Genomic DNA, 124,196 nt, shown 5'->3' on the forward strand with positions numbered 1-124,196 from the left:
TCTGAAGTCTGCCAAAATGCGAGATGTATTTTCTGAATCTGCATCTTACAGATCTTGGCATCCACATGACTATCTGATCAACCATAGAAATTATGGAAGAGAAAGAGCCACAAATATGTTTCCACAAGTGATGGAAGAGAAACAGCCCTATGTTCAGTACAAATAGCATGTTACGTTTCCTTAAGACTTTCCATCTGATCAAAACCACTCCATTTTGAATTTATGAAGCCCATGAATTAAGACTTGATGTGTTTTACAGAGCAGAAAGGGGAAAAAATGGAAAGGCAAACTGAGGCAAAGTACAAGAGCTGATGCATAGGCAACTGAATTCATCCTGCATTGCTCAGCATCTCTAAACAAGATTATTCCTCAGGATGCCTGAATATGGGAGTTGCATCTCCAAATACTGAGAATCAAGCTTAATAATGTAGCCGAGGTCATAAGCTGGGCTGTCTCATATGTATTAATTTAATGGTTATTATCTATTTTGAGGCTAAAAAGAAAAAATTATGTTTATTTTCTTTATGACTGGGCATTTAGCATGACCTTATATTCAGTTTAAAGAAATGTATACTGGGTTGTTTTCCTTAGGAAGGTGTTGTAACTTTAATATTTGATTTAAAATAAAGTGACAAGTTCAAGGGAAAAAATAATTGCCTTCCATTTATTATTAAACTTTCAATAATTAGACTTCTAGAAATTTAATGTCCAATCTACAGCTTTAATTTTCTTAGTGACTTTTATTTTGGGATGAAGATGTAGACTTGGTGTTTATATCCAAGTTAATACACTTTTATTTGTCTTCTGGTTGCCTTAGTGGTCCTTGAAGGTGAGGAAGATAAATGCTCAGTTAACAGTTTAGTGGTTCATTTATAAGGAAAGAGTGAAAGTCAGTTGGAAAAAAGTGATACTAATCCCTATTTATACTGAACATACACTTCATCTAGAAAAGCCACTGGCTTGCAGCTCAGAATAAGGAAGACAGAGTAACATAACAATACTGAAAAGTCTGAATTGAATGTGAATAACTTAGCAAAGAATGTGAACCCGTTACAACTTCTTGAAAATGTTATAGGCAAAATAAAACTCACCAGGTGTCTAATACCCTGTTAAGAGTGATTTTACTTCCTTCAGGAATTTACATAGCATACGGGGTCAAACATGGTATTAATCATACATCACATGACTGAGTGAGCCACAAAGCATTCCAGCTGCCTGTCAAATCACTATTTTCTGAGATGTGCATAAGGTGAGTATAATTATGAACACACATCAAAAAGCATTGAAAATAAGAAGAGATGGTGTTGAGGGGAAACAGTTCATTCTCAGACAGGAAAATCTTTAGACAAACAATTAAGTACAGGAAAGGCTTTGAGTACCAGGAACACAAATCATCCCAATATATCTGAAAGAAATATCATGTTTGCACAGTGTATTTAGTAGAACTCAGAGTTAAAGTAACAGACACTCATAACAACTGAAGAAAATTATGTGTATGCAGTATGAAATTTGCCACATCTTGTATTTTCCTACACGATACTTGTGACAGGAAAAAGGAAAATGTTTTGCAGAAGCAAGCCCAGTGTCAAGAGTGGTAAGCCACAGGAGCAGTCTCATGTCGAGAACACCTCTTGTGAATATACTTTATCTTCAGAAACATAGCCTGTCTAAATAACCATCAAGAATAAAGAAACTGTATTCTAAACATAGGTAACCAAGGGGAGACTCAGTGAAAGCTATAGTTAACTAACTTTTCAGGGTTAGTTATCTATAGCTTTCATATGCACAGTATAAATACTAACTGCAACTGTAGTTAGAAACTAGGAAAGAAACATCTAGCAGGGCAAAGGAGATTAATGATGCTTAGAAGTGAGACAGGATGAGCTAGGATTTTTCAGATTTGTCCCTTCCTTCTTCTCTATTACAGACAGAATAATAAAAATGCATCTCTGAGCCAGGCTTGCAACAAGTAGGATGGCATCTCTTTTCTTGGGCTTGTTAGCACTGCTGTCCCCTTTGAATAATTTATTCCTAAGAAAGTTGTTTAAATGATATTTTCTTCTTTCATCTTAAGTGTCTATGAGCTATTGTTTATTGTTCTGTGCATGCACATACATCCAGTCCTGATTACAGTACAAGTTTTGACAGATGTCTTTATTATCCAGCGGTAGAGGACTTTTCCCACAGGCACTGCTTTCTGGATGACTTTATTTGACATAACTGGTGTGTATTGTTGAATTCCTTTTGAAATGTTCTCTTGTGGGATTTTGTGCTGTCATGCATCAAGAATTGTATAGCCCTTTTATTTAAAAATCAATAAAATAGAAGTTTTAAAAAAGAGAAACTACTGATAACAAATACCTAGTTTAATCAAAAGAAATGTTAAGTTCATTTACTTTGCAACATACAGACATATTGTATGTAAGGAAGGGCCCCAAGGTTTTCATTAAAGCAAAGTTCTAATTTCCAAGTGTCAGATTTTTTTATGAAAGGCCTTTTTTTTAATTGCAAATATTGTTCATAGCGAACTTTTAAAGAAGGATTGACAATTTAAGGGAAATAACTTTTTGTGAAGCTTTTTGGATTCCACTTGATATGGTCAAAACCAGCTTGGTTCCTCAAAGATCTCTGTGTTTTGTTTTGGTAGATATTGTATTATTCACATTATCAAAAATTACCCTCAAATCTATCCTTGACCAAAATCAGAGAGGATGTGACATGTTAAAATAGAAACTATTTTGAAACAGATACATTAGAGTCAGACAAAAAAAATCTATTGAAGAAATGAAAAAAAAAATTCTCTGTTGTTGAAAGGCATCTATAATGCATATATATATAAATATATATATATATATATAACTGTTCTGAAGCATTTCTCAATAAATTGAAACAGAATTAAGAGAATAGATCATAATTTACTTATGTATCTCAATGACTGGAAATCAAAGTTCCATATTTAGTGATAGTGCATTATATTGCTGAATTGTGGAAAGATCAAAACTTTGTAGATTGGATCATGTTGATCTTTCTGGCAGGTCAAATCTGGTAAGATGGCTTCCCCTCAAAGAACGAAGATCTATGTGAAGATCTATAAGATTTTAGGTGGTGGCAACAATTTTCTACTTTCCCATCTAGGCATCCTGTAGAAGGTGATTACAAAAAACTAGATGATACCCTGTAGCAGCTGGATCCTACTTTCTGCAAATGACCTAGATAGCGTGGTTGTGGAGGTGTTTGACTTGCATTGGTGTCTCACTGAATTCATTTTATGGTGATGATTTTCACGGTCAATGGACTTCAAATTTGAAATAAGATATTCTATGACATCTGAATCCACCTGGTATTCCTTCCTCTGTGACAATAATGTTTTAGTACATCAGCATTACCATTCAAGTAACAATCCTTGAATGTAAAGTCCATGCTCATAACAATCAATATAAGTAATAGCTACTGTCCTACTCTGTTGGTGTTTAACACAGCATAGTGATTGCCATGTGAAAACACACCAGGACCTTGATCTTTCAATCCCTCAGCAGGTTTTGATATGATTAAGCACTGCTGCTCCTGATTTTGATTTCTGGTTCAAGCCTGGCATGCTTTGTAAGATGAATACACCCTGAGGAAGAGTCAATTCTAGAACAAACTGTTACCCCTGAGCCTCATGACTGTCATAAAAAACAACAAGAACAAGAAAAACCCTTCAAACAACCCCCAACCTGTTGCCCATTGATGTTGTTGTCTAATGCTTAATCTTAGTAATTTTGTTTTTGAAAGCTGATGTAAACCAGGGTTCAGTTGTACTTTATTAAGGTCGATTTGCTCAGTGCAGTCTTCCACTCAGATTACAGTTCTGCTAAATGTGTCCTCTCTTTATGTGTTTCTATCTGTTTTCAACTGGTTAAGAAAGTGTTTTCACTTTAGTGATTATAAGCCTTGTATGAGAAGAGGTGTAGAGTTAAAAGAAGGGAAATGGTGGTGTGTTTGAATAAATAGTGCTATAACAATTAACAGATCAAGGATTTGATTTTAGAAAAGGCTTTTGGTTCGGAGTGATACTAACCTTAAGCCTCTGGCCATTTTTAATTTTAACTATCTCGATCTCCATTTATTGGTTACCATTTTTTTCTTTAAGCTTCCACTTGAACTGAAGGATTATTACACAGACAACATATAGACCAGGCCTCCACAATCTTCAGTTTAGAAGGATAGATTTCCCTGTTGAATTTCAATAGGTATCATGCTATGATATGAACACTTCTTCTTTATTTAATACCAGAAATTACAGAAAGAAATTCAGAAGAAGATTAGAAAAACAGCTGCTGGGCATGTGTTCCTGTCTTGACCAACAGATAGAGGACGCATTACTGAAAATTTGTTCATTCAATGCTTTGCATAAGCACCTGCATACCTTTCTTTATGGTTAAGGTAAGTATACATTATGTGAACATGAACGTTTTAAATGATGCAGTGAATATGTGCAAGCTTAGTTTATAGAAGTTCTGTGGCTTTTAGTAGTACTATTTTCTTTTAATATTCCTATTACTTACGGGGTTTCTCTTCTCTTTATCTACCTGATGCTAAAAAAGCTAGCCCACATTTTTCATGGCATTCATTTTGAATAAAAAGAGATTTGTTTTTCCTGATTGGCAGGGCTCTGAATGTAGATGTATATATGCTTTGAATGAATTTTCCTTCAAATTCCAAATGACTCTGTCATTACACATTATATATATATCTCTGGCTTTACATGTATATATTTTTTGCAGAGGAATGGTATTAGTTTAATCATTTATTCAAGTGGGTCAATGACTTCCAGTCAGTGATAAGTGTCAGCAGTGGTATTTTGTGAAAAATGAATGAGTTGTGGCTTTTAGACATGACATGGCAAAGTCATGTAAAGCAATTATTTTTTTCACGTACATGATGAGGAAAGGAAAGCCAATTATTTATGATTTAAAGAGTCCAGAACTGTGAAGCAAGACTGACTTCTTGTTCCTTCTTGACTGTGTTACAGATAGTCTCCATGTTTTGCTGACAAACCATTCTGTTGATCTCCAAAGGAAATGATACATGGTACAGATATGTGGATAAAATAGTATTTCTAGTTTCTTTTACCAAAGCTGGATTGGAAAAGGTATTGAAATGTAATCTTGGAAAATAAAATGAAAACATTTTTTTAAATTGGATTAGAGCTCTTCTGGTCAGAGGATATAAATGCAGTCTACTGCAGGAAAGTTCAATGTAACTTACTCAACAAGCTACACTTGAACTTCAAACACAACAAAAGTGAAAGCAAAAAATTAAGAGACCAAAACAATCCCAAATGCCTAACATTTCTTTTTTTCAGCTGGGTTTGGTACAGAACAGGTTCTGTCACAACAGAAATGTCAGAAGTTTTAAGAAGAAAATGCTTTGTTCTGAACAATTCCAAACTGCTTCAATATATTTTTAAGGGTTGAAGTGAATAATTTTTTTGAGACTATCTACAAGCAAGCTAGACAGTGTTTTTTTCTGTTACTAGAAATGGATATGGGGGCTTGGTATCATTTCTACTGCTCCTGATTTCTATGTGTGTATACATGATAGTTTTCAGTGTAGACATGTGCTAACATTTTGTAAATATTCTTTGCCCTATTCCAGTCTTGAGTGAGTATGTGTCCTTTTGTGTAGATGGTAGTGGCTCATACTTTAAAATGGCCTGTAAAGGCTATTCACAGGCTAGGAAAAATGGTTTTTAACTCATCTTTGTTAGAGAGTTTCTTACCTCAAGACTGTTGGATTATAATTATATCTATGTATGAGAAAATTATTCTAATTTTTATGATAGATCTATTTATGGTTCTACGTGAAGTGTATTTTAAGTTCAAACTTTGGAATATATGAAAACTTTAATTTAAAAGATCTAAACAAGAGAAATAAAATAAAGGTATTTCTTATTATGTATATTTACACATTTAAACCCCCCCAAAAAACTAAACAAAAACCAAACAAACCCCACTTCAATTTTTTCATGTCAATCTTCATTATTTTATGATCAATGTAACTTACTGTATTTCAGATTTTTTGTGTAAAAAACCCCCATACAATCAGATACAACTTACTCTAAATGAAATATTATTTTAATACCAAAAGATTTAAAAGTTTGGATAAAAGGTTCCAGATGGTCATTGACCCATGAACATTTATTGAACCTATTAACCTTTCAAAATTACATCCATTCTGACACACATCACTACAATATATTCTGCTTGAAGCGGGTTTCTGCAATGCATTGTAAGCATAAAACTTTGAATTTTGATCCAGCACGGTTTAAACCATCTTTACGACCTGCAGGCTGAACACAGTTCTTCCAAATGCTGTAATTGGCATTAGATGAAAAGGTATAAGGAGAAGAGCTTACCCTCCTCCGCCAATCCTATAAGGGAAAGGAGTGACTTTTGTGTTTCAAGGAAAAAAATATATGGGTACCTGCCAGCAGATGCTATAAAGAGGCTTCCTAATTATGAACTTTATGAAAAATTTTCCTTCAAACAAACAAACAAAAAAAGTGTTTTGATTCCCAAACAGAATTTTTTAAAATGATGGCTATTTTATATGGTCCCTGCTTAATGTACTGTCTATTGTGACTAACCAGTCCAAGCTATACTGCGGGCTGCCAAATCTGCTGCTGCTGTATGTTGGGTAGATGGTGTCAATAGTCAATCTTCATCAGTAGTTTCACTATGGCACCTTTGTGCCTAATTCCCTTCATGTATTAACATGTTTTGGGTAAGAAACAGAGAGTGGAATATCATTTAAAGGTTTACCAGTACAATACAGTATGCAGTGAAAAGGTCTTGGGTTAATGGCAAAATTGATTTAGGAATAACGTAGCTGCTGACTTTCCCAGGAGTATATTGCCTCAATGCTGAGAAATCACCTGAGCTTTGTTTCCCTACAGCTGTAGCAAGGGGAGATACTTACCCCTATGACCTGTGGACTGTTTTTCTAGAAAATCATAGCTAATAGGAATTTGGAGAGAACAGAAAATGAGCTAGTGAATAGCAATCATTTAAATACACCTAAATTTGCAGAAAATCATAGAGTAATTTATGTTAGAAAAGGCCTTTAAGATCAATAAGCCAAATGATTAGAATGAGATGCTGAAGTTGAGCAGGATTTTTTTAGCCACCGTAATGCCTAAAAGTACACTCAATTTGGTCTCCCTTCAGATCCCTCCATCAGCTTACTGTGGACTTTTGTTTGATTGTTTGGGGATTTTTTTAAGTCCTGATGATTAATATGGCAACCCTACATTCTGCCTAGCAGGTATTAACAAATGGCAGATTGTGTTTCAGAGTTAGTATTTCTCAGCAAGAACCACCCTCAGAGCAAGAAGTTCAGGCAAAGCCTTAATAAGATTCGATGGCCTTTTGCATCAGCACTTCACTCTTTATTATTTATCTAATTTATCTGAAACTGCATTTCATCTCCTCGGCATACAAAGACAAAGCTCTAATCTCCCTGGCAGTTTGCTGTTGGATGCAAAAATGGCAGTAGAGAAGAAAGAAGAATCTTCTTTCATGTCCACCGAATTAGCTACAGAAGCAAATAGCAGCTCGAGCTGACTGTCTTACAGTAATTTCTTCATGTTGTGCTAGCTCAGATTTGCCGAGTGATAACTATAAAACAAAGTTTAATAAAGAGATCTTCTTCTCTTAGTATTTTTCTCCTGGAGCTGTTCATCTGCAATAATATAATGCAGTAATAATATAATGCTTTCTTGAATAGAAATTCATCATATGCTGTGATGTGACAGTGTCAGGGTATTTGAAGTATGCAAAAAAGTGCAGAGCTTTGCATTTGTACATGGTAGTGTTGCTGGTTGCTGTAGGGATCATTCAAGAAAATCACTAAACACTATGTATTGACCTTTCACACTGCCTTTTCTGGTTGCCCAGATAGCCTCATTCTCTCTCTGTGTAATAAATAGAGAATCCAGAATGTTTTTTGTTGGATTGCTTTTCTTTCTGTTGCATGTTTTTTATGAAGTTCTGGAGCACACTGAAGTGTTTGACATGGTGATGTAACAGAAGTGAGTGTATAATGTAAGGGAAGGGGGTTTTGCAGCATAGATGGTATTTAAAGGATTATGTGAAGAGGCCTGTCCAGATACAAGACTTTCTGTTAATATCTCTGCTCTCCATCAACCTCAAACACCTTTCCAAATCAATAAAAAATGATGTAATGAAATCAGAGCTGAGCTGAAAATCAGAGTGATCTATCATCCTGTTTCAGATAGAGTGTGTCTGATTAATACATATATGTCTTCTCTTTTTGTCTCAGAGTTTGGCTTTAACAACAGCCATGTAGCCTGCATCTCTTCTGACCTACATATTGGTCTGTCAAACTGCATCATTTTTCCCAGAGAGTTCTTTCCCTGTGGTGTATTTCAAATATGAAATGAGTTGCATTCTGCTCAACAAGTCAGCTGGAGCTTGGCACCTGCTAATGGGAGAGCTCTGGAAAGCTCTTGCTGCTCTTAGTGCTCACCTGTTTAAGAACAGTGTTCTGTGGCTGGTTATCAATGAAGAGATTATGGAGTTGTTTTAAAGATTTAGAAGCTTATAATGAACATTATATAGATCTCCCATTATTTGAGACTATAAATGAAAAGACACTGCCTGTTTAACTGCTTTATTTGAATATGTCAGAGATTGTGTGTTCTGGCTAACTTTTGTGTCTCAAAACTGTAGGATGTCAAACCCAGCCAAAAATAAATTTATTTCTATTAAAGCTGTAGTTCAGTTCACCCTATTTATAATTGTCATCACATGTGCTTCTTAATGCTTCTTTAATTTTGTCAAAATATATTTGCACATTATTAATGAATATTCCTCAGAGATACTATTCACAGATACAGACAGGCAGTGAACTGGTACTGACAAAAGTGCTAAGGCCAACTGTTAAGTGGAGCCAGAACTGTATGGGGTCTGCAGAGTGTCTAAATTCCAGCTGACTTTCCAAGTCCCTGGTTCCATTTCAAACACATGACAAGGAAAATGAAAAGCAAAAACCCATTAGTCTACCAAAATATAGAAATAAAAAATAATATTACCTTGGTTACCTTTCCTTGGGTTTTCTTATCTACTTGCTCTGATATGATTTTAAGTCAAGGATCTTGTCACAAGAACTGTTACTGGTTTATGCGCTAATAAAACATTGGCCACTCAAAATATTCAGACATACAGTGAATTATGGGCCATGGTGAGACCCTCCTCCTAGGGTCTGCTTGCCAAATGAATGTGGTATTTCATTCAGCTCTGCACTGCAGGGATCTAAGTGGGAATACACTTTAATTCACCAAAGCTTAATATAATGTGTAAATGAGGAAAAACACACTATTGCTTGGGGATTTTGTTATACAGTCCAGAATATATTTTTCGTGCATTTGTTTAATTCCCATATTTTTTATTGTATTTATATTTCTACTTTGGCAAAAGAAAAAAAAAGTTTCAAGAGATGACTCTTGCAGAAAAACTCCCAAAGACAATATCTCTGAAAATTATAGCCACTAGTAAATAAATTACCTTAGGGTCTAGCAGAAGATCGTAGGACAAGAGATCTGGAGATAGTTTTAGGCTTTGTTACTGGCACAATCCCTGTCCTAGGCATTGTAATAAACTTCTATTTACTTTCCTCATGGGGGAGCAAAGTACTGCTGATGGTATTTATGAACTGCTAGAGATCTGATGGAGATCTAATTTACTAGTTTAAGTATTCCTGTGATTGTTCTTGCCCTCAAAAGCATCTCTAACAGTGAATTTTTTTTCTCTAGAAAGTTGTAAACAAGCCTTATTGTGTTCTTAGAAAGGTCCAGAACAGTTCTTCAGGTGACAGTGAATTACTGATTGTTTACCTTTTCTGTGTATTCCTAATATAGATCTGTCTACCAGTCCTCTAGTCATGGTATTTCCTGCAGTTCTTATTTCCAAAGTCTGCACTGCCTGTTTTGGTGGGTTTCAGTAACCACATTCCCAAGCTGTTGTGATGCTTCTAACAGAGCAGTGTTCAAAGCACAGGGTCTCAGTCCTCTACCTTAGTAATCTTATGATTGCAGGAGACGAATGCTCTATCCTTAATTTTTTTTTTCCTTTTTGTATGCTTCAGAAAGGACAGGCAGGCTGAATTTTTCTCAGCTAGTGAGCCACACAGATTAGGCCAATATTCTTTAAATTATAGTCTGTGGTTTTTTTCATGGCTGGACGATCCAGGGCATGAAGAGGAATGTTTGCTAAGACAAATGCTACTGTCAGATTCATCAGCTCAATATGGCAATGTTCTTGTTGAACTGCATGTTACAGAGAGCAGATCTTGCATGGTCCATTGACTGTTCACCTCCCTCTCCTCATGTTTTAAAATTTGTTGCAGTTTACGCTTGTGAGAAGAGATGTCTAGATACTTGTCTCAGTTACAATAACTTCCCTTGAAAGGTCTGTGAAAATGTTGCACATGGAACAAAAATTGTGACACACTTCCCCTATCCAACAACTTCTTTCTATATAATCAAGAGGTCTTCTGTGACCACTGCAGCAGCATTTCATTGATCTCTTACATTCACCAGACAGGGGTCTTCAAAATTTTTCAAAAAATACTGAGTGAGATGCTTCCCCCAGTTCATGTCTGCAGCTGACTCTAACTTGGAGTTTTTTGCTTGTGGGAAACTTTGAACTCTGATCTAGGATAACATGCGTCCTCTGAATTTATTTTCTGAAGAACTGATTCCTTGAATTTTAGCAACCTCTCTGGGAAGATTCCACAATGAGAGAAGTTGTCTTTCTCTTTTCTCTTTGTGCTACGTTCTATACAAGACTTGAAATTAGGTGTTTGTTACAAAAGAGACAATTCACTGAAAAGATAATAATCCTTATTTTTTTAATAGGATACTTAAAAGTAAGGAACTGGTAACTACAAACCTAAGCATGGTAAAATACCTGCTGAAATCAACTAGGCAGTGCTTTCATAAATGTCCTAAATTTGGCTTTTGCAGTGGAACTTGATTTTCCAGACTTCAGACATAGTAAAAATGATCAGAGAGTGCCAGTCTGATCTCTCTCTCTTTGGTCTGTGGAAAATGTAGTACTTAACATCGATTAAGTAAGTGATCCTGTCCTTAAAATGAAAAGTGAATTTTCTGAGAGAATTTCATGGGAATGGTAGACCTGAGAGCAACTTCGAGGAGACTCAGAAGTGAGATAGATAACAGCAGTTACTTCAACCATCCTAAAGTGAGTTTTAGGGGTGAAAAAGTTAAAGGAAGATGGCATATTGTCTGTTAAAGACTTGAAATAAAAACGTCTGCTGTAAAAGATTGTATGATGAAAGACAAACAATCTATTTAAATAAGAAGGTGATATGGTGGGTGGAATTAACAGTGCAATGGTGAAGCGTCCTTAAGGGCTTTCTTGTGATTCATCCAAACCTTTGGTAGAACAACCTGTTTTGTGTCCCAAGTGGGAGGGGAAATAGGGTGATCTCTTGCCTCTCTTTGACTTAATCTACAACCTTCAACTCATGCATTTTGCAGTGAGATTATGCTGAGACTTCATCTGGTCCTCTTGTACCACTGCAACACTGCATGTTGTTGATGAACTCCTTTGCTTGGGAAAAGAAGTACCAAAGCTTTTATACATCTGCTTGATTAGGGGATAGTTTTCATTCTCAATATCTTCAACTTTTAAAATCTGTAACTTTGTAATTAATGCATAACACGTTTTGCAAAGATATCCAAAGAAGAGCAAACGTTTGTACTCCATTTCATATTTTGAATAGAATAACAATCCCCAAGCAATGCTTACTTATAGATCAGTCTATACACAGTAAATTCATGATAAGTGGGAAGAAAAGATACATTTAAAAAAACTGAAAGTACATCATGAAAAATGTTGAAGATTAGTCCCAGCATCTAATGCTGACAAACAACTTACTGGAACTGGAAACTAGGATTCTTGAGGAGATGATTAAGGGATCCAAGTGTTTATTTTGATTTTTATATGGTAAGAATAAACAGAGCTACAAATGCAAAACAGTAATTTTTTTTGTTTTGGCTGCATAAGCCTGGGCTACCTAAGCATGGAATCAGTCCCGTGATCACCTATGCATTTGGGAGGGTGGCAATGCTAATCATTTGTCTTGCATGTGCAAAGTCTCTTGTTAGCAAGACTGTTGTGATTATGCTTCATTTTCTAATGAAGCATGGTCAAAACCCCCCCAAACCTGCACAGAAAGGGAGAGGTGACTGCAGCCTCCGAAACAAACTCCTGGCATTTCTGCTGAAGCAGCTGTTCTGCCCTTTCATGCCAGTAACATCTTACTTACACTTCACAGAGATTGTAAGTACTCTCAGATTCACTGGACCAGTTACACAAATAGTTCTACCAAACTCATAAAATTATTTATGTATCTAAGATATGCAGCGTTAGATTCCTAATATCAGAACAATTCTACATTGTTTTCAGTACTCTTCCAACAGTGAAGTCAATTTTTTAAAATGTGATTAATTGTAAGAAATTACTGACTACATGAACACATAGGTGGAGAAAATAATACATGTAAATGCACAGAACATCAGAAAGGCACTGAAGCCTCAACAGAGTCTTTTAGAAGAATGTACCTGAATTTGTCTGACACAGTACTGTAACTGAATTTGAAATAAAATTGTACATCAAATCAAAGCAAAATTAGTTTTGTGGATTTCTTTAGTGAATTAAATATTCACTGCAGGTGGGAACAGAAAACCCAACAGATTTTATACATATGTACATGCATATACTATAAGCCTGCCTCTGTATTTAGATCCAAACCAGAGCAAAGACTGGAGAAGATCCTTCCAGGGGAGATAGTGGAAAGTTGATGAAGATAGAGGAGAAATGGCAAGAATGATGATGGGCTAAGGTGAGAAGAAAGCAGAAGATAGGAATACCATATTTTTTTGGTTTTACTTTTTTTTCCTTTGTGTAAAAATACACTTTCTGATCTTTTAATTGTCATTCTTTGTTTACAACTGTAGAAAGGTGACTGGAGGTAAAATCAGAGGAAACTAAGAAGTTATATTCATATCCTAAAAGAAGCTATAACAGCACGGAAATTCCAGGGTAAAATACAGTTGCTGCTCCCTGGGTGGAATGTGGTTGGCATGCCTGAAGCCTGTTCCATGATGATTCCCTGCACCCACAATCTGCAACCATAGCACCTGCTAAACAGGGTGGAACAGAGGGTGGAGTGGAATGGAGACACTGCTGCCAGGCTCTCTTGAAATCCTTGCAGGGAGGAGGGGAACTTGATGGTACTTTGTGGTTGAGAAGCTGCACAGCAAGGGGAGATAGGAGAAGATGTCCTAGCTGCTGAGCCAGCACCATCACAAAGTGTCATAGGTTAGCAAGCATAGTCCTGGAAGGGATGTCCTTGCTAAGGGGTGCTTACAGTTTCCTCTGGGAACTGATAGAACCTACCAGCTGGCCAGTTTGAATATGGACAATTCTTTAAGCCACTTAAAGTTGTGACCGCCTCTGTGATACACGCTTAAGAATAGACAAACTCCCCCCCAAGCTCTCTCTCGTTTCCGGCGCTGGGACAGGTGGCTGCGGGGCCCGTGTGGGCACCAGTGGGGCCAGCCCAGGCCCTGCTCCGGCCAGGCTGGGCCGGGCCACGGCTCCAGGATGACCCCCCCGCAGCAGGGCTGTGGGCAGCCAGAGCGGCTCGGAACCACCCCCCCACCTCCACTGCGGCCAAGATTTCATTGAAAGTGGCACCTCTGTCCGGCAGAGGCCAGGTGACCAACAGCGATAAACCACACAGCTGCAAGGCCAAGGTGAGATTAACCCTTTTAGTGCTGTGAAGAGCTGAAAACCTGAGGGAAGAGAAAGAGGAGATGCTTAAAGCTGAAATTCTGTTGTGAAGCTATGATATATCAGAGTATCCCGTTGTAATATCGTGAAGATATGGGGGGTGGAGTGTTCAGCTTGTGAGCAAAAGCACCTGTGCTGAGATAGGCAGATGCTGACGCAGCTGTAATTTCATGAGAAGTTTGGACAGGGAGAGATGGACCAGATGAGGACTTTTGCTCCAAAGGGAAAGGAGAAAACCTCAGTTCCTAGAGATGCTCCCAGAGATAGTCCTAGAGATGAAGATGAGGAAGACCCTTTGCTCCCAGGGAAGGAGAAGGGCCTCTGTTTTTGTTTCTGAACGGCTCAACCTTAAAATTGTACCCCAAAACCTTCAAGAGTGGACCCTCGAAAGCAGTTGCGGGAAAAGCTGCAAGTCGGGGGAAGGGGCTCACATCGCGAGCAGAGAGACTCCTCTTCCTAAATGGACTGAACAATATTTGGAAGTGGGCAGCTGTCTTGTTGTGATAATGTTTTCACAGCACGAGCAAGAAGAGACTTCTCTTCCTAAATGAACTCAACAAGGTTATTATAGAAGTGGTAAACAGACTGAATGAACATCTTAAGGGTTGTCTTTTTACATTGTCAGTGGGAGAAGGGAGGAAGGTGGGGGGAGGAGGAGAGTTCTGAAGGTGGTATAATTTTTTTTCCCTTCTTTTAGGTCTGTTAATAAACTTCTTTATATTCTTTCAAGATTGGTGCCTACTTTGCATTTCTCCTAATTCTTATCTCACAGAAGATAAACAGTAATGAGTATTTTGGACCAAACCACTACACTAAATTGGTGTTTCCGCCCGGTTACAAACCCAACCCGCAACACAAAGGTACCTACTTCCAAGGTTTGATCACCGCTCACTGGGCATGTGCTCTGTATTTCTTTTGACTCTGTCTTTAAAAATGAAGTGAGAGAATTTTACACCAATCAGTAACAAGGGTATGGATGACTAGAGCCACTCAAGCTCCACCTAAACATAAAGAAACAGTATAGAAATAAGTTGAGAATAGGGGAAAGCTTAGGAAAGAGTCCATTGTAACTAATAGGATTGGGCTGAACCTGTCTTCTCTCCCAAAGACATGATTATTGGGTAAGAATCACACACCATGTGTGCTGAATACTTTCACTGGAGATTAGAGCTTGTCTGTATATTGCTTTGAATATATTTTTGGTGTCAGTCAATCCTTGAACCTTAACCTGTCACAATATTCTATTAAGAAAGAGTGTTATTCTGTAAACTGTTGGAGTGGGTCATTCACAGGTGATGGCATTTGCTGGCAGCAGGAAACATAAATAAAGAGGAAGATCCACTGAGTGTTCATAAAGTGAGTAGACCCACTGAGGGGTCTCCCTTATGCTTGTTGGTATGTTATGTTGGTGTGTGTCTCTGACTAAGTCAATTGAACCACCCTCCGATCCAGCAGGACTGCTCAGTGAAGAGTCCCCATAAAAGGACTCTGACAGACTCGTTCGGCACAAGGAGCTCAGCTTTCCTGAGGTGCTGACAGACAAATTAAATACTAAGAGTAGAGGAAATCTCACCTTTTCCCATGACAACATCTCATTCCATTTTGCTGGCACTCTTCTTCCTCACAGAAGAAGAAAATATTAGTTTCTCCAGTAGGTATTTGTCTATTGCTCTGACTCCCTGCATGCAAAGAGACATGGTACATTTTCTGTGGTTAACTACCAGCATTTTCCAATATTTTGCTTATTTTTTGCCTGAAGTCTTGGTTTGTCCAGCCTACTGCCTGAGTACAACTGTGCTTCCTGCTCAGCAGCTGTAACTTTTCTACCAGACTCTCTATTCCTGAGAGAGTATTTCTCAGCCTATAGATGATGAAAATTCACTTAAGTTTCTGTGCGCATACAGTATATACTTTCTTTCTTGGAGAATTTTTAGCCAAATTGGCAAGTTCTTCTCTAAGGGAGGACCTTTATATTTTCAAGAAATCTTATCATGAATAGTGAAAGTAATTTACATCAGCTAATGATCCATATTGTGGTTACCAAAAACCAGGCATAAAATTACAATTAGTTTCCTGCTAAAATTTTCAAGAGGACTTTCTCTGTCTTTTCTTCCCCGATGAAATATGCCATAAGTGCAAACTGTATGATTTTCATCATAGTCTTTTTCAACAATCTCAAAAGTGACTGAGCAAAAGGCTTTTGCCTCTTCCAGGGTTCATTATGCATAACAGTAGTATTCATGTGTTTAATATGGCACCCCTGGAGAACTGTGGCATCTCTTTTTATTTCATGTACATATTGTACTAGAATTTCTCAGGCTGAGCAGAAGTTATGCAGTCTTTTCAAAAAGAGCAAGAAGTCAAGCATTTAGGAATTACTCTAACAGACATGCAAAAAGCAATGGAGAATTACTAAACTTGATCACTAAGCATTTCTGTGGGAACTTCCTCACTCCTCCATATGTGCTCAGTGCTTTTCTTTGCAGCGTTAAAATGGTGGTAGAAAAATAATGACAGCATAGTTCTCAGTATCTGCATTAGGCATATTGGCAAGCAGTGATTTATTTTATATCTTACAAGAATCGTATTACTTAGCTCACACTTTCATGCAATGACATGTAAAATTAATAGGGGGACAATATTCTTTGGAGATTAGAAAATGTTTGATTCTTGGAGGCTTTTTATGCCTTGTAAGAGCTGATTACCTAGTTTAATCATGCATCTTATGAAATCTGAGTTCTGCCTTTCCCTTTATTTAAAGCACCTTGAGAACAATTGCAACTAAAATGTTGACCATTTTAAAATTCTATTTGAATTCAGAAGGTAGCACATGCTTCCTCCCAAATGTTATCATTTGAGCAGAAAGGCAAATGAGAAATTTCAATATCAACCAAAAAGGTAATTCTGAGTCAAAACTATTAAACTGTGGCATGAAAAGAGAAATAGATAGTAGGAGAGTATACTAGGGCAAATTTTCATCATTAGCATCATGTGATCAACTCATGTAAATGGAATTTTACCTTTCTTATTTTTCAGTGAGTTCCACATAGAGCCAGGTAAGGAGGCAGGAAGACATCTAAAGAACCAATTCAAAGTGAAAAGAATCACAGGAAGGCCTTGATGATCTCTGTGGGATTTGGAGCATGCTTTTGAACAGAAAACTGTAGAAAATCTACATGTCTAATTTTTTTTTTTCTGAGATATTTATGAACCAGCTAGACTTTCACATGGAATTTACTTATTCCAAGTATCTAAACTCTTTTGTTAGACTTAATTAATCAATGAAATGGACTAAGTTCTCCTCATGATCAAGCTTATCAAGCTATTGATGACAGATTTATTTGCTGAGTTTGTTTCTCAAATACATTTTTAATGGCTCTCTTACTTTCATGTTTTTATTGACTTCTCTTCATTTAAGCTACATTTCTTTTTAATTCATGAAGTGTATAACCTGGCATTTATCCACATTATCTTAACATCTTGGTGCATATTTCTCCAACGTAATTGCTACTGAAAAAAAATAAATCCAGGGCAGTCTATACCTTCTCACATTTCTTTATTTGCAGGTTCAGCTTACACATTTTCTTGTTCAAAATGTCCTGAATTGTTCGTGCAAAAGAACTGCAATAGGTAATGTGAAAAAATGAAGGTTCATTTTCAATACTATTGTTGCTAATTGCACAGCATTTTTGTGGCACAAGTCATATTCAAACTTTCAAATGTTGTGGAGGTTTAGGTGGATTTACCGTCACAAATGCATTAACTTCAGCTTTTAATAATGTGTTTATTTCCTTTTTGTTTCTCATCCTATTCTGAGTAGATGACAAAGTCTAAGTATTACCAGAAACATTGCACAGGCAAAGGTTGTAGCTGAGCATTGAAATGACCTTATCATGTCATACAGGCACACTTCACTGGCTGGTTTTGATGATGGAGGAGGTAGAAAAGCCTCTCATCTGTCTGTAAAAGCAGATGCCTGAGCTTTTGCCTAGCATTGTACCAGCCTAAATTAATTTTTATTCAACTGCAGCAGGGTGCAATTCACCAGGGAAAATGTGAAAATAATCTAGTTTTATTCCAAAAATAAAACATGAGAAAGAAAAATGAAATGAGGACACACCACCTCTTATACAGTGCTCAGAGAGCACCCAGTTCCTTTGGATTTTATAGTGCCCTACCTCACTTTTCAGTTGAATTAGTTTTCCTTATCCTAAAGTGTAACATAAAATACAAGACAGGAAATTTTTGGTTAACTTTTAATCCACTAAGGAATACATCCCAATTATGGGCAAAATATTAAGTCAGATCTCAATCCTCTCACAGTGCAGCTGTTCTTTGCTTTGCAGAGAGCACTGGTCCCAGAGAAATGTGTTTAGAGATCTTAAGCACATGTTGTACCATTCATAAGAAGGGTTCTGTCAGATTAGAAAGATGAAGTAAAAGGATGGCTTTCTCACAAGCATATTCTCCAGTTCTCTGTTGAGTTAAAAATAGAGTTTATTTTGCCCTAAATGAGCTTCTCCCCTCATCCTGCATTGACACATTTAAACAGATTTGACATCTTCTACACAATTTCTGCTTGCAGTTTTACACATTATTTCTCCAATAGTATTCCAGGATTTTCTACCTTTTCTGTAATCCAGTCATATTATCTTGCAAAATCTTCATTTTCTTCTTCTTAAAATCCTGGTCTCTGATGCTTTCAGATTTGACCCCACTTTTGCCAATCCTCTTCTTTCATTTGCAGAGGTATTTATAATAGTTTTCAAAAAATTAATTTCTTCAAGTAAAAAAGCCAGTGCTAGCTGTGTTACCGCGGCAACCGACTCCTCTTTCTTGGCAGTTAATGAGATTCTTGGTCATTTGGCCCTGCAAGAACACTGGTTTCAGTAAAAGAAATTGATACTATGTGACTTTATCTGTCTTCAAATACCAGTGGCCTGGTTCTCAACTTATATTCATGCTCAGTGATTTAACTTAGCCTGACTTCAGCTGACTAACCTCTGGTTTACACTGGTGAGAGAAAAGGAAAGTAAAATGTTCAGCTATGCACACTTAGGTATCATTTAAGAGGTGTCTGTTAATGCAGAATTTGATGATGGCTTCAAATCACACACAAAGGTCTTCGATGCATAAAGAAAAAAACTCTCATTTAGTTTAAGATACTCAATCATGTAACTCTTGAACAAATTACTTCCTCTAAAGACAGAATATTTTCCTTACTGCCTTTTTTACTGATGTTTTGCATCATGAGTTGGAGAGGTTGAGAATAGGAAAAAAAAATGTAAGAAATACTTTGTTTGGATTTTTATATCAACTCTAATTAAGCAAAAGAGTGTCCTCAACATTCTGAGGAAAAAACCTAAGGACAGAATCCCTTTGAACTTTGAAATATTTTGATCAGGATCTCGGCTTCAGAACAGGCACCTGCTGAATTTGTAACGGGATAAGCCAATGTTTCACACTCAAAAGTCCTCAAACTTTTGTAAATTCAGCTCTTCATTTTTATAAAAACACATATTTGATAACTTGAAACCATTACTACTTAATGCAATTCTAATACCAAGACAAATCATTGCAATGTCGGCTTTTTTTATTCTGTGCAAACAAGTTTCGCTCTGTGACTAAATTTTCTGTTTGAAAAATATATCTGAACTATTATAATGATGACACTCATGTTTTTAAGAGAGTAAATTTCTTCAAAAATGTGAATAATTTGCAAACTCTGGTTGTTTACGATTTGTTCACAAGGGAGTTTGAAGCTTGCCATGACCCTTTTATGTAAAGTGTATCATAGGTTCATAGCATCATTTAGGCTGGAAAAGACCCCTAAGATATGGAGTCCAACCACTGACCTAACACTGCCAAGTTCACCCTTAACTGTATCCCTAAATGCAACATCTGCATGAGTTTTAATTATCTGCAGGGATGGTGATTCCAGTGCTTCCCTGGGCAACCTGTTGCACTGCTTGATAACTATTTTGGCAAAGAAATTTTAGCTAATATCCAATCTAAACCTCCCCTGGTCCAACTTGAGTCATTTCCTCCCATCCAGTCCCTTGTTCCTTAGGAGAAGAGACTGGCCCCCACCTCACTGCAATCTCCTTTCAGGGAGTTGTAGATAGCAATAAGGACTCTCTTGAGTCTCCTTTTCTCCAGGTTAAACAACCCCAGCTACCGCAGCCACTCATCATGTCTTGTGCTCCAGACTCCTCACCAGCTTTGTCGCTGTTCTTTGGACACACAAATACATTGCTGTCCTTTGCCTCATTTGCTACTTTAATTGTCTGACTTATTTAAGCAAGTCAGCAAGAATAGTTTCTTTAGTAGTATTTAACAGCATAACATTATTTTTTTTGCTTACCATATTCATAAGAATACAGACTGCAAATGCATCCTGAGTTTTTAGACAAAGTACTTTTATCACCTAATGTTATGAATACTATGTTTCAAAATTGCACTGCTTTTGATTAAAAGTCAGTTATACCTTCAGAGATTTTTTCCCTTCCTCACACTGACTTTAGAAATGTTAGCAAAAAAAATCTATTGTGTTTCTTCTCAAACAGCTGGAGTACCAAGGAGTGTTGCCCCTTTTCTACTAGTAGTAAAGAGAAAGCAAATTATAGGGACGGTTTTTTCAGTAATCATAAGGTCTTTTAAAAAGCCCCGTTGTGCTGCATGCATTACTAAAGAATTTCACTTACAGAAACTGGAACATTTGGCCAGGCTAAGGTTCACTGCTTTAAAAAAGTTTGTCAATATAATACTAATATTGTTATTAACGATATGATGAGCTATAGAGGTTTTTTCAAGAAAGGTTGTTTTAATTAGAATGAAAATCATTTGCAAGAAAATGCCCTCCTCTGGACTCACTCCTACAGGTCCCTGTCCTTCCTGTGCAGGGACCCCAGAGCTGGATGCAGTGTTCCTGGTGGGGTCTCACCAGAGCAGAGCAGAGGGGCAGAATCCCCTCCCTCCCCTGCTGCCCACGCTGCTTTGGATGCAGCCCAGGGCACGTTTGGCTCTCTGGGCTGTGAGTGCCCATGGCTGGGTCACGTCCAGCCTCTCACCCACCAGCACCCCCAAGTCCTTCTCACAGGGCTGCTCTCCATCTGTTCATCCCCCAGCCTGTATTAATATAAAGGATTGCCTTGGTCCGGGTGCAACTCCTTGCACTTGGTCTTGTCAAACCTTATGTTATTCCTATGGCCCCACTTCTTGAGCTTGTCCAGGTCCCTCTGGATGGCAACCTGCCCTTCAGGTGTGTCAATCATACCACTCAGCTGAAGTTGTATTGATCTCACTGTCTATCTATCTGATGTGGATATTTTTTATTTTTATACCTTGTAAAATACAAAGTACAGTGCAAAAAAACCATAGTGCCTTAAAAGGTACCTGCCTTCTCATTGCCTGCTTGCCATACATCTACAGAGAGAAGCAAGTGACATAACTGGAACTGACTTGATGGAAGCTGAAGCTTCAAGTGAGAACACACGATTGCCAATACTCAGAACCTCCTACCAGCAACATCTTGTGGGCATACGCCCTTCTTTTTGGTAATGCCTGGTACTCTTCTAAGACAGAGGGCTGGCTATTTCAGAGGGATCAGTGTGGTGGGAGATTAAAGTGAATCTTTTATTGGCCCACTCTTAAAGCACGTAGAGCAATCTTCCTCTTGCAGGGGCTCATTCTTGCAATAATTCTTGCAACCTGTATCTAATGGAGGATTTAATATTGTAGCTTCTGTGCAGCTATTCTGTGTACAGAATTATGTACAGTTCTACTCAATAAAGGAATTGTAGAGCCCTTTGTTTCCTCAAGGGTATGGGAATTTAGCAGAAAATATACCTTCCCTCCCAGCTTGTACTCAAAGATCAGATGGTCTGGGTGTAACTGGATTTAATTTCTGACTGTAGTAAATTTAGCACTGTAAGTCTGGTCGAGCTCAAAAAAGTTGAAGCACAGGTGCAGTTTACCAGTCCAGCACTATAGGTCTGGTTGCACTCTGTGCACAATCCAGATTCACAGTAATGAGGTTTATTGAAGCAACAGAAGAGCATGTTCAGGATTGCCAGTGATAAATGCACTAAATACAGAGTGTTAGTATGTGTCACATCAGAAGGTGCCATAAGAGATATTCTAATAGTGGTGTATATATGAAAATGAATATTCTGAGGTGTGCTACAATGCAGTTGGAGGTGTAAAGCTCACCTAAGGGCATCCCTTCAGGAGACGAGGAGAGACACAGTTCATAGATGGATGCCAAGAAGGCAGAGATTATTTCCCCTCTCCAGAGATGTTTTCCTCCTTCAGCATTTTCTGCACTGAAGCCTCCCTTTTATATAATTTATAGTTTTATATAATATATAAATCACATATTATAGGTGGTGTTTGGCGGCTTTGGTCATACATGCATTGCACAACACATGTTCTGCTTCGTTTGCATCCCAAAGGAAGATAAGTTAATCTATTAATGGGGCTTAATGAGGGTGTCACTTACTTTTAGTCAGGATTTATAATTGGCAGAAGTGGTGCAATAAACACTTTGGTCCTCCTCCACATACTGAGATTGCAGTAAAGGTTGCCTGACCTTCTTCAGAGGGTCTTTGTGCCCAACCATATCTCGTTAATGAACCAGATTTATAACAAGGGTTGTTTTCTTGTGTTAAAAAGAGTGTGGAAATTGGCTGGTACAGGGGTGAGGTGTTTTTCTGTGCCTCGCTGAAATAACATCAGGCCATGAGACCTCTGCTTCAATGTTCAGTTGTTAGGCTTTGCTTAAGCAAGGTGCAAGGTAAGCAAGAGACTCAGCTCTTGATTTCCTCAACCAACTTCATCAATTCACCACCTTAAAGCAATACTGTGAAAACCTGACCATTTACCACAGCCTTCCCTGCTTATCCTGAGTGATTTTGTAGCTCAGTCTCATGTGAAGCAGATACAAGATAAATTGTTTTATGATGATAAAGACACAGACTACTTTGCAGGCTCTGCATCAGAAAGCTCAGCTCAGTATTTTCTCATGAGAATGTGAAATAAATTCCATTACATGGAATTCTTCCCATTTATGTCATGTGCCTATATAAAAAATATTAGGGGGAAAGACAGGATCCTCTGACTATGTATTCATGTCACCTCAATTCCCAGAAAGAGCCTGTGGTGCTGTTAAAGCACTCCATCTGTTTACAGACAGCAACAATTTTTAAAAACACAGATCTGAATACATCTGTTATTCAGACTGGATTGACCAGCCCATCAGTACTGCCTTCCTTTTTCCTGCTATAGTTCATTCCGAGTTCATACTCATATTAATTGATTAATCTTCTGCATTTGGGTTGCAATGGAGGCCCTCAAAGTCAGTGACTGCTCTGTCATAGTTTTAAGCCAAAAACCCAATATGAAGCGCATAATGCTAGACTTTTGTGACCTTCAAAACCTATTTGTGAGTTTCTGGATGAAATTCAAGGTACTGGCTTGACATTTACATTGTGCATGGTGAATAGAATGTACCTTCTTAAAAATACCTCTCCAAGTTTCTGCATGTGGAATTTTTTAAGCTGGAGAAAGGAACAAGCTTTTTTGTGGCCTTCAGTTTTGAGATGTCTTTTTTTTTAATTGGTAATTTAGAGTAGTGATCTTCTAATGTCATAGATACTTTGTGATGTAGATTTTTGTATTTTCTATAGTTTTCACTATACTTTTAAGAATTGAATCTCAGTCTCTTCTGTGGAACAAGGGAGAATAATTACTGTTAGAAATTTTTTTACAGTGCTAAAAAGCCCCATTTCAACACTTCTCTCTTGTTCTGTTGTGTTAATTAGATATACCATCTGCTAATGATCTTCAGCTTGTATCATGATAACACTGAATTTTGAATTTTCGTGCATTGGCATGTGCATTCACACCCTGTCTGGTACTCCAGCAATGTCTGCTCTGATCCCTGTTGTGTGCCACCAAAAGCTTCCTTGGAGATCTTCCCTTAATTTTCTTCTTCCTTATTCATTACACATTAACAGGGGAAAAAGATCGTATTTCACTTTTTTACAAATTCTGCCAATAAGCAAAGAAATGTCAAAGTGCTCCCTGCTAACTCAATTAGCTACTATATTGTTTGTTTCAGGTCACAAGTGTTAATTTATTGCGGTCAATAGCAATGTTATTTGGGGACTGCATAAAAGACCCTGATTTCAAACTTTTCTGCAGTGAATGGGATTTTGTGTGTGGAGGGGATGTTATATGATGTTGGAGAGTCCTTCCTACAGCATGAAACAAAATCTGTTTTGATCAGAGTCCATCAGGCTTCAGCCACAGGCTGTAGTACATATGACACAAAGAAGACTCAATGCTTGTGACATGCTCAGTTTTCTGCACATAAATCTGGAGTGCTACTGTATATACTGAGGTGCAGAATCACAGGAAGAAGCTTATTTGTATGCTTGATTTTATGAAAAGAATAAATATTTTTAGGAGGTGGCAAAGAAAAAATGTCTTTATCCAAAAGCTCTGTGAAATCTAATATATTTGACTTGGCGATGCAGGTTTGAAGTCTAAAAACACCTAAAGAACATTTTAATAAAAATACAACTGCACATATTTAGGAAACAGCATAATGGTCTCTTTGTTCTTCAGCTCTTTCATTGTTCCTACAGCTCTTTTATAAATGAGGTTTAAGCTTATAAATAGTATAAAAGCTTATTAAACTCCCTGAACCACTGGGAGTATTTTTGTGGGGTTTTGTAGGTTTTTTTGTTTGTTTGTTTTTGCTTTGTTTGTTTCCCCCACCCACACCCCCGTAACATTTTCATTGTATGACCTCTGAGGTCTTTGGAAGAGAAATAAGAGGCCTCTTGAACAGAAGGCATATTAAAGCAAAGATCATTATATTAGTTCAGATATCAGTTTTACCAAAGTACATTGTCTAAGGACTCAAAGAAAGTCAACAACAGGTTTTTATTTGGCTTATCAGGTATGATTACCAGAATCAATTTACTGTCAATACACTGCACACTTATTTTTAAATTTAGCCCATATTTTCCTTTCATCTGCTTTATACAGCTTGCTCTTTAGCTGGTTGCAGACACTTTCCAGGAGAAACTGTAATTGTCATGTTGTTACTAGGTTCCTGTATTGTTCTTTGGTCATTGTATAAACCTAATTAGAATTTTCAGCAAATACTCACCTGATATTTTTCATTAAGCAGCCTGGGAATCACATATTCACAGGAACATAATGTCCTGATAGAAAGGCTGACAGCACAGATCATTGTAGCTTTTTGTCTTCCATTTTAAATAACAAATTTAATGTCATTAGCGCTCATTCTTTTTTATGAATATCACCACCATCTTAAAAAAAAGTTCTTGCTTAATCTCCAAACAGTACCAGCATCTGTATCATATTGTAATTTAAAAACAACGAAGTATGATTGCAATGACACCTCCCAAATATATCTTTTTCTTCTAATATACCTTAAGTTTTGTTTAAACCTCTTATATAGAACATGGGGCATTTTACTGGTTTCAGTTGGGTGCAGTTAATTTTCTTCACAGTGGCTGGTATGGGCTTTGTTTTGGATTTGTGCTGAACACAGGGTTGATTAATATAGAGATGGTTTTGTTTTTTCTGATCAGGACTTACGCAGAGCCAGGGCCTTTTCTGCTTTTTGCACTGTCACTATGGCAAGGAGGTCAGGGGTGCATGGGAGGATGGGAGGAGACACAGCCAGGACAGGTGACATAGACTGAGCAAGGGAATATTTCAGACTATCATGTTCACTACATAAAGTGGGGGGAAGAAGGAGGAAGGGGGGGACATTTGTAGTGGTAGCATTTGTCTTCCCAAGTCACTGTTACGTGTGATGGGGCCCTGCTTTCCTGGAGATGGCTGAATACCTGCCTGCCCATGGGAAGCAGTGAATTAATTCCGTGTTTTGCTTTGCATGTTTGCATGGCTTTTGCTTTCCCTAGAAAATCATCTTTATCTGAGCCCATGAGCTTTCTGGCTTTTACCATTCCAGTTCTCTCCCTGATCCTGCTGGTCAGGGAGTGAGTGAGTGGCTGTATGGGGCTTGGCTGCTGGCTGGGCTTAAACCATGACAGCAGTTTTTTTCAGTTTCCTTGTTGAAGGAAAATTAAGATACTATAACATTAGCTGGCCAGCAAGGCTTGCTTTTTTGGTTTTTCCTTCACTTAAACGAAGAAAAGATTGTAAAGGCCATTTATATTTTATAAAAGAAAGTTGCATTGAAAGCAAGACACAAGCATAAGAAAGACTAGCATCTTTCTTGAAGCTAAGGGCATTTTCTTTTAAAGTCTTTATATTTTGGACCAAACATAGATGCTTACCTACAAAAAAAGATGTATTTTGGGGCTTGCCTATCATTACATATTTCTGAAGTGTTAGTTTGTGACTTTCCCATTTTTCATCCTGTAGAACGTTAATGGGTTTAGTCTAGAAATCTGAAGTGCTTCTTCTTATTCCTTCACTATTTATTTACTTGTCTGATATATGAGACAGTCTTTAACTTTTTAAAGTCACTTGCAAAGATGAAACAGATTAGCTTATGAATCTTAGGAACCCTGAAGAAGTAAAAACAGTATGTGCTGCACAGATGGACTCAGTTGTTTGACTTCATGATCAATAAAATAATGTGTCAGTGAGGCACTCCTTATGTGGTGCTCAAGACTCACATGTAATTTGAGTAGCAGATTCCCAAAAAGGTCCATGCAACCCAAATAATTTAGGTTAAGATCAAGTCCACTGTGGAAAGTAAAATTATATGGTTTTCATGTATTTGGCTGGTTTAGATGACAGATTTATTTTAATAAGCTTAAAATGTTTAAATCCCAGTTGGTTTTGTAGCTGACAAGCAATGCAAGCGAATATTTTCCTTTTGTCTTCTCTCCTGGAATACACCAATTATATCATGATTCTATGACAAAATATCTGTCATTGAAATGGAAAATGCAAAACATCAGCATAATTACTAATAATTCGTTTATATGGATGCTGTCAAAGAAGAAGTGTTATATGCCTTAGGTTACTGAGATCTGCAGCATATTGTGAAAGTTACTGTTAGTCTGTTAAACCAAATTCACCACACTGACTTGGATGGATGGTCCATTATAAGGAGAGGGTCATGAGAAAATGTTTCAAATGCCTTGAGTAACAGACTACAGATTGCTATTCTAGAATTTTAGCAATTAATTTGGTTTTGCAGTTTTTAACAATAAAATTGGCTTTGCAGTGCATGTGTTGTGTGCAAGATGAAAATCAGTTTGACACTTAAAGAAAATTAATTTAATCCAATAATTTTTCTTCATTGAGTATAATAGATTTTTCTTTCCACACAACTTCTACAAGTCAACAGAATTGATTTTCCTCACAAAAAAGTGTAAAAAAAATTACTGTAGATGAGTATAACAACTTTGTTCTTTTAAATTACAGAAGTGCACGGGCAAATGAGAAATACTTGACAATGTTTTCAAAAGTACATCTCAAGAAAGTGAATGAGAACAGGTCTAAAAATTAAGTGTCAGCAGCTCTCTCTTGAGTCATACTCTGTGAACTACTTTTTACAAACTCAATTTCCAGATGAAGCTGGCTGAGCAGATCACTAGTTAAGGTGGCAAATTGCTCCATTTTAGCCTAATTTGAGCTACTGACAACAATTGTATGGAAGAGAATGTAGTTATAGAGAATCCTTACCTTAAATGGTTTTGAAGAACTTACCAAAGCTATTGCTTGCTTACCTCTGTACAAACTCTTCTAGCAAGCACCACTGCATAGGTCCCCCTGCAGCACCGGGTACCAATGTCTTTGTTTATAAGAAAACCAATGTTGTGCAAGACAGTTCATTAGAAAATAAAAGAGTCCTTTCCTTGTTTGGATAACTCTTGAAATAATCCCTTCAAATCTAGAGCGTATGGCATTTCTGAACATACCTGCCTATTTAATTCTGTTTCTAGATTGATGGTGTTGAGTGTATGGACAAACCCTGAATATCTGTAGGGACAAAGTATGTTTGCAGTATGCTGAAAAAAGGCTCTTGAATAGTTTCAGGCTTCATCTTTTTCCTTCAGCATTTTCTTAAACATTGGGCAGAATGTGAAAGGTCTGAAAAAAGACAGTTTTCTAACCCATGAGCTAATTCAAGTGTGTTACATTCAGTCTTTCTAGCATTTTGTAGAGAGTATGCAGGCTCAGAATGAAACTGTGAAAGCTATGTATATTTTTTGATCTTGGAACTCCCAAAGTGTAAAAATGTAAAGATGGGTGGACTGATTATTTGGAAAATAATGGGCCAGCTCTGTAGACTTGCAGGCATATCATAAAGCAAATGGTAGCATCTGCCAATAGGAGAAAATCACATGAAAAATACTATTAAAAATTCTCAGTGCTGTTAGGAAATAAATGCTCTGTTCCTCAGACCACCACAGAAAAAACAGACATTCAGTGAGTAAAACTCTATTTTTATTACTTTCAGGTGAGAAAGAAATAAGAAGAAACTGTTAATTTCTTGTAATTGCAGGACATCTATTACATCTGCTGTTTAGTCCTAGTGGATTTCTGTGTCTTCAAAGACAAAATAATATGAAGGAATAAACAAACTTTGAAATGTAGTGGAATGCACAGAAAAATCTTTTCTGGTTCATTGGCTTGATTGAGACATCTAGGTAAAACCCAGAACAAAAAACAGTGAGAGCAAAAAGCCAAAAGAGCATTCTAACATGGCCATTCTTTCAGGAATATGCAAGGAACTATTTAACATTTGCATTGTGTTCTGCAATAGAGGAAAGAAAACTGAGATCCCATCTCCTGTCAAGAGTGGTTGACATCTGATGCATCAGCACAAAATTTTTCGAGAAGTTTCTTTGTTTTTCTGGATTTCTTTGGGCAATCAAAGGATCTTTCCTTTTCCCAGCTCAAGAACCTGGTTGGGTATTATAAGAGAAGGAGATTGAGATTCTCTCAGCAGACCGCAGCAACAGCTTGATACATCCCATTTATTTCTCACAATGCAGGTCTCCAAGCTTGATGTCATCTTTGTGGGAATGCCTAGAAGGTCACAGATGGAGATGTGGAAATCGAAAACTCAGCTGTGCAATGGGTGAGCAGGAAATAACAGGAATAGATTATTACTGGCAGAAGTTAAAGGCTGGTATCTTAGTTTTGTTATGCTGCAGTAGAAAATTGAATTTTCTTGGAAAGGGTGAAAAATGTAGATTCTGGTTAGCTAGAATATTTTGCAACTGCATTTCCTATTCATCAGACAGTCTCATCTGAATGCTCACCCTTTTTCCCCAAATTCTGACCTCTTAAAATTTTTTTATGTAGAAAATTTCCAACTTAAATATTGGCATTTTTCTTACTAAAAAGAAGTTATCCTTGTGAAATGTACATCAATTTTATTTTAAAATAATAAATACACTCTTGGCCATTAAGATGAAATGAAACATTGTGATTTGACTTGAATATCTTTCCTTCAGTTTTAAGACAATTATTTCATCTGCAATGAAAGCATACATAATTTTGCTATTGCATACCAATATATATTTTATTTTTTAAAAATTGTGGGGGTTTTTTGATGCATCTATTTTAAGACAGTAGGTAAGCACTTTGTATGGAGTAAGTCCACTCTGTTCCTTTCTACTGAAATAAATGCCAAGAACATTTGTACCGGAGAAACATGAAAGGAGCAGTGTAGTTGGTTAAATCTGGAATTCACTAGGTGTGTTGATTAATTAATACGTGCTCATATATTATCACTGTGTAAGAAGAAACCTGTAAGTGTGTGGTACTTGAACTGAGATTTATGCTATGTCTTACTAAGATGACAGATAAATAAACATAATTTAAGCACCTAGCCTTAAAGGAGGATTTCTTCATGTTTCTTGAGATGATCTCTTTGTTTCCAGGAATACTGACCCTCTTCAAGGTGACTGCTTTTAAACAAGGCCTTTCCCTGTTTAAGGGTGCTGCATTTCGGAATGGTGCTGTTGTACTTTCATAATGACAAAAGGCACCTGACTTCCTTTACATGTTCACATCGCATTGGACTTGCCTTTGCCAGCAGAAACAAAAGGATTGGGAAGGACTTTAGAATTCATGTGTAAAGATTTTTTAAAAGGTTTCCTGTAAGCTTAAGAAAAGTTCTCTTTTTATAGAAATTAGTATATTTGATTTCATATATTTAATATATTTTTAGTTTTTAGTCAGTTTAATGTAAGTTATATAGACTTGTATTTTGAAGCCTAGTGAATTACATTAATTTCCCTGCATATAGCTTATGAAGATTTTTTGTTTTACATATTCCATGTAGACTTCTGTGTGTTAACAGCAGTGTCCTGTGTAAACACTGTTTTTTGTGGCAGTGTGAAACAAACTCTTTCCAGTTCCTTTAGCAGAATAAATCTAGTGAGTTGAAAACCCTGGCATGCTGTATGGAAGTCTGAAGTCCTAAAGACAATAACAGGCTTTCACTTATTTGGAAATTTTATTCTGCTTTTGAAAATGCAGTCTGGAGTTGCTGTAAACCATTTAAGACAACCAAAGTTGTCTTAAACCATTTGTTCTAGAACCTGGGCATTTGTCATTGTACTAAGGTACCTAAAAGCAGTCTTGCAAAGGCTTATTAATCAGCATTTCTCTATAACCTAGTACTGAATACTGACCCTGAGCTGTCACCAGGAGTTAGGATGTACTATAGTATGAGATGTCCTTCATTTAAAGCCACTTATTTTGTTTCTGCCTGGATAAAGGCATATTAAAATGGGTGAAATATTGATTCTATGACAGAAAGGCTAGAAAATAGAGGCTTATACATACTTGAGTATTTTAAAAAGGCAGTGGGTTTTTACTTGATTATGCTGGAATCAAAGAGTCTAAGAACGGGGCCCTACAAATACGACGTAGCACCCATGCAATCAGAGAGTGACAAAGTATTTAGTATCCAAAGCAAGGCACTGCATGGTTAGGAAGAAGCTGTTGATTTTTTTCCCTGCCAGCTTAAAACACACTATTATGGTATAACCACAGCCAATAACTAAGAACCACGTAGATGCTCACTTAACTGCCCCCAACCACACAGTGGGTTGGGACGGAGAAACAGGAAAAAAAAACCCAAACCTATGGGCTGAGATAAGATGAAATGAAATTAAAATAAAATTTAATAATAGTGACAACATTAATAACAATATCAGGGTGCAAAGAAAGTCAACAGACAAAGAGAATAAAACCTAGGAAAGACAACTGATGCACAATACAATTGTTAACCACCTACTGACCGAGGGGCCAGACCAGCAGCAATTGGCACTTCCCAGCCAACTGCCCCCAGTTTATAAACTGGGCATAATATTCCATGGTATGAAACACCCCTTTGGCCAGTTTGGGCCAGCTGTCCTGGCTATGCTCCCTCTCAGCTTCTTGTGCACCTGCAAAGCCTTTGGATTACGGTAAGCACTACTTTGCAACAACCAAAACATCAGTGTGTTATCAACATTATTCTCATACTGAATCCAAACAGCACTGTACCAGCTACTAGGAAGAAAATTAACTTTGTTCCAGCCAAAACCAGGACATACAGCTTTGAGCCATGCCAGTTGTGCAAGTGATAGAGCTGTGCATGTATGCGTTAGATTTCACAGTTACACAAAGGATGTGTGCAAAAATTTAAACTCTGACATTATGTTTACAGTGTTTCTTGAAAGAATTAATAAAAGTACTATTGACCAGATTGCAGTCATGTAACCGTTAGTCTTGCACACCTGTTTCAGGTATAGTTATCTTTAAATTATACACATTATGTTTAAAATATAACATTTTATTCAGTCTCTTTTACTTGTTGAGGTTGTCAGTCTAAAAAAATTAATCTCAGCCTAAAAAAGAGTAAGGTGTTTTTTGAAAATTTATGTAGTCTTTTAGAAAATGCTGATTACAGTTTCACATCTGTCTTTTCCTGCTGTGTAGCTTTTCAGATTAATCTTTCAGGTTTGGTAAGTAGAGATAATCACACCATGTTGCAGAATTTTTCTCCCACCAGTTTCCTGCGCATAAATACCAGAGTGTCACATGTACAACAGCATTAAACATTCAAATTCCATGTATTAATTCTAGGAAATATTTTTTCATTGTCTGGGTCAGACCTGTCTTGTGAAGAGATCAAAATCACTAATCATTTTTAGTTAGAATTCTGACTAATACATGCAAAAATATACAGTAAGTTATTATGTTATGAAACTATACAGCATTTCACAGAGACTTTGGTTGTAAAATCGTTTATAATTGAAGACAGGGTAAATAGAGCAAATAGAAGTGTAATGGATTCATAAAATTAGAGAGAAAATAATTTGGAAAGGAGAGGTTTTGGAGTAGATGGAGAATAGTAATAATTCATAAAATGACACAGGGCACACTAAGGAGGCATATTGTAGCTTGTGATCATGACAGACCTGACTGAACTGCAGAATGTGACAATCATTAAGAAATATTGAAAATAAAGATTTTAAGAGGCATTTGTTATTGTAAATACATTATTTATGGATACTGATTAGAGGTGAGCAAACAAAATATACAGGCAGATAAATGCAATATTTGCCATTTTGTATATGCTTTCACAAAATAAATCATAACTTACTTACCCTTGTAATAACCTAGATTTTGTTATTTTTTTCTCTTAAAGCTGTGACAGGTTGCCTATTCTAAAACTATATGATTATTATCTAGTGAATTTATTCCACTGCAAGAGTAATTTATTTATTTATTGTTTTTAAATCCTCCTTCTTGAAGCCTTCCTTCAAAAACCCTAGCTTCAGATACTGACATTGAAAGCAGTGAGGCACAAACTCAGTTTATAACTTCATATACCATGCTGGACTAACCTTGATTCTAGACAGAGAGCATGAGAAGAACTAGAAAGCAGGACTTTCAACTGTATAAATGAATATATTTGATCTGGGGTAGACTATATTAGAGAAATAGAGAATCTTATCAGAACTATTCAAGAGAGAATTTCCTGAATAGCCTGAAAACTGCTTCAACTTAAAGAAGGGGATGGAAGCTGAAGGCAATATTTGTAGAAGCCAGAGGAGCAGGGGGAATTTTCAGCCATCTGAGCAAAGCATAATAGTGGAAAAAGGCAAATATAAAAACAAAGCACTGCTTTTGTAAACTAAGACAGTGGCAATTCCTCCTGCTTTGGTGCTCAAATGTTCCTTGTAAGGTGCTTAAATTGTTATGGAATCACACCTTGGTTTTGGACTCAGTTTGAATATAAAGTCTTACTTGTAACTTTGAATAGAAAGTATTCATCTGTTGCTGCCTGTTCCGAGCTTCCCTTCCCCCTCCCCAAGACACTTGCCTCTGCCATGTGTTCTGAACTCCTTTGTTCCAAGCGCGGGCAAAACCAAATGTAACTCAAACTCTTTAGCAGTGTCTGATTGGCCGGTCACCCCGGGTCACCCCCAGTCCTCCCCTTTCCCCTTCTCCGAATAAAAGAGAGGACCAAGGGGGGGCCTGCCCTCTTTGGCTTTGCACCCTTTCTGTGAACATCTTGTCTCTGTTTCTGTTTGAAAGCTTCCAATTGCAGGAATTAGGCAAGCTGAAAGCTATATTTCTCCCTCTTTGCTTCTGCTGGATCTGATATCAGTTTTGCAGCTAATACTTGCTGCTTTCAGAGCTACTGAAATGCTGGATTGCCCGTACTACCTCTCTAGGCCGCCCAAGGCTTTCTAAGGCATTGAACTACGAGCCTAGCCAGTAAAAAGCGGTGAGTATATCTCCTCATTCATCACTCTGTTTTACAATAGTTTTAGAATTACATATATAGTCCAAAATACTTTCTGTTACTTCTGAAAATTTCAGGAGAGACTGAGCTTGTTAAATCCCTTTGTGGACTGATGGGACGGTTTTGAAGTTGTGACCTCCAATTTGTTTTTTTGCATGGACAGAGTTTGCCTAATACATGTTTTCACTTCCTCTTGGTGGTGTGGGATTCTGTGACACTCCATGAGCAGTAGATGTGCGTTAGTAATGAATATAGCATTGAGCTACATTGAGCATGGTGTACAGCTTAATGAAAAACTGTCAGGACACTTCTACATTTTGGTAAGCATGTCATGAATGAAAGAAGTTTAAGAGGCAGCAATGCCTGGTGTGACATTCCTAGTGGGGTGATGCCTAGAGGTGTTGTCTCTGCCCGCTATCTTCATTCAGATAAATGAATTTTGGTTCAAGAACTTCACCTATTCCAGATACCGAATTTGGCAGTATTTAATTTTGATTTATTCACTATTTAGCATCACTTTGCTGCGTGCCTTACAAAAAGAATTACAAATCAAGTGCCATTATTACTGCTTTTCAAGTCAGAAAAAAGAGGTGTCATAAGTCACTTGAACTCATCATCTCACATTAAACATTGTATTAACGTAAGACTTTCTTTGACTACTAAGTAAGCCTTGAATGATGCTGGAGTCACCATGTTAGTGTGACACTTCTTTTCATTCAGGTAAGTACAATAACATTATAGTAATAATTTTTGTATATCGCTTATTTTTGTACGTAGCAGTGAAGATGATAAACACAGAAAAGGCAAAAGTAAATGTTTGTTTCCTTGGCAAATTCATACCACATTGTCATAGCTAAACCAGCTAATCCTGTCATAGCTAAACCATTCTTCACCAGTATGTTACCCATATCTCTTAACTTCTATATCATTGAAATTTGAGAGTATCTTGAACAGCACATGTCCATGCCATGTATGTATAAAGTCTCTTGCAAGAAAAGAAAATTGTTTTCCTGTAAAATTGTGGCACTTCTAATTTAAAAGGTAACTGTCTTTTAAAAAGTTAATTTGCAACAGGGCACAGAGAATTTGATAGACAACTGGAAGAAAGATTAGGAATGTAAAACATCTGAGAGGTAGCATAGGGACATGGTCATATGTAGGAGGTACTTAGTGTTGGATTTATTTTGAGTCAAACTGCAATTTTAATTTGTGGATTAGTAGCATTTCCAGAATCCTAAATAACTGCTTACTTCACAGTTGTCTGTGTGATTTTAAGCTGCAGGCCTGGGATCTGCTAGGATAAATATATATATATTTTAAATCAAATGATAATATATGCCATTTATGCATGGGATAATTTTTAAAAATAACCTTTCCCCCCCCCCCCCCCCCCCATTGGCAACTTTATATTTAGAAAGCCATCTAATTCTGTACAAGGAATCAGGTCTTATGTTTTTGTTTTTCAGTCATGAACAACCTGAGCAGTCTCAGTTTAAAGTACCAGACATTTAAATTTTCAGAGAAATATGGATCTTCACAAAGTCCCCGTGTATCAGAGAATTATGTTGTTTTCAATCTCAAAACATCTCTAGGTTAACTCTAACCAAATTTCCATAAAGATTACCTTGAATATAATTGCCATGGTGCAGCATTTCAAGAGAAGAAGCATAATTTTTTATACCTGGGAGCTTTTCTGTATAGATCTGTTTTTGATCTTTTACCCTGGTTGTAGACTTTGAAAACTGTTGGTGAAGGGTATATTAAAGGCTTTTGGAGACAGTAAAACCATACTTATATCTTCACAGAACAATTGATTCTAAAAGTCATGTTTCAATTCTGGCCTAATTTTTACATTTAGTGATATAAATCTGCACCTCCTTAACTTTCTCAGATTGAAAAAGAAATTGCAAAGTGTCTTTTCTCTGTTGTTCTTTGTAGTAGTTCAAACCCTTTTTTGTTCTGCAGTTAACCACAAGGTATGTTTAAAAGTTATTGATAAATTGGAAGAGAATGCACTGCTTATCATTATCATCCATTTAAGGAAAAGTGTGCATCTTCCATGGTTTACAAAAAGTGTTTCTAGTACGACATAGCAGAGTCATAAATATGCATTAAACCCCAAATCTAAGCTGGATGTTAATTAGGCCTGTTAGACAGAAAATTAGGACTTAGTCAATTTGTCCCTTGTACAGCTTCACTAACTAGGTGATTCTGGTCTGGTCTTCTCTTTGCTGGTTTCCAATTAAAATGTTGCTATGTCAAAAGATCACGATTAAAAGACAACTCTAGTCTCGTTAATTATGGATGTGCTCTTAGGACTCATGTTATGCACCTGTTCCAGCTTAAAGAAAAGTGCAGCATAAACAGTTCCATTTGTTTGGTTTGATTCTTGTACAAACAGCAAAATTTATTCCTCAGACTGCTACTTTAGTGCATACAATGTTGCCACATTCATTTAGAGTCCCTCAGGTTATTCAGTACAAATGAGGGACGAGGTTAAAGATAGTGGACTTTAAAATTAATCTTATAGAACATCTTATAGAAAAACTATTCTGGAGAGCACCAGCCTTGCTGCGATGTTCAGGATGGTAAAGTGGCACTGTCTCTGGATCCTGGTGCCTGTGTGTATGTGTGAAATGTACAGCTGTGCTTTTGATTTCCCAGCAAGAAGTTGCATTATCTCATGGAGACGTCATGAGATGTTCAAGATGTGAGAGCTAGCAGTGTTTGACAGCAGATTCTTTTTCTTTCTTTTTTTAATGTGTTACAGTCCTAGAGGAATCACTATGGTGACAGTTGGTGCAAGTTACATTAGAGGAGCAAACCTTCAGGTGGAAGTGCTTTCAGAGATGTTTTTTACCTATTGAGTTAGAGCAGAATGAACAAAGAAAATTTCTTGAAAGGTGAGGCTATGTTACAAAACAAAAATAGATTAAAAAGTGCTGTTTGGATGAAAGAGGGGTAATTTCAAAGGAATTTTTCTGTATCTTTGAACATCAGCCCCCAAAATCTCTTTGTAACTTACATACTGACTTACAGTGAGGGCAGTGGAAGACTTCACTTCGTCAGAGAAAGATGATCATTCCTCAGACTTCATTATGCCTGTGGGAGAATTATAACAATGTTTAGCATTTGCAAGCATGTTCAAAGTGCAGGCTAACTTTGCAATTCCTCAAGAATATACCACTTCTCTGTCAATATTGTTGGTCCATTTGTGGATGAGGAGCCTCACATATTGTTGCAGTGACTGCAGGTTTACCCCAGAGAACTCTGAACTAGTTTGGTTATTGCTAAATACAGCATTTCCCTGTAGCTCTAGGTGACCTCATCTCCAGGATTGTTACCCGTATTTTGAGGCAGATTTTTTTTGTTGTGTGCTGAACAGTGTGCATCACAGCTAGACGAGGTACATCTGCATGAACTGAAGGAATTACACTGGAGACATGCTCTAAAACATGATGGTTTGGCCAAGAGAAACCTAAAACTTCAGGCTGCATCAGATCTTGAATACATGATGTATTCAAATATATCATATTTGAATATATCATCTTCTAGGTCCAGAAAGTAATTGATAAGCAAATACTGGTACCACTCTTTAAACTGAGATAACTGTCCTCAAATGAGAATTTATCCCTTTCTAATCTAGGATAATTTTATCCTAGAAGCAGTAATCAGTTCATCTACTCTTGAATTCCCAGTGCAGTATTTGTTACTTCTGTATCAGTGCCCTCCAGGGTAGCCTGCTTTATCTTTTGTTCCTAGTAATTTATCTTAGTCAGTGTGGAAATTGAGAGTATGGAAACTGAAGGTGTGTGCTTCTGCCTTCTTCTTATCTGCTGTTCAACTTTACCTCTCAGAAGAGTGAACTTTTCCTATGGTCCTTTGGTTAGGGGTTGATAGGGGTATGTTTCTGTTTAGCAAGAGACAGACTGTGAGAAGGAACATCCTGTCTTCCTTTTTCTTCCGCTTTACCACACATACTCATTTTCAGGCTGCAAGCATAAACCAGTTGCAAATAGCTTTAGCTCTCCTCTTGGCTGTGCATATCAGTACAGTCCCAGAAAACTCAAATACAGAAATAAACTAACTTGCTGTTTTCATTTCCAATAAGAACTTGGTAGATCATTTGCTCCCACATGCATACCCCTTCCCAGTTTTAGAAGTATTTTTTTTGTTTAAAAGCCATTACAACTGATTTTCCACTGAGACCAAGTCACAAACATAATTACATTCCAAATATTGTTCATTGTTCAGGCGTTTTCTGGAAACAGCGAAAAAGTTTACATTCTCAATGGACATAGGGAATAAAAGGGAACAGTGCATAACACAGATTTGGTACCACAGTGCTGAAAATGTTTTTTAAATGTTACTTGGACAAGTATACCACAAAGAATATGTTGCCAGACTGTTGCTGAAATTTTTATGGTGTCTAAGTACTAAAAATTGTTTAACCCATTACAAGACTAAAAGGTTTGGATTGTGCTGTGGAGAATTTGCTGCAATTTCTCCTGTAACATGATGAAACTCAGTATTTCCTATCTTTTTGATTGCACACTCCATTTTATCTTTGTCCTGTTGATGGATAGTCTGAGACATCTTGAGTAGTGAAGATTATCAGCTGTAACAGCTTGTCATTTTAGCTTTACAACTTTTCAGTAAATTCTCAGTGTGTTATCCAAGATGGTGGTAACTGTGCTTCTATTCAAAATGACACATGTGCAAAATTTTTATTCCCTGGAAATGTAAAGCTGGCTTAAATTTTGCTATAATTCTCTGCATATTTACATGTTCTTCAGTTTATGCTGATAAATTGGACAACGAGGGCCGTGTAGTAGCAACTGTGGCTGGGTAGAAAGGCAGGGAAGAAATTTAGTATTAGGATTGTGAAAGCAAAAGAATTATATAACATAAGACAGATAAAAAGAATTTACTGTATTAGTGTCATGGGTTAGCAAGCATAGTCTCGGAAGTGATGTTCTTGCAAAGAGGTGCTTACAGCTTCCTCTGTGACCTAACAGAACCTATCAGCTGGCCAGTTTGAATATGGACAATTCTTTAAGCCACTTAAAATCGTGACCGCCTCTGTGATCCACACTTAAGAATAGACACACCCCAGGCAGAGCCCTCTCTCGTTTCCCATGCTGGGACAGGTGGCTGCGGGCCCCGTGCGGGGGCCGGCAGGCCCGGCCCAGGCCTTGCTCGGGCCAGGCCAGGCCGGGCCACAGCCATCCTGGAGCCGATGGGCCCTGTTCCAGCCGTGGAACCCCCCCACAGCCCTGCTGTGGGCAGCCAGAGCGGCTCAGCTCCCCCCCTCTCCAGTGCGGCCAAGATTCAGCTGAAGCTGCCCTGCTGTCCAGCAAAAGATCATGGGACCAACAGCGATAAGCGACATTCCAGCTGCAAGGCCCAGGTGAGATTAACCCTTTTAGTGCTGTGAAGAGCTGAAAACCTGAGGGAAGAGAAAGAGGAGATGCTTAAAGCTGAAATTCTGTTGTAAAGCTATGATGTATCAGAGTACCCGTTGTAATTTCATGAAGGAATGAGGGGTGGAGCGTTCAACTTGTACTTGTGAGCAAAAGCACCTGTGCTGAGATAGGCAGATGCTGAAGCAGCTGTAATTTAATGAGAAGTTTGAACAGGGAGAGACGGAAGCGATGAGGAGTCTTGCTCCAAATGGAAAACCAAACTTTTTCTCCAAACTGAGAAAACCTCAGTTCCTAGAGATGCTCCCAGAGATAGTCCTAGAGATGAAGATGAGGAAGACCCTTTGCTCCCAGGGAAGGAGAAGGACCTCTGTTCTTAGAGATGAAATGCTCCCAGAGATAGGTGAAGACAACTTTTGTTTCTGAACAGCTCAACCTTAAAATTATACCCCAGTAATTTCAAGAGTGGACCCTCGAAAGCAGTTGTGGGAAAAGCTGCAAGTCATGGGAAGGGACTCACATGCGAGCAGAGAACCAACCCGGGCGGCTGTCTCATTGTGATAATGTGTTCATAGCATGGGCAAGAGAGGCTCCTCTTCCTAAATGGACTGAACAAGGTTATTATGGAAGTGATAAACAGACTGAACATCTCAAGGGTTGTCTTTTTACACTGTCAGTGGGAGAAGGGAAAGGGGGGGGGGTGGAGAAGTGTTCTGATGGTGTGGTATGATTTTTTTTCTTCTTTTAGGTCTGTTAATAAACTCCTTTATATTCTTTCAAGTTTGGTGCCTGCTTTGCATTTCACCTAATTCTTATCTCACAGAAGGTAAATAGTAATGAATATTTTGAACCAAACCACTACACTTAGGATCTCAATACTATGGTGTCTTGACAACTAGCTATGAAATCAAATAAAAGGGCATTTTCCTAACTCCAGCATGATTGTGGTATATTCTTAGAGCTTGTCTAAAGCTGGCATGTGCTGATACAACATTATATGATCATAGATGTATTCTGCTTCAACATATGGATGTTGACAGGTAATACTGTGATAGGAAAGTATGACATGCAGAACAAGCCAGAGTTTTGCCTTAGATTTGTATGCATATATTACAAAAGTATATAAATATATTACACAATATTTTTAATGTAAACCATATCTTAGTGCTTGGTATTTATAAAACCTATTTTTAATTTAATTTAATATTCTGATTTGATTTATTTAGTTTTCACTGAATGCTACTGAGTAGAGTACAGACATGAATCCATTTATTAACATGTAGGCAGACCATTTTGTTACTGAGATACAAGAATAAGCACTGGGTGAGCAGTAGACCAATAAGAATTTGGGTATTAACAGGAGGATCCAAAGGATCTATACGAGTTCATTTTTCCACTTAGATGACCAAGACATGTCTGTAAAGCTAGTTAACCCTTATCTAGGAATAATTTTCCAACAGAAAAAAACAACACACCAGTTTTTAGATACAGCTGAGAAGTTTTCCCTGCCATTAGACAACTCTTCACAGCAACCTTCCATTTGGAGTCAATTCCCAGATCAGAATTGGGATAAGATGCATGTCCTCTGTTCTTTTTCTGACAGCAAGTAGACATTAGGCACAAAAGGAGGTACTTATTTCAAATAATAGTTATAAATCTCTGACAAAGTAAAGTAAAAAAAATTAAAGCATATAACTTCCCACCTACAAATAGGAAAAAATGTTGCCATACACAAAGCAATAACAGGAATGAAACTTGGAAAAATACAGATAAAATCAAAATGGATTTGAACTATGATTATGTGAAACTTTATCTTTCTCCATAAATTTTGTAGAAGTATATTTTGTGAGGAAAAAAATTCATGCAGAGTATTTAGAGGGAAAATTTACCATGAAGAACAAAAAAAATCACTATTTTCCTTTCTGGTAGTTAAAAATTTTAGTTTCCTACATATGGAGTGGCGGGGGGGGGGGGGGGGGTGGGGAGAGGAAATCACTATTTATTGTTTCAAAAAGCTTCCAAGATTTACATTTCCTAAGTATTTGAAATTAAATTTGGTTTGATATGTGAGAGTTTTAAGGAGTGCTGGAGTTAAAAAAACCCCCTAGTTACTGAAAAACAACGGTTACAGTTTACACAGCAGCTGTCACTTCACATGGTACACAGGCCCCACTTTCACAGCATAATGACCTGTGATAATAACCATGTAAAATGGAAAATCTTAGAAGCTTTCTGATATAAACTTCCCAGACTGCTGTTTTCTGAAGAGGAGGAAATAGTTCCACTTGACCTTTCAATCACTTATACAATACTGCACTTGGATCTTTCCAGGGTCTGCATTCCTTCATTACAGGATATGATATAGCAAACATGAAAGAAAAACTTAAACATATATGTATGTTAAGATAAAGAGAGCTTATTCAAATATATATCTCAAGATTTGCTTTTCTATCGCCCTTGATTGAAAACTGAAAAAGCAGCAGATTAAAATCTATTATGATACTAAATTAGTTACTTGTAGAGAGGCATGAACAAGACTAATTTTTTGTAATAGACAGAGATTATTAAAAAGAAGCTTTTAATTTTTAATTAAATAATTAAAGAAATTCTGGTCCTTACACACATACTTGTAATGATCAGTAAAGTTCTCCTGCATGCAAGGTTGTATGTTACCAAGATGCTCAGAACTGACAATTGAAATAAAGGAAAATGATGGCACAATGGCATCATGAAAGCTACTTAACCTTTGGGCAAGTACTAGGGTAGATATGTATGATTTGTCATTACTTAATTACTTCTGAGAGCTGTAAGTTGCATATCTATAAATGGTAATATGATACAGCCCCTTTATACCAATAATTGTTAAAAAATTTGTTGGGCTCCAGGAACACAGATTATGTTCTTGCAGTTCTCAGCATGGAATGGTGGTAGATTTCCTCACCAAGGAAAGAAACAAATAAAAATCATACATGAAAGAGACACAGAGCCCTTTTACTGTAGTTAATCTTGACCACCCAGGGGCTATGAAATGCTTTGCAAGATATAACAGCATCATATAAAAGAAAAGGAATAGATCTTTGAAAGTCAAAAAATGAAGACCATAAGAAAGCACACAGAGAGGTAACTTGTACAGATTCTGATGATGGGGTACAACCAAAAACCAGTGCCAAGCAAGTGGAATCTCCCAGTTTAAAAAAAAAAAAAGGAAGACAAAAACCTAAACATATATGAGTTTTTGGGAAAATTAGCTCAAAGCTAAGAATGAAAACAGAGAACTTACAGGAGAAAAGAGGCAAATGGGAGAAAAAACAGTATAAAATAGGTACTTTTCTTTTTACAAGGCTTCTCTTTCTATGTCACCTTTAACTTCTTTCTTTTTATCATAATGTTTTTTCTTTTTTATCAGCTTGAATAACTGACTCTATCAAGTTTCCACCTGTCCATCAATGTTTCAAATCAGTAGGTATTATATTTTGTTCAAATATAAATCAGGACAGAATCCTTCCACCTCTGATGAAGGAAAGCTGAGCGAAGCACAAAGCTCGAATATTTCATGCTTCTTCACAGGCCCTGCTTAGTCATTCAAAACATAAGGCTGACCTTGTAGAATCAGAGTGGTTTGGGTTAGAAGAAACCTTTAAAGGTCAACACCCCCGCAATGATTAGGGACAACTTCAACTAGATCTGGCTGCTCAGAGCCTGGTCCAACCTAAGCTCGAATGTTTACAGCGATGGGGCATCTACCACCTCTCTAGGCCACGTGTTCTGGTGTTTCACCACCCTCACTGTGGTGCTGTCCTCTCTTTCACTGTTAAATGTCCTGAGGTCTGTACATTGTAGGACAAATATGCAAGAATCACGCTGCTAAAACTAGCTCCAAAAAGAAATGTGAGTTCTGAGAGTTGCAATGTGGTGTTTAAATTGTATCTTAAATCCAAAACAAAGAATGTCAAAGTCTTTGTCCAGCTGCTGAATTCTAAGGTCATTAAATCCATGCTTAAAGTTAACTGGAGTACATTTCTGCATCTTAACATGTCTGGAATAGCTACACATGAGCCCAGCTTGGTCCTGGTACTCTGGTGGATTGGCTCCAGACAGTGTCCAGACACCCACTCAGCCTCTTCCTCACTCCCTTTTCCTAGAAGATGGAGGGAAAAATACAACAAAGGTGAAAAAATCTCATGGACCAAGAGAATGACAGATAAATAGGAAAAGTAAATGCTGCAAGTGCAACCAAAGCAAAAAGAGAAATTCATCCACCACTTCCCATCATTGGCCAGATGTCCAGACATTCCTTGGAAAGAAGGGCCTCAACATATGCAACTATTACTTGGGAAGATAGATGCTGTACTTCTGAATGTTGTGCCTTTCTCCTCCTTTTCCTCAGATTTTACTGGTGAGCACAATGTCAAATGGTGTGGAATATATTCTTAGTCACTTGGGGTTGGCTGTGTTCCCTCGCAGCCTCTTGCCCACCCCCAGCTTCTTGAGTTCAGTGGGCAAGCGAGGAGAGATAGATCTGGCAATTTGAGAGCTCTTTACAGGGACAGGAAAACACTGCTCTGTTACCAGCATTGTTTAAGCCACAAATACCAAACACAGCATTATATGGACTGCTCTGAATAAAATTAATGTCATTACTGTATTCCAGCCAGACCCAGTACAGAGGTTTGAAACCACAACCCACAGTAACTCAGTCCACAGACAAAGTTCTGCTTCATCTTACAATGTTTTAGGCATGGCTAATAACGGTGATGAGGTGCAGCATTTAACACATCAGGCTTAGTCATGAGGAAGAATCTAATGTTTTAAAAGCATGAAATAAAATAGGGCATCTTCAAATTCATGCTCTAATTACCCAGTGCAATTGGAATGGTGTAGGGCAATTCCTTAAAGATGCTCTCTGCTTTGGTCCAATTGTTTAGACAGCCAAGATCTTTCTCTGTCCTGCGCACAATACCCTACAGCCTGACAATTTTATGAGGATATATGACCTTTATTAAGCAGCAGAGAATGGAATTGAATCTGCGTCTCCTGCTTTGTATGTATACTGGAAGATACTATCCTTGCTTGCATATGAAATATGCACTGAATTGACCATGGAGGGTAAAAAACAAATTCCAGGACATTAATTTTTAACCAGGAAAAAAGCCCTAAAATGGTGCATAGAAATACATAATATGTGGAAGCTATACTCTTCATTTTAGTTTTTGGCTCTTTAATTTTACAAAGTATATTTTGTTGGGCTTCAGATGAAAGGAGAATGGGGGATTTTTTTGAAAGATATTTGGTAAAATTTGCATTTTCATTCTTTCCATCATCCTCAAGTGAAAAAAACAACCGAAAAAATAACAGGCCCCCATTTCTTTTGTAAGATTAAAGATTTAAAAGTACCATTTTTCAAGCGCTTTCTATTCGGGTGTTTTGGTTATTTTTTAAGCCAAATTGACTGCTTCATTCAGATTTGAAAAAAGAATGATGAGAATGGACTGATTTGAAATAATGTCTAAAGATTAGAAGCTAAGGGAACATTATTCACATAATGCTGCATAAAAGTGGGACTGAAAGCTCTTTATATTTGGTTGTCTCCTATTTTTAGCATCTGTATCTATCCTGACCTAGCCATTAAAACACATTAAATTGCATTAAAATGTAAAAGATGGAGAGCGGAAACTAGATGTAAGCATTTTTATTGGTTCAGTTGAGTTTATTTTATAAAAATAGAAATTAAAATCATAGAAACTTTTGAATTAATTAATAAGACAACAAAGTTCTGAAAAGAAAAACACCAGACAAAATCAGCTTCTAAATTCGACAGTCTATACTAACATGTATATGAACTTCACTATTGGCAAAATATTTTGATTCAAATAAAACAGTGCTGTCCTTAACCACTTCTCTGGGTTTTGAAACCTGTAAGAATCATCATGGGTTGTGCAAATTATTTCCTGACTGGTCCTAATAAGTTTAGAATGTATAATCCTCTTTTCAGACAAAGAAACTTCTGAATTGCATAGGCATACAACATAGGTAGAAAACAGGATACATTGAATAAGCAACCTGTTTTGAACAAAGAGCATGTTTTCATCCTGCTAGATGGGAGTACAAAAAAAAGCAATTTGATCATGGAGAAAAAAAAAAGAAGACAGTTTTTTATATATTTCATGTTGTGCTTCTTGCAACACTAGTGATTGTTACAAAAAGGTTTATATAATTACGACACTCTTCTTGCCGGAATTACATAAATGTATAGTTATACTCAAATTTGTATGCCTATTTACTATACTTGTACATGGTTCCGTGAAAATTTTGCATGCGAATTAGACATGCAGGAATATTTACCATTCTGAAAATCTATTCTCAGCTGCCATTGTATAAAATTAGATTGTTAGGATGCAAAAATACCAGTGTGTGTACAGCCTGCAGTGACAAAATTAGATACATATCTGGTTGTGGCAACTGCTAGTCACTATATTTAAATGCTGAGGTTAATCCCTTTTTTTCTTGAGGTGACATGCATTGTAGGCTGCTTGAAAAAAGATTTAAATACTGTATTTATTTGCTGTTTGCCAACACAATAACATTTAGGCTATACATTCTTTTAAATGTGGATTTTAGTAGCTTGGAAGTGGTAAATATGACTAGCACTTGAAGAAGTATGGTAGTGCTGAAAACAACTATCTCTCTCTCCTCTGACCTCTCTCTTGGTAAACTCTTTCACCACCCAGCTGTGGTAGAATTAGTTGTGCCTGCAAGACTGTAGACAACTTTAGGGGGAGTCACAGTGTACCATGATCTGAATCACTGTTTTCTTAAAACCTGACCTATGCTTATGGTGAAGTGCCACCTCCCACCCAGCAGTCCTGGCTTGACTGTACAGCTGGGCAGGGTGCAGCCTTCTAGAACACTTGTGTTAGGAATACCTTGACTCCTTCAACCCCCCTCTTCAGGCCACTGTCTGGGAATTCATCACAACTCCTGCTAACCTCTGTGTTTACCAGATTGGTTTGAATATGTTCTCCTTACTGCAAGTTTAATTTCCACGGATCAAGAGCTTTAGTTCAGGCACAGACCTCAGGCAGCAGCAAATCTTGTCACTGGCATTTCGGCAGGGTAGGATGAGAATAAAACCTGCATTAGTCATAGCAGCATTTCAGGTGAAATGGGGTCTGGATAAAGTCAAACCTGCTGTCTTCTGTAAAGCTGCTATTTTGGTGTATAAATGTATGGGATGGACAGAAAGCTAAGGGAAAAAACAATCCCACTATATTTTTGTTTGGAATTCCATTTGTGGTAACTTATCATAATATTATGAATAGAATAATGACATGGCTAAATGTAATGGCATAATACAAAGGGCTAGCAAAATCCATTTTAACAGTTTGAAGAAATTGCTGTAATGTCTCATATCAAAAAATCTCTTGAAGTGTATCTGTGAGCAGCCAATCCTGGCTCAGCCTGACAAACTTCAGAGTATTATGGCAGGAAATATGAAGAAGATGCCTAGTGGTTGCCAGAGTTTAACAAGCAGTGTGCCTTTTTTTTTTCTATATTTAATACTTAATAAGAATTAAAAAATAGCTCTAATGGTGGGAAGAGCAGAGCTAATTAGGAAAGAGTAGTTGTTATTGGTTCTACAGCACTTAGGAACTGAGAATCTATACAAATTGTTTTGCATGAGATGCTAAAGGGTTTGCTTTAAAAAAAAATCTATGTGATATAATGCTTACAATACTTTTTCTATCTTTATATGCAGTTTCCACATGTTTTCTCTCATTTGCATTTGTTACGTTGTGCCATAAACAAGGCAAAAAAGGGATGGATAAGGTTACAATTTTTATGTAAAACATCTGAATGTATCTAAGCACTGGAACAGGCTGCCCAGGGAAGTGCTTCTGTCACCACCCCAAGAGGAATTTAAAAGATGTGTAGATGCAGCATCTAGGGACATAGTTTAGTGGGGCACTTGGCAGTGCTGGGTTAATGGTTGGACTTAATGAGCTTAAAGGTCTTTTCCAACCTAAACAAATCTGTGATTCTGATCCTGATTCTTCCAGCTCCTTATTGTCTGAAGTCTGTGTTACTTTTTTTGGCAGACACTTGATTCTGTATAAAGATTTTTCTTCTTTGACTCAGTCAAAACATCACCTAAGATCCTGTTGGTAGATCTATGCCAACATGATGGACTTCTGGGTCTGGAAATATGACCTAGTGCTTTTGCCCTTTCATTCTTTGTAGGGATTGTATTTACTATGTCAGGATGATTCTAACTTACTCTTTTTTTTTTTTTTTCTGCACTTTTGCATCTATCTGACTTAATAAAATCACAGAACTCTTAAGTGGCCACATGGCAACAGAAAGTAAGACTGTACAGCACTGGAAATGGCACAGTCTCTCTATGTAGGCATGGGGAAGCACCCAAACAGAAGACAAACCAGTGGAGTTGCTGTCCTTCCACATATTTTTGGGAGGCAACTGGAGACTTAGCCGTTTTGCTGAAGATAGCTCTAAGCCTTTATACAGGATACTGAATTGCCCTAGAGGGAAAAAGAGTCCTCTTGCATCATCTTATAGGAACCCACAGTTTGGCTTGTAAGCAAAATTATGCAAATGTTTCAAACAAAGTCTACTAATTGGTAGCAAATGTTACTTTATCCTGGGGCAAGTTCTAGTATTTGCTAGTCTTTGTTTTCAAATGAATCTCTCATGATATTATAACCTCAGGGGTTTGAAGCAGTCATATTTCATGCAGCTTTAGATTTCAGTTCTTGAACTATTTTGGGTTTTAGGCAATAAAGAGTAATACACCAAATCATCAATAATAGCAAGTCTCTGAAAGGGAAAACAAGAGGCAGATAGATGGCACAAACATTGAAAGTAGAACTGTTATGGCCAGATTTTTCTAAAAGTAATTATTTGAGGAAATGTTTCTGGTTTTTTTTGGGTTTTGGTGTTATTCTTTTGGTTTGGGTTGGGTTTTTTTAAAATAAACAGGCCCCTATTCCTAGGCTTTATGCCCACCATTTTGCACAAAAGTGGGATTATAAATCCAATTAAGTATCTTTAGTATACAGACTAAGGAAATTGTAGGGTGAATATTTCTTACGCTATAAAGAATTTTTGTCTCCTTTTCAATATTCTGCAGATATAAGTTCATTTGAGTTGCTCTCTTTGGTCCTTGTCTAGCATTATGTCCCCGATACAGTTTTTCACAGGTTGAAGTGTTTGTTTATAATTGGTGTTGGTGTCTCTCAAAATAAGAAAATTCTCCATTTCAGTTTAGCTGATTCTTAGATAATTAATATTTTTGCAGAGATAAATGGGGGGTGCCTATTGACTCCTCAGAACCAAGGCGGACTACATAAACAGTCTGTGGTGCATGTTTGGGCTGTTTTGAATTTGGCAAGAATCCCAACTCTTCAATTTCTGGAACTGACACATAGAAAACTTGGGAAAAGATAAAAGTAAGTTTGAGTTCCAATAAAGAATAACAGAATCTTTATGCAACAACAAAATCTGTACTAGCATTACCTTTTAATTCTGACAATGTAATCATACTAAATAGTACTTTAAAACTGTTAGAGAGTGATAATGTGTAGCTCATGTAATAAAACTTTCATTTGAAGTTAGAGACATGAAACCACTACTTCCTTAAAATAAAGGTGAACTGTAAGAAACGTAAGAAATACAGGTCATCAAAAAGGAACGCTACTGTGCTTCTTTTGTTTTGAAGAGCTGGTCTTTAAAATAAACCATCTGTCATCATTCCCTTCACAAATTAACTGTAGGGCAGGCACTGCCAGCATCTCATCTAACCTGAACAAGTTGCTCTCCATAAATCCAATGTCACAATTTTTCTGCATGTCCTCTTTATACCTCTTGGTCAATGCAGCCAAGGCTTCTGTCAGTACTCATGTCATGTTTATGAATCCAAGTCCAGGGTTGTAAAAATTTCCCCAGAAAAACTAGGACCCACAGAGAAGCTGTTTCAGGACACTTGTGAAGATTTTGTTCAATTCATCTTATTACAATAAAACAATAAAATAAAAAACACCCAAAGATGTTATAAATCTCCCTTTGTATCATTCAGTGATGAAGCATTACTAAGGAAATCACTGTCAACAGTGAAAATATATCTCAAAGATCCGGCAATTTAAGTTGGACAGGTATTAAAATGTGTGTGTGTGTGCGTGTGCGTGTGTGTGTATACATATTTATGGCCAAATGAATAACCAATATTTTGTGGAAGACCTGAAACATACTTAGCAATGATATGAACAGTGCTGAACGACTCAATGACTTCTGCAGACCTGCATATTGGCTCTGAAAACAGCCTCTATGATGTTAAAGAGATGTCTGTAGCCAGAGATTTCCAATTCAAAGTTGTTACAGGCAAAGGATCACTAACTTCAAATTACTATGCTGCAACTCAGAACCTATTCTGCATTCAGGTTTTTTCTACTCTTGCATCTTTGTGTGTGAAGTGACCTCTCGGAAAGATTTTACTGAAAAAAAAGTGTAGAAATCTACACATATAATACATGAGGAAAGTGTATTTTCCTGTTTAAAGGAATAAAACATCACTCTTGCAGACTTCTTCCCAGCAGAGAAACTCATTGCTGCTTACATTCTTGTTCTTGCAGTGCTGGTGAACTACTCCCAGTACCTGCAGGGAATATTTTCCTTAACTTCAGGAGCTTGTGAAACCTAGAAAGCAAGGACATTGATGGATGAAGGTCTTTTGGAGGCTTGACATTCAGTTTGTGAGAAGAAGTGGATAATGCAAGCAGACTGCTGCAAAGAAGGGCATGGGAAGAACCTCCTAGTTACAGTGCCAAGAGTTATTTTAGAGTTAGAAAGTTCATTCCAGAGTCCTAATCAGGGGTGAGAGTAGAAAATAATTGAAATGAGACCTTGTCAATTTTACCTGATACCTTTTTCTGGTCAAAACATGTAAAAATAATTTTTCATAAGTTAATTTCTTCTGCTTTCTTTGACTAATGTTATACAGATGTGCAGTTTTTGAGCAAAATGGAGCTCATAATTAGATAGATATAGAATTACATAATTGCTTTTATTCCAATGTTGTGGGTTTTTTCAGACAACAAGGACCCTGTTAAATTTTCATTTTTAGAAGCAAAATGTTTCCAGAAAGATTAAGGGAAATGCTTTTCGCTTCAATTCTTATTTGGATAATAAAATAGGGTAAAGGTGACATTTGTAATTGGAATCTTTGCCAAGAACTTCCTTGGTCTTGTCACAGAAGAAATTATCGTGTCATGTCAGCCAGAGTACTGTGTACCATACCTTTATGTGTAGAAATTAGCCAGTTTCAGAGAGATGGTGTGATGTGAGGAACACTTGTATGAGTTCTGTCCAAGGTGAATGCTTAAATATTTTTTGAATAGAACATGGTGGTCATGTCTGGGTGTAAAGAAAGTACAGGAGAATACAGTTAATATCAGAAAATTAATTTTTCAGGCACTGTCACAGAATGATAGAATGCTAGAATCATAGAATAGCTTGGGTTGGAAGGGACCTTTAAGGGTCATGTAGTCCAAGCTCCCCTACAATGAGCAGGGAAGTGTTCAACCAGACCAAGTTGCTCAGAGCCCTGTCCAATATGACCTTGAATGTTTCCAAGGACAGAAATCTACCACCTCTCTGGGTAGGCTGTTCCACTGTTTTACCATACACAAAATAAAACATTTCTTCCTTATATCTAGGCTCAATCCACTCAATACCCTTTGTTGTATTGCTACAGACACTACTGAAATGTCTGTCCCCATTTTTCTTACAGGCCTCCTTTAGGTACTGGAAGGCTGCTGTAAGATCTCCCCAGAGAATTCTCTTCTCCAAGCTCCCCCTTGAATTCTCTTCATGGCCTCCTCTGGACTCACTCCAAGAAGTTCATGTCCTTCCTTATGTTGAGGGCACCAGGGCTGGATGCAACACTCCTGTAGAGATCTCACCAGAGTGGAGCAGAGGAGGAGAATCATCTCGCCCGTGACACTCCTTTGGATGCAGCCCAGGGTTCTGGGCTGTGAGTGCCCATGGCTGGGTCATGTCCAGCCTCTCACCCACCAGCACCCCCAAGTCCTTCTCCCCAGGGCTGCTCTCCATCTGTTCATCCCCCAGCCTGTGTTGGTACCAACGGTTGCCATAGGCCAGGTGCAGCACCTTGCACTTGATCTTGCAAAACCTCATGAGGTTCCCATAGACCTAAGTCTCAAGCTTTTCCATGTCCCTCTGGATGGCATTCCACCCCTGAGACATGTCAATCACACCACTCAGCTTGGTATCTTCTGCAAACTTCCTGAGTGTGCACTAAATCCTGCTGTCTCTCTAGCTCATCAATCAAGATATTAAACACTATGGGTCCCCATATGAACCCCTAAGAAACTCCATCTGGGCTTTCAGCCATTAACCACTACTCTCCTTTTTGCTTCACTGCCATTTGCACCCATAAGAAAGTCTGTGGGGCTAGATGTATAAATCAAATGTTGGATATCATTTATACCATTTCCATATTTTCCTACTGTATGTCTACAAAAGACAGTGTGTTTGGATTTGAATTAGTGGGAACAAAAAACCCCAAAACCTAACAACAACAAAAAAAGGACTGTTTACATAGTACCCTTAAGGGCAGACTGCAGGGAATAAACTATCAGGAGCTAATAAGAAGGGTGGTTGCCTTGTAGAAAATGAATATATGAAATTTATCCTGAACTTGGCAGGTACGTAATTATACATGGATATAAACCAATTCCACATGATTTGCTGCTGACATGGTAAGTTACTACATGTCAGATCAGATCTGACAATAATTGGTTTTTTGGACTTCAACATGGTAAGCAGTTTCAGAATTTTTTTTCATCACTTGTTTACAAGACATAAGCTGAAAATAATGCTCTTTTTAAATGTCTTTTTGAAAGCCATGTTCAATAGTTGTAAAACGTATAGTAAATAGGAGATAATTATTATCCTTTAGAGAATGGGGCTGCTAAGTAATGAGATAGGGAGCTTGTAACCACCTTGACAAGTCATCCTTAACCATGTTAATTAATAGGGCGAATGCTGTGCCCATACAGATGAGAGACTCTGATATCCTAATGCTAAGAAGAAAGCATCAACTTAAGAAGTGACCTTTCTATCTTTGCATATGTATGCGGAGTCCTAAGTGATGTAAGAGCAAGATCCTGATAGTTATTAACCTTTGATCCAGGTGGAACCAACATAAACTATGAATTTAAAAACAGATTTAATCAAAGAACACCTGTGCACATAGAATAATGAAAAACTTTTAAACTCTTTTTCTCAAAAAAATGCTTCTTAAAGTACTTTTTCTTTTCCCTGAAAGGTGAAGATTACCTTTATCTATCTACTTGCTTCCTCTGTGAATTTCAAACATCAGCAAAGAAAAGATGGTTCTTTGCTTTGGCCACTTATCTAGTGAAGAGTACTGCAGCACAGAGAAATGTATTCACAACTATTTTAATCTTAAATAATGTTCTCTAGTAGGCTGACCTTCTTTGGATATCTTTTCAAAGAACACTCTTCCAGAGATCCTATCTGCAGGATGGAACTTCAAGAGTGACCAAGAAACCTGTGAAGGTTGGGCTGTCACATCTTTCTATCAACCAACAAGATAACCGGTGAAATCCAAAGATCAGAGATAGTGGTGAGAACAGGTGAAAGTTTTACTGTATGGCAAGGAGAAAAATGGAAGAAATAATCAACACAAATCAGATCTCTGATGTTCTCTGGAGGAATAGTCAGACATGGATTCTTTTGCAGCCCATCACTTGTTCCCAACACTGGGCCTCAAACATGGGCCTTTCATGCAGGCACAAACACCCATGTGCAACCCTCCGTGCCCTAAAACCTTCAGTGACTCTCACTCTAGGTAGGTATTTATAGAGATATATACATTCTGGACCAAGACATACATGTACACATGTTTATCACTTGTTTTAAGGGAAAAACAACACTCAGGTAAATGGGCCTAAAAGCAAATCTTTAAATGTAGGTTTCAAAGTTCAGACCTAAAGTTAGGGTCAACTGGGCTATTAGATTCACTTTCCTTTTTTGTAATATTTCAAAGATGAACTCCCATTAAAAACAGACACCATCTTCTTGCTGTTAAGTAACTGTTATGGGGAGAAATAAGGTAGAATTGGGTTGTGAGCTGTAAAACCTGCCTGCAGAGGCAGATGGCAGCACAAAGGAGCACATGGTGGCACACAGAGGTTTGTCTCCTCCGGACCCTGGGGGAGGAGGTGTCACAGGGCAGAGCCCTACGGAGAGGAGCCTGCCGGGAGCTGATGGACGGGTGGACAGTGAGTGACCACCCCATAGAAAGAAGTGTGTTGCTGATGTGGTAACACGGGATAGGTCACACCCTATAAGGAAATACTGTGCCTTAGAAAAGTGTATAAAACCAGCTAATTCCTTTGAATAAACGATTCAGATTCCCTGCTGGTCTGGGTCCATGATTCAATCACTGACAAACGGTGTCCCTGTGTGAGGAATTTATTATACACCTAACTGTGCGTCCATCAGTGAGCCCATGGGATTTGAAGTGATGCTGAAAGTAGCAGGAAAGCTGGCCAGCGATTAATCCCTGCAAGTTGTAGGTGAGCTACAGAGAATGATGGAGGATGGTGTATCCCCAGAACAGAACACCACAGAGATGTTAAAATGGATTTTAAAGAAACACAGCAGGAAAGTTCAGTCTACAGATTTGAATAGACTCTTGTTCTGGACAAAGAACTGTGACTCAACTTTAGAGAGTATCAGTATTTTTGATCCTCAGACATGGGACGCTTTAGATGCATTGTGGGACCGAGTTACATGTGGTGACACAGTGCTGACAGAGCTTTTGTGTCCGTGGAGGGCTGTGTGTAAGGAGCTCATGGCACATGTGGCACCCAGAGACCAGACAAAGAAAGCCACTTGTGTCACTGCAGCAGCTGTGCCGAGCCCTTCTGCACCGGCAGCGAGCGACCGTAAGTCTGTTGGGTTTGTAAGAAGAGAACCAGAAAATGGCCCCTCGTCCCTTGACCCATTTGACCCTGGAGGGGAACCAGATGGTATCGTAGAAGAGCTCGCGCTGCCCTGCGCCATGCGGCATGAGCTGGAGCCAGGTCTTGGCGAGTGGCTGGAGCCGGCGGGTTCTGTCCTGGTAGCATGTTTCCTCTCTGTTTGCCCTCTGCGAGAGTGCAGCAGCAGTGGGCGAGCATGCGGGGCTACGGTGGTGTGGCGCTAGCGAGAGCACTGCCCTGGTGAGCACATGGTGGAGCTAGAAAGCGGTGGTGAGCACATGGCAGAGCTGTGGCCGCACCTGGCGGCCGCCCCCATGCCATGGGCGGGCGAGATCAGCGGCGCTGGGAGCTGGCGGGGCCATGGCTCTGCTCAGCACATGGCAGGGGCCGTGAGTGGCTCTCTGCATATGAGAAGTAAGGAGACGGGCTGGCAGACCTCTGCCGGCCCCTGGACCCTTTACAGCCAGGCTCCTGTTCCCTGTGGACCCTCGGAAGCTGATCCTGTGCTGAAGAAAAGGACTGAGTGGACCGATGGCCCCTTCCTTGGGGGAGGGGGGGCTGCAGCATTTGCACCAGCTTGTGCAGAAGTGGCTGCGGACTAAGTATGTTGTTCCTGCAGCTGGTCCATAGAACTCTTCTGTTTTCATTATTCAAAATGTTGCCACAATTCTAGACCCTATCTCAAAGATTGCTTTTTTACCACACCACCTTGTGACCCCCCTGCATTGTTCTGTTTTCTTTTTGTGATGGATAATAATTATAATTTGTAAGCTATTTTTTTAAGCAAGAATTAGGCTTGTTACTTTTTGAAACCTTTTGAAACCACTTAGAGAGTTAATGTTATTATAATTGTAATTTTCCAAGGCCTGGTTTTATGTATATTCTGTAAAACGGTGAAGTATTTAAGCATTTGATGATATTACCTTGCTTATTTTTACTCAGGGCGCACTTGTTGTTGTATTAGATGTATTATTTTACTGTGTATAGTAAGAAAACTGCATGTTATGTTCCTCATTTTCCTGAATTTATTAAGTTGAAAGATGTTCGTGTTACATATTGTTAGAACAGAAAATGGGGGGTGCAGGGTGGGTTGTGCCCCCTGTGAAAGACTGCAAAGAAGTTTATATGTTCTTAATTTTTTAATTGCATTCAGAATGGTCACAAGATATTAATAGAATTTTTAGGCAATTTTGTAAGTATTTTAGAGAAACCCTCCCAGTCAAAGCTTAAGGCTCTGGCCAAGCCCTAACCCTGGCTGACTAGGGAATTATACCATCAGACTCAGGTGTTTCTGCTCTAAAAGTGTAATCAAGTCACTTGGACTTGCTAATTTGATCTTAGAAAAGCTGGACCCTCTTTCAAAATAAACTTGAAAGTCTTGCCTAAGAAAGACTTTCTAAGTCCTCACTGTGAAACAGGACCTCCCAGCCACTGCAGAGTCTGAGTGATGGTAAAAGTTTAAGACAACTTTAAGTTGTTTCTCAAAGTTCTATCTGTTTAATCACTGTCTTATTCTTACTTGTATAAAAGAGAAAAGGGGGAATTATGGGGAATTATAAGGTAGAATTGGGTTGTGAGCTGTAAAACCTGCCTGCAGAGGCAGATGGCAGCACAAAGGAGCACATGGTGGCACAGAGAGACTTGTCTCCTCCAGACCCTGGGGGAGGAGGTGTCACAGGGCAGAGCCCTACGGAGAGGAGCCTGCCGGGAGCTGATGGATGGGTGAACAGCGAGTGATCATCCATAGGAGGACACTGAGAAAGTGTGTTGCTGATGTGGCAACACCCTATAAGGAAATACTGTGCCTTAGAAAAGTGTATAAAACTAACTAACTCCTTTGAATAAATGATTCAGATTCCCTGCCGGTCTGGGTCCGTGCCTCAATCGCTGACAACTGTAAATCCAAATATTGGAAAATTTCTGATGTATTGAGAAATGGGATCTTGTTTTGTATCCTCAAAATAGCAGTGAATCTCCAACTGCTATCAGGTTGCCATCTCATTCGGCAAATTTGCTTTCAGTTTCTGTGCAATTTAAATGGTGAAGTATATGAGTAGAATGCTTTGCAAACACTTGATCACATCTTGCATCAGAAAAGTGAGTGGTGAAATTAAAATTTTGCTGCCATAGTCAGAGGAAGAGGTGTTTTCCATTCTTCTTGCCATAAAGAGATATTGTTGAGGTAGGGAGCTGCAAAACACGCTGGTGTGTCTGTATGGGTGTTGGGCTGACCTGTGAGTCAGAAAATATGTGGGAGGACTTGGGGCAGGTAAATTTTTACTCACTTCCATTCCTGCTTCCCTGGAAACTTGATGGCAGTCCTCTCACTCACTGATGAACTGTGCAGTCCTGGAGTGCAAGGGGCCTCCGTGTAGTCTTCCAGGCTTGTAAGAGGTGTTTCTTTGTGTACTGCCTGCTTCCTTGCTCACTCCCTGTACAGAACTGATGGACCCTTCTGAGGTGATACCACGTATTTGGCTCTTAGACTTGGCTATGAAGAGGAAGGAGCAGTGACTTGGGCTCCAACTAGCATGTTCTGTGGAGTAGAGGTGCAAGGTGTGTTCTTCCAGCTTGTCTGATAGTAAATGCTGGGCAACTGAAAATATTTTTTTCGTCCTGAACCTCCTGTCTGATTCTCATTTTAAATGTTGAGCTCTGCATCTGTCAGAACAAGCACTGAAGCAAGCTCAACTGAAGCAAGTAAGGATGCAGCCATGAAGCTTTTAGTACAGTGCTTGTGCCTGACTTATGTTGTTTAGCTAATTGAAGAAATGCTCTGGGATGTAGGACAGAACTGTGACCTGACTATTGCTGCGTAACATCTCTGTTTGGAGATTGACAGATGCCTCCTTGGTATGGCAGAACTGGCTCCACAGATTGCTGATTGTGCTCCCTGGTCTACAGTGCAGGAAGCATTGTTATATCTCATCAGTCAGTAGCCTTTAATTACTCTTTTTTCTCTTGTGCCTGTTCAACTCCAGCTGACATGTGGGGACTCTACATGCTAAATCCTGGTCCCTAGTATCAGTTTATGAAACTAGAGATATTTTTATTTACTTATCATTAAAAAGAATCATTGCAGTGTTTTAAGACTTTTGTTTTGTATGCTATTATTTCTAGGTATGTGAGTGATAGCTACATGGAAAATATAATTGTTTTCTACCTGTGCTCAAAGCAAAAACTGACTGATGTAGACTAGTTCCATCTTTGTATTTTTCAATCTGTATCTTTACGTGGGTAGAACTGGCTTATGGTTAAAGGACTGGTTTGAGAATCAGTGTTTAAATATCCACTTGAGCTTCATATTTCCCATGTAATCTTAAGCAATTTGCACAGTAAGTTGCAGAAACAGCAGATGTAGAAGAGCTGAACTTTGAAGTTCCTATCATGAAGGTCTGCAGTGAAGCACTAAAGCTCTCTGTAGAAAAATGCCAAGTGTATTAGGCATACTCCAATGGATTTTGAAATAACCTGCTAAGCAAATCCAGAGCTGTTGGCATTTTTCTGACTGAAGACAGCCAACAGGAAAAGTGTGGAGCAAGGGAGTGTTATAGATCTTTATCTATTCCACATCAAGAACCTGAAATCCTTTTCATGTTCAAACTTGCATTCAAAAACCCAATGGTCTGAAAAGAGGGGATATGTTCTTTTCTATTATATGATAGGCTTGCATTACAGAGCTCAGGAAATTAGTTATTTTCCAGATATGGGATTTAAAGCCTCTCTAGAGAGAGAGTGCAATAGCCCCAGATGCTCTCCGCATCACTTGCTGAAGATAAGGAACTGTGCTCAAAGTGCAAAAGGGGGACTTTCTGTGAAAGAGGGACCTGGCTTTCAGCAAAAGACGAAAATTATGTGTTTGTACGCTGACACTGTTTTGCAAGTGATTTTATATTACCTTTAAATGCAGTGCTCCTCACTATTAGAAATTGAGCATCATCAACACTTTCCATTGCCACCCTTTCACTGATCTGTTTCTAAAGGAAGACATAGCTGGTAAGGGGTTTGTCCCTGACATGTCAAGGGTTCAGCAAATGCAGATTTGAGCCTCACATCTCATTTATGAATAAGGATGATTCTTGAGTGTGAAATAAATTCAGAACTGTCCTCACCTGTGAGACATGCAGACTTACAGATTGGATAAATGTGCTGCGGAGATTTCAATGTTGAAAAGAAGGAGACTGTTCAACTTAGCTGAAAAAACTTTGAGGATTATCTTGCTTCTAGATACTTAATTGCTGCTAAAATTGTTCTTTTAAGTTCTCAGCTACCTGATGGATATTATCCTCTAGATTATGAATAACAAAAAAACATAGAACATGAACACAAATATATCTATGATTAAAATATATTTTTTAAAACTTGTACTTCACATGTGTATGTACTTATCAAGAGGTTAGAACTGGCAGAAAAATTTGTGCTCAAGATCCATTTTTGGCTTTAAACAATGATTTATTTATTGTAGTGACAGTAGCAAAAATACAGCCTCACTGGGTAAAGAGGTCATCATGTTAATGTCATCACTGTCATCATCAATAATAAAAACAATAAAGTGTTACTGCATTAGCAGAACCTTAAATACTCTCTATATTTTCCTTGCATTAAAATAGCTAATAAAAGTCAAGATCCTGATTTTATTGCAGTCTGCCTTGCTAATGCTCCTACACTGTGTACCTAAAGTAGGTATTGTACTATTTGTTACTTATTAGGTCCTAAGAGGAATTTGCATTTTTCAAGAACAAACCTCAAAGCACCGTATAATAATTAGCTCCCTGTAATTGATTTTGAAATATATTGAAAACATAAACCCTTCACCTTGTGTTCATTTGATAGTCTTTTGTCCTGAATGATGCTTGCTGGTACTGGCAGCTGCCCAAGTACATTTGCATTTATTGTGGCATCAGTTAGTGTGGTATCCTTTATAATATTAATCCCTTTTGCACTATATGCAATAATAAAAATTGGAATCACAAGAATGTTGGTATACATAAAGTATCACTAACCAGCCCGAGCAGTGGTATAAACTGGATGGGTATTTTATTTGTTCAGTTTGAATTTTATTCAGAAAGGTTGAAGTGCCCCCTCAGTCAGTTTGCAGATGACATCATGTTGGTCAGGAGTGTTGATCTTCTGGAGGGTAGGAAGGCTCTGCAGAGGGATCTGGACAGGCTGGATTGATGGGCTGAGACCAATTAGATGAGGTTCAACAAAGCCAAGTGCCAGGTCCTGCTCCTGGGTCGCAACAACCCCAAGCAGCTTTACAGGCTGGGAGCAGAGTGGCAGGAAAGTTTTTTTGTGGAAAAGGATCAGGCGATTCTGGTCAACAGCAGCTGAACAAGAGCCAGGTGTGCCCAGGTGGTCTGGAAGGCCAATGTCATCCTGTATCAGCAATAGTGTGGCCAGCAAGACCAGGGCAGTGATTGTCTCTCTGTACTAAGCACTGGTGAGGCCGCTCCTTGAGTGCTGCATCCAGTTCTAGGCCCCTCACTACAAGAAAGACATTGAGGTGCTGGAGCGTGTCCAGAGAAGGGAGAGAGAACTGGGGAAGAGTCTAGGGGGTAAGTCTTATGAGGAGCAGCTGAGGAAGTTGGGGTTGTTTAGCCCAGAGAAAAGGAGGCTCAGGGGAGACCTCATCACTGTATAACCACCTGAAAGAACAGTGTAGCCAGGTGAGGGTCAGTCTCTTCTCACAGGCAACCAATGACAAGACAAAAGGATACAGTCTAAACCTGCACCAGGGGAGGTTCAGGTTGGACTTTGGGAATATTTTTTCTCAGAAAGGGTGAGTGGGCATTGGAACAGGCTGCCCAGGGATGTGGTGGAATCACAATCTCTGAAGGTGTTTAAGGAAAGACTGGATGGGGCACTTAGTACCATTGTCTAGCTGACAAGGTGGTGTTTGGTCAAAGGTTAGACCCTATGATCTCAGAGGTCTTTTCCAGCTTAACTCATTCTGTGATTCTGTGATCTCTGACAATGGGCTCAGCTGTAGCAAACTTCAAAATTAACTTGCTTTTGGGTCATTTAGACCTTCATTATTGTTTTCTCATGCTCTTTTGCTTAAGCGCTAGGTGCAGCTGAAAGCAAATGGAATGACCTTTGAAGCAGTACAGCTGCAGAGTTAGTAATATTCCAGCAACCTTCTGTTTCATTCAAAGATCAGTAAGTTGCTGACTTCAACAGCAGTTACTCTCTTCTAAAAAAGGAAATTTTAAATTTCCCTTCTTTAATTTTTTGGCTTTTAATATATACTTAAAATGCAATGTTTTGTTTATAACAAGGTCTTAGGGAGCTCAATGGTATCTCAAAATACCACTAAAAATATAGAAGTTCTAAGTAATTAAACCAAAACACAATTAACATTTTTTCTCAGGTACACTGAGTCACATCCTGTTCAGACTATCTGAGTTAACAATGTTTTGATGAAAATTAATCAAAACAAATAAATAAAACACACTAATTCATGAAACCACAAAATCATATACCATCAAGGAGTCTGGGTTTCCTCTTTTTCAGTCTCATTTGTTAATTACAGTGTATGGACTGCCATATGAGCAAAACAATTTCTGAAATATATAGATACATAAAAACATAATTTTGTTGCTGTCCTAGAGCTGTGCAAAGTCAGTCAGAACGTAACTTGCCAACATCCACAGGGGGAGGTTAGGATGTTCCCAGGTTGTTAAGACTCAGTGGGTTAATGCATCTACGCAAAAGTTGCTATCTCTGCTGACAAAAATTTTACTGCCTTTTTTTCATATTTTGAAGTAATATTCTTAAACCAATGGCTTATTTATTTTTTTTCCCAAAGAGAAGCTAAACATGGAATGGCAAAGGCGAGAGGGAAAGCTAGGACTACTTCAGTTTTCTTGGAAGTGCTTGAAACAATCTATAAGAGAGAAGAGACTAAGCTTACATTAATTTTTTTTCTTCAGTTGTATGAATAAATCCAAGTGCTAGCTGAAAAACCTTTTATTCTGACAAACTGAAAGAGTAATGAACTGATTACAGTGAGTACTTTCACCCTGAAATAGCAACACTATCTTCTAAAGTTTTTCCTACTTGTCACATAATGACTTGTCTTTTTAAGACCCATAGGCTTAATTCATGGATCAGAACTACTTTGGAAGTGAATAGCAGATACTTAACAAAAGCCTTGGTTATTATTGGAGACAAGCTGTCTAGTGGTCTTCTAGTGTATGTTTGGAGTGCAAATAGGCATTCCTACTATGCGGACTATTATCCTGTCATCTTTTTCCCATGGATAATAAACTGTATCTTAAAGGAAGAGCCTACATTAAAGAATTATTTTTTTTCCTCGTGGCCAGCAGAATCAGCATTGTTCTGTTTTATGCAGTCTTACAAAATTTATAGTTTTCATAGAAACCAACATTTCTGAGGTACTTGAGAAAGGAAAATCAGATATTTAATCATGTTTTCTGAACACTGTTAGGAGTTCAACTGGATCTAGGTTTGGCTGGCATGAAGTAAAATCTGCATACCAGGTCTGTAAATTACATAATTATATCCATTTAGTTCTCAGTAATGTTGCAAGTATGACCTTTTTTCCCTCACACTGAGATGCCTGCTACAACTGAAGAACTTAAGAGACCTATTGTTCCAAAGGTCAAGTAAATCTACAGGTAATATTTAGTTCTCTGCAAAACCTGGATTAGCAGAAGTAGAGAAAATGAAGAGCAAGAAGTCTTGGGCTTGTTTTCGGAATGTTTAAAAATGTTTGTGCTTCTTTTCTCCATTGTTTGGAATAGTCCACATATGAGTTTATTATTAAAAAAATCTGTGGGTCATTACTAAGCAAGGGACAGAATTAATATACCAGTGTGGAAGATAAAATATATTTAAAGAAACAATTGCCTTTTTCCTAAACCCCCATCATACTGGTCTTTGTTTTGGGTTAGGCAATTCTAAAATTCAGTTAGAATATTTATGGGCCTCCAGAATTAGTAGCTCAGTTCCTTTCCATTTCAAAAAAGATTTGTAAAGATACTTTTTCTGATTAAAAGGGAGATGTTGAAACATTATAGGAAAGACTGTCTTCGAATATTTTTTCAAACACATTGAAAATGTTAGGCATGTGGGGTTTTTTTGGAGGGGGGTATTTGTTTGTTTCTTTATTTGTTTATTTGTTGTTTTTCTTAATTAATCCTCTCTGATTTTGAAATTCAGTAGATGCTTGTATGATACTCATATAACATTTTGTCTCCTCAGTGGCTGGTAGACACTGGATGTCTATGCTGTACAAAAACTACTTATCACATCTGAATGTCAGTCCCTCTGACAAACAGTTAGTTTTGCTGTCTAAAATGAGAGATATACCTTGGTTTTGCACAACAAGAATTTCCTCTTTCCTTGAGCATGATCTAACATGGTAGGTATATGCTTCTCTAAAAGTTGAGATGGCACAAGAGTCTCTATCTAAGCATTTTTTTTGAAATATGTAGAGACTTTGTATTTCTTAGAATGGAGTTTCAACAAGAAAAGGAGCTGATTTATGTGCCTTTTCTTATATTACCTTTTGTACAAGTTGACAAAGTATAGGTTTTCAAAACTCAGAAGCAAATTCTTCAGTATGTAATACTGTATGACTCAGAAAAACTTCTGTGTATTTGCAAAAACAAAAATCCAAGATTGCACATTTGTTTCTGTGTGGTCAGAAGTTGAATTCTGACCTTTCAGAAGACAGGAATGCTTACTATGTCTTTAGGCAAAGAGAACTTTTCCCAGGGATTGGGATAGGGAGAATCACAGAATCATGGCATGGTTTGGGTTTCAAGGGACTTTAAAGATCATCTAGTTCCAATCTCAGTGCCATGGACACAGACATCTTTTACTAGAGCAGGTTTCTCAGTGCCCCCAAGCCTGACCTGGAACATTTCCAGGGACAGGGCATCCACAGCTTTTCCAGGCAACCACTTCCATTGCCTCGCCACTCTCACAGTAAAGAATTGCTTTCTGATCTCTAACCTAAACCTATTATTTTTCTGTTTGGATCCATTCCCTCTTGTCCTGTCACTACAGGCTCTTGTGAGCCTGCATCTTTCTCTGCATCTTTCTTGTAGGCTCCCTTCAGGTACTGGAAGGCCACAATTAGGTCACCCCAAAATCTTCTCTTAAAGGATGACCAATCCCAATTGTCTCAGACTTTCCTCATAGGAGAGGTGCTCCATCCCTCTAATCAACTTGGTTGCCCTCCTCTGGACTCACTCCTACAGGTCCCTGTCCTTCCTGTGCTGGGACCCCAGAGCTGGATGCAGTGTTCCAGGTGGGGTCTCACCAGAGCAGAGCAGAGGGGCAGAATCCCCTCCCTCCCCTGCTGCCCACGCTGCTTTGGATGCAGCCCAGGACACGTTTGGCTCTCTGGGCTGTGAGTGCCCATGGCTGGGTCATGTCCAGCCTCTCACCCACCAGCACCCCCAAGTCCTTCTCCCCAGGGCTGCTCTCCATCTGCTCATGTCCCGGACTGTGTTGGTACTGGAGGTTGTTCTGACCCAGGTGCAGCACCTTGAACTTGGTCTTATTAAACCCCATGAGATTCCCATAGACCTGTTTGTCAAGCTTTCCACGTCCCTCTGGATGGCATCCCATCCTTCAGATGTGTCAACTGCATCACTCAGCTTGGTGTTTTCTGAAGAGCTGTTGAGGGTGCACTTGATCCTGATGTCTGTGTCATTTCTGGAGATATTGAGTAACACTGGTTCCAGTACAGGCCCCTGAGGGACACCACTTGTCATTGATGTCCATTGGGACTCTTAGCCATTGACACTACTCTCTGGACACAACTGTACAACCAATTCCTTTTCCATCAGTATACCCATCAAATTCACCTCTCCCCAGTTTAGAGAGAAGGCTGTTGTGGGGAATTGTGACAAAGGCTTTACAGAAGTCCAGATAAATGATATCTGTAGCCCTTTTCTTGTCTGCTGACATAGTCACCACATCAGTGTAGCTAGTATATGTATGTTTTCTTGTTTGACTCTGTAAGTAAGCAAGGCCAGAAGGGCTTGCTTACTTACACTGCTGTGCATAATCTTTATAGCAGTATTTAGACAACTACAACAGGGAACATGGTAAAATAACCTAGGAAATGAAATGTCGGCATCTGATTATTCTTTCATTCTAGGCCGAGTAAAGTTTATGATGGTAAACATATTTAGTAGAGAAAAATCACTCAGTCTAAAATAATTTCTTTTAAAGGAGAGCTTCAGCCTAAATTGTTGAAAACATTAGTGTACAGCTTACTTGAAAAAATGTATTTTAAAATAGAGACATTAAAATTATGTAGAGTAACTGACTAACTGAAAACTTTGGATTTTTTACTGTGTTGCTGGTCAGAAGGTTGACATAACAGAACATGTATAATGAAAGAATGCAGCAAAGGATCACAAGAAGGTGTGTGTTTAGGACAAGAAAATGGAAATCAATGTTTGTACATTTATATTGCAGGCATTTTGACTTGTTTATCTGCTTTATTATTTACTGTGATGGACCGTAGGATAGTAGAGCCCTTGTATTGAAACCTGACCTTTAACAAAGTGGTAGAAATGTGACTTTGGTAGAAACAGCTAAACAAATAAATAGAGAAATGTACATACCCTTGTGCCCATTGCTCTCAATACTGCTGGAATGCAATTACAGCCACACTGGAGTGCGAGACAAGAAGCATCTCTCCATAACAACAGAAAAGAGCTCTTGTAGGAGAAATTGCAGGCTGCTTGATATAAAAAAAAAAAAAAAAGAAAAGAAAAGAAAAAGGGAGACCAGATGGTTATTATAGTTCTGCTGAGCCTACAGATACTTAACACTTTCAGCAATGTATTTGGACTATGGGTATACACAACATCTTTTAGCTCCTGGTGTATCATCTCGTAGTATGTGCCAGGCATACCTGCACCAGGTGGCCTCAAAGCTGTCACCAAATTGTTCCTTACAGTTGTCTTCCTTTTCCAGTCAATCTTCTTATTAACAAGAAACAAACAAACAAACAAACAAAGAAATTCCAAGTACTCATGGAGGTTAGTGTCTACGTAATGTCTCAATTTTTTTTTTGCAACTTTAAAATTTTGTCCACTGTTTGATTTTCTAGAACCTAGCTGCACATTTTTATAATAGAGAAGAGACAACTTTTTATACAGTATTTAGCTAGCTAGAAATGCCATTAAATAACTGGCCTTCTCAGAACTCATAAATTTCCCATACTTACTGATATACTAATAAAATGGCAGTGTTTAAAATAAATTATGATCATTATTTATTGTACGTCTCAAAAAATCTCTCAAAAATGTGTTTTTATCAAAACCAGCAATTTTGCAGACTTTGCAAAGTTTTGTTTTAATTTTATGATTAGAAAAACTGTTCAACTGGAGGAAAGCAGTTTGAAATGCCAGAATCCCTCACCAGATTTCTGAAGTGAGTCCCAGCCCTTCAGAGGTGTTTGACATGTTCTGGTTCTGAAGGTACATATTCTCACAGTCTGGGGACGAAAGGGATTCATCATTTCCATGAAAATATCTCAGAAAAAATTTTCAAAATGCTTTCTGAGACAGAAGTCACTTATTTACACTTCAGTGTTTTAATGGTATCCACAAATAAAAAGTCTCCTACTTCAAAAGAAAGAGTGTAGGCTAACAAGGTTCTGTAGAGTTTCAAGTGGATGGGACATAAGAAATGGTATCTGATACCAGTGATACAGCAGGGAAGAAAGCAAAAAATACTTTAATGTTTGACATATAACAACATATTGTCTTTCTTTAGCCAAGTATTTTTCTGCATATTCAGTTCTTGAAACACTATCAAACCAGGGCTTCATCTTTTAAAACCACAATATGATGTAGCACTAGTGGAGAGAGTATTTTATAGCATAATTGCATGAAAATACACTAAAATGAGATTGAATTTAAGATTTAATGTCTGTAAGAATTTGAAAATGTGTAGATAATTTGTTAAATGTCTTATTTCTTTTTGTCATTTTTGTCAGCAGATGATTCTTTGCTTGCTCTATAACTCTTCTTTCAGACTGTAACAGAAGTGGTGCATTGGCATGGGGCTAAAATGGAACGCTTGGGCAAATTCAGCTTATTGCAATATACTTTGAACATCAGGGTCAACTGTCACATTCACATTCCTGGTCAATCCTCAGAATTTAACAGAATACTTCAGATTCCCCATGTTTGTACACTAATATTGACATAAGATTTCTTAAGAAACTCTGGCTATTACATTTTGTATCTGATTTCCCAGGCAGAGCTGCAGCCTGAAATTTTGGTTCTGTTTAGATTCATCAGTGTAGCTTATTGATGGCTGCTAGTTATGCATTCAGTACATTTAAATTTAGTTTAATTGCAGGGAATCTGTATTTTCCTTATATCATACTTCTACAGTACTAGTGAGAAAGGGATGTTTCTGGAATTGCTGAAGAACATCCCTATTTGTATACACATAGGTGAACCTTGCATCAGACTTAACATGCAAGCTGTAAGGATTTCTTTCACTATGCTTTGAGAGGCTGAGGACTGAGAATCAACTTTTAAATTTTTTTTTTCTTTAATCGAGAAAGCATTAAAATAAAAAATAACAAAATCCAAACCAAGACCCAAAACCACAACTCAGCACAATGATGTATCAGACTAACTTTTAAATTTAGTTATTAATTTGTTTACTTGTTTTAAATAAAGGGGCATGTCTACCTGTGCTTGGATGGGTGCATGTTGAATATGACATACCAAGAGAACATCCTGCAAGTTGGTACCATTTGTGCATGACAAATTATGTACCAGTTGGCTTTTTTTGTGGAAGACATGTGGCTTCATTAAAGGAGCTAGTGTGCATTTATCTGGAACAAAACAGCCATGTGGCTTTCAGCTCTGGGTGTTACCATGCTGGTGTTTGCCTGTACCTGTGTACCTGTACCTACATGAAACACAAACATATGAAGAAAACTTTCAGTCCTGTTCTTGAGAGACACTTAATGAATGCCCCCCTCATATTTACATGAGCCCTAAGGCGAGGGACATGACTGTTCCTGAGGGATATTTCAGTCTGGTTCGAGCCAATTATTTTTTCAAATTGCTTTCTGTCAGTTTTTATGATGTCTGCATTTTCTGTGATTCAGAAACTATCCAGGCTCACAATATATAAACTATTCACTGCATTCCTTCACGAAAGAAAAAACCATAGGACTGAAAACAAATGATTTATAAAATGGATTTTAAAAAAAATTAAATATCTGGAATCAGACCCACTTATTCTCCCAGAAAAATGATTTCATAATAGACCCCTAGGCTTAACTTCAAGTATGATTCAAATGTTTTAATACAAAAAACATTAAAATATTCTTATGTGACAGAACAGAGACACTTGGGCACGTCTGCTAATTGAGATTTCATCATATAGTTTGCTATGTATAAAGTGAGACAGTAACTTTGTTGTAGAAATCCTGAGAATATGTAGGATTTAATTAATAAACTTTTGTCCTTTCAATAAAATATTTTTCCTCTCGCATTTTTTAGCTAAACCCCCTCCCTCTGTATGTATATGCAAGTGGGGATTTTTATGACATTATTTTTTATTAAGACCTCTTATGTAGCATTGCTTTAATTATATAAAATAATCATGTCTAAAGAACATATTTATCTGTGTGCAGTTTCTAAAATACGTCTCTAAGATTAGCTGGTTTTCCCACCTGCTGTTCAAGTGACTGCAAAAGATCAAGAGCTATGTAATCTGGAGAGTTCATGGAAATGAAGGAAAAAATTCTGAAAAGGGCAAACACAATCTGCTTAAACGCGTACTTCACTTTCTGTTTCTAAAATTAGATAGACACAGTAAAAGAAAAAAAAGGGGAAAAAATTGGCAAAGGATCTGGCCAAAAGTGAATAAAAGCCAGCAAGAGAAATCTCTCTACTGTCATACCTGTTGCTTTAACTCTGATACTCTCATTATAGAGTTAGTTGAGCCCCTTTCCAAAGTATTGAAGGTAACATTCATTAGAAGTTTCAAAGCCACAGGCATCTGGCACCATGTTCTGAATTGCAGTGGTATAAACTGAGCAAAACTTTGTTGGCTATAAAGACTCTGTTCTTCTGGAATAAATCTCTACAATACATCTGAAAATGTAACATTATAAAACATTAGGGAATCAATTTCTTGTCCCTAAATGATGAGCTTTCACAGTGGAAAGATTTTAATTTGATGTTGTTAAACTGAATCGGGATTGAAGTGGTTTATTGATTTATTAATGACATGTAATTAACTGGCAATCGATGAGCTATAGAGATATCAGTGTCAGTGATGCAAATCATAAACCATACATTGTGACCCCTTCAGAAAATGCTGATAAACATCCCCAGTCTCTGAGCACCCCTCTGTCACTAATCCCAGGAAGTGCAATACCCTGCAGCCCCTCTGGAGAAGCCCCCAGGTGATGGAGGCTCGCCCCTCCTGAGATCCCCGGCTGCAGACCCCCCTGGGGTGGAGCTGCCCTGAGAGCTCCCAGCCAGCACCCCAGCACGGGTCCTTCTTCCTGCCCAGCACCTGGACCAGGCAGACAGGAGGAGAGGCTGCTCATGGCACCCCTGGGAGGGCAGAGGCCAGGACACCCCTGGGTGACTTGTGTGGTGTCAAACTGAGCTCTGATGGCATCTGCTCCTGCAGCACCATCCCTGCTGCCACTGCTGCCCTCATGCTTCTCCTAGACCTCTCTTTAGGCTCACTCTTTTACTGCAAAAGGCTCTTTGTAGTTTTTCCACGACCACTTAATATGCTGATTTTTGGCCACTTCAGTTGCCATGCTTTGGGCAAATACCCTCTCAAATGGTTTCAGGTGCATCATTAATAAACACTGGTATGTGTAGGTTCCAAGTTGACCTCATGTTGTTATGCAGCCTAGTTTTCTGGAGGAGGGCCTGAGAAGAACCCTCACAACAGCTAGTTTTGTCTAAGGCCAGTTAGGAAGAGAAAAGTATATGCAATGACTAAATATCTACACTTCAGATTTGAAACTGGTGGAGAATGATTGCTGTGGTAAAACATAAGATCTCAAAAAAATGAAAAACAGGTAAGAGAAGAAAATCAACCTGACTATACTATGCTTTCAACAGCTCATTTTTATTTCCTAAAGTAGATTAATACCTACCCTTCCGAATGAATTAACTGCTTTCTGATGCCATTCTGTGAAACAGGTCACACAGTGGAGAGTTCTCTTCCTAAAGGCATTATGTTTGAACTTACCTCTGAACAGACATAAAGAAATTCTGTCAGTCAGCCATGTTATGAACTCTTGCTGTTCCGGTTCCTCTTTAATATTCAGGATCTTCTCTGCAGCTCATATCAATGCAAATCCTTCCAGTGACTTTGTTACTCAACAATCTCCTTTTAAACATCCACCAGGGAAGAAAATGTTTGTGTTCTGTTCGTTTGTTTATTTTTAAGTCACACTTTCTTATTTTTTTGTCTTGAAACATATAAAGGAACTTCTTTTCCAGCTTAAGGTATAAGTAATTTGTTCAGTCACATCCTCTTGGTTTTTGTGTGCAGAAGGAAGCAAAGCTATTAACCTCTTTTATTATATTATCAATGTATTTGCATTATCCTTCCTTGGGTAACAGTCCGTATAAATTAATACTGATATTTATTATTCTAATTTAAAGGTTATGGTGTTCTTCTACTTAGAAAATGAAAGTGTTAACTTCTTTCATTCTCTCCTTTACTGGCATAAGGATATATCAGTGATTAAAGTGACTTTAGGTACAAAGTTAATGTGAGCTTTTAAAACTGTATAAAAATTCCTTTGTAGCTTACTGTGAGACTCAGGTTTGCACAAGAAATATAACTAAAGAATCACTGATAGTGTGAGACAGTAAAATTCTTTAGGTAGCAAGTGTTTCTAGATGGCTTATTTTACAAGATTTGCCAGCCTGTATTCCAACAGGATGCCATCAAGGTGGAAATGAAAATCACTGAACACTAAGTCACTGAATTTCCCTCAATGTGTCAAAATTACAAAACCAGCTTCTGCTATATGAGTCTGATCTACTGTGAAAATGTACAAATTATTCAGTTGCTCCAGAAATGCCTCATTTATTACCCATGTTGAGAAATTCAAATGGGTGAATCATGAGTTTGACTTCTCCACTTTTCCCTGAATCTGATTACAAGTCTCTCTGTGTCATGTTTTCATGTAGTTTAAAAAGGTATAAGATACATTTCATTTTGAAGTAACTCTAATTCTGCCTGGGTTCCATCAGTTATGCTAGAAAGGGATTCAGGAGGCTCAGAGTATTTTTGGCATACAAGGAAGGAAATCTGATCAGCTGAGAGAGAGTCTGCTCTGGTCAATAGCTCACCACACTGGGGGAGGCAGACTGGTACAGGAAGCATACCCAGACAGCTGTGCTGAAGTGCACAGAATGAGATTCTAAACTTACCATGATTGATTTCTTTTAAAATTTAAAGGTATTAGTTAGGGTCAAGGAACTATGATGTTGAGGGAAAGTTTTTCTTTTCCTTGACTCTACATGTGGCAGCTAGTCAGAATATTCATTGTGATGACCACTACCTATTTGTGTTGTTATTGGTACTTTAGGAAAGAAAAATACAGTAAGGTCAAAGATGAGATCTTGCTTAGTAAGATGCAACATTAAAAAGATCAGTATATGTAGCTAAAATAAATGTACTGAAGATTTTCATTTTTAGAAGCTTGATGATATGTGGTTTGAACTTTTTAATCTCTGTATTCTAGTTGACAGCGAAAGTAAAAAAAAATTGTGGAAATGGAAATGCAGAGCTTTAAGCAGCCCTCATCAAGTACTGCACTATGAGAATAGATGAGTGTCATATAATTACAGTAAAATACAAAATCAAAAGCAAAACTTGCTTGCTGACATGGTATATTTGAATGACTATTGCTTGAAGACTACCTACAGGTATGAAAAAGGTTGTTCTGAAGAGTGGAAAACAAGTTAAGTTAAACTGCACATACAAACCACTCTTTGCATCAGGTGTACAGGCATTTGCAAAAGTGACTCCCCTGCAGTTGTCAGCGTACTCAGGATTTTAGATCTTTACTGGAGTAGTCAAAAGGAAAATTGAAGGGAAAGACATTATGCTTTTGTTAAGAAGAAAGTTGATTCTAGAGAAAGTTTGTTTTTTTGAAGAACAGACAAAGAGGAACCAGCAGCTGGTTAGATTAAGAGGGGATTAATTAAAGAATTTGAGAAAAAGGCAATGCTTCCTTACTTTTCACTACAGGTTAGAGTTAGGTTATTAAACACCTCTGTAGAAGATGAGATCTGGGAAAAATATTCATTTCTTTCAGTTGAAAATTGAGCTGTGACTGTCTGAGCCTGTTTAAACACTCCATGAGGATTTTATGATGTAAATTTTAGCAAAGAGAAGGATGAGCCAAGGCTTAGAACTTGCTTATTTTCTCTTCACCTGAGGAGTGAATCCTGTGGAGGAGCACAAGGACAGAAGAAAATTGGAGTGAAGCTTATGGGAAGAAATAGCTAGGATTGGGTAGATAGAGGTATACAAGGAAACATCTGAGATCGATCGATCGATGGATTTGTGTGTGTGTGTGTGTGTGCCTGTAGGTGTACCTTCAAACAGGGACAGTCCTCCATGTTTTGTGTTTATACTTTTGTGGGAAAGGGGGAGAAATTTAAATAAAGTGAAAAATAATAATCCCAGGTCTGCTTGGATATCTGTGAACCACATTTTAATCAAATTTGTGTTCTCTTCTGGTTTTTCTCTCTTGGAAAAGTCCTATCACCCTCTAGAGAAGTAAGGATTTTAGGAGAAGAAAGACAATGTGATGACAACCCATGTTTATTGAGAGATAATTAGATTACTAGATTTTATTCTTTCAGGCTTTTTTTCAAGCATGACATGAAAAGATCAAATTCTTTCTGTATCAGATCATTTCTGTGCTAGGTTTTTAGGAAATGGTTTGAACTGGGGATACTACAGAGATCTTCTCAGAGAGATATTTAGATTTCTGATGCTCTGCTACCTCCTGAGTGCCCACATTACTGCCTAGACTTTGTCTCCTATAAAGCACTATGTGTGCTTGGCCAGATGAAAGACTGTTATAAAGGATGATAAATGCCATTTAGAAAAAGAAGCTTTTCATAATTGAGGGTGGAGGCATGCTGTGCCTCCTTTTGGTAATTCCTATGAGACAGTGAGGCATTTCAGGAGAAGGTGTATAAATATAGAACTGGCCTGGGGCAAGCAGGCGCACGCAAAAACCCACACTATCTCAAAGCTGCCAGACACTGTTAGTGGATCAGCTTTCCCCTGAAAGGAAGGAAAGCCTTAGTCCACAGACTTATGTAAAGCAAAATTAACATTTATGGGGCTGATCCAAAGTCCTTTAAAGCTGAAGAGGATTTTTCGTCTGTAGACCTCAGTGAGATACAGATTGGGCTTTCTATATGAGTGTTTAAGCAGTGCTTTTTAACTCATGGAAGTTAAATCCCTAATTAACCCATACCTTTTTTATCCCAATTATTTTATTAGCCACTCACATTCTTGTCCTTTCTTCCCTCATTCACCTTTTTATTTGGGTAATTAAAGTTCTGCTTTGGCATTAAAATGAAATTGAGAATGATAAAATTCACTGTAATCAAGACATAGGTTGACAGGTAGGCCAAGACCATACCATCTCTTGTAACATTTAAAGTTTTTTCATGGTGATTTAAGAAAGGCTGTATTCTAATTTGCCCAGAGAGTTGCTGAGATATTAAATAGTATCTAAAAATGCCCAAAAGCTAAACTTCTTACAAATTTTTCTCAGTGTCATGATCCTGTTGACTGATAAAAAATTGTATGTCACAACATAAAATATACTTCAGCTTTTTAGATTTCTTATTCCATCTTATGGAAATATTGCTGTTCCTGAAACCCTTTTTTTGCTTTTGTAAAGCAAAGCTGTCTGCTAGGATATCAGCTCAAGAGCTCTAGGCAGAAAAACTGGGTGAGTAAAAGCTTAACATCGCATGGTATATCAATAGGTCATGGCAAATAGAAATATGGGGCACTTTGCTGCCAAGTGTTATTTATAATTGCTCTGATGGAGGAAATAACACTTCAAATTAATAGAATGAGAGAAACATTGGATATGGGGCAGCTGTTTAATATGTTTCAACTGTAATTTCTTGGCAAAATATACTGAGTGTCATCTGAAAGAACTTTTTACGGCCTGCTACTGAGACTTGTTGGTACATTGGAGCATGAACAATTTAACTTCAACAAATAGAACCCATCTTGCTAACCTCTCCTATGTGCTTTGTGTCAACCCTATGACATGGTGTGTTAGCATGAAGGAATTTTCTGCTTAGAAAAATATACATACAGAGTTGTAACCAGACAGCCAGATTGGAGGAGGCTTACAGAAAACAGCAGGAAAAAAAAAAAATGCTGCCCAATGACACATTAAGACTCAAGGGCAAAACATTTAACTATGCAAGGTGAAGGAGACCTAATAAGGTAATAGAGTCAAGCATTTTCATAACTCCTTTCTTTTTAACTTTTGCCTCTGCCAGCCATTCACCTGAGTTCTACTGAGAACCCAAATATGCAGTCATCTTTATCTTGTCTTCTAAATCAACAACATATGAGTTTCTTCTTGTTTTCTTTGCAACCAGATGATAATTGTGAGAAAAATCAGTTATTTTTTTCTTTCCAACATACACAACAATATGTGTGTCTCAATATTCGACATTTGCTCTTTAAATGTTGTCCTTTTCCCTCATAATTTCTGGATTGTATTTTGCTGTAGTTTCCTGAGGACAATAAATTCTTGAGTAACATATATATGAACAGGACTGACGCAGCTTTACTAGCAGAGATTCAGCAACCTGTCTCATGCCAGCTGCACTGATGTTGCCACCAGCACTGAATAAATGTTGTAGTTTGTGGTTATACTAGAACACAAACTTACTGATCATGCTATGTGTTTTCCCCTCTTTATTTCTCCTGGGCTTGACTTACACAGTTTAAAATGTATTTCTTAGACCAAATTCATTCGGGTATTTCTCTTGAAATAGGAAGCTGGTATTTTCTGCTGGGAGCTATGCTAACTGAAAAAAGTGTTTCTGAAATGTCATTTAAGCAGGGGGGCTCTGCTGTGAGTTTCCCTTTCCCTTGAAGGAAAAATAGTACATCACAGTATTGCCTCAGGAACAACCTGGAGATTTACTAAATCACAAAGGAAATGCATCAAACTTGTTGGTTTCCCATTTTTTTTCTGACATGTAAGAGAGAGAAAGAGAAAATTCATGTGCCTGTCCTTCACTGGCTGAAAAATAACTTCCTAGTTCTTCTGCCTTAGTGCCTCTGTATAACAAGCTGAAGATTGGGTCGAGGTTTGCCAGGACTTGCTTCAACATACCTGTTCCCTGCTTGCAAATCAGCAGGAGAAAGAGCAGCTGCACAAGCGAAAGATGGGCAAGATTTTTTCTGGTAGTAGAAAATATTGATTTTATGGCTAACTGCCTTCACAGCAACACTGCTTAGTGCTACTGTGATAGCTCCGTGGAGTGGATTGAGGGCCTGAGTACTGCCTCGTGGGACTCGGAAAGAGTCTGCAGCTATCAATATTTCTTTGAGCCTAAACACACTGTTATTGCTCTGTAGATGCCCCTTGAACTTATTTATATCTCCTCAGGAATTGCCATGAGTGTTTTGACTTCAGGTACAAGTGTCTTTCACAGATGTAAATGATTTGCCTGGAGGCTGAACTCATGCTCTGGCACAAGAGGTATTGACGTAGGAAGGATCAGGGACAGGGCTCTCACCCATGCAGTCCCAGTTTTCCACTCCATGTTTCAGCAGTTAGTCATATAAAAAAAAATAGAAAACAGAAGGAATTTTTATTTTACTTTTTATTTCTATTGCTACCAGCATGCACCCCACATCTAAGAAGGCAAAAGCATGTTTCTACTGGTGAAACTTGAAGAAGCTTTCAGGGTTGGCTGAAAATGCTCCATAGAGCTCTCAGCAAAATAAAGGAGGGAAAATCTCCTATTACCTCAGATCTCTTGTGCTCTGAGGTAGGCAGGGACTCGATATATGTCTTTGCCTGAGTTAAAGCAGCTTCCAGTAGGTTTAGCTTGAATGTTACCTGCAAGACTTATTATTTTCCAACCCAGATATCAGAGGACAAATTGATATACCCCTCACAAGAAGTAGATACTTCTTGAATATTGATTTGCGTATTTGATAGTACTGATACAAGATTCTAAGGCCAGCAAGACTTTAGGGCATGGGCATTTTGACTTTCAAGCAGTAGTGATCAGACACTCTGACCACCCCCATGGTCCAGCCCTTTGCACTGAGGTTCTTCATCCCTTAACAGAAACCTCAGCACAGGATGACGTTAGACAGAAAGGCAGTTTTGTCACCTCATTTGGGCATGACCTGTGGATGTTACTCCAACAACACCCTGAAATTGCTAATGCCTTGCTGTCTTCAGTTCTTATTTGAGGTGGGAATAATTTTCTGTGCTATTTAAACCTGGCTGCACTGTGTATTGAGAGTAAGGAAAAGCTTCCCATCATATGTATGCTGAATAATGCTAGGATCAGTTAGACACTCCAGAAGGTAGTGCTAGCAGAGTACAGATAAAGTGCCTATCCCTATAATTCATAACTTGCAAAGCATGGTAAAATATAATTACTAATGCAGCTAACAGTCTTTACAAGTCCTTTCCAAAAGTGGCAGGGGTTTTTGTATTGCTTTCTGGTCTCTTTGAAGTCTTGGGACAAAATTAAAACCTTACTAAGTGGATGAAATAAAGGATTATATTAATTTAAAAACAAACATCCCAAATCCCAAAAAACCAGTAAACACGCCAGTAATAGAAGTCATCTGTTAATAGAAAAAAGATATCTATCTACCTATCGTTTTACTTTAACTTCTCAGTTTGTTGGAGAATTTTTTTGGCATATATTCCTGTCCATATGTGCACTTGTTTACTATACCATTTACAAAGTCCTTAGCATACAGATGGTACAAAATAAAGTGAATAAAAATTAATAGATTCCTATTACTTTATTTTCTTTAATTCTACTTTTATTACAAAATCCATTTTGTTTCTGTCTAGAAATAGTTTAGACATCAGAAGAATGCTTAGCAACTATTAAATGTAGATTGCAGCCTGAGTGCTAAAGTAAAGTAAGTCTATATAATTTAATAGCTTTTCAATTTAATGAAAATTCGTTGCCAGATTGTTTAATCAAGAATTTGTCATTGTCTGTGCAAATAATTTCATGTGAAACTGTCAACAGTTTCTCACAGATTTCTCAGTAGAAAACCTAAAGAAAAGCTTCAATAAAGCACAGCCTTTGCAATATCAGGAGTTCATTTCAGAAAAGTGTCAGCCCATTTGACGTAATTTTACAAGGGATGGATCGTTACATTTCAGGTGAAGTTAATGACACATGCAGCAGAAGCATTCTGCAGGTATTAAGTATATCTGACAGAAAATACAAATCTAGTTTCAGACAACACAACTGTAATTTGAAGCTTATTGTGAGAGTGTTTGCAGCTGTGAGCTCTTTATAAAGGGTGATTGTTATGTTCCTCAACAATCTTAGTCATACCATTAAGATGTCCATCAAACTTGTGAAGCAGAAAGCCAGCAAATGTTTAAATTACAGGCCTTTGGTAATTTACATTGACCTCTTAAGCATCAGGTGAATTATTAAGTAAAAAGCATAAATTGCTGCACCCTTAAAACCTTTGATGACCAGGCCAGATATGCGTTCTCAGAGAGTGGTTCAGTTGCAAACAAAATATAATAAACAAGACAGCTGAGAGTACCCATCGTTAAGAAAAAAATCAACACTGATCAAAAAACCAATGCAGTGTTGTAGTGGGGGTTCCTACAACACGTATATTCAGTGAGGCCCGTGGAAAAGAAATATAAGGACCAATTCTTGGTAGATATTTCAGAGAGATGTTTATTTTCAGCCGCATGGCCGGTGACTTCTGAAGAACTGTGGCAATCATGGGACCAGAGGGTCCTTGCTGGGCAGGGGAACACAAAACAACCAATGGGGAAGGAGGCTGACCAGGGGCTAGGGAAACCCCATGCCTCCCTCCCAGTGCCCCTCTCCCAGGACCCCATGCCAGGGGGGAGGAACCCCAAGAGTGCAGTGCTTTGTGCTGGCCTCTTCACATTGAGAACTTACTTTCAGTGTGGTAGCAAGTAGGTGCAAGCACAAGAATGCAGAATATCTATGAAGACTAAGAAAGATCAAATGAAGGTAAAAGAAATACCATATACAAAGTTAGAATATGATGAACTGAGAAGGAAATGTCAAAAACATTATAATCTAAAGCTCCAGATATCGCCCAAGAGTTAAAAATGTTTTCTTATGCTCTTGTGCTTCACCTAGAGGCCTTAGAAGTTTTCACTGCTGTCCCTATTTTGTATTAATAACTATAAAAGTGTGGATACAAAAATGCTGCTAGCAAGGATTTTCTTGCTGTTTTCTAAGCCTGTGAGAGACTTTTCTCTCTTACAGAAGAGGTAGCAGAGTTATGTAAACAACCACACATCTGAACAACCACCTGCAACCTTGAAAAGTCTTGTTTATGGTACAGTAGAAAAATATTTTGACAATGGATGTTTTAGGATTTTAGCCAATCACCCCAGAGGGTGGCTGATCCTTTGTCCAATTAGACTATGAAGAAAAAAGTCTATAAAAGAGTTTGTAAAATAATTAAATAAATCAATCTGCTGCACAATTCCTGCCTGCTGGATCTTCTCTCCTCCTCCCTACAGCTGCGGGACACGGTGATATACCCTAGGGCGTAGGAGTGCGGTAATATAAAAGTACTACAAATATGGTTCAAAGAGAATAATCAGGATGTCTTTAACAGCTCCTAAGCATTGCCCAATATTGGTCTCAAAACCCCAAACCCAGAGCTAGATGGTAGTTTACTTCTTAATAAAGGAAGCTATTGTTAACAATCTAACCTGTGAGATAGCAGTCACCTCTTCTTTAACTGGACTCGTGCATTATAAGCATTCGAAAAGATTTCCATTTTTGAAAGAATTTCTCAAAGGGGCAATGGATGCCCTTACTTCTAAGTTTATTAAGTAAAAGGCCTTTTCATGAATCCTGCAGAAATGGCAGCCAATAAAAGGATGTGTCCTTTCTTCCAAACATACCTGAGAACAGGAACATGAATCATATATGGAAGCTCTGTGAACAGTCAATTTTTTAAAAAATAAATTTGAAGAATACTGTAATTAAAAGAAATGTGAAGAATACTGTCATTGCAAACATTTACAAACTGTTTCCAAACCTTAAATTTAGATTTGGATTTGGTAAACATTTATTGTGTTATTTAAGGTATATGTATTCTGAACTGTGAACCAGTCCAGTAAGTATACCATAACCTGTATCTAGAGGACATTCCCAGGTTCCTATCTGTATTGCAGCTATTTGTAACTGACACTCGCATTGGATTTTTACATTGGTAGTTTGGAACAAAGATCAACATGAAATGTCAAGGTTTTAGCTGAAATTTAAGTCCCTGCTTCTCATAGTTTAATAAAAGGCAATTACTTATTTAAAGTTAAATGCAAAGATTAAGAGTTTCTAGGTCCTGCTGTGGGTTTATCAAATTTGCAAAACATCATACAGTGCAAAGTTATCATTTGTCAGTTTTAATTTCACTGACAGTATGAGTCTGCATGCATTCCTGCATATACACGTATCTGCCAACAGTGATTGGAAAAGACTGTTTTGCCTTACTACTTTGGATGAGGTGCATGACGCTCCTTTTCTTGTCTGTTTATGGGCTGAAATGTACATATGCTTTCCCCTTCAATTCAAGTTCTGTGAGCACATCAAACCAGAACAATACATAGAAAATGCTGAAGGCTTGCACATTATGTATGCATGCTTTCCTGCAAGTCTTAGAATTATAGTTGCTGTGGTTTTTTCTGCTTTCAACACATACTGAATGAGAGCTTTGAGATGAAGTTTGAAAAACTGAAATGAACAGAGCTGTCATCTATTTCTCTACATGCTGGTATTTAGCCTCAGGCTGTATCACACTCGGTGTAGACTTTTAAAGAAGGGTTTTAAGGGGGAAGAAGAAAGCTTTCTTACCTGCCTTTGCTGCTGCCAGGTTCAATGCAAATCAAATATGGTTCAGCCAACTGAATTTGCACTAGTTTTATTGTTTGTTATTCTTCTTTCTCATTCTCTTGGGACGTGCTACTAAAGACTAACACTTGTGGGTTTTTTGATATTTTTGCCTTTGTAACTGCTTTTGGTTTAAATTAACCTTCTCATGACAGCCTGAATCATAGTATTGTAGGGAAACTGTTGCGTTGGGAAATGGAAATGGTTATTGATAACCTCTGCTTCAGACAAACTATTGCCCATTCCAAATGGTAGTCTCTCAGGCACAGCTTGTATTTTGTCATTGGTTTTCTCAGGTATCCCTGTCAAAACTGTAGGATAGACATGAAATAATACCTCATATGTTGACAATCAACACAGTGATCAGTGCTATGCTGTAAAGGAGGTCTATGCTATGTTTTATGACATGAATAAAGCAAAAGCCTAGGCCTGCTGAAGACTAACAAAAATACATCTGCTAACGTTTCCTCAACAATTGTCTTTCCTGATTTCATTATTTATCTTTTGCAGATTCTAGAACTCTCACAGGCTGAGTGTGATGGTTTTGCCTTTTTAAGCAGAGGGAATGCAGATTGCCCACAAAACAGCACATTAATGGGAAACAGTGTTATATAGTGTACACTTCTCTTGTCTTTGTCCTAGGGTCTTGACAAGGCAACAGTTTTTGTAAGAACTCTGTGTCAGAACTGAAAAATTTGGAAAACATAGTAAAGAATAAAAGTTATCATTCCTTTTTTTTTTTTTTTAAGTGGGTGAGAAAATCCAGAGATTCTTTTTAATATTTTTTCCAAATATTTTTCCATTTTTCAAGGGATAAAGCTGAAAGGCTTATTTTTAAAATCCTTCCATAGAGGTAGATGAAATCTGGACAATTTGGTGAATTCTGGGGTGCAAAGGTATAGCTGGAACAGGCTAAGGTTAAAAGCCTTAGCAGAATGTTATATATTTGCTCTAAAAATCTACTTCACAGTTGTAAAATAACACTGTAATAGATACACAGAACATTAAAGTACAACCTTAGAGCTCCCATGGTTATAGCAGGTTTTTAAGGGACAGGTTTTAGTCAGCTGAGCCACATTTTTCAAGGAGATATTTCTGCTCTTTGGTGTCACGTATTTCCTCTCTGTGTGTGGCTTCTCTGCATATATGTGGCACTGAGCCTGGTTTTCCCCTATATTTGCTGCTCAATTTTCACACTGTGGCTACTCTGCATGTTATGTTCTCTGTAGGTTATTTACTTCTGCATGGAGAAATAAATGACAGGTCACTGTGTTTGTGTGCAGGAAAACCTTAAACTGAAGGAAATTACATGTATGAGACAGAATGGCAAACATGTTTCTGGATTTCAGAATGCATGACAGAACATATTCCTTGCTCATGCCCCGCACAACACAATTAGTTTTCTCTGGCGTGTCTGGGACGGCTTTTGTTGTTTTAACTGCTCCAGCCCTGGGTCGGTCTGTGCCACGGTTCGCGAATCGACCAGGGACGAACCCGGGCTTCCCTGCACCCCCTCCGTTATCTGCTTCGCTTTTGCCGTATCTGCTGCTCTGGGTGTTTAGCATTTTGGGCAGCTCGTGATCTGTTACAAATAGCCTTCTGTTCCGTTTGAGTTTTAGCTCCCGCCGCCTGAGAGGGAAGCAGGCGGGGCCCCCTCTCCCTCTCGTGCAGGCAGCAGAGGCTGCGCACAAGCCGCGTCGCTGTGAGGAGCTGCAGGCGTCTCGCTGCGCTGTTCCATCTGACTTTTGCATGCAATTACTTCATATACCACTCTGCAATTAGGAAGAAGCTTAGCAGCTGGACCATTTCCACGGGAGGCTGTTTATTAACTTACTAAAAGCATCTCTCTGCGATTTTGACATAACATTTCCCATTATGACTCTAGGATTAATCCTGAAGCATAAAGTCCATACCTGACAGTGACGTCAGAAGTTTTCCTCAGTTCCCTCTGCTCCGTAACTGTTCAGAAGTACGGTCCTGGTTCCTTTCACCAGCCTCTAGGGTCCGAGATCCTGTTTCTCTTTTTTTTTTTTTTTTTTTCTTTTTTTTTTCTTTTTTCCCCGGGGAATAGTCTTCTTCCTTTTCCCAGCTCGAAGCTGCTTTTTCTTCTTTTCTCGTTTTCTTCAGGGAGGTTCAAACTCTGAGTCCTCACACGGGTCACCAATTATTAGTTTTCTCTGTGTTTTCATTTTTGTCTCTCTGAATCGTGGGTTCTTTTACTCAGTTTGGATTGAAAGGCAGAGGACGCTAGATTGTTCTTCAGACTTAGACGTTTATTATTTTCTTATCTATAGCACAGCTGCACGGGATGTGCCTCCAAGGTAACACAGTGGAAAATGGCTCCGAGTTCTAACTTTCAAGTCTGTTTAAGGTCCAAATCACCCAATTATAAAACTTGTTTTTATTTATAATCCAATAACTATCTATTCATGGTCTGCAGTGTGGGTTTTTTAACCCAATAAAAGAACACTCAGATTTGTGAAGAAGAAGGACAAGAAGAGCTAATCCCCACCCAAAATCCTCCATATTGTTACACATGTATATATAATATCCCAGAAACCTAAATTCTCTAAACCCAGAGTTCCAACACAACACATTTTGTAACACAAAATACATGTTTCCTTTTCCAAAGCATCTAAAACACGCCAAGGGTTATGAAGTTATAACTAATATTATTCTTCCTGAAGATTTTTGGGCATCTGTTTGAACTGAAATAAATTCAGAATGTATATTCCTTAAGGATAAGTAGACTTACTTTTGGTTTATATAAAAAGGTTCTTCTGAGAACAAAACTTTCAATAATAATTTCACTCAGACCTGTTTCTAACCTAAAATTTGGTTTAAAATGATTAACATAACTTGATTTCAAGTTGATTGTATGTGAACTGCATTTTTGCAAGTTGTTAATTTGCTTGGCTGAATTACTGAGGCTCTGAAACTAGTTTTGACTTCTGTCTACTATGGTTGGTGGAGGAAATACAAATACTATGATGTATGAGCTGTAAGGTATCTCCTTTGAGATCATGCAAGTTCTCTGCCATTTGAGAAGAGGGGAGATTTAATGAAAAATGTGAATCTAGATGTATTTAACTGATTTGCAATGCTTGGGTAGTGGAGAATATTACAGGTTAGAATAACTTAAATGGCCTTTCTTGTCTTGGCAAAGAATTATATCTTTTGTCAAAACTAAATGGGCCTTGCTGTAGACCATTCTGATTTTACAAAACCAACATTGTCTAGGAAAAAGATTGCTTTGGAGTAATTTATTTTCTAGTATCAGTCAATAACCTAACACTAAGGAAATGTATTGCTAAAGGTTTTGAAAACAAAGTTTCTGAACTATTTCCTAAGAACTTGCCTTCAAACTGACTGTCAGTAGGATTTCATAAAGACATTTTACTTTAGTAGATATTTATCTCAGAGGAATTACACATATATTATTAATAGAAAGCATTATACCATCTCTAAAACTAGTACTCTGCAATATGCAGGGAAAAGCAAGGAAAGAAATTAAACCCTGTATTCAGATCTTCAAAAGAGTATGAAGTATGAATTGATCTTGCCAATAGAATAGTTTGTTTCATGATTAATTACCTATTTAATAACTTGTATAGTGATTACTCTATTTAATAACTTGTATAGTGATTACACTTATCAAAAATTGGTGTGTAAGTAGAGGCAAAGATAGGTTAATTGGCTGGTTTGTAAGTTCCATGCAGTATGAAGAAATGAACCCTGATTTAAAGAAGATATTTGTATTTATAGAAAAAGCATATTTTTCCCCAGTTTCTAAAAATTTGCACTAGAATAATTGTGTCAATTTTATTATCCCTAGCTTTAAATGGCAATAAAAATGTTAGCAGTTTTGGAAAATGGATTATACTAAGCAATGTTGAAGCTTTTTTCCCTAATTTTACAACCAGATGGTCACATATTGAAGCATCCTAGATTATCTCAAAAGTGTTTACTTTATAAACACAGTTGAAAATACTACACTTCTGGCAAGCCTAAAACTGCTTTGTTACCCGTATGAAGCTTTTCGACAAGAGTCACTCACTGAAATGACAGGTGTAAGCTGTGCTTCTTGACAGTAAGAGGTCAGGAAATTCACGCCAACTTGAAGTAGATCAAAGGCAACAAATTCCTCATAAAAATGAGGAAGAGAATTAGTGCTATTCAGGAAGATTAAATCAAGTCTCAGTTAAATTAAATTAAATGGAAAATTTTCATTACATGTAGGGAAATTAAACCAAATAACTGGACCTGGATTCATAACCTAAGTGCACATGCAACTTTTACTCTACAGATAATCCGGCTGAATCCAGCTCTGGGATCCATCACAGGAAGGACATGGACCTGTTGGAGAGAGTCTAGATGAAGGCCATCAAGATGAATTTAGAGGGATGAAGCACCTTTCCTGTGAGGAACATCTGAGAGAATTGGGACTGTTCAGCCTGAAAAAGAGCATCAGGGTGTACCTAACTGCAGCCTTCTGGTACCTGAAGGGAGCCTACAAGAAAGACAGAGAGACACTACTTAAAAGACCATGTAGTGATAGGACAGGTTTAGAGGGCAGGTTTAGATTAGATATTAGGAAGAATTTCTTTACTATGAGAGTGGTGAGGCACTGGAAAAGGTTGCCCAGAGAAGTTATGGATGCTCCAATCCTGCCAGTCTTCAAGGCCAAGTTGGATGGGGCTTTGAGTAACCTGATGTAGTGGAAGGTGTCCCTGTCCATGGCAGGGGGGTTGGAACTAGATAGTCTCTAAGGTGCTTTTCAACACAGGCCATTCTTTAATTCTGTCAATTCCATTAAAGTAATAACTTGAGTAATAATTTAGGGAAAGCACTGGAGAAATTCTTATGAATTAATATGTTACAGTCTTGGAAGTAGCTTGCAAGGTGTGTCCCAGTGCGTTTATAGGAGTCATGCCCAAGAAGTAGAATAGATACCTGTCTAAATATTGAAAATTCTTGATGCAAACTCTTGTTGGAAACCATGAAATAAAGACACATACAGAAATAAAGACAACTGAGACACTCAAAACACCTTTGAGGTTTGAAATATATTTCTTCCAAAATTTAAACTGTTCCAAAATCCATAAAATTTAGTGTAAATATGCAGTCCAAAAGGTAAAAAGAAATTATTTCTGGTACTTGGTATCATTTTATATGTCAGAAACATTCATTAAAATCCCATTCATTTGGTAGCATAAACTTCTGTTGCTATTTCGGTTTCAGTGACATTGGATGTTACCACAGCAATAAAAAAAAATAAATTCATAAAAAGAAAAAATAAAAGGAGAAATGAAATGGACTTTGTTCTCATCCAAAAATAAAAAGTTGCTACAAGAATGCTAATGGGGTATGTGTGCTGACAGTCAAAGAAATGTGTCTGGTACATAACAGGCAGCAGAGAAATGGCTGAATAATTTATTAGAGGACTTGGTTATTTATTTGAACTTAAGCAGAAGGCCATTAGATATTTACTGCAAGACAGATTAACACGATTAAGAACAGTCTTGTTATTTTTCATCCAGTATGGGTGCTGGGCTTGCCGTCTCATTTTCATGTGTCATAGGTAGCTTGCCTCTGCTGGGCCTCTGTGATTCAGCTGTCATAGATGTTGGTGTGACTCTTCCCATTCACTTTGAGGAGTCTTGGACTGAGCTGCTAAACTACATTTTCCTTCATGAATATCAATGGAAGTGGCATGTCAGTGCCAGATTTCATTTTATTCTTAATGCACCCTGCTGGATAGAGTACATGCTTTGTTCATTCAATGAGTATGAAATACCAAAACCTGTCAGAGAGATATCAGAGGCAATTATAGCACATTTAGAGTACTATGCTATGAGGAAATAGTTTCAGAATAACTAGTAATTTATTCTATCCAAATTGTTTCAACTACACTGTGAGAATATATAATTGACAGCAACTGATATCATAAAAATGTTAGCCAAATTACATTAGCTGTAAGTTAACTCTAGTTCTGCTTTATTTTGCTGGAATAAAATGTGACTTTTTTGTTTTTAACAAGAATAGAGCCCCTTGTACATAAGACAGAAAGAGCTGTATATTCTGCATAAAGTACAATTTGTGGTTAAATTTCTTATAACGTGGATTTTTTTTATCTTTGTTAGTTTTTCCAAGCAATAATTCACCATTTGTTTTTAAGGTACTGGTCTTATAAATGGGGATCTGTAAGAGAAAACTGGTGATGATCTGTTTTGGGGTGTACTTCCCTCCATCAAAATACTGGAAACAAGATATTCTGTGAAATTTAGCATACATAAGTGCTTAAGCTGGTATAGTAAAGAAATAATACACATTAAGGGATCACAGAAATTGAATAACTGATTTTAAACCTCCCTTTGACCCTGATTTGTGACCTTATCATCTGCTTCTACAGAGTAAGTTAAAAAAGATAAGTGACCTTTTCTGTTGCGTACAAATTAAGCATTATCAAAACAAGTATGTAGGGTTTGTACACTCACATTTTAAAATTTGACATATGGAATTGGGCAAAGTGCAAAAAAGAGTCACTTCCAAGAGGCAGAAGTAATGTTTATCACAGAGATACATAAAGAGTTCACACTCTACATTTGAGAGAAAAACCTGAGAAGTGACTTGACTGCAGTTTATAAGTACTTTCACAGAGAGAAAAAGCCAATTGCTTAAGTACTTTGCAATTTTTCCAGGCAGAGAAAGACATAAAAAAACCCAGAGGCAGAAACTGGAATGAAACCAAGAAATAGATTTTGAACAGTGAAAACGATTAAACCCTGAAATAAGCAGTAGTGGATCCTTCACCTCTCTAAAAAAACATCATCTGCATTCTGGAAGGTACTAGCTAAAAATAAGCTACCAGATTTCATGCAGCTGTATTTGAGTGATACAAAACAAGCTGGGCAAGGGTATGTGCAAACAGATGATAGCAATTAGGAATGGGGAGAGAAAAGGAAGAGTTTTAACTTACTGTCCTGCCATCCAGCAGGCAATAGATTTAGTCAACGTAGACAACATTTTTGCCCTCTCCTCTCTAACTGCCTTTACAGGTTACAGAAAAAGAGGGAAGGTAAATACTCCAAGGGATAATTTAGACAAAGAATTGGTGAAGGATGCTATGAATTACCCTTTTCTAATTGACTGTCCTTCTATCAATCAGAGAAGATGTATAGATGGATTGGTGTGATAATTCTCCAAATACTTCCTTGGTAAATTAAATTTTGGTACAGAACGCTCTGTTTCTTAGGGAGAAAACAACTCATCTGCTTCTATGAGATACTTCCTTGTCTATTTAGGGGTCATCCTCGAATTCACACAGGTAAATATGGTAGGTTTTAAGACACCTATATCAACTGAATCATTTTAAGAATTTCTCTTTAGAGATTTGGTATAAAAGAGGACCACATATATATCACGTGGTTTCTAGGTTTTGCAGCAGCAATTGTTAAAAAATAATTTTGTAGTGTCTTTCCTTTAAAACTGTATCTGCAAAGATAGTCTGATTACTTATCTTTTTGCCCTTCAGCTCCATAAAAATAAGTTGTCACTGTGGGCAAAGAATAGATTTTAAAGAAAAAAGGTGATCTTGACACTAGTGAGCTGCTAAAAAAAGATACTAAATGAGAAGAGTGTGAAAATCTTCAGAGGACATTTGCTGGAGCATGTTTTCAAGCTACAGGCATCAGTGCTGAGTTGAGGTGCATCATTCAGAGACTGAATATCCCCATCTATAGAAAAGTAAGGGCAGGATAATTATTATTGGGCATTTAGCCCAAACTAGTTATATTTGAATTCCGCCGATATTAATGTCTTTAAAAATAAGAACTGAGACATGTACACCTGAATTTGGAATGAAATAAACTTGGCATGGAAATAATTGAACATTTAACAATAATTTTCTAAAACTTAAATGCTTTTAGTAAAATCTAATGTATGGGTGCAGGGGGAGTAAACATCCTCTTACTGGCAGGCTCCAGTCTACAGAATCTCACATTATTCCAAGGACTTTTTGGAGTACTTCGAATATCAGACTGTGGGTCTTGAAAAGTATGAAAATTCCCACAGATTAACAAAAAGACACACAACTTTTAGTTTAGTCAGATTAGTGAAATGATGTTAAATACCAGTATCAACACTATTTTCTTAGTGCGGGAAGGGATGCATTTATTTTTAAGTGTTGTCTCAAAAATAGTTATTATTTTGGTCAACATCTACAAAAGAAGCTACATTGTTACTGTTAGTCTTGCTGACTCATAGAAAAACTCATCCTAGTATATGAAGCCACTTAAACTCACTTAAGTATCTTTTATGGACAAATAAACACATAATTCTCATCTGTTTGTATTGAATGTACCGACTTCTAGTTCTTAAAAACTCTAGTCTCGTTTTTGCATTTAAAAGCAGTTCCACCCCTGGGTAAAGAAACAACTTTTCATTGTTTCAGGAACATATGGCAGCTTCCAAATCCATGGATGAAAGATTTCTTTAAGTAGTTTAGAAATAGTTGTATAGTAGTGATGTAGTATAGTAGCGTAGTATACAGTATAGTTTATAGCATTATAAACATGCATGCTTATTAAATGTATTTCTAATCATAAGGCAGCGCAATACTAAAATTTCAGAGTATCTCACTGTTTTTTTAAATATATACTCTTTCTGCCTTTATTATGAATATATGTTGTGATACAAGTAGCCAAAGACTTTGAGACCAAAAAACAGGACCGAACAAAAGATATCATTTAGATATATACAGTAAACCACCACAATATCCAGTTTGCTGATAAGAAAAAAAATCTTGCTTTCCTTCAGCCGTAATTTCCTTTATTGTTTTTGTCTATCCCAATTCCTATTATATTTTTTGTAAGACACAAACTAAAAGCTATGAAGTATTCTAATCCTTCCTAATACAAAAAAACCACTTAAAATAAAGCCAAGTATTAGATATGAAAGTTAACCCAACAGGTTTTTATCAAACGAAAAATCAAGTAGGAGACCAATTCTCTTAACTCTGTTTTGTTGTAGGACTGAGTCTTCTCAGGTTTTGAAACTGTCTGAACACTATAAACGTGCACTCAATATTTAATAGGTGATATTGAACAACATATTTCATGGCTGAATACAGGACAGAACAAGAGCGTTTTGTTGACATGACAATTCATCCCTTCTGTTGACTGTCAAAGCAGGGTATAACATAAGCAAATACCACCACCATAAAAAAAAAGCAATTAGAATTAGTTTTCCTATTCAAAATACTGTGGCAGATTTTAGTTATTTACCTTATCCTGTCTTTACCACAGAAATATGTCTCTAGTGGAAAAATGGCAAAATAAGGACAAAACAGTCTGGGTAGTTATTGACTTCTGATGCTGAAATTTACTTCAAGATAATCTCCACACCAATGAAATCCTCTCAATGTAATTATTCCTCTTGAGGCATTTTTTAAGCATTTCTACTTTTATTGACTTGTTCAAATGGATAACTATTTTGTCTTTCTCTCTTCTCCAATAACAATATTGATCTTTTTAAAAATAACACAGTCGATCAGTGTTCACTGAATTTGTAAGTAAAAAAAGTTGCCTCCTCAGAGCAACTTCAGTTTTACTTCTAGTGTGCTGTTTTCATCTGGTATTGATTATAAAGTCATACAGTCTGACTCTATTAATTGTTGAAGTGCTGTATTGGTTCTGCATACATGACAAAGTTTTGGAAGCAGAGAGGCTACTTGGATGGCTTCTGTGAGAAGATGCCAGAAGTTTCTGCTGTGTCTAACAGAGACACCGCCAGGTAACTCCTGACTCAGACTGACCTGATAACAGTCACAGCTCAGGTCATCAGCAATGGTGGTAGCATCTGTGGGACTATGTGGTTAAGAAGAGGAAAAAAAAAGGCCCTGCTGGGGAACAGTATCCAGAAGAGAGGAATATATATGAGCAACAGTCCTGCAGACACCAGTGAAGAAGGAGTGGGAGGAGGTGCTCCAGGTTCTGGAGCAGAGGTTCCCCTCTGTGGGGAGAGATAAGATAGAATTGGGTTGCAAGCTGTGGAACGTGCCTGCACAGGCACAAGGTGGCACAAAGAAGCACAGGGCAGCACAGAGAGGCTTGTCTCCACCAGACCCTGGGGGAAGGAGGTGTCACACGGCAGAGCCCTACACAGAGGAAGGAGCCTGCCGGGAGCTGAGGGACAGATGAACAGCGAGTGATCATCCCATAGGAGGAAGTGTGTTGCTGATGTGGCAACATGGGATAGGTCACATAGTGAGAATTGCCATGTAAGCAAATACTGTGCCTTGAAAAAGTGTATAAAACCAGCTCGTTTCTTTGAATAAACAATTCAAATTCCCTGCTGGTGTGGGTCTGTGCCTCAATCGCTACACCCCTCCAGCCCCTGGACCATGGTGAGGCAGTTTGAAGACCAGCATGGTGAGGGACCCAAACTGGAGAACTCTGCTCTTGAAGGACTGTGCCATGTGGAAGGGACCGGCACTGAAGCAGTTTGTGAAGTACTGTTACCACCCTGTCTAGGGAAGAGGAGTTAATAACAACAGAATAGATTTTCGTTGCAAGTTTCTGAGTTTGCCGATGTTTGATAAGGTTCCCACTTGTTTGTAAAACTCTTTTTCCTTGGGCATCTTTATGGTTATGAATGTTATGAATTTTTGGCTCAGAGTAGACAAAAAGTAGCCATTAATTTTTGCTGGCTGCAAAATACTGTTCTGCATTTGGAAGTTCATATACAAGGCACTTTTCCTTCTTTCACCTCCCTTGCTCCAGTTGTTATGCAGGAATTTTGTGGCCAGTTTAGCAAAGGTAAATGGCATTGGTTTGAGCAAGTCAAAATGCAAGCAGATGCTTTATACACAACTCCCACACAGCTCTGCTAATGCGCTTCAATCCTGTTCTGTAATACCAACTGTCTAGTTTATTTCTAGGCTGCTCCTGAGCCAAGATGCTTGCTAGACATACTAAATTGTACAAAATTGTGGGTTTATGCTGCAGACAAATGAATGTTCTACTGGGATTGCCAAACACATTTTCAATTCTTTGAATTTGGTCTACTTTGCACAAATAGAGCATTGCTAGCTAGCTACTACACACTAAATGTGAGAAACTGCTTCACCTTTTCAATAGTTTTTAAATTTTAATTTACTTTTGCTCTTTGGGTGCGACTGTGCCTGTCTCTAGAGTGGTTTTTTTCTGTTTTTTTCTATCTCTTTTTGTTCTTTAGTCATTTGAGGCATCATGCATGGTTAGGGTTGGGCAGCACACCCGTTAAAAATGTAAGCTGATTCTAAATTTTGTGAGAAATTCCAGAAAGCAGAGTCTCTTGCAGCAGCTTTAACTTCCTTTAAATATTTCCTCTGGTGTTACAGTGCTCTTTCTAGAATAGGACCAATGTACTGTTTTAGTGATTTCCTGTGGCAGCCCTGAAGAGGCTTTATGTTTAACAAAGAGATTCCTTATGAGAGTAGTATTGAAGTAATAATGATCAGAAATACTAGCTCCCTGAGAAACAGGCTAATGTGGTGGCAAAGCTATTTCTATCTCCTGTACTATCTGTAGGGATTGTATTCCATTTTGACCATTAAGGATGGCCAGGAAATGGAAGAACCTGGTGATCCTCAAGGACAATCTTTGAGCAATGTCTTGCATGTGAAACTCTCAAACATTTCACAAACAAGAGTAACTGAAAAAACAAAGCGTAACAGGATGCCTGCAGTGTGTGTAACGCACTACCCTTAAGGGAAAGAGAGCACCCAAGATTTGCAAATGCTTGTGGTTGAAAGAAAGGACAAAAGCCAGAGGGTCTGTAAAACCAGACTAATAAAAGAAGTTTTATTAGTAAATAACACACTTGGCATGGAAATAGGTATGTTAGTTCCTGATTTATTATGTAAGCACACGGCAGAGTGTTTTGAATAAAGGTAGAAGATTAAAAGGAAGTGAGAAAGAAAGAGACTAATTAAAGAGAAAGACAGGAAGAGAGAGAGAGAAAGAGAGTGGAGAAAGAGAGAGGAGAAAGAGAAGGAGAGAGAAAGTGAGGGAGGAGTGGAAGGAAGGAGGGATGGAGGGAAGGAGGGATGGAGGGATGGAGGGATGGAGGGATGGAGGGAGGGAGGGAGGAAGGAAGGAAGGAAGGAAGGAAGGAAGGAAGGAAGGAAGGAAGGAGGGAGGGAGGGAAGGAAGGAAGGAAGGAGGGAAGGAAGGAAGGAAGGAAGGAAGGAAGGAAGGAGGGAGGGAGGGAAGGAAGGAAGGAAGGAGGGAAGGAAGGAAGGGAAGGAAGGAAGGGAGGGAAGGAAGGGAGGGAAGGAAGGAAGGAAGGAAGGAAGGAAGGAAGGAAGGAAGGAAGGAAGGAAGGAGGGAAGGAAGGAAGGGAAGGAAGGAAGGGAGGGAAGGAAGGAAGGGAAGGAAGGAAGGAAGGAAGGAAGGAAGGAAGGAAGGAAGGAAGGAAGGAAGGAAGGAAGGAAGGAAGGAAGGAAGGAAGGAAGGGAAGGAAGGAAGGGAGGGAAGGAAAGGAGGGAAGGAAGGGAGGGAAGGAAGGGAGGGAAGGAAGGGAGGGAAGGAAGGGAGGAAGGAAGGGAGGAAGGGAGGAAGGGAGAGAAGGAAGGGAGGAAGGGAGGAAGGGAGAGAAGGAAGGGAGGAAGGGAGGAAGGGAGAGAAGGAAGGGAGGAAGGGAGGAAGGGAGAGAAGGAAGGGAGGAAGGGAGGAAGGGAGAGAAGGAAGGGAGGAAGGGAGGAATGTCCGCAAGAAACTGGTTCTCATGCATTTAATTGGTCTAAAATTATTTTTATTTTTATTGGTCTGGTGAAATTCCTCTTCATATATGCCCTTTCTTCTTTCTAAAATGATAACTTCTGGCAAAAAATTTTTAGACACAAGCAGTGTCACCAAGTTTTGTTCAACGATGATCATGTACATAATCTCAATTTTTCCTTTGTCAGCCAGTGGCAAATTTGCCTCTTTTTACAAAGGCCTATTAGACTATATGTAAACCTAACTGTAATCAATATGAGCCTAAAGATTTGCTGCTGTAGATACTAGAATTGCCCTGATCATCTGCCCTGAATATTGAGAAATCAGGTCATGGTCATCTTGGTTTGTTACAGCAACAAAGGAAAATGGATTTTATTTATTTATTTACTTATTTTTGTATTAGATTAACAGTAAAATGAGACTGACTTTATGTTTACCTTTTTTTCTGATGAAAGGTTGTGTAATACAGAAGTTGCAATGGGAACTAGTTTGACCACTAATGAAAAATAATCATCTGCTTCAATATAAAGTCAGGCAACTTCCCCCCAGATCTTAATGCTTAACTTAACCATTGTATTTCACATAGGAGAAAACAGTCTCCCCCTTGATAGATTTCAAATCGGACTCTTCACTATGTGGTAAAACCTAGAGGTCAAAAGGAATACTAAGAATTCCACTTTCGGCACTACTCTCAGTTTTACAAAGCAAGCATTGTACTACATTGGAGTGTGGCAAACACAGCTAAGATGTGGGATGCCACTGATTAAGATGACAGCTTCACCTGTGCTCTATGTTTTTCTGTCAGTTTCCTGATTTAGAGAAGAAGAACAAGCATGAGTCTCTTGATAATGTTTATTGATTATTTGTGGCCTTCCAAAGATCAGCTCCTTGTATAATTTAGCTGAGAAGGAGAAGAGAATGCAAGATATATAGCACAGCTTAATAACCATGAAAGAAGCTAGTGGAAAGACAGTAGTTAAACTGTAAGTAAAACATCCAAAGATTGTTACTAGTTGAATATATTATGTGGTACAGACTTTTTGTTTCACTAACAGATGTGCTGTAATAAAGGAGCCAAAGTACTTGAGTTTGATTTATCTGTCAAAGATCTACTGCATTTGCAAAAGACTATGGGTTATTTTTTAACATTAATGCTGTCCTAAATAATTTTAAATTCACTGTGTGAAATTCAGCCAATGTGCAGTCAATGAGAGCTCTGATGTTCATTTCTATAGCACTGTAATTTAACGTCTAACTACTATCTGCAAAACTGTTATTATTATTTATTTTTAAATTTTGAAAAGCTAGAATGTTCAGAATCCCAAATCAAGATCTATCTAGCTATTTCATTCATCTTGCATCAGATTAATCCAAGTCAGAGGAAAAAAGAAATATTTTTTTACTTCCTTTTTTTTGAGTTTTAATATATCAACAACTGATATCATCGATTTTGAAGCAGAACGTTTTTTTTTCTGAGGACGACTGATCAAAAACTTTCACTAAGCCTGTTCTGTGTGGTGCCTTTTGTGAACTGATGAAATCTAAAGGACCACTGTGCTGGTTTCGTCTGGGGTAGAGTTAATTTTCTTCACAGTGGCTGGTATAGGGCTGTGTTTTGGATTTCTGCTGAGCATGGGGTTGATAATATAGAGACGTTTTTGTTATTTTTGTGCAGGGCTTGCACAGCACCAAGGCTTTTCTGCTTTTCGTATTGGCATGATGTCAAGGAGACTGGGGGTGCATGGAAGGTTGGAATGGGACACAGCCAGGACAGGTGACCCCGATTCACCAAAGGGATATTCCAGACCAGATGACATCAGGCTCAGGATATAAAGGTGTTGGGAAGAAGGAAGAAGGGAGGGACATTTGGAGTGATAATATTTGTCTTCCAAAGTAACCATTGTGTATGATGGGGCCCTGCTCTCCTGGAGATGGCTGAACACCTTGCCTGCACATGGGAAGTGCTGAATTAATTCCTTGGTTTGCCTTTCTTTTGTATGTGGCTTTTGTTTTCTCTATAAAATTGTCTTAACCCATGAGTTTTCTGGCTTTCACCCTTCCAATTCTCTCCCCAGTCGGGCTGGTGTGGGACTGAGAGAGTAACTGCGTGGTCCTTGGCTGCTGGCTGGGATTAAACCATGACAACCACTTAAGAACTTCTTTTCCATTTTACGTAGATATGTAAAACACTTATGAAAAATCTTAATATACCACATTGGAAGCAAGAGACATAGATTGAAAAGGTTGTGACCTAATAGAAATACTTCACTTCTCTGTGTCAGATGCACATTCCTCATTTTTGAGTACCAAAATGTTCTATTATACCTCTTCCTACCTCTTCTTGCAAAAGAATCTGTAATCTCACAGCACAGGTTCAAACCTCCAAAGTAAAATAAGTTCTGATAGCAGGAAAGTAAAAGTATAAGATAAGTCAAAATCTCTCCACTAAGAACATTACTGTGACACGTGAAAAATACCAAAAATCTTAGGCCATCATTTGAATATGTAAATAATAATGTGAGCTACCTTACATCTGAAATGAAAAGTGATGACTCCTGTTGTATCTCAGTATGTGCTAGCTACAGAGATGCATATGTGTAGAAGGAATGGCAATGAATAAATTAGTAAAATTTTAGAATCATTCATATGATTAGTGAGTAAGATTTCTCTTAAACCTCATAATGCAAAGTATATTATTCTGACTTAAGCTGTAGAAGGGATGTCCACTCCTAAAACAAAAACAGCTAATTCTAGTTCATAGCTGGCCCACCTTCCTCCAACATCACTGGCAGAAGTGTTTACATGAGGACTATTGCCCCATCAAAACATTCTGTTGGACACAGGAATAGAAAACAAACACAAGTGTTCAAAGAAAAAGGAATGCATGCAAATCCAGCATAAGCACCTCCACCACCATGTGGAAGAGACAAATGTTGACTCTATTTTGCCTATAGTTTGTGAAATTATTCGGTTTGAATTCATAAATATGCAAATTAATATATGGAGTTTTATGCATAATGTTTTCTTTTACAGCAAAAAAGCATATGGGGGTGCACTGTGAACAATTCAAACATAATAATTAACCATACTGGCTTTTTTTTTTCTGTCATAATCATGCAGAGTTTTTAGTAGAACACATGTGAAATTATTAACATGCTGCCATCCAGTCCTTTATATACCATTACACAGAAAAAAATATTGGAATACATTGGAAAGAATAATTTTAAATGACAGAAGAATTTTTGAACTGACTGGCTAGGCTTCATCATCTCTCAGGCTTTTATCTGACTTATATACCTATATAGAGACTTTTTCTTCAGTCTTTTGATGGATTGCACTGGTGGGGATTTTGTTGACAAAACTTAGCAGTAACTGTCTCACTACCCATGAATGTGTATCTAAGTATCGGCATTTTTCCACTGTGTAGTAACTACTACTATGGCTAGTGTTACACTCTTCCACTCTTGATTTTTTTCTGAAGCTTTATGACACAATTAAAACCCATGTGAGACTTAATAGTTTTCTTTCAGTCTCTATCCAGCTAGGCATTTACATGAAACTTGTTACCATAATAACCAGTGATACATCTGTATTTATAGTACATGTATTGCCTGCTGTCAGAAAGTGTGCTAAAACTGTTTGTAAAACTAGAGAATCAGCTTACTGCTTATTCATCAGATAGGACAGTCTTCACAACAACATATGCCTTGAGCATGAGAAAGATACTTAAGAAAATTTGCTAAGAAAGTAGATGTTCCACTGGAAGTAAACTCTTATGTTAGTATCGTCATACTAAAATTGCTGATAGGAGAGAGGGTTGATAAAATTCTTGAATCACTTTATTAATTCACTTTTTTGTTACTAATGATCACAATTAATATTTATTTTTACAGCTCCCTAGTGTATGTTACAAGTTTCAGGGGTCATATTTCACATTAACTGGTTAGCATATGCATTTGCAAGTTTTTTTTATAGTGTAGACCGCAGTCTGAGGCAAGATTACTTCTTAGACCACTTCCTTTTCCACTCATGACATTAATGTATTGTACTAATGGTCCCTGTGATTATTACAGAAACTGCTTACAAAGAGAAAATAACAAGGAAAACATTTAATGGATAATTTCTGCCTATGTAAAATGAAATATCTTTGATACAAACTGTATTGGGTCTGGCTGAGGTAGAGTTCATTTCCCCTTAGCAGCCCCCATGATGCTGTGCTTTGCATTGGTAGCTGGAAGGGTGCTGATAACACACCAGTGTTTTGGCTACTGCAGAGCAGTGCTGTCCCTCTAACATTCCCTCCACATCAAGGGGCTGGCAGGGAAGAAGATCCTGGGAGAGGATACAACCAGGCCAGCTGACCCCAATTAACCAAAGGGATATTCCACACCATGTGGCATCAGCCTAGATATGAAAGGTAAGGGAAGGAGGAGGAACATTTGTTGTTCTACAATGTTTTCCTTCCAGAGCAAATGTGTGCTGAAGCCCTGCTTCCCAGGAAGTGTCTGAACATCGCTCGCTGATGGGAAGTAGAGACTGACTCTTCCTTCTCCTTATGCGAGCACAAACTTTGGCTTGGTTTTTATTTTTCCTATAATAAAGTGCCTTATCTCAACCTACTGGTTGTTTTCCATCTTATTCTCTCTCCTCTGTCCTGCTGGGAAGGGGAGTGATAGAGCGGCTTGGTGGGTGCCTGATGCAGCCAAGATCAAACCACTACACAAGTAAAACAATACAAAAGACATTTTCAGCTAGCTTACTGCAGACCGCCAAAAAACTTTTCCAATATTTCAGTATAAAAGCCTCTAGCCTACTAAGAGTGTTGCACCATTTTCTCTATGGTAAGGTTAGAATTCACATCAGTTTTTTTTACCAAATACCTAACACAACATGCTGTTGGTACTAGGCAAAGATTTGAAGAAAAATTGAAGGCAATATTGGGCTTATGTACTAAGCATAACTTTCAAGCTGGTAAAAATTACTGCTCTGATTACTATGACTGACCTGAGATCAAATAAAGTATGGCATTTCAAAAAATAGTTTTGTCTTACATGCTTTACTTTTTTATAAATGTCCAAGACAATTCAAAAATATAAGTGTTTTATAAAAATACATTAAATATTTCAGGTTGATTATTTACATAGTTAAGTTTTGGCATTAAAAGCTCTCATGGAGAACATTCAGGAGAGGAAAAATATCCCAAGAAGAAATATTGTGACTACTGATATAACAGAGCTTTTGTCTATACAAAATCTGAATCTTTCATGACATCAGACAAGTTCGTGTACAAGATGATGTGCTGGTATTAGCAAGGTGTTTGACATCAATGACAAATTGTAAGTGATGCATTAAAATTTATTATGTCCTTAAAGTCTTTGCTTTCCCTGAATTTGTCACAATCTTAACTTCCTGTGTCATTTAACTGCATGAAGACAAAACTCTTTTCTGACACTCAAAATAAATGTTAAAATGACAACTGTTATCAAAAAGTTGAAGCAATAGTTTATTAGAGCTCTCCTAAACAGTGTCAGGCACCTGTAAAAATCCCAAGCACGTGGATTAAAATGAAATAAGGAAGGAATTATTTACATTATCTTTCAATTTTTTTTTTTACCTTCACCAAAATATTGTAAGCATCCATGATTGTGCAGTTTTCTAACTTTGGGAAATAAATATGGTACAGTTTTTATTCATTCTAATTATAACTTTATTTAAAATTTATGCTCACACATACATGTGCATACATAGGGATCACAGACTACATGGAAACTTGCTCTACTACAAACCTCAGCTAAAAATAAAGATTTGAATGCCCGTGTGCAATTTTCCTCAAGAATATTTTCTCACTATGTCGGGGGAAGGGAAAGGAGAAGGAAAGAAGCAAGGCAAGGCAAAAATATTTAGCCAACAGGGTTTCTTCTGAAAAAGCAAAACTAACATGATTTGGAATGTACAGATAAAGCAAATCTGAAAAACTGAACAGTGCCAACAGGTCACTTGTGCTGTAATAGTGTTATACTTTTTCTTATGCTTCCAGTATGCTTTTTTATTGCCACTGAACAGTGAGTTGTTTTTTGAAGTAGACAATCAATTTCACAAACCCTTCAAGTATTATGAAATAAATGTGCCCTGGTGCTATTACAACATACCTATATGATTATAGATGAAGAGTATTTGGCATCAATTATGCCCTTCATGCTAGTTCCAAAACCTCAAGAAGAGTTGTTCTACAGTCTTTGCCCTCCTCAGAGATATTTGCTTGGACTTTGTATGTGTAATCTTGAGCACGTCACCTTTTAATAAATAATTTTGGGAAGTCACAAAGGTCAGAAGACAGTGCAAAAAATTACGGAGAATACTTTTACTCCTGACTATCCTGAATTATGGACAATAGAGAGCTGAGAAGTTTTACAGAAGGATTGAGGATGATTGAAAATCTGGTGTGCTGCTGCATCTGTTGATAATAGTAGTTAAAAATGACCGAAAGCTTCAAGATCTGCCTCATGGTCGAATGTAGCATAACAAACACAGATGTCAGTGCATGAGAAAGTAAGAACTGAAGACATGAAAAGAAAGAGAACACAAAACTTGATTCTGAGATGTCACAATCTCCCCAGTACGAAAATGTCACTCTTGTGAGACCCGTCCCTTCGTTATTCATCTGCATACAGCCTGATAATAGGTGAATTAGAAAACATAAGTGTATAGGGAACTGTAACTTCAGGATTACCAGTTACATCTTAATTGAAAATCAAACAGTTTTAGATTTTTAGATTAAATAATGTAGCTGTTTTGTTTGTGGGTTTGGGGTTTTTTGAACTTCATCATATACAATTAAATAAGAAGCAACTTACCTCAGAAATGTGATTTTAAGTCTTTCCTAAAGATCAATCCTTAAAGACATGAGAGAGAATGAAAACCTGAGTGGAGCTTAATGAAATTTCATTATAATTAATTGGTGCTTATTTTGTAATCACAGCGGTTCTTACTTCTTTGAAATGAACATTTTTTCCTCCTGAGAAATTCAGTCTGCTCAAACAGCACCAATCTTATTTCCCAGTTTGTGAAAGTTGAGTAAGTTTTGTGAGCCTTTTTGCATTACATAATAAAACATGACATTGGGGTATGAGTGACATAACTTAACGTGACTCATTATATATCTGCTTGTAAAACATATGGACTTATGGACTTATAAAATGTATCTAAGACCTATTTTTTTCAAGGTAAAACAAGGAATCCATTTAGGGAAAAAGTATGTTTGCCTTTATTCTCATGCCTGCTTTCATTGATAATTTTCTTCTAAGCATAAGTAGAACTCCACAGCAATTGAGCATATCACTATTAAAGTGCTGCAGGACTGCTGTAAAGGCAGTGACAAGAACACCGACCTCAGAGATGAGTAAAGAATTAACAGCTAATGGGATCTTCTGTACTGGAAACCAGGTATAGCTTTCAACAGACCTGTTCTGATTTTGCCTTAGACAGAAAAAGGTCAGCATAATAGCTGATAGTTATTGACAGCTACTTATTTAGGTTCAGATAATAGCTTTGGAAGTAAAATCACAAAGTTATTTTGGATGAGTGCTTAGAAACTTGGCAGCTAAATTGGAAATGCTCTTAGCTTGCATTTGCTGGCATTTTTATGAAGTCATTCTGTCGTTTTCTTTTATGGTGACTTGAATGTTGTTACCCATTATTCACTAGGATCTTATTTTGAAGAGCATAAAAACTAAATCACATTAAAAAGCTAATATGAAAAGCTAAGGAATGCTCCAGTTAACTAAAATGTAACTTTTGGAGCTTTTATGTCTCACCTATTTGTTCAGTTTGTTCCAAAGTGATTATTTTTATATTCCTTTAGAAAGAAAAATCACTGAGAAATTATGAAGAGATACTTTGAAATTACATAGGATATAGCTTAATAAAATTGTATTTTTTTGAGTTGTAAGGTTCTTGAAAAATAAGAAAATTAAGTTATACTTTAGTGCAACCTTTGTCATCAGAGGGAAAAGGCACAATTCTCTTGAGGTGAGACAAAGCAGCAGACAGTTTTCTAGTGGAGGGTCAGCATTACTATCACTCCCTTCAGTTTTCTCCATTGTCCTGCTGACTGAAAGCAGTACTCCAGTGGAGGTTTTTTTGGCTAAAGAGAAGGATGAATATTGTAATAGAAGCTTGAAATAAAGAACTGAAGGACAGGGATTGGTACCTAAATGCAAATTTCTAAAGAAAAGTTCAAATATCAATTTTTGCTAGTACTAGTTACAAGATAAAAAATATTCTGAAGAGTTTATGAGATCAGTATCTTCACAGCTTCACTTTTGAACTAAAAATAAGCAGCATATTGTGAAATTAAGTGAAAAAAAGGAGCTTAAATTAAAAACCCATTAAAGCCCTCTGATTTCATTAAGCTTTAGAAAGCTATTACTTCATTTGTATATTTAAAAACACTAATAGCTCCATAAGATTGCAAGTGTTTAATAAGACTTTCAGTTTGGGAGCAGGTAAAAGGCTCCTAAACGTCCCTAAATAGCTGTTTCTAGTAGTTAGTTATGACCATCAAAAGAATCTCTTATTTACAACAGAATTTTTCCAGCTTTAGCTACTAGTTGTTGTGTTTTATCATGATTCTGACTGCAAGATTAAAAGCAACATGTTAGCCAAAAATTTGGATGAAAACGAGGTCATAGACAGAGCCTAAAGGTGTTAAAAAGACTAGGAATTTTTGTAGAGAAAGTGTGTGATGAAGGTGTGCTGCAGCAACTGATGATCAGGAAGAAAAGTCATAAAGAAACTAGCAGATTGTGAAGAGGCTTGTATGCAGCAAAGAGAACAATCTACATCATTTAGTAAACAAGTTCCGGAATCATAGAATCATGTAATGGTTAGGGTTGGAAGTGACCTTAAAAATCATCTAGTTCCAAACCCTTGCTATGGGCAGGGATACCTTTCACTAGCCCAGGTAACTCAGAGCCCCATACAGCCTGGTCTTGAACATCACCAGAAATTGGGAATCCACAGCTTCCCTGCTCAACCTTTTCCAGTGCCTCAGCACCCTCACGGTAAAGAATTTCTTTCTAATACCTAATAAGAAAATGCCCTCCTTCAGTTTGCCATTCATCTAATACAATTTAAGCTAACCTACATAAGCTAAGAGTTCCATTCATGTTGTGGAACATGATCAAGTCAATAATGGAAATCTGTACCGATCAGTGCACTCAGTAGAACTGTAACAATATTCCAGAAGCAGATACAGTTCAAGAAGAGAGTTGAAAGATGTTACAGAATCCAAAGCGTCAAGAGAATGACTCAGTCTAGGAAATAAACTTTGCCAACAGAGCCACCTAGCTTACTTTACACAATAAAAGCTGTGGAAGCACAAACACAAAACTGTCTTTAGGAATAATGTTAACTCAACAGAAGATTTCAGAATAGAAATTTTAACCTCCTTCAACAGATGAAAGTTGAAACTGGATGAATGTGCATCTGTCAGAAGTGCATGTTTTTCAAGCTTAATGCCTTGATTAAGTCTTGGGAATGTTAATGAGATTATTTCTCTGAAAAGAATCATTCATGAGTGGAATGTCTGATAGAAAGTCCAAGGAGTCATAGTATTTCAAAAGCATCTTGAAATCTGCAAAAGTGCAGATTCAACATGACTTGTAAAATTTGAAATATTTAGAGATGACAGCTTGAGCCTCATTGAGTTTTCAGAAAGAAAAAGTGCTTCCTTAAATATACTACACAGAACCTATGCTAAAATGAAAACTAATATTAAAATATGTACTATACAGATAAAAGGGATTTATTGCACTTTTTAAGAATACCCTAAAGACAAGCATCTAAACAAACCCATCAGGCAATTTCTGAGTTCATGCAGCAATCTTTCTTTCACTATTTATTATACCCCTTCATCTTTGGCTCATGTTTCTTTACCATTATTACAACTGAACATAAAATACTAAAAGGAACAAAACTCTAGATAGGGGTAATAGTTTGTTACTGCTGCCTTACATATCTAAGAAATACAGGAGAAAATTTGATTTCCTACCATTAGAAAATTTATCAAATATCATGGTAGTTTCTTTTCTCTTACAGCTCTTACAACAAGACAGGAGATTTTTATAGCAGAAATATTGCAGCCCAATCAGTGCTACTGGCCATAAACCAAGAAATAATTTGTTCTTTTGAAAGCCTGACTGAATGAATGGAGTATTCACTTCAGTTTTTACATCTGTTTCCTATCCTAAACATGGCATACTCTTCCTTTCTACAGGGATACCATTTTCTACAAAGTCAGGATGCACCTGCTATAGTGAAAATAACCACTATTGAATGATATTTTAAATGATCCTAATTTAAAGAAATATATTTATTTCAATCATGTGACATTCAATAACTCCTTCCTCTTCAGCCATATGTTCCAAGATCATCTGTTTAATGTGGAACTATCCCACTGCACTCACATGGTAAAAAGAAGGCCGTAAATCTGTACCCATTACACACCTGCATAAACACACAATGGATACAGACAGACTGTTGACAATAGCTGAAAAGAAGCCTGTGTGCAAATCTTAATGTGGTCATGTTCAGATTTTTTAGGGCTGTATCCTTTCTATCAGTTATGTCCACGTGTAATCAAATTTTTATTAAAAAACTTTGAATACAAAGAGGCTGCCTAGAATTCAGTTTCAGAACAGTGCTACAGCTGTTCCTTAAACCCCTGTACTGCTAACTTCTATAGAAACATTTTGGAAGTTATCCAGATATTCTATTGAATATTCAGTAAATAAAAGAAGACAACACAATGTTTATGCCATCAGATCTCTGGTAATTAAATTATCTTTTCATTTTTACGGACTGTGAGGAAGGTCTTATACTTTGACCTAAATCACAGAGCTAAATGGGAGCAACATATGTATGGCACAGTTCTAACTGAAGATATCGCAGTACATATTAGCAGTTGCTAGACACACTGACAAGCTCTAAGTTTATCCTCTTTATCTTCTTAAATTTAAAAAAAATTGAAATATTTTAAAATTTAACTAGTGTGCTTAATCTAAAGGTTTTGTCATTTAAGTTTTTGAGTAGCAAAAATACATCCTACACAGCCAAATAGTTGGCAATAACAAATCCAGAGCTTGAGTTCTTCTTCAAGTTCATTGGAATCACTTTTATAATTCTGCTGTTATAATAACCAGGTACAGTGCCTAACTATAGAATCGAATATTAGGAATTTTTGTGTTTGGGTTTTTTTTCATTCCATGGGTGAAAGAGGACAGTATACAATGTTCAGATACAAGTTAACTGTTTTATATGAATAAGTGCCTGTGTATTAATTCAGAGTAATATGAACCTGAAAGGTTGCCAGCAACGTGAAAGTAGAAGAATTGCTGGGCCGGTGACAAGGCACATGGTGATTCTAGTACACCAAGCAGAGAAGCTTTTTTCAGGACTTAGCACTGGAGCTGAACAGGACAAAAGTGGTACAGACCATTAGGGAAAGAGTGCAAAAGAAAATTTAAGTTGTCCTCAAATGACATATCTTTCTACCAGCAATGTGAAGCCCTCTGACTGCTATTTTGTAAACCTAATTGAGAAACAATTGTTGAATATAAAAGTCAGTGAAAATTACTAATTTTTCATTTAAAAAATTCAATTAACAGGGACGTTCTTTGTATTCAAGGAGCACTATTGCTGACCATCTTCTATTTGTCACATGAATTATTCAATAGATACCAGCAAAATTTGTGAAGTGATTTATTTATGAAAGCACTTATTTGGTATTCAGCCAACACTCTGTCTCATGCTTGTTTGTAATGTCTAAACTGGAAAGTGTTCAATATCTGGGAAACAAACTGCTGCCTTATTTTACACCATGTTTCATCCTGATTTTCTGATGACCATAGCTCCCACAGACTCAAATTTCAATCCAACCACAAAAAGCATCTATGAGAGTATGGCAGAGGTCACTTTGTGTTTAGAGGATCTAATTCTAAAACAATGGAACTCCTTCAGAATGTTCTCTTCATAAATGTTATTAAAAATTGTGCCAAAAAGTTACATAAAAAAATTAATTATCATCTGTATATTTTTGTAGTGCCAAATCTGAAGATTAAATTCAATCATCAAAGAAAGGAAAAAAACCACCAGTTTTAGTTCCGCATTCAGAGCTAGTTCTGCTTGTACCCAAACAGTAGAGCTACTATTAAAACGGAGAATTTGTAGAAACATGTTAATTAAATAGCTCCAAAAAGAGCTCAGGGAAATAAGCAAATTAATTTGCATATTTCCCTGGAGTTCAAGGGGTTAATTAAAGTGCTTTAAAATATTTTTATGATAACATTCATCTGAGATGTGATCAGTAGCTGATTTTTCAATTAGTTCTATTAACTTGGGCTTTGATGATATGAATGGAAAAGAGAAAAATACTACCACAGAAAGCAAAAATTGCTACAAAAGAGATTTTTATCCCAGAGTAGCTTTCATCCTTAGCTGTATTTTTACATACTTTGGCTAGCTGAGTTTTTAGAAGCTCTGTATCTTTGTAAAAAGTGGAATGTCTAAACAATGGGAGGAAAAAAATTATTGCTGGCTGTGTTATAAAATAAAATTAATTAACTAGTTCAGTGATAATGCAGTTTTTGAAAAAGCTTTGTGAGCACATCATAATAGCTGGAGGGAAAGTGGCCCGTTTTCCTGCTAAATATTCTTTATAGGTTCTAATTTTATAATAATTATACAGAAGTGCAGGATTATTTTTCCCATAGTTCAAGCTGCTGCATGAATAACCAAGCAGAAGTGAAAATATATCCTGTAGGACACAAGAAATTAAACAAATTACAAATCTCTATCTAAGTATCAATTATATAAGAGAAGCATTGTTAGCTGCACATGAATGAAAACAGAGTGGATAATTTGAGCAATACATTTCTGAAAGCTACACACATATTTTTCAATTTTTATGTTGAAAAAAGTCATGTCAGATAAATGCAAGCACTACATGGAGAGAAAGCAAAGCAAACAAAACCCCCAAAAAGCCAAAAAACCAAGCACAAACAAAACCAAATCTCATCAAATTTACAGCCATTTAAAAAAAAGGAAAAAAACCAAAGCCCATATAAGGCCAGTCTGTCATTTTCCACTGCAGTGTCAGACACAACAACAAACTCTATATGAAACAACCTTTATTTAGCTACATATTGTAACTCATTTAATCTCCCCACCTTTCAACCAGTCCTATGGTTGAAGGGGCCAAGTTTCCCAAAAGCACTGAAAGTCTTTATCAATAGATTGTGATCCTGCACAAAACATGTACAATTAAATAGTAAATTCTACTGATAAACTGAATACGAGGAAGGAGAAAGGGTTTACAGGCCCCTCTCACCTAGCCGTGGCTTCCCAAATTTCACATGACCATGCCATTCCATACCAGAATGAACACATAGTATGCAGAGCCTCTGCTTCACGAGGCACATTCTCAACTGAAAACAGAAAATCTTCTTCCCATCATATGTGAAACCTGCACTTACAGTCATATGATTTGTGGATAGTTTAGTTCCTTCAAAAGAAGAACCATCTTGGGCACACTCTGTTGTTGACCTATTGAGAAAACCCTGAAAAGCACTGCTCTTGAGAGCAGAAAGTATCAAGGAAAATTCACAGGTTCTCACACACTACTCTGCTCTCTTAAGACCCCTCCTGGAGTACTGCGTTCAGCTCTGGGGCCCCAGCACAACAAAGACGTGGAACTTTTGGAGTGACTCCAGAGGAGGGTCACAAAGATGATCTGAGGCCTGAAGAATCTCTCATGTGAGAAAGAGAGGGTGACAGAGCTGGGGCTGTTCAGTCTAGGGAAGAGAAGGCTCCAGGGAGTCCATATAGCACCTTCCAGTACCTAAAGGGCTCTGGCAAGAGAGCTGGAGAGGTGTTTTTTACAAGAGCATGTAGTGATAGAGAAGGGGGAACGGCTTTAAACTGAAAGAGTGTGGAATGACATTAGTTGTTAGGAAGAAATTCTTTACTGTGAAGGTGGTGAGGTACCAGAACAGGTTGCCACGAGAAGTTGTGGATGTCCCATCCCTGGAAGTGTTCAGTGGTAGGTTGGATGGAGCTCTGAGCAACCTGGTCTAGTGAAAGATGTCCCTGCCCTTGGCAGGGGGTTGAAATAAGATTCTCTCTAGTGTCCTTTCCACCACAAACCATTCTATGGTTTTGATACTATGATTCTTTCAGTCTAAAATTCTATGAAAAGTGGACAGAAAGTAAAAGGGCAGAAAGTAACTACCTGCCCCTTAACCCTCTGAATGAAGTGAAACTTGAAGAAGGGTCATGGAAGAGTGCAGAGTGTTAAAAGTGGGTATGTAGAGCCTGAATGCAAAAATAGAAAAAAATTACTGCGAGAAGTTTCACAAAAGCATGATGATAAATTGTCATAAAAAATAGTGATTAAGACTGTTACTGACAAGGTGACAGCTGTAGGACTGAAATTTAAATACAGACTTCATCTTCTGTATTTACTTCAGGCACAGGCTTTAATATTCTGATATAAAAGTCATATTGCAGTTTTTCTATAGAAAAGAACAAATTATAGTTGTGAGAATATATTCCTGTTGTCAGCTGAGGTAGAAAAAGCATGATCTTCATCCAGTCACTGAAAGCTATGCTAATTTACAGTGAATAGGTTCTAGAATGTAAATTTAGCTGTGTTCATAAAAGCTTGAGCTGTGTGTTTCAGATAAGAGAACAGCAAGAGTTAAATGAAAGAAGATGCTATTTCTGAAAAGGGAAGCTCTGGGAAGGTGAAGGAGAAAGTCAGCACTTCTGTTAGGTAGAAACTTCATCCACAAATGAATTACTAGTGACTCTTCAAATCAAGTTTAAAAACTCTCTGAGTCACTCTTAACAGCAGCTAAAATTTATGCTTTAGGTGGCTGGTAAGGTGCAAAAGACATAACAATAAAATTACTTTGAGGAAATAATTTGAAAAGAGACAGTCTTAGTCTAGATTACCCTTGAATCAGATTATTTCTTCAGGCATTATCTTCTGAAACTTTTAATAAGAGGACATAATGGAGAACACACTGTGTATTTTTCCAAACAGCGTTTAGAATCTATCTCAAAATTATCAGTCCAATAAAGAGAAAAGTCAGCTTAGCCTACTTTCAAACTACGTAATAAGTCAATTCACAGCAGTTCCCAGCTTCAGAATGATCTACCACATATTTTTAGTACTAAGAGTAGTAAGTGTTACAACATTTATATATATGTCTGATAATGAATAAACAAAAATCCTTTTGAAAAGGCAGATTCACATGGCAAGTATTTGTAGTTCAGGTAATTGCTCATGATCAACATCTTCCTGGTAAGAACTGCTTCTCCTGAAGTTTTACACTTTTCTCCCTACTATAATGCTTTGAAGAAAAGAAACCCTATTTTGTGACTAGTTCAAGTAAAAGACAAATATTCCGACATTTTCAAGTTTATGGATACACAAGCAGAAAGAGCACAGTAGAAGACAGTAGCCTTTGTGGACACAAATCTCAAAGACTTTGGCTGCCAGATAGATACATAGATATACTTGAAATTAAATTTAAAATTTCTTACAGTCATTGACCATCCTTTACCTACTCATCTTCAATCTGATGAGGTGTTCTGACCTATGGCTGAGAGATGTTATGCGCTTATGCAGTGAGAGTTCTAAAATTTTATAGGTATTTATCAAGGAAGGGTTAATGTTCCTTCAGTTAACCCCCTTTGATACTTTTACAATTGTACATCCTCATTCTACATTAAGATTATATTACAGGCTGATATTCAAAATCGGTTTTCTTAGTCCTGCAAGGATTTCCTATTTATACAACATTAACAAATTGTAAAAACAAACAAACAAACAAAAAAACCCCCCACCAAACAAAACCCAAAACAACAAAAAAACCTCACCAGTGTAATTAGAAATAAACAGGTGTTTTATCTGCCATACTGTGTTCTATGTGGGTCACACTTACTGTGGCTTTAGGCCCACAGATCAGTAAAAGAATTTCACCTTTCCACCTTCTTAACTAACTTTCTTTGTTTAAAATCTGTCATCACTTTTCAGAGCAATTAAAGTTTTATCTGAAAGCCTCATGTTCAGGCTCAGGTTTTTGTAGGACACTGTTCAATGGGTCACTTTTGACATTGTTCACTGTTCAGTGTGTCAAAACTCAGGGGTGGACCTACTTTGAGAGCATATTGCCCTTAAGAACACAGAAGTAGGGTATGCTCACCAGTAAGGATGATGTAACTGCAAGGAAAATCACAACAGAAGTAAATAAATATTTGAATCTCAAGACAATATCATTCATACAGCATACGCTATCTTGAATATTTTACCAGATTTCACAGCTGTTGACTGCCCAGAAGAGGAAGTTGGCAGACTCATTGCATGACACCATTATCTCAGTAACAAGCTGTAAGGAGCCAATTTAATTTTGATTTCTGTCTCAACACTGTTTGTCAGAGGCATGTGGGGAAGTGGTTGCACATGTGCCACTTGCAGGAGGCAACTAGGAGAAGATGGGAGTAAGCCTTGTCTCTGGGGAGAGTTTGCCTGGCAAGCACTTCATGTCTCACATGGGATAGGCAGTCAGCAGAAGACCACCAAGAACACTGTACCCTCCAGAGAGGTTCTCCAATCAGATGGCAAAAGGTCTCCACCAGTGGACTGCAATGGAAGGTTGGACTGGGCCAATGGTCTCCTGTCAGCAGGCAGACCTTGGGAGGAGCCAGGGGATATAAAAGTAATTGCATCACAAGCTCTGAGGTCTTGTCTTTTTGGCCTTTTGCTCTTCTTTTTGCTCTGTCTCTAGCCTGCTTTTGCTCTTTTTGCCCACGCTCACTCATCCTCCCTCTTGCTGGGCGTTTGGCTGGACACCAGCTGACCTCCGAGCCTCCTGCTACCTGTCCTGATGCCCTGTTGTTCCTATCCGACACCCTGCCTGCTTCATCCCTGTGTTCCTGCCTGCCTCTAACCTTGCTTTGCTGACCCAGCCCACTGTTGCGATCCCTGCCGTGTCCCTGTCCAGGGTTCTGCGCCTCCTGCCCGATCCCCACTCACCCCGTGTCCGGCCACCCGTTGCCGCGGGAGCTGCAGCTGTGGGGCCGCACCTCTCTGGGGCTCCCCAGCAGGCACCATGCACACACCTCCTGCTGCTTGGACATTGATGGCACTCCCTGACCTTTTCTCTCTGTCTCCCCTTTTTCTCTCCCCCCACCTTTTTTCGTTTTCCTTCCTCCTTTTCTCTCTTTTCTACTCTTCTTTAGTAGGGCAACACCTTCTTCGTTACCAATAAACGGTTCTCAGATATAATATTTGTCTCGTTTGACTTAATTTCATCCTAGAGCTTCCATTTCAAAAGAACTCCCCACAGTTCCCCATAGTGGAACACAACACAAACTGACAAAACATAATGACCAAAAGAAAAGTAAAAAAATATTTCCACGTAAAGAAGTGAGGAAACAATGACTTCAGGGATAGGTTATGAAAGGTTTCTCAAAGTAAACCTCTATGCACACATCTCCGCACAGTGACCTTGACACAAAAAGGATCTGTGATTGATTTTTGCCACCCCTACTCTTTATGTAGAAAGAGAAATTAGAGATAGAGGGTGGCAGGATGGGGAAAAAATGGAGTTATGTGATTTGAAGAATTTTATTTTGGTAAAATATGATTTTTAATAAATTCAGAACTAAAAAGCCACAAGTAATGTTAACTTCATATCTTTCTTTGATAAGCTAATTTAGTATTGAAATTCCAGAGCCTTCAGCGGAAGCTGTATGAGGAATGGCTGAGGTCACTTGGTCTGTTGAGCCTGGAGAAGAGAATACTGAGGACAGACTTCATTGCAGTTACAATTTCCTCGTGAGGGGAAGGGGAGGGACAGACACTGATCTTTTCTCTGTGACCAGTGACAGGTCTCAAGGGAATAGCCTGAAGTTGTGTCAAGGGGGGTTTTGGTTGGATATTAGGAAAATGTTCTTCACCCAGAGGATGGTCAGGCACTGGAACAGGCTCCCCAGGGAAGTGGTCACAGCACCAGCCTGACAGAGTTCAAGAAACATTTGGACAATGCTCTCAGGCACATGGTGTGACTCTTCGGGATGGTGCTGTGCTGGGAGCTGGACTCAATGATCCTTGTGGGTCCCTTCCAACTCAGCAGATTCTGTGATTCTGTGAGTATTTTACAATTAGATTTCTCTACCTTCTGTGTAGGACCTCGGATCCAAGTTCTTAAGCTACAGCATTAGTGAAACTCATCCTGCATCATAACATCTTCCCTCTCTGGCCCAGAAAACATAACCGCTGCAGTGGTCACATTATAACTTTTGACACAAGATGCTAGGTTTGAAGAGCTCATGAAAGTTTGTGTGTTAAGGCTTGTTTCAGACTGAAGACATTTTCTTCATTTCTCTTCACTTTGAGAACACAAGAAGCAAGGACTAGATGCAATGTTCACAGATATAGTTCACCACCTTTTTTTACTGTTCCTAGGTGAGTCTTGTACTTAACAATATTGAGGCACACTGTTACACTACAGCAGCTTACCAAAGGATAGCACCCAGTCTGTCTTACTGCACCAAAAATTAATATTAAGGAACTCCAGTAGACACAGCAGTTGTTACTGACCGCACTAGAAACAGCTCCTTTTTGAGAACACTCAGTGAACTAGTTTTTATGTGAGATATGTCCTCTCTGTTCCCTAAAATTCTGATCAAAATATCAGGAAATTTCAATACAGAGGGCAATAGTAATTCCATTACAAATCTTTCCCAAGTGAAGATTTAATTTAACTTCAGTATCACTTTCTTCCCAACACATACATTTCTTAAATCAAATTAGCATTTCTTCCATGACTAAACATTTTAAGATCCTTGTGTTCTTCTATTATCTACTTACACTTCCTTCATCAGCCAGTTTTTTTTCTTTATCATCTTACACCATTTTCTTGTTCATTTACTTGTGATGTTCTTTGAAGCAGTTTTTCTTCCTTCAGAAACCCTCCCTAAAATACTTCTGTTTCACTCACAGACTGATTTCAAAGGAAAGTCGGAGTAGTTTACTGAATTCACAGCAATTATCATTCTGTAGAAATAGAATAATCAATCTGTTGGAGCAGAAGGAAACGCAGTAAAAATTATTTGAAATTAAAAAAAAAAAAGAAGAAAATGAAAAAAAAAGGAAGAAAGAAAAAAAAAAGAGAGAGATTACTTCTAAGTCTTTTCCTCAAACTTTTTTCAAGGATTCAGTTAAAAAAAAATTACAGTTTATTGCATGAAGAAGTCAACCTTTATAAACTAACTGGCAGTTCTGGTGGATAACATTGTATTTTAGACTTTTAACATTGCGTTAGTTACACCAGATAAACCAATATACAATGCTTCCTGCTTTCTTTTGGAAGAGATAAAGTTTGTGATTTCTGTAGTGTTGCTGAGGTTCAAAAAGTTATTGGATCTGCTTTGCATAAGGCATTACTCACTCATGCATTTCAGGTATTTCAGAATGACAAAAAAAATGTAGTACATTCAACATTGAGATCTCTCATCTCATATTGCTTTCTAGTTGGACAGGCTTTGCTTGTTCTATTATGTGAGAAAATCTATTGGTGACAAAGGGAGTTCAAGGCAAAATAAGAGGATATGCAGTGAACATCTCCAGTGCAGATACTACAGATAATTTTTTTCTTAGGTTTACTAGGGTAAATCAACAGCTGCATGTCACATAGAAATATAGAGAAAATTTCATCCCAGGAACAATACGGAGGGATTAACTGGGAGGCAGTCAACTTATACAATCTTTGTGACATTGGGAGCTTTGCAGGCTATGACTGCTCCTCTTATTTTTTTAGGCCTTCTATTGGAAGTTTGAGGAGAGTTTCTGTATAGAGAAGAGCCTTTATATTTGAAATATAACCTCCTGTCACACTGGAAGTTTTTCTTTCATGTCCCGCTGAATTTGTTCTTTCTGTGAATGAAAGCCTTGAAGCTCAGTAAATAAATCCAACAAATTCTTCTATATGAAAAAGATATAAGCTTTTTTTTTTAAATAATCTTTCTTGTGGTGATGCAATACCTTTATTGTATTTTTATATAAGTTATCTGTACCCCAATGGTTCATCCCTACCTTGCCCACTCCTATTCTCAGTTGGTTTCCCCCAGACCCAAGCCTCTCCCCCGGTGCTCCCTACATGGTTGTTCTCCTCCCCTTGTTCTGGCTCTTTCCCTACCAATCACCCAAACCCCTCCTGTTGTTCCCGAAGGTCCAGTGTCCATCATCTGAAACCTCCCAATCTACCCTTATATGGTCCCCATCAATCCCCCGAGACCCTACCCCTCTAGATACCTCCCCCTTTGGAAATCCTCTAAACCTCAATGCCCCATTGGGGCATGTGATCCCTTTCCCTCCTCTCCTTGAGGCTATTGGCCCAAGGAAATGTCTATCCTCGTCCCTATCCCTCCCTTAGAGATTTCTATTGGTCCCCAGTTAAGCCATCCCCATTGTAACACCTCCCTTTATAAGGGGTTCCCTGGAGCTGCTCCTGGCTTGTCTCTTGAGAGTTGCCTCCAATAAACTTGGATTATCCCGTGTGGCAAGCCTCCTTGCTACTTTTTATCCTCTCCCTCGTCTGGACTGCTGACAGCCACTGTGCCTGGAGCTTCAGCTCCCTTGGGCAGAGCTGAACTCCTGAGGAGCAGCTTTAAAGCCAAGAGCCTCCAGCTGCTCCCCACTCCTGTCGCACACTGCAGGAGCTAGCCTGGGCAGTGGTCAGTGGCGGTCATTGCGACACTTTCTTTTTAAAATTTTTATTGTTAGGTTATAATCTCTCAGTGACCAAGTAAAGGCCAACTTATTCCTGAGAGGGCTTCACTGACATCAGCTAATATCAGTGAGTGCCACCAGATGTAAACCATCAACCAACAGCCTCATGTCTCTGTGCATTTCAGTCACATCAGAAGCTCTAGGAAAAGGTCCAATATTCAAGAAAAAAAAAAAACAAGGATCAGAGAAATACTGTAAAATGAAGGCCAAGTTTAGTTCTACCTGCTTAAATCAGAATGCCATTTATGTGTGTTTGAGTTCTGAAATGATACCTTAATGCTCACCTACTTTGAAAATAAAGCTACATTAGAGTCATGCTACTTAATTTCACACACCAAAAAAATGCTTGCTTAAGCTTTTGTATATATTTCGTGAATGTGTGTCCAAAAAATTTTATTCACTGACAACCTCCCCTCAGTGGTACTAATGGGCAGTTCAAAATGACATTTTCTAGAGTTACCATGTTTCATTAAAGACAAGTTCAGAAAGGAATTAAAAATTTCTTACTTAATTTTCTGCATATAACAAGCCATTACATTTTACCCATATTAGACTCAATAAGTTTATGAAGGTGAAATCATTCCTCAGAAGATAACCTATTACCAGAATTTCTGTTCTCAGAAGCTGGTGAAGTCAGAGGCACTGCTGTGTATGCATCTGGCATTCCAGATAGCCTTAGAAAACCATGTCTTCCCATCTCAGTCTGGTTGAATGTGGTTTTGAACATAAAATTTCCACATTGTTTTGACCTTTAACACCTGGGAAAGGCCTACTAAGAGGACTATGGGAAGACCGTCTTTACCATCTAAGTATATGAACCCAAATCCTTTGGTTTTGTTTCACATATTGGCAAATACCAATGTGTTTCATAGCAAATAATTGGAGAGAGACAGATGGACAGACAGACAGACAGACTGATAACTAAGAAAAGATGCATTAAATGATGTGTTCGGCTTCCTACATCATGCTTAAACATGTTTTCACATGACCTTCACATGGAATATTTGATTTTGCAGATGCTCAACTAGAGCTTCTTGAAAACTCTTGTTTTCCTTAGAATATGAAAAAAGGCATAAAACCAGAGTGTCAAGTCTGATCAACCATAAGAATTCAAGTATGTGCCAGCAGAAAGAATTGTGATATTTCTTCTCCATGAAAAGTGATGATAGGATAATAGCATATTGTCCAAAACCAGAACTTGGACCCAGGCTTTCTTTTTCATTTATTTACCTATCTAGTGTCACTTATTTCCTTACACATTCCTTTGCCATTATATATTATACCTTGAATTAAGTCTTTGGTTCTGGATTAATCTTCAGAAGACTTCATAAATAAACAACTGAGTTTTATATGGGTTTTGAATGCACTCAGACAATTTTATTTCATCTGAAAAAAGCTCATTATTCATTGTGCAATATAAAAATTCATAACAGTTTTCCTCATAAGACATTGCTAACCCGCAGACATTAAAAACCAAACATGCTTCAATGAATTATATGATCAAACACATAATGTAACTTCAAATACAACTGACAATGGGCAAAACAAAACTGACAATTCAAGACAAATATGCATTATATATCTTATGCATTTTATCCAGAGTTATTCTCATCATTCTGAAAAAAAAGCAAAATAATCTGCTAAGAACAGAATCAACTGATGCCTGAAGAAGCACTAAATTAAAATCTAAAATAGCAGTTTCTTGTCCTAACCACCAATGAGTAATGAAAATTTTAGTGTGTATCAGTAAGGAAAAGAGTAGCACTAGCTGCCTTTCACATATTGATTATTATGCATCTGATCCTGCATTTCTTATTTAGGTGTTTGTTAGTCCCTGAGTTGCAAATATTCCTACCTCAGCCCCTACCCTCAAACTCACACCCCATTGTTTGGCCTACAAAGTACAACCTTAAAGAGCAAAGTCATAGAAGTTTACAGTTTTTCTTCTATGTAATTTCCTAAAATAAAAACTCTACTCAAACACTATCCAGATTTCTTCTTAATAAAGCAAAACTATGAGCCCAAAAGTTGATACAGGCTAGTGGTGATCATACAGAGCCAAATGCATCTGGGTTTTTAGGTATCAAAGCCTTTGTCAACTTGAGCAAAAAGATTAAAAAGGTAAAATTAAAGAATATAGCTACAAACCACTGTTTCTAATATATTATTATGAACAATCCTAAGTGAAAAAAAAAATTAAAAAAAAAAGAAAATAAATTAGCTATTGATGTATTTAAGCTTATGATCTCATGATCTTATTCATGAGAAAGAAATAGTTCATATCTTGATTTTTTTTCTTTTTGCGGGGGGAGAAATTTGAATTTGCACATTGACAGGGGTAAAGAGAAAAGTAGGGATTTTACATAGGTAGAAATTAATATAAAAGTATGGGAAAATTATGCTTCTCAGGTAACCCAAAATTATGTTAAATCTCTGGTTTAATGAAATTACAGCACTTCAAATTCTGTCACATATGGGAAGTCATAGTAGTCTGCATTGCAATGCCACACAAAATATTTTAACATAATACCCACACAGTCACCTTTCACATCTTCAAGGATAGGACATCAAACACCTCATAGTGAAAAGGTAATTCAAGGTGTCAAGACAGTACTTGCATTTCACCATGGAATCCATAACTCAAATACAAAGTGTTCTAATTTTTAATCAGCAGAGACTAAGACATACCTAGATGTTTACGATGCCTTCATTCCAGAATAGCAACCACAAAATACCGTTGGAGTACATTGAAGGAAATGCAAGAAAGGCAAAAAAAGAAATCCAAAGACAAATGTTTTAAAAATTTCACAGACATTTTCTTTAATGCATGCAACACAATTCTTTATATAAAGGCATAGAAGAATGATTATCTAACTATAGTTACTGAACTTGTCACTACTCAAACTAGAAAAATGTTAAAGATTGAGTAAGGGAGACATATCTGAGGAAATAAAAAAATGTCTTTGTGTACATTGACAGGGCACTTGCCAGAATTCCAGGAAAACAGATCATACATTTATCTGCTGTGCACTCTTTTCACAGGCTGCCATTTAACACTTCACACCACAAGGCAGTTACAAAAAGATACAGCAGATGTTTGATGGCATGGAGGGCAACAGGGTCCAGACAAATGTTTTGATCTGGAGAAAGGAATCCTTTTCTCACCAGCAACAACTATGAAATGAAGGAAACTGTTGAAAATGCTTTAGAGGGTATCTATCAAAAGACAAGGGCAAAAATACATACAGTCTTTAAAAAAATAACTGCAGAAATATGTAGGTAGCTTATCCCTCAGAGCTGAAAAAAATCCAGCAATAGGCCAACTCTGCTCTTTGAATGGAGTGTGAGGCTGACATGGTAACAGATCTGGGGTTGCACTCAGACAGCTTTTTTTAAACAAACAGAGCAACAGTACAAACAGATAATAAACAAGTACAAACAAAAAAAAATTAGAACAGTAGAAAAGAAAGAGTAGAAAATTGTCAGAAACCAGTAGTCAGAATTGCAAATGCAGGCTTGCAAATACTGGAGCAAAAGCAGATTCTTCCCCAGGAGCCATGCAGAAGCTGTGGTCGAGATCTTTCAACTATCTTTCTGTTGGGGTCTCCTCCCCCTGCCATGTAGCCCTGGGAGAGGGGCCCTGAGGGCACAGACACGGGGTTTCCCTGCCCCTGCTCAGCCTCGTTCCCATTGGTTGGTTTGTGTTCCCTGCGCGGGCAGAAGGACCCTTGGTCCTGTGACTGGAACAGTTCCTCAGCAGAGCTCCGGCCATGCGGCTGGAGAAATAAACATCTCTGAAACAGCTAGCAAGAATCTGTCTGTCCGTATATATTTCCTTTCCACAGGACGCATGGTTTGATATATGCGTGTTGCAGTATCCCCACTGCAACAAATGGTGGTGAATTGCAAGCAGAATGATCCCCGATCCCTAAGCGACTGATTTGTGTGAGTAAACCCTGGAAACTTTGGATTCCTCTTCTTGGTTTTGTTTTGCTATTCCATATCTAAACTATGGAGGAACCGTGGGAAGACTCTTGGCTCTCAGAGCCGCATATGGACATTTATCTTAAAATGATTCTTGAACAACGATTTGTAAATTTTAGCTTGATTCAAGCTCAAAAAGAACTGAAACACTTCCTGGCATGGTTGTTTAAGAACTTTTTCTATGTTTCTTGGGATTTAATTCTTACCAAGGGCTTTTGGAAAACCGTTTGGACACAGTTAATTTCTGAGTCAAAATATATGCCGATGGAAGAATATTTTCGTGAATATTATTTAATTACCGGACTGTTGAGCAATGTCAGCTGTGTCTTGGCGAAGGGAAGCCTGGCGCAGGGACCGTGCAGCCCAGGCCACGTGCACCGAGCGCTCTGCGAGCAGCAGCGAGGCAGTTCCCGCGCACGGGCAGAGCCAAGTGAGCAGCAGTGTCGGTGGCGGAGCGAGGAGCAGCGGGACCCGGCGGTGCCCGCACGGCCCCGCGCAGTGCGTGGTGGAGTGAGCCCCGTGAACGCCCGACCGAGAGGGGCAGCGCGCGGGCGGCGGCTGGCGGCGGTGGCGGTGGAGCGGAGCCGCGCCGAACCGAAACGTGCGCTGGAGCAGGGCGCGGGGGAGTCGTCGCTTGGGGGCCCGGCCGAGACGTGGGTACAGCGCCTGGCAGCGGCAGTGAAGCTGTGACCAGAGGAGGCGACGTGCGGAGAACTGAGCGGCGCGGCCCGGCCCGGCCCGCGCAGCCCCGAACGCGACCCCGGGAAGAGCGCGCAGGCACCAGCAGCCCCGACAATTCCAACACGGGAGCGACCGAAAGAGACAGCAAAGACGCAGCGAGACAGAAAACAGCAGCCACTCGAAAAAAGGAAAAAATCATAGTAGCTAAGATCTTAGGGATAGTAAAATGGTATAATGTTAAGCAAAATTATGGTTTTATAACAAGGTGTGACAACCAGCAAGACATATTCATGCATAGAACTGCTATTAAAAAGAATAACCCTGAAAAATGCATCCCAAGCTTGGGAGATGGAGAGGTAGTGGAATTCAAAATTGTATAAGGTAGAAAAGGGTTACAAGCATCAAAGGTCACTGGGCCTGATGGTGTTCCTGTAAAAGGCAGTATATATGCAAAAAATCGTAGTCATGTTAGACAATATCTCCATTGTAAGCCCTCCTTACAGTCTCCCTTTCCTAATCCCACCTTTCCCTTTTATCCTATATCCTATTACCCCCAGTGTATTCCCAATCCGTTTTTTCATCCATGGTTTCCCTCACAAAACCATGCTTTTGCCAATTGTTTCCCCAAAAATCCCTTTCCAATGCCAAGTGGGGGATGAAAAGGGGGAGGGAAGAAGTTAAACCCTCTCCTGCCTCAGTTTCCCCACAAAGCATGCCCGGAGAGTTCTGTCTCCCTTCTGTCAGCCCTAAGATGTTCCACAGAATCTGTTTGGACATTTAAAGACTCAGGAGGGTGGCTTGTTTTGTCTTGAAACTGTTCTTGTTATGTTTATCCAGTTGTTTTCATTCTCCTTTTATTAAAATAGAACGGGTGAGGTGTTGGGGTCCCTCCCCTGCCGTGTAGCCCTGGCAGAGGGGCCCTGAGGGCACAGACACGGGGTTTCCCTGCCCCTGCTCAGCCTCGTTCCCATTGGTTGGTTTGTGTCCCCTGCGCAGGCAGAAGGACCCTTGGTCCCGTGACTGTAGCAGTTCCTCAGCAGAGCTCCGGCCATGCGGCTGGAGAAATAAACATCTCTGAAACATCTAGCAAGAATCTGTCTGTCCGTATATATTTCCTTTCCACGGGACTCCTGGTTTGATATATGCATGTTGCAGTATCCCCACTGCAACACTTTCAGGTTATTGTGCTCATAACTAGATGACAAAAGTTATGCTCAATATCTGTTATGAACCAGGTGAAAAAGGCTAACCGTATTTGAGGAATGTAGCCTGATTTAGACTATGTTGACCATTCACAGCAGCTAGTCTTAGTAAATTAAGCAGTCTTGAGTTGCTAAACTATGAGATACAATTCCTTTAAGGACTTCAAGTCATCTTAACCATTTAAACTATATCAACAGGAGAGATGATAGTGTTTTATAAAACACTTGATAAATGGATTCTTGAAAGATAAACTAGCATCTGAAAATCCTACTGATTTCAACAAAAAATATCTGACCTTGAAGTCCTTTAAGAAACACTTAAAATCCTGAAGGCAGTTTATATTTTCATTTTTCATTTAAAACCATAATATCAAAGACTCCTGTATCTGTGTTTTGTACTCTTTATACAAAATATTTCAATTCAGTCCAGAGCCTGCAGCTGTGGATAAAATGAAGCCATTCTAATTATGTGTCCTATCCCAAACAGGAATTACAATGGAAGTAACTCTTTTTTCCCACTCTTTTACAGGTTTAAAGCTTTGTTTACTGACCAAAGAGGAGCAACCATTACATTTAATTCAGATATATTAAAAAAATGCAATGAAACACATAGAAGAAAATCTCCTCACACTCATTAGATATCAGGTAGCAACAGGCAGGTAGGATACCACTTGGCAAGGTCTAAGCTTTGGAGATAATTTTGATGTTTACATGTTCCAAGATACCTATGCTTCTGTATTCTGAAATTAAATTCATAGAAAAAAAATCACAAAAGTACAGTACACGACTGTGGATTTCTTATAGCAGTTAGTCCTAACAAGCATCGTGAACTACTCCCATGAAGAGATCAAACTGTCTGCTAAGATTTACCTACTGGGGACTTGAAATGATCTGAAAGGGGTAGGGTGGGAATATTTGAATATACTTGTTTACTATTCTTTGCATTGCTTCTTACTGTCTTGTTACATCAGGCCAGGCATGCGATTGCTCTAACAGAATTTGGCAGTATACGACTAACACACTGAAAAAAAGGAGGGGTGTAAATAAATAGTTTTCCTGCCTGTGGAGGGCTGTGAGCCCTTGGCACAAGAGCCCTCTGCACTCCCTTGGAGGAGAGAGGCCTGAGGGCAAAAAGACTTTCCCCAGAGATAAGCAACCTTCCTTTGGGTCATGGTGACAAAGTGAACCACCCCCAGCATGACTCGTTTCTACGGTAACAGCCTGTACCCAGTTGGCTAGTTGGTTTCTACCCCACTCCCTGCCTTTCCCATAAAAAGCCCCGTTTCTGCCCATGACTAGGCAGCCTTTGTCCCTGGCCTCCCCTTCACAGAGGCTGCTGGACAATAAAAGCTACATCTGTGGAATAACCAAACGAGCCTCCTGTCTCTCTGTCCACAAGCTCGCCTTGGGTGATTTCAAAAAGAGCTGAATCACAAGAGCTGGAATCACTTGTAGCAAAGAAGTTGCTACACTTGCTGGAATCCCCTGCTGCCCCTGCCCATTTCCCTCTCAGTCTTTCACATATAAATCCAAAACTCAAAGCTTGCCAAGTAAAACCACCCACCCCAAATACAAATCAAAATTTCAGGTGCCATGATTCTCACAAATGGCATTTCAAACAAATAAAAAGGTATTTATTCTACATAAAAACTCAAATCTTAATAGGGACACTTTGTCATATAGCAACTGTTAGACATATAAGGTTGATTCAAAAACACTGTGAGTATATGTTGCGCTGCACTATTAAACTAACAAAGCCATATTTTTCCTTCTTCATAGACTCTTTCCTCATTTAGTATACAAAACGGATCATTCTCATTTAGTGATCAGTTATTTGATATGCTGTTCTTTCTTCATCCCTAATTGGATTGCCCTGGGCCTTAGATATCACGTATTATTCCAGTGCTGTTCTGGTGACAAAGCTATTAATTTCCTCATGTGACTTTCTATGCCACTTATTATTAGATCATCCACTAGAATTTCTATTCAATTCAGTTGCAACTGATTATTAATCTGCAGACCACTGACAGGCTGGTACCCAGAAAAGAAGTAACTGTGGGTGAAACTCAGGTTTTGCTCATGTGGGTTTTTTCCTTTTGTTAAAAAAGGTGGGGGGACAGGAAGAAAAAGAGGGAAGAGGAAAGGGGAAAGGGGATAGGAGGTGGGGAAGGGGAAGGGGAGTGGGAGGGGAAAGGGAAGTGGGAGGGGGAGGGGGAGGAGGAGGGGAAGTGGGAGGAGAAGGGGAAGGGGAAAGGGAAGGGGAAGGGGAAAGGGAAGGGAAGGTTCATTTAAGTAGCATGAGTAGCATTACAAAGGATCTGCCTGGGAAAATCAGTTCTATTCTTCCTTCTGCCACAACTCACTGTGAGACAGTTACTTTTGCTTTAATCCTCACCTACCACAAAGAAGATTCATGAATGCAAGATTCTTAAGACTAGTTGGTAGCAAAGAAAAATTTCCTCTTTTTTTAATAAATGGTTCACATTATTCTGCAAATTCTTGCCACAAAAATACAGCCTTAATTTTTCAGTGATTCCATTAAAGGCAAAAAATTATGCACTGTGAGACAATACATTTTTAACAATTCTTATTTTATCTTTACTTTCTTCTTACCCTGTGGGATAGAATAAAATATGTTAAATATTACTTATAGTCATAAATATGAATACCAAAAAAAAGGATAAAAGTAGCATAGTGAGTAATGTTAGCTTGCCTACAAAATTTGCATCCAATAGATACAGAAACATCAGAGTCAAAAAAGTCTTAACAGAGTTCTGGTAAGTAAACAGTAAAATCCATATATGTAACCACTAGGAACTTTTTATCCACATTTCTTAGAGACTTTTCTTTCTATATAAACTCTGAAATTCTGGAATTACGAAGTGGATGAAAAAGAAAAAACACAGGAATCCAGTTCTTGGTTGTCCAAGTGAAGAATCTGGCATAAATTACATGTAAAAAAAGTTAGAAATTACAGACTGTGGTGTTGGACCTACCAGTGTTTCCTTTGCTCTCTCTGGTTTTAGGTCCCACAAGTCATTGGTATCATGCATATCTAGATAACTGAATTCTGCCTAGCTCTGACAGTTGATATAAGGCTGTATAGGAAACCCTGAGAAGCTTGAAGGGTATGCAGGTTTTATAAAAAGAAGAATTTTAACAATACTGAAAATGGTCTAAGTATTATTTAAGAAACTGTTTTGCAGTCTCACATATTAAGAGGCTCTAGTAAGAGACATTAATGAGAAAAGTTTCCTCTGTTTAGCCTATAAATGTCATCTTATTTCTGTCAACAATTATTTTAATTTCATCTGAAATTAATTACATCTATTTTTATATTATCATGAGGCAGCATGATACAAATTGGTTTATAATATGAAATCAATATTTGATTAAAACTGTATTATTATAAGTGTGGCAATATTTTTGCTAGAGTTACTATGCCTTGCTTATAGTTTCTTTCCCCATTGTCAGCCGTCTTTTCAATTCAAATAAAGCACTGCACTGCAATTCCAGTATCTTGGATCTGAACTACCTATTTCAAAATAAATGATCCCATTCTGAAGGAAATGCAGGTTTCTTTCATTGTCTGGAGACAGTAGAAGATGATAGATTTATTTATAACTTAGTCTTCTGATTTGTAGCATGTTATTTAGTCCACAGGAAAAAGAGCTTTCAGACGTCTTCACTAATTCATCAATTCTGCACTATGCTGTTTATCAAGGTTATAAGAAAGCTATACTGTTTTCCTGGTGTAGCTGTTTCCTTGTGCCTGTTCGTAGCCATGGTTCCTGGATTCTGTGGCTGCAGCCATGCAGCACAGTGTTGCAGACTGGTTTTAACCACCACATTTTGCTTATTTAACCAAAACAGTCTGGCATATCCAACTGGCCACCCCATTTATTTCTCTGCAGACTTGATGCAGAAATAAAGGAAGAAATATGAAATAAAGGAAGCAGCCTCAGCAAGACAGGTAGATTTCATCTTGCAGACTAAGAGGTAAAAAGGGTTAGTAGGCTGAGACTTTAGAAATTGCCAGACTATAGGAATAAAGGGGCTTTGTAGTCCCTTAATTTTAAAAATAATCCCACTAGAATTATACTGAAAATATGTATTATTTAAATTCCTTTGTTTGGTTTCATTCTATAGATCCTTTCCAGGAAAAAAAAAAAAAAAGCAACTTCATTTAAAGACACAAGAGTTTGAAGAATGAAGAGTTGTCACTATTATGCTATCTTTTAAGAATGAAATTGTCATTATCTTAAACTATTTCAATATACAGTAGTTGAAGACTGACTTGAAAGATGGAGCTTGTGTTGGGATCTTGTTTTCTGCATTAACATTAAATTCTATTTTCTGGAAAGAAGATTGTCATGTGAAAGGGGAAAACTTCCTCAAACCTTTTTTGTTTGATTAGTTTGCCCATGCTTCAGGAAAACTGAGACCCCTGTGCCTGATCAGTCTGTCAGAATCCCATTACAGGGACTCTATACTGAGCAGTTGAATATAACAGAGGGCAGTTTGACTAACTTGTTCAGGATCACTGGTCAACAGAAAGACTCCCTCTGGGACTCCACAATTTTATTTGAGTATGTTACCCACTGCCAGCAACTGCTAATGCTCTTGAAGGACTCATACTGACAATTCAGAGAATAACACTCTTTATTAATAAAATTGTGAAAGGTTGAGGTTCGAGGATTTCCAGTGATAGTATCTGATTGCAAAGATATATTTAAAGCAATATACAAACATGTTCTATCCCTAAAAAAAACTATCTCAGGATAATCGCTTAGAACACATAGACTATGGTTCTTACCCAATAGGTGTTCCTGTGGAGAAGACAGGTTCAGCCCATTGATTAATCCCAGAAGTTATGATGGAGTCTTCCCTAACTTCTCCACATTCTAAACATACATTTATGCATATATTTCTTATATTTAGGTGAAGCGTGAGTGTCAAACATCATACTCAGTGAAGAGTGGTTGTATCTTGGAGGCAAGTAATGTCAGTATTATAGCTGAGCTAACCTTGAGATGGAGATACACATCAGTATCAAATCTGAGGAGAGTGGCTTCATCCCAGCTGCTGGTTCAACAGAAAGACATCCACTTTTATCTCTCTTGGTTGACAGCTGCTCTGCAGCTTATCAGATAAAAGTACAACTGAGTTCTCTTCTCTAGAAGGATTTCAACAGGGTGTGGCTGTGGTGTCTCCACTCCACTCCACCCTCCATTTAATCCCTCTTTAGCCTGTGTTGCATGTAGGAAGCTGGGCATGCTGACTGCATTCTATCCAGGGAGTAGCAACCTCATTTTCCTCTTTACCATAAACTGGGGGGAAAGGAGGGAGTAGGGCATCCTGATCAGAATCTCCGGCTGTTAAAAGGTAATTTTA

At 38.0% G+C, this 124,196-nt stretch overlaps 2 long non-coding RNA genes across 2 annotated transcripts; one reads left to right on the forward strand and one right to left on the reverse strand.

Annotated features, from left to right (window-relative positions):
- Positions 1–28,404: 28,404 nt before the first annotated feature.
- LOC125320118 lies at positions 28,405–81,632 on the reverse strand. The gene is made up of 4 exons (XR_007201011.1): positions 81,231–81,632; positions 64,747–64,862; positions 36,704–36,768; positions 28,405–28,940 (listed from the first exon to the last, which is right to left on the reverse strand). It is a non-coding gene; the product is annotated as an uncharacterized LOC125320118 (long non-coding RNA).
- A 2,252-nt stretch (positions 81,633–83,884) lies between these two features.
- LOC125320515 lies at positions 83,885–120,118 on the forward strand. Its single transcript, XR_007201145.1, has 3 exons — positions 83,885–83,933; positions 106,110–106,151; positions 120,106–120,118. It is a non-coding gene; the product is annotated as an uncharacterized LOC125320515 (long non-coding RNA).
- Positions 120,119–124,196: the final 4,078 nt, after the last annotated feature.

The sequence above is a fragment of the Corvus hawaiiensis genome, chromosome Z (assembly GCF_020740725.1).
Source record: "Corvus hawaiiensis isolate bCorHaw1 chromosome Z, bCorHaw1.pri.cur, whole genome shotgun sequence".
Lineage (NCBI taxonomy): Eukaryota > Metazoa > Chordata > Aves > Passeriformes > Corvidae > Corvus > Corvus hawaiiensis.